The sequence below is a fragment of the Oncorhynchus nerka genome, linkage group LG4, assembly GCF_034236695.1.
Source record: "Oncorhynchus nerka isolate Pitt River linkage group LG4, Oner_Uvic_2.0, whole genome shotgun sequence".
NCBI classification, from domain to species: Eukaryota; Metazoa; Chordata; class Actinopteri; order Salmoniformes; family Salmonidae; genus Oncorhynchus; species Oncorhynchus nerka.
The window spans coordinates 26,551,794-26,673,689 of record NC_088399.1 but is presented as its reverse complement, the minus strand read 5'-3'; the positions used below and the strand labels follow the sequence as shown (position 1 = coordinate 26,673,689).

General features: G+C 44.9%; 1 protein-coding gene across 5 annotated transcripts; it reads right to left on the bottom strand.

The window, feature by feature from the left end:
* Nucleotides 1–467: 467 nt before the first annotated feature.
* Nucleotides 468–84,878, bottom strand: lhfpl2a (LHFPL tetraspan subfamily member 2a). 5 transcript variants are annotated; one of them, XM_065017399.1, is made up of 5 exons: nucleotides 84,623–84,878; nucleotides 42,492–42,571; nucleotides 15,044–15,195; nucleotides 14,265–14,826; nucleotides 468–1,819 (listed from the first exon to the last, which is right to left on the bottom strand). In XM_065017399.1, the coding sequence occupies exons 4-5, from the start codon at nucleotides 14,683–14,685 to the stop codon at nucleotides 1,563–1,565; spliced, it is 678 nt and encodes a 225-aa protein (XP_064873471.1). In that variant the 5' UTR covers nucleotides 14,686–14,826; nucleotides 15,044–15,195; nucleotides 42,492–42,571; nucleotides 84,623–84,878; the 3' UTR covers nucleotides 468–1,562. The 5 variants fall into 5 exon arrangements, with proteins under 5 accessions (XP_064873471.1, XP_064873468.1, XP_064873469.1 ...); XM_065017396.1 differs by having other exon boundaries at nucleotides 14,265–15,195; XM_065017397.1 differs by having other exon boundaries at nucleotides 14,265–15,195; nucleotides 84,696–84,878.
* Between the last annotated feature and the right edge of the window lie 37,018 nt (nucleotides 84,879–121,896).

The following is a 121,896-nucleotide window of genomic DNA, read 5'->3' as shown; positions in this document are numbered from 1 at the left end:
AGAATAACTGGTAAATATGATGGATAATTAAGTTTACTCAGGCCATTTACCACTGAAAAAAATGGTCAAGGTTCCTGGCTGTGTAAGTGGGAGTTTCCTCTCTCGCACGAGCACGCTTTTCCCGCGTGAGCACACTTTTCCCGCGTGAGCACACGTTTCCTCCATAATGTCTGGCATGCTCATGCGAGAGGGAACAGCTGGCTCTGGTCTACTTATTGTCCCCTCCCGCTCGCCCCGATCAGGGTTGCCAGCGGCAGGAGTTTTCACTGTGGTGGAAGGCAGACTCGCACGCACACACACTCTCTCTCTCTCTCACTGGCAACTTCACCCCACAACACCCTCCACCCCAAACTAAGGTCTCACACTTCTTTCCCTCCCTCCCTCCCTAACCCCCCTCCTCACCCACAATACATAGAGCACCAAAGAGATTCATGTTGCTGGAGGAAAACTCAGACCAGATATTCTTGTGTTTTTCTTTCTGTTTTTATTGGTTTGGCAGAGAGACAGACTGGGGAGCTGTGATAGTCAGATGATGACGCAACAACACAAGTCTCAACAGTTTCTCTCCAGCGCTGTGGCTGGTGGTGTAGGAATAACTAACCTGCCTTGGTGTTGCAGGAATAGGAGTCCTTCCTGAAACAAGACACTAAAAGGAAGACACTAAAAGGAATACTTGTGTGTATCGTTGACCATGTTGTCAAAGTCTTTCTCAGCTAGATCATGCAGTCCGTGTGTAACCGTGGCCTGTGTAGGTGTCCGTCCCATCAATACATTTCAAGGGTCCAAGAAGACATACATTGGTCATTTCAATTGACAGTACATTCTGTAAGCTTTACGGACATCATGATTCCATGCTAAACTAAGGCCATGTCTGTGAGTAGTTTACTTGACTGAGTAGTGGTTCCCTTGTAGAGTTACTCACACCTGGTTTAAGCTGGAGCTGGTAGAAGTTACCTCTAACTGCGGGTCTGGGATACGATACGATATTATTTTATCCTTCTCGTGGTTCAGGTTATGATTTGGGGTTGGGTAATATGATACTAGATCTGTAGTTAGGGGCAACTTCTACCTGGCATTTTATGGTACAACAGAAGATTAGCACCAGGAAGGCTGGTCTTTAGGTGTTGTCCTCATCACACCAGTATTCAAAGCAAGAGTGACACTAATTTAAAACACAGCCTGAACAGAGCTGAGGACCACCATTCTCAGATCATCATCATCATCACTATGTACAGTATATACACACTTATTTACAATACACACATACTGGTGTCAGGGTAGCTGGTACTGACACACATTAGAAATAACAACATACAGAACACAGACAGACAGCACCTCTGGTGGCGGAGAGAGGAAATACATTGAAACACAGGTTTGTGAAAAGCTTGGCACTGTAGATTTCTCCCACATGAACAATAACAACAATACAGGGTCAAAGGTCAGAGAGTGCGTCTTAGTGGTAAACAACATGGGGGCTTCCGTTTGATTGACAGCTGGAACCCAGAGTGGAGAAGAGGGGGGTGGGACTTGACATTCCTCTTCTTCTCCCCTCCTGGTCCATCTCAGAGCAGGCAGATTAGGCTCTTGCCTTCCTCAATCTCCTCCTGCACCTTGTCTGAGGACGTGGCGATCTCGGCCTGGGCTGAGAACACAGCGCAGATGAAGGTGAGCACGGTGCCTCCCATGGCTGTGTAGAAGGCCCAGCCCATGGTACACAGCCCTGCCTGGTAGGGAGCCGCGTCCTGACCACAGTACAGCTGCACCTTGTCTGAACCCCAGCCTGCAGGGTACAGCATCAGACCCAGGATCAGAAACAGACCTGGACCAGAGAGAGGGGAGAGAAAGGCACTGTTAGTTCATAATAGACCTACACGCAGCAAACATATCAACGGTTATAATGTGTCACTGATTGAATTGTGTGTTTGAAAGGTAGCTTAAAAAAATAGTGGAATAATGACAACAGCACATTGTCTAAAGTCAATCCACAGAACATTCTCTGGTATCAAAACATTTCCTGTTTCAAGAATACGTTAGCGTTCTAAATTTCCCGTTGGTCAAAAATACTATACTGGCAAAAAAAATATTATACTCTCTTTTCAAATGGGACTCTCCTTTGCTCCATTCCAATAATACACCTGGCAAGAGTCAAGTCTCTTGATGCAAAAAAATCTTTCCCCAAACGTCATGTCCCCACGTCACGACCCTCAGGTTACAGCACAATGCAACCCTGGGGTTATGGCACAATATGACCCTGGGTTTATGGCACAATACAACCCTGGGGTTACAGCACAATGCAACCCTGGGGTTATGGCACAATATGACCCTGGGTTTATGGCACAATATGACCCTGGGTTTATGGCACAATACAACCCTGGGGTTATGGCACAATACGACCCTGGGGTTATGGCACAATACGACCCTGTGTTTATGGCACAATACAACCCTGGGGTTACGGCCCAATACGACCCTGGGGTTATGGCACAATACGACCCTGGGTTTATGGCACAATACAACCCTGGGGTTACGGCACAATACGACCCTGGGGTTATGGCACAATGCAACCCTGGGGTTATGGCACAATGCGGCCCTGGGTTTATGGCAAAATACAACCCTACTGTCAGCTCTGAATCCCTGGGGGTATCGCACAATGTGTGACCTAGGAATACAGCAGGTCAACAACAGGAAAGGGTAGCCTGGGAGGTTTCCTCAGTCACTGAACTAACCAACTAATCCTGTGTCTCAGCTTCCTGTGTCTCAGCTTCCCGTGTCTCAGCTTCCCGTGTCTCAGCTTCCCGTGTCTCAGCTTCCTGTGTCTCAGCTTCCTGTGTCTCAGCTTCCTGTGTCTCTCTCTGCTGAAGGATGGAGCCACTTCCAACAGCCCTGCACTGTACAATATTCCACTTCTAACATCACACTGATTATGTTCCAACAGCCCTGCACTGTACAATATTCCACTTCTAACATCACACTGATTATGTTCCAACAGCCCTGCACTGTACAATATTCCACTTCTAACATCACACTGATTATGTTCCAACAGCCCTGCACTGTACAATATTCCACTTGTAACAGCAAATGGATTCTGTTCCAGCAGCCTTGTACAACACCAGAACCTATAGGACAGCCTAATAGAGGTCTGCTCAGGAGGAGCAAGAGAAACCTTCACCCAATCCCTAATATGACCTAGTAAAGTAGAGACAATGCATGTAGTCTGTATTCAATATCACCGTATCCTTGTACAGGCCCATGGTACTTATTTCACCATCACCATACTCAAGAATGACCTTACAGGAAAAGGCAGTGAGCCTGTTTCTAGTTCAGGCTTTGACACACACCAGGAGACGCTCTAGAACTACAATATTAGAAGTCTACTACTAGACGACTGGGAGCTCCGTTAGTGAAACTACAATAGTAATACTGGAAGTCCACTAGAGTCTAGACTGGGAGCTCTGGAACTACAATAGTAATACTGGAAGTCCACTAGAGTCTAGACTGGGAGCTCTGGAACTACAATAGTAATACTGGAAGTCCACCAGAGTCTAGACTGGGAGCTCTGGAACTACAATAGTAATACTGGAAGTCCACTAGAGTCTCGACTAGGAGCTCTGGAACTACAATAGTAATACTGGAAGTCCACTAGAGTCTAGACTGGGAGCTCTGGAACTACAATAGTAATACTGGAAGTCCACTAGAGTCTAGACTGGGAGCTCTGGAACTACAATAGTAATACTGGAAGTCCACTAGAGTCTAGACTGGGAGCTCTGGAACTACAATAGTAATACTGGAAGTCCACTAGAGTCTAGACTGGGAGCTCTGGAACTACAATAGTAATACTGGAAGTCCACTAGAGTCTAGACTGGGAGCTCTGGAACTACAATAGTAATACTGGAAGTCCACTAGAGTCTAGACTGGGAGCTCTGGAACTACAATAGTAATACTGGAAGTCCACTAGAGTCTAGACTGGGAGCTCTGGAACTACAATAGTAATACTGGAAGTCCACTAGAGTCTAGACTGGGAGCTCTGGAACTACAATAGTAATACTGGAAGTCCACTAGAGTCTAGACTGGGAGCTCTGTAACTACAATAGTAATACTGGAAGTCCACTAGAGTCTAGACTGGGAGCTCTGGAACTACAATAGTAATACTGGAAGTCCACTAGAGTCTAAACTGGGAGCTCTGGAACTACAATAGTAATACTGGAAGTCCACTAGAGTCTCGACTGTGAGCTCTGGAACTACAATATGCCTACATGCACATATTACGAGAGAGCGAGAGAGAGACAGACAGAGAGAGACAGACAGACAGACAGACAGACAGACAGACAGACAGACAGACAGACAGACAGACAGACAGACAGAGACAGACAGACAGACAGATAGACAGAATGACGAATTGAGATAGAGACAGACAGAGAGACAGACAGACAGAGAGACAGAGACAGACAGATAGAGACAGACAGAGAGATTGTTGTTTGTTGTTTATTATTGTTTATTTCACTTTTGTTTATTATCTACTTCACTTGCTTTGGCAATGTTAACATATGTTTCACATGCCAATAAGGCCTGAAATTGATTTTGAAATTGAATAGAAATTGAATTGAGAGAGAGAGAGAGAGAGGGAGATACAGAGAGAGAGAGAAAGAAACAGAGACAGAGCTCCTGCACCTCTACACTAGACCAGCACACTAACCCTCCTTCCCTCCATCTGCTCACTTGCTCCTTCAGGAGATGAAAAACAAAAGTGCAATGCCGACACCAGCTTTCTCCCTCAGAGCAGACCAATATTGTATTAAACACGGAAATGAAAAGTAGGTCATACATTCTTTCCACATGTTGCTGCCAGAGCAGCTCTGGTGATGGACTGGAGGTATGGTTTCAATTCTACAACCCCCTCCCCCAATACACACACACACACACACACACACACACACACACACACACACACACACACACACACACACACACACACACACACACACACACACACACCCCTCTAAAGACATCCCCCTACCCAATGGACCCCTAACCTAATACCTCAGTCCACTTCAACTGAGTATCCTGCATCCTCTTTGAATATTAACTACTTTCCTCCTTCTGCAACCTGGCCTGTATATTAACCATTCGCCTCCAACTGCCTCCGTAGTCTCCTCTCTTTCTGTACTCGCTTCCTCTACATCTCTAGGTGGGGTAGCCTTGCATTCTCTCTCTACCCCGCCCGTACCCCTCCTCTCCTGGTTCCCAGAACATCTGACTATCCACCTCCACTCAGCCCCAGGAAATGGTGAACATGTATCGCAACAGACTATGGGAGCCAGAGGTACAGAGAGAAAGAGATATGCAGGTTTTTTTCCTTCTCATATTTCTTTCCTCTCCACACATATGCGACCAGTTTCAGGAAGCCAGCCGTATGTCGCACGCCAGTTTTTTATCAAAAATGCGTTTTTGGCCAGCAATGCCTTCTGGAGCATGTGAACTTTTATGTGCCTTAATAACAAACTTGTACTCCATGTGTAAATAGAAATAAAATGGTTAAATTACGAGCTGGTTTAGTTACGGAAATATACAGGAACCTTCCTGCAGCCTTAGACCGCTGCGCCATTCAGGAGGCCCTGAAAAAGTGTACTTTAATCTGGAGTTTTTCCTTATTGTAGTCTACTACTTTTACCACTTTTAGTGTTGAAATCTTTGGTTGTTTACTACACTCCTCACTCTGTTTAGCACACGACCTCACATGGGAATCCTTAAAGAGATGGGCGGGGCTAAGGCTTAAGAGGGTGTGAACGATACTGAATGGGTGTAGACAAAGAAGAGCTCTCCAGTAGGTGTACCAAGACATTAAAAGGCCATTTTCTCAAAAGTGGGATTACAAATCTATCAACTTTCAAAGCAGAATTACTTTCTCATTGTTCCTCAACTGCAGCATTTCATTTTCTCTACTTTTATCCAATGTAAAAAACACAATTTCAAATTTTGCTAGATATGACTGAATCCAGGTGGTGGCTCACATGTCAGAGTGTGATGGAAAAAGAGAGGAGGGAGAGAGAGGAGGAGGAAACATCCAAACTGATATGATTGTCAGGTAGGACCGTAAGCCAAGAGATTCTCGGTCTGGGTCTCCTGGCTTCTAAAGACACTCTCATCAACAACTAAACTGACTTTACTCATCCGCTGCTCCTCTGAACCAATCAGGTGTGTTAGAGCAGGGCTGGAGAAAAAGTCTGCATACCCAGTATTTCTGCAGGAGGGTTGGCCACCTCTGCCCTATAGAGTTAAGAGAATGGTTTCAACAGTTAGAGAGTGGGTGAGACAGAGAGGACATGTTGTTTCTATGGGAATCCTGGGGGAGGTTTGTGCTTCTTTCTGTTTGGCTTCACTGTCCCACAGAGGACTGTAGTGTAATAGATGAACAGGGAATAATATTATCCTGATTCCTTCCACACAGTCATTCTGTTCTGGTACTGTTCTGTTGGTAGGAAGTCCTACAAGCCTGATTCAGGATTACAGTAATATGCACCTGGACTTTCCATTCATATCTATCAGCCTTACCTACACCGCGCTTCCTTTTACCAGACTCTCTCTCTCTTTCTCTTACTCACTGATTCTCTCTTTCTATGCCTTTAATTCTTATACACCCACACTACGGTTGTAAACACTCTCTCTCTCTCTCTCTTTCTCTTACTCACTGATTCTCTCTTTCTATGCCTTTAATTATTATATACCCACACTACGGTTGTAAACACTCTCTCTCTCTCTCTCTTTCTCTTACTCACTGATTCTCTCTTTCTATGCCTTTAATTATTATACACCCACACTACGGTTGTAAACACTCTCTCTCGCCATCTCTCGCTATATCTCTCACCCACATACCTCTATTGTCAACACTGGTTGTGATTGACCAACATCTCAGCCCTTTGCTTTGGTAGTCAGATGAATTTCCAGTCACACCCGTCCCGACCATATACTGTACTTCTGCTCTCTCTGTTTGCTCAACAATAGTAACATCCAGGCCTAGACTATTCACCATGACCAGACTGGTCCAATACAGTCATGATCATCTGTCAATCAGACCTGTAACAGTCATAGTCACGCTGTATCATTATTGCATCTGTTTACTGGATCACTGTCACATTCCCATCTGCCATCAACCCACAGCTAGAGCCCAGGTCAAAGGCCATCTGTGTGACAGTCCTATAACTCATCATGGCTGAATTTGGCTCATCGTCTGGTTGGCTGGCTGGCTGGTTGGTTGGAGCTGGGAGGGAGAGTTTATGGCCACAATAAAAGGATATTATGACACTCCCAGCTGTAGACCTGGAGACAGTTTAACTACCTGCTGTTTCTTACTCTTCTCGTCTCTGTGTTTCTGAAAAAAAGCCTGCCTCGGTCTGGCCTTGGCTAGTTATATTGCATATCCAATTGATTTCTATTAGAGATAAAGCCTTCCCAATATGACATCAGTGTGTATAAATGTGTTTAATACAATCAGGACCACTCTGATGACGTGACCACCGCTGGCTACAGAAACACAATCTCTCCCTCTGAGGTAAAGTATTTCCCAAAACATCTGCCACCTGATCCCAGTTACGGTCACATAACGGGAACATTACGGTCGGTCGGCACACTTAGTGGAAATGTTGATTGGAGGAACATCAATATGGCAGAAAGGAGAGAGGAAGAGAGGGAGAGAGAGAGGTGGAGAGAGGAAGAGAGGGAGAGAGAGGTGGAGAGAGATGATAAAGTCATATAGGGATTAGAGGTCGACCGACTATGATTTTTCAACGCCGATACCGATTATTGGAGGACCAAAAAAGCCGATACCAATTAATCGGACTATTTTTTATTTTTTTATTTGTAATAATGACAATTAAAACAATACTGAATGAACACTTATTTTAACTTAATATAATACATCAATAAAATCAATTTAGCCTCAAATAAATAATGAAACATGTTCAATTTGGTTTAAATAATGCAAAAACAAAGTGTTGGAGAAGAAAGTCATATGTGCCAATATGCAATACAGTGGGGCAAAAAAGTATTTAGTCAGCCACCAATTGTGCAAGTTCTCCCACTTAAAAAGATCAGAGAGGCCTGGAATTTTCATCATAGGTACACTTCTATGACAGACAAAATGAAAGAAAAAAATCCAGAAAATCACATTGTAGGATTTTTTATGAATTTATTTGCAAATTATGGTGGAAAATAAGTATTTGGTCAATAACAAAAGTTTATCTCAATACTTTGTTATATACCCTTTGTTGGCAATGACAGAGGTCAAACGTTTTCTGTAAGTCTTCACAAGGTTTTCACACACTGTTGCTGGTATTTTGGCCCATTCCTCCATGCAGATCTCCTCTAGAGCAGTGATGTTTTGGGGCTGTTGCTGGGCAACACGGACTTTCAACTCCCTCCAAAGATTTTCTATGCTGTTGAGATCTGGAGACTGGCTAGGCCACTCCTGGACCTTGAAATGCTTCTTACGAAGCCACTCCTTCTCTCCTTCTCTGTGTGTTTGGGATCATTGTCATGCTGAAAGACCCAGCCACATTTCATCTTCAATGCCCTTGCTGATGGAAGGAGGTTTAAGTTCCTTGCTCAGAACATATGAAAGTTGGTGGTTCCTTTTAACATGAGACTTCAATCTTCCAAGGTAAGAGGTTTTAGGTTGTAGTTAATATAGTATTTATAGGACTATTTCTCTCTATACCATTTGTGTGTCATATACCTTTGACTATTGGATGTTCTTATTGGCACTATAGTATTGCCAGTGTACCAGTATAGCTTCCGTCCCTCTCCTCGCCCCTACCTGTGCTTGAACCAGGAACACATCGACAACAGCCACATTCGAAGCACCGTTACCCATCGCTCCACAAAAGCTGCGGCCCTTGCTGCAAGGGGAATAACTACACCAAATCTAAAAGCGAGTGACATTTTAAACAGTATTAGCGCACACCCAGCTAACTAGCTAGCCATTTCACATTGGTTACACCAGCCATTAGGCTGATAGGCTTGAAGTCATAAACAGCGCTGTGCTTGAGAAGAGCTGCTGGCAAAACGCACGAAAGTGCTGTTTGAATGAATGATTACGGGCCTGCTGCTGCTCAGTCAGACTGCTCTATCAAATCAGACTTAATTATAACATAATAACACACAGAAATACGAGTCTTTGGTCATTAATATGGTCGAATCCAGAAACTATCATTTCGAAAACAAAACGTTTATTATTTCAGTGAAATACGGGAACCGTTCGGTATTTTATCTAACGAGTGGCATTCCTAAGTCTAAATACTCTTGTTACATTGCACAACCTTCAATGTTATGTCACAATGAACGCAAGAGAAATGACACAATTTCACCTGGTTAATATTGCCTGCTAAACTGGATTAGTAGTTATAACTATTGATTATGATTGATTGTTTTTTATAAGATAAGTTTAATGCTAGCTGGCAATTTATCTTGGCTTCTACTGCATTCGCGTAACAGGCAGGCTACTCGTGGAGTGCAATGGTTAGAGCGTTGGACTAGTTAACTGTACGATTGCTAGATTGGATCCCCTGAGCTGACAAGGTGAAAATCTGTCGTTCTGCCCCTGAACAAGGCAGTTAACCCACCGTTCTTAGGCCGTCATTGAAAATAAGAATGTGTTCTTAACTGACTTGCCTAGTTAAATAAAGGTACAATAATTATTTTTTATTTTTTTAATCGGCGCCCAAATATACAGATTTCCGATTGTTATGAAAACTTGAAATCGTCCCTAATTAATCGGCCATTCCGATTAATCGGTCGACCTCTAATAGGGATATCTGAGAACTCTGCCTGGCAGAGAAACTACAGACTTTTCCATCCCTCTCGTCTAGGACACATGTGGGGGTGGAGGAAAAACACCAACAGAAAAAAGTACCAGAGACACATCAACACTGACCACTGCTTGGTGTGGTGTCTCTGCAGTGTGTTTGGTTCTTTATCCCGTTCTGTAGCCAGGGAGAAGGTTCATGACAAGGGGCTGAGGGTTAAGGTAGAGTTGAATATTTTCCCGGTATTTTCCAAATCTTCCATCCTGAGAATATATCCCTTTTCTACCAGGTAACCAAAAACCAGAAGTGTCATTCAACAGCATTATAAAGCATATAAATAAGCATATGTCTGGATTTGATTACAGCTTTGATCGAAAATGCAATCATGATGCTACTTGACCCTGATGAGCCATACATTATATACATTTTATGAGCCTCACATTAAAGACATTTAATGAGGTCAAGCCCAAAAGATTGTGCTGTTATCCAAAACATACATGATATAGGCTACTGCACATTACGCCAGACAGAAAAACATAAAAGTCTATAGATGTAGCTACTGTAGCTATATGCTCTCTTGGGTAAATGAATGAAACTAGCTCCAGTAGGCTAATCTTTTTTAGTGTGAACTGCATTACTGTACTGTATTACTGTACTGTATTGAATTATAGGCTACTGGATTATATGGACTGAATTAAGCACATCATTCAAACCACGATAAAGCAGGGAGAGAACATGCGATTCTGGTGCAGCACATGCGGCCAACAAAGTTACAATTACAGGCCAGTGAATTTAATTTTAATTTTGAAATATAATAGGGCCTATTTGTATAATTCGTAGGCTGACACATACACTGCTCAAAAAGGGAACACTAAAATAACACATCCTAGATCTGAATGAATGAAATATTCTTATTAAATACTTTTTTCTTTACATAGTTGAATGTGCTGACCACAAAATCACACAAAAATTATCAATGGAAATCAAATTTATCAACCCATGAAGGTCTGGATTTGGAGTCACACTCAAAATTAAAGTGGAAAACCACACTACAGGCTGATTCAACTTTGATGTAATGTCCTTAAAACAAGTCAAAATGAGGCTCAGTAGTGTGTGTGGCCTCCACGTGCCTGTATGACCTCCCTACAACGCCTGGGCATGCTCCTGATGAGGTGGTGGATGGTCTCCTGAGGGATCTCCTCCCAGACCTGGACTAAAGCATCCGCCAACTCCTGAACAGTCTGTGGTGCAATGTGGCGTTGGTGGATGGAGCGAGACATGATGTCCCAAATGTGCTCAATTGGATTCAGGTCTGGGGAACGGGTGGGCCAGTCCATAGCATCAATGCCTTCCTCTTGCAGGAACTGCTGACACACTCCAGCCACATGAGGTCTAGCATTGTCTTGCATTAGGAGGAACCCAGGGCCAACCGCACCAGCATATGGTCTCACAAGGGGTCTGAGGATCTCATAGGCTACTGTAAGGCTGTAAGCACAACCCCCACCTGTGGACGTCGGGCCCTCATACCACCCTCATGGAGTCTGTTTCTGACCTTTTGAGCAGACACATGCACATTTGTGGCCTGCTGGAGGTCATTTTGCAGGGCTCTGGCAGTGTTCCTCCTGCTCCTCCTTGCACAAAGGCGGAGGTAGCGGTCCTGCTGCTGGGTTGTTGCTCTCCTTCGGCGTCCTCCACGTCTCCTGATGTACTGACCTGTCTCCTGGTAGCTCCTCCATGCTCTGGACACTACGCTGACAGACAGCAAACTTTCTTGCCACAGCTCGCATTGATGTTCCATCCTGGATGAGCTGCACTACCTGAGCCACTTGTGTGGGTTGTAGACTCCGTCTCATGCTACCACTAGAGTGAAAGCACCGCCAGCATTCAACAGTGACCAAAACATCAGCCAGGAAGCATAGGAACTGAGAAGTGGTCTGTGGTCACCACCTGCAGAACCACTCCTTTATTGGGGGTGTCTAATTGCCTATAATTTCCACCTGTTGTCTATTCCATTTGCACAACAGCATGTGAAATGTATTGTCAATCAGTGTTGCTTCCTAAGTGGACAGCTTGATTCCACAGAAGTGTGATTGACTTGGAGTTACATTGTGTTGTTTAAGTGTTCCCTTTATTTTTTTTTAGCAGTGTATTTACCCTACCTTTCATAATATTTCCCCTAATGTTATTAGCCTACATCCTCTTTCTCTCTCTATTGTTGCATCATTCCTTCCTCGCTTTCAACTGTTAAATGAAATAAGTTTTGTTGTCCTTAACTTCTTCATTCTAATGACACCTTGAATAGTACTAGAATTAGATGCAGAAGGCTTTCTCTTCTTTTCACAAAGATTGAATGGTTATGGGTCTGAATAAATCACTGCTATAGCCTACCACCGCCGCGCGAGCGTTCGCTCTTCTTTCAAACCACCCATGAGTTCTATTGGCTGCTGTATTTAACATTCATCAAACAAGAGCTTGCGTCCCTCTTTGAATAGTCTATTGGTATAAAAAATCATGTCCAGCAAGCTATTGTAGTCCAGCTTTTCCTGCATGGGACTCCAAGAGCTAAGAGAGTGTTTTTTAAGGAGAGAAGCCAGCTGAGCACATAGAAAGTATGCATAACCCATCACTAATTAGCTAACTATATGGCTAATACTGCAATAAATATATTACCTGAAAGAGGTAGGCTAGAAAATCTACATATCAATCTAGAGCAGGATTATCTATTTTGGATGCAACTTGAACGGATTTGATGGAGAGACAAAGACTGCAAGAGAGTGCTCGCGCGTGCTCTGATCGAAAGCAATAATATTCAAGTGATAGGCTGTTTTAAAACTCTGCTGCTGCAATTTAAAAAACAAACATCTTTACAATAAAAAAGTAAGGTGTCCTCTGAAAGCCAGATGGAGATTAGACGTGCATTCAGTCTTTATATTACTGTAGCATAGACTATGCTGCCTTACCTGTCATAAGACAAAAAGTTACCATGATAAGATGATAGGTCTACGTGCATTGTGAACTGCACTCCATACTGGGATGCGCTGTCTGTCCCCAGGCTGAGCATTGAATATTCATAATGTCGAGGCAGTAGAGAAGCCAGATTAGACATGACATATAATTGAACACTTCCATTTCACGCCATGCTGTTCATTGTTTATTTTATTTGACTGGTTTCTCGCAGTTATATATCCCGAGAAAAGGGAGTGGTTTTGGGTGGTAAATCTCAGTAACCTGGTTCCCGCCATTAAAGAAACATCCCCCTGCTATTTCTGGTTTCCTCTAGGCCCCTTTCCTCTTCCTTATTCTCATCCCCTTCCTCCCGGCGACCCACAGACCCTTAACGAGCAGTTCTGCTCTTCTAATCAGTCCAGTTGTGGACGTCCTCTGACTACGTTCAATAACAACACAATAGCAATGGACCGTATTTGACACGTTCACTAGGTCTGAATATGCTTTACATTGTGGTAACTGTCCACCAGTGTAGCAATCACTAGATTCTAACTTTAACGACTCATTTGAAAACCCGCGATCTCTTACAGTAGATCAGTGTCTGTAGGGAAACTCGTTTCTGACCTACTCCTGACAGAGTCTAGGGAACTAGTACAGAGAGGAGAGAAGAGAGGGATGAGAGCTCAGAGACATTCAGGCGGAATAACTTCCCTCTCTCCAATGAGCGCCTCCTGCCTCCCATAATTCACCACAGCACGTCAAAGCGGCGTGAGAGTCATATACAGATACACACGCATGCGGACACACCACACCGGTCACATAACATCATCCCCAGCTGACCCAAGAGGACAAATATTTGGGCCCTTGTTGCTGATGGCAACGACCTCAGAGGGAGGTACAAGGCTGCCGTGGTTCCCTGACCCTTGACCAATAGGGTTAATGCTCACCTCAAACACACAGAGAGGACGCTGGGAGTAAGAGTTAATGCACTCTTGGGGGCCTGTGTGTATGTATGTGTGTGGGAATGTATGTGTGTGTGTATGTATGTGTGTGTGTGTGTACACCTGCATGTGTTCGTGTGTGGTCAGTGGGGTCTGATTGCTCTTGTTAGTGAATGTTTAAACTCTGAAGAGGTGGACAGCAGCACTAAAGGTTAGCTGGATGGTGTTGAATGTTGGCTGTTCAGACAGAACACACCCCTCCACAAGCCCCTCTCTCTCTCCATTCCAGGGGTTTAACAGTCAGTCAACTGTATCTAACTACTGAACAGCCCAGACAAAACTACAACCAATCAACAGGCAATACAATACTGCAAGCAGCAACACTACAACAAGAGGGTCTGTGGATTTCCTGCATGAGTTAAAGTCAGCACTGTACCAACATGTCAATAACTCAATGTGAAAGTAAGTGTGCAACTCAGCTGTGTATACGTGTGTGTGTGTGTGTGTGTGTGTGTGTGTGTGTGTGTGTGTGTGTGTGTGAAATGTGTGTCTACATGTGTGTGTATCCCTCTCTTAGTCTCACCTGCGATGGCCTGCAGCAGTCCACACACGTTGAAGATGCTCTTCTTCATGATGCTCTGGAAGCACATGGTGAAGACAGAGATGAAGGCCACGGCACACAGCAGCAGGATACCCGCCGCCAGGAAGATGGCCGCCGCCTGCCAGAACCCGCTGGCGATCTCCCCAAAGTGCACGGCGTACGGCCCACATAGCACACCGCGCCGCAAGTGGGGCAGCTTGATGCAGCGGCCGTAGATGCCCAGGGTGGGCCGGTAGGCCTCGCCAGCCGCTGTGGCACCATGAGGGCCGAAGACGGCGTCCGGTGTCCGGGGGAAGCCCACCAGCCAATCGGTGCTCATGAAGGCGATGAGCTCTCCGAAGGCGACCACGATGCTGAGTAGAGTCCACAGCATGGAGCGACAGGTCACGATCACGTGGCACATGGTGATGATGATGTTTGAAGTGGTTCTGAAGAGTTCCTGGTGATGTCTTTTCCCGCCCAGTGGTTACTCAGGTGGGGTCAAAGGTGAAGGTTCAAGTCCTCAGGGTCTTCAGGAAGAGGGGAAAGGGTGAAGGATGGGGTCCTGTTGTGACGGAGGTGTGAGAGAGGGTAAAAAGTTCCAGTGCAGGGAAAGGAGGGAGGGAGGGAGGTTGGTTTGGAGGCAGGGTCTGAGGTCAATGATTGAAAGTGTCTCTCTCTCAATCTCTCTTTCTTATCTCCCCCTGGTGTTGTTCCTCTTCCTTCTTTCTGGGTTGTCTCCCTATCTTTCTTTCCGATTCCTCCTGCAATGTCTTACTCACCCGCTTTCAGTTTCTCTTCCAGCCGGAGTGTCTGTTGTTCACACACGCTCTCTCTCTTTATCTCGCTCTCTCGTTCTCTCTCTTCTGGACTCTACATCGTAGTGAAGGAGTGTCTCCAAGGCCAGCCAGCTGGCTTCTCACCAACTACACACCTTGAGACAGAGGGGAGGGGGGAGAAAGAGAGGAGGGAGGACGGAGAAGGGAACAGAAGGTGAGTGTGTGATCATTATTTATGGCAGTTGAAAGGGCAGACCATGGTAGAACGCTCGGTTACGTGATGTATTTATTTTTTATTTAACTCTTATTTTACCAGGTAAGTTGACTGAGAACACATTCTCATTTACAGCAATGACATAGGGAATAGTTACAGGGAAGAGGAATGAATGAGCCAATTGGAAGCTAAGGATGATGGTATGATGGCCAGATTGGGAATTTAGCCAGGACACCGGGGTTAACACCCTACTCTTACAATAAGTGCCATGGAATCTTTAGCGACAACAGAGAGTCAGAACACCCATTTAATGTCCCATCCGAAAGACGGATTAGCAGTGTTTTAATCAAACGTTTCAGAAGCAGTGTTTTCCCCCTCCCAACTCAGGCAACATTTAACTTTAATCAGCAAAGAAACTGGGTCATTGACCAACACAGCAGTTTAAAATAACCAACCATACACTAACAGTAAGTGGCATAGCACAGCCATGGTAAATGGGAGTAATAGTGGATGAAACGTATAGACAGGGAGAACCTTATGACAACAGGGCTGCAGACAGGAGAGGGTTTGTCTAAAACAAACCAACAACCTCTTGTTTACATAAAGCCAGGCCTGGAGAGGAAGAGAGGGATAGGAGAGGAGGGAGAGAGAGAGAGGGCAGTCCTGGTCAGCCAGCCTGGAGGAGCCTGACTCCTCTGCTCTGGTCTCTGTTTTGGTTTCCCCTGCAGAGCTCCCTGACTGACAGGGTCAGCTCCTCCCCTTTCCCCTTCCCAGGGAGTGTGTGTGTGTGTGTGTGTGTGTGTGTGTGTGTGTGTGTGTGTGTGTGTGTGTGTGTGTGTGTGTGTGTGTATGTGTGGGTGTGTGTGCATGCATCTGTGTGTGAGGAGTTACTCTGGGTCCAACACTGGTGTCTGTGTAGTGTCGGTCCCAGAGGAAGCTGGGTGAGATGTGGAGGGGAGAAGGAGAGATGAAGGGAAGAGAGGAAAGAGATGTGGAAAGAGGGAATGAGGGATCCTTTGGCAAACAGACACAGACAGAGGGGAAAAACAAACAATCTCAGATGAAATAGCCCACGCCAATGATGTAGGGCTGATAGCTCTGTGGTGGTTGGACAGCCAGGCTGCTAACACATAACTGACCTAGGGTCAGCCTGGCCGAGATAACCCTGCTGACACTGCCATTTCATAAACACCACCACTACAGAACTCACAGAACCCCAGTGTCACCATCACTTCACAGCTATTTCACGAACACTACTGTCCTATTTCACGAACATACCTCCTAAAGAAAGATAACCCCAGTGACAAGAACATGTCATTAACACCATCAGTACTGGGGGAGAGGTAACCACATCCATCTCAAAACAACACTGTCTGTCGCTTGCTGGAGAGTTGAATAGATAACCTTCTGACTGCCTCCATCTAACAACACACCATTCACTATCATCACTATCACTAGAAGGCTGTGGGATAACAACCCATGACATCATTTCACAACTCGGCTACCCCACACACTATCTCTAGACAACACAGAAATCTGACCCTTGGTTTCACAACATGGCCTTCTAAACTAATAAACAATAAATACTGTGAAACGCCAGGGCTCGGAGAGATAACCCATGGCAAGAACATCAATCTTAAAAGATTTTAGCTACAGGAGGAAATCATATACCCAATCCCAAGGGCTTTACTTACAAAAGGCCCTTCACAAACATTTGTCTTCTTTATCTAACCCTCAGTTTACCTGAAAACACATTTAATTTAATTGATAACTTGGCACAAAGACGCTCTACCACGGCATTAATGTAATAAAACATAGCAAGGCAACGGAGATCTTGCTACAGAACATTAATGCAACAGTAAATTACTGCAATGTAAAAGCTGCTAGGTTTTAAACTACAAGCTGTATTAAACAGCATAACCAGGCGACGGTTGATGAGATCATCGACTAGGCAGTCACTTGTTGATGACTTCATTCTCAGGTCAGGCTGAGGTCTCTCAGTGGGCCTCTAGATCTGAATGAAGTATCTGGGTCTACAGGAATGTTTCTACCATTCCCTCCCTCTCTCTATCCCTTTCTCCACCTCTCTCTTTCCATCTCCCTATCTCGTTCTTTCTATCTACACACACCTAGAGGGACGTAAAACCTTCTGTATTAAAATGATCTATCTACACACACCTAGAGGGACGTAAAACCTTATGTATTAAAATGATCTATCTGGATCCTGTATCTTGGAGTCGTAAACACAGTCCTCAGTGTGCTGAAACACAGTCCTCAGTGTGCTGAAACACAGTCCTCAGTGTGCTGAAACACAGTCCTCAGTGTGCTGAAACACAGTCCTCAGTGTGCTGAAACACAGTCCTCAGTGTGCTGAAACACAGTCCTCAGTGTGCTGAAACACAGTCCTGAGTGTGCTGAAACACAGTCCTCAGTGTGCTGAAACACAGTCCTGAGTTTGCTGAAACACAGTCCTCAGTGTGCTGAAACACAGTCCTGAGTGTGCTGAAACACAGTCCTCAGTGTGCTGAAACACAGTCCTGAGTGTGCTGAAACACAGTCCTCAGTGTGCTGAAACACAGTCCTGAGTGTGCTGAAACACAGTCCTCAGTGTGCTGAAACACAGGTTCCATTTTCTCAGCAGGCTCACTTGAACTAGTGTTGCGTTTTCCATCTAACATTTCCAGTCATGAGGTCAGACTCATGAGCACAGCGGTGAATAGTAAAACTGTGTCTGGTATTGTGGATCATTGTGACTGGAGAGATGGGCACACACACACACAATTTTTCCATTTATTCTCTGAACCACCACCCTCCCTTTTTCCTATTCTCCCTCCCTTCCCAGCTCATGGGAATCCCTAAGCCTGGACAGTGTGTGGAGTCTGGTTGGGAGGGAGGGGTGGTATGGGAAAGTCTAGGCTAGAGGGACATGGGGCCAGTCTTCCAGTCTGGGGAGCTAGGCGAGGAGCGAGGAGCGCCTGGAGCAGCCTGGAGTAGAGTAGGGGGCCAGTGGTGACCTGTGCCGCCAAAAATCTGAATCTCCTGGGGGTCGTTCTTGTCACTTGGCACCCGGTCACCACGGAGAGGGATAATAGTTAAAGTCGACTCTGCTATGAGGTCACACTCCCTTCTAGGAGGGATCAGTGTGTGTGTGTGTGTGTGTGTATGTGTGTGTTTAATTAAGTATGTGTGTGTGTGATAGGGAGATGATACAGTGACAGCATTACTGAAACCTTGACCTCAGTTATCCTGTTGAAATATCCACAAACCCTAGCTTTCCTCCCTTGTTTATTTCCCTCTCTTCCCCCTCTCATCTCTTTCCCCTCTCCTCTTGTTCCCTCTTCCCCCTATCATCTCTTTCCCCTCTCCTCTTGTTCCCTCTTCCCCCTCTATCATCTCTTTCCCCTCTCCTCTTGTTCCCTCTTCCCCTCTCATCTCTTTCCCCTCTCCTCTTCCCCCTTCATCTCTTTCCCTCTCCCCTTGTTCCCTCTTCCCCCTCTCATCTCTTTCCCCTCTCCTCTTGTTCCCTCTTCCCCCTCTCCTCTTTTTCCCTCTTCCCCCTCTCCTCTCTTTCCCCTCTCCTCTTTTTCCCTCTTCCCCCTATCCTCTCTTTCCCCTCTCCTCTTTTCCCTCTTCCCCCTCTCCTCTTTCCCCTCTCCTCTTTTTCCCTCTTCCCCCTCTCCTCTCTTCCCCTCTCCTCTTTTTCCCTCTTCCCCCTCTCCTCTCTTTCCCCTCTCCTCTTTTTCCCTCTTCCCCCTCTCCCCTTGTTCCCTCTTCCCCCTCTCCTCTCTTTCCCCTCTCCTCTTTTCTCTCTTCCCCCCCTCTCTTCCTCTCCTCTCCTCTCTTTTCCCCTCTTCCCCCTCTCCTCTCTTCCCCCTCTCCTCTCTTTCCCCTCTTCCCCCTCTCCTCTCTTCCCCCTCCTCTCCCCCCTCTCTCTTTTCCCCTCTCCTCTTTCCCTCTTCCCCCTCTCCTCTCTTCCCCCTCTCCTCTCTTTCCCCTCTTTCCCATCTCTTTCCCCGCTCTTTTCCCTCTCTATCCTTCCACCAGACAGAATGACATAGATCTGTGGGCGGCTAGCGATTGTGTGTGAATGCGTGTTTGTGTGGTGTGTGTCCAAGTCTAGCGAGGTCATAAAAACAGGCGCAGACAGCCGTCCCTGTGGTGTAGGATAGGATCAGAATAACTTTTATGAAACACAAATATCTGTATTAACTAAACACACAGATGTCAACTGGACCATTGAAGAACAGCCAAGCTTATGGCTGTCACTGTCTTGATGCAGAACAACTTTTCACGTAACTTCTTCAACTTTGGGACTCCCACCCACCCATGATGTTCTGTAGATCCTTGTAGATGTCTTCTGACACCAGTGATATTTCACAGACTCCAGTTCAAACACCACTAGAGGAAAAGTTCTGGCTCAGAGTCATTTTCTGGTCAGTTGCAGAGACTAATATATGTGAGAGTGAGAGAGAGATTGAAAACACTTAGAAAGCAGAAACAATTTAAAGCAGCTGGAGGAAGGAGCACAGAGCCGGGTCAACTGACCACTTTTATGTTTAGGCCACTTGGCCTTTGACCCCAACAGGCAGGGGTGCCTGATTGCAGAGTTTGCTCGTGTTTGCTGGAGAGAAAGAGAGAGTGAGAAAGTAAGAGAGAGAGAGAGAGAGAGAAGGAGACAGACTGGTCAAGGGGAGTATCTGTAACTAAGGTAAAACTTGCTTACAGTCAATACATTTGCTAGTGTATGATAAGATTGTGTATACTTTGTTCTGAGGTAATATTAGGACATGGCCTACTTCAATATTCCCCCTAGAGATAGAACACTAAACAGGCAGAGCTTTAAGTGGTTTGTTACCATGAGCAGAACTTTCCCAGCACTCTGTGAAGCACAGCAGACCAGACCATAAACGTGTTAGGCTATGACTGGATTTATGATGTCTATCACACACACACACACACACACACACACACACACACACACACACACACACACACACACACACTAATAAGAGTGAACCAGTGACCATAGACTTAAAAACCCCAGGGTGTGTGTGTGCGAGTGTGTGTACACATTACCACCCCCATTAGTTCAAACACTTTGCTCCACTTCATCTGCACTACAAGGTACACCAAGATGTCTGAGTCACACAGTGATATGCAGTCTCAACAGCAGGTCCCTCAGCACACTAACATTGACAGGAAACATGGAAATACAGCGGCTACGGTAAATGTTGGAGACGGGGTGGTTAGTGGCGGGTGGTACATGGTGGTCTCTCTATCTCTCTCTTCCTCTCTCTCCCACTCACTGGGGGCAACTGTAGGTCAAACACCCATATACACTGAGGCTATGGAGGAATGCCTATACTGTACAGTTAGATCTACACATCAGGTTTTCATTAAGAAGAACCAAATCAAGTCATTTGTCCATCCACTCAGGGCAGGGGAACAAGTGTATGGACGTTTCTAGACGTTCCCCTAACTAACTTTCAAAGTCTTCACTTTTGAAACCTGCCCTGAAAACCACTTTCAGTTGCTATCCTATTTATGGCAAAGCAACTTCAGAAACATATGCAGAGTTTAATTCCAAAATGCTATATCATCAGAAATGATTGCTTATTGGTACCTTCATGTGTGTGTGTAAAATATTACTGTTCTCTGATTTTATATTCATAGATTTTTAGATGTGAATGAAATGTTTTTTTTGTGTGTGAAATGCTATACATTCATTGTTTCGCTGGGAATGTTCATATCCTGTACATCTGACTGTGATATGTGGTTGTCCCACCTAGCTATCTCAAGATGAATGTAATAACTGTAAGTCGCTCTGGATAAGAGCGTCTGCTAAACGACTCAAAGGTAAAAAGTTCATGTTTTACATACAGATCTCAAATTACTATATTGAATTATCATATCGATGTCACAAATGTATCACTTGTATATTTCTTCATAAAAATTTTTAGTTATTTGTTACATTTGACTGTGTAAAACTTAGCAGTACGACTTATTTCTCTGAGAGTGAGGTGGATATACTGTAGCATTTAGCAAAAAGACATGATTATTTTTCTCCCTGAAATGAAACCATCAAGTGATAGATTTTAAACAAATACTGTACATATCTGTCATTGAACAACCCCATGTCATGATTACATAGTGAAAAAATACACCAATCTCTTTCATCATTTCTTAAAACAATAAAAGCACATTTCTGAAAATGGATATATAGCATTTTGGAATGAAACTCTTCACCTTGCCTCTTCAAACACATAAAGCATGAACATATAACACAACAACATTCCCATGGCCTACTTCCACAGACCAACTGGAAAACAACTTAGTGTATGACTGAGTCATCAGAGTCAGGATGATGAAGAGTAAACACAAGATCAGAGGACACACACACACAGTAAACACACACACAGCCTTGTCGTCCGGTATTAATTGTAAAGAGTATAATATGACTCTTAACAATTGTAGTTGTGTCAGTGCTGTGTGACAAATGATTGTAGTGCTCAACATTTCCACAGTGAGAGTGCCATCATTTCCCAGGGCTACTGTGTAACCTGCTCAACATTTCCACAGTGAGAGTGCCATCATTTCCCAGGGCTACTGTGTAACCTGCTCAACATTTCCACAGTGAGAGTGCCATCATTTCCCAGGGCTACTGTGTAACCTGCTCAACATTTCCACAGTGAGAGTGCCATCATTTCCCAGGGCTACTGTGTAACCTGCTCAACATTTCCACAGTGAGAGTGCCATCATTTCCCAGGGCTACTGTGTAACCTGCTCAACATTTCCACAGTGAGAGTGCCATCATTTCCCAGGGCTACTGTGTAACCTGCTCAACATTTCCACAGTGAGAGTGCCATCATTTCCCAGGGCTACTGTGTAACCTGCTCAACATTTCCACAGTGAGAGTGCCATCATTTCCCAGGGCTACTGTGTAACCTGCTCAACATTTCCACAGTGAGAGTGCCATCATTTCCCAGGGCTACTGTGTAACCTGCTCAACATTTCCACAGTGAGAGTGCCATCATTTCCCAGGGCTACTGTGTAACCTGCTCAACACTGGAGTTACATTATGATTAATATGAGGAACATAATATTTACATCCTCTAGCGTTAGTCACCCTCTTTGTTAGGCCTGGGAAACATTTCCAATCAGGGAAAGTAATACTTGAAACTGTCTTCTAAACACTATGAGGTAAATGTGAGCATTGAGCACTCTCACTTGCTAAATGAATAAATGTAAACCTTACAACAAGTTATGTTGTTATATTATGTCATGAAAGAGTAGCACAACTAACACAAAACCAAAGAGAAGAAGTGAAACAAAATGATCCAACCTGTTGGCCATATTCTCCTCCTTCAGTGCAGCTCTGCTGTATGTCTTGGTGGTTCTACCACTGGTCTCCACACACCCAACCGCTAACTAACTCTCACTGAGACCCCAGTCTGTAGCTCTTCCCCTAACCCCTCCCCCTGGACTCACAGCCTGCAGTGATTTGTCAGACAGATGACGAGGCCACACCCCTGAGAGGGTGCACATGGTGACCATAGCTCAGCCCAGAATCTGGGTTAAAACAACAAACGCTGCAGCCAGCTGCACAGGGCCACCCTCTGTGGTGTGTGTGTGTGTGTGTGTGTGTGTGTGTGCACTCTCTCATACACATGCACAGACTGCTAGCCAAGCTGCTGCCGCTAAAAAGCAATATACGGCCCTGGACAATCCCAGGTTACATCACCTTATGGCCTCCAGTAACATAACTCGGCCAGAGAAACAGACTGAATGACAGCCCGGACTGACTGACTCACAGGCAGACGGGCGGCCGGACTGAAGGGTGGATGGACTGACAAAGTTTTGTGTGTTGGTGATGGGAGCCCCCATTCAGCCAGCCTAATGTTCCAATGGGTGGACATTAAAGTGAAAGCTGCTCTGTTTTCTGTCACAGTGGAAGAAATTAGATCCATATGAGAACCCACACACACGACCAAAGCCTATCCTATTGGCCAGTTTAATAGGGGCGTCCTTCCTATGGTTGGGGTTAGGTCAGCGGTTCTTCTGATCCACCTGAAGCTTCTGGAGATTTTTTATCCAACACATGAAAAAAATGATGGATAAGAGCTTCTTTCAGAGTGGAGCAGAGAAGGGTGTTAGAGAAACCATGCATTGATCCACTTGAGATAGCAGAGCCACAGAACAGTTCACAATGTCTGCTACTATAATCCATCTGCTTTCATCTCCAGCCCAATATAGACCCCTCTTTTACCCTGCCTCTATAAATACTACAGACATATATCTACTGTGTGTGTGTTAGAAAGGTGAAAGGTCTGTTTTAAAGGCCCTGCAGCATGGTCTCAGTCTAAAGTAGCACACTGATGATGATCTGCTTTTATTGCTGCTCTCAGCAGAAAAGAGCTCATTCTAAAAGCCTCTTCAACTTCCCCCTCTGCTTGTTTTATTTTAGCTTGCTAACATTAAAATGTCCATCACACACACACACACACACACACACACACACACACACACACACACACACACACACACACACACACACACACACACACACACACACACACACACACAGAGGGCGGGTCGTTTGTCTTTCCTGACACAGACCAATCAATAGTATCATATAGATCTATGCAGACCAGGAGAGAAGGGATGAGCTCTTAGGAAAGATAAAGAAAAAAGAGAAAACAGGTTGCTAGACAACAGGTGGACCAGATCAATGCAGTTTGCTGACTTTGCTCCCTGGAATAACTATATAGCAATATAGTGAGACAAAGAAAGGAAGCAGTCAATGTAGACCAGGATTTCCCAACCCTCTCCTTGGACCCCCCGACACGCCAGATCTCCAGACGTGCTTCACATATGACTCCATGCAGTTTATACCCGTCCACATGTGTTTTAGATCAGTGCAGTGCCTGTGTGTGTGTGTATATGTGTGAGTATGTGTGTGTATGTGCGTGTGTGTATGTATGTGCATGCATGTATGTGTATGTCCAGCCAGCGTGATGAGGTTATCCAAAGCCCCCCCCCCATAAAAATCACAGTGGAAACTGATGGATAGACACACAGAAAGAATCTGGAAAGATGGGCAGATGGAAAGAAGATGGAAATACTCTAATATGGAGTCTATGGAGTTTCCAGTCAGGAAAATAAATACTAATGACAACCAACTCTACTCTGAGACTATTATAATACACTGGTGCTCCTGGGGGACCACAACACTGAGGTCTGGACTGAGTGTTGATATCTCCAATAGAAGCAGCCTATACAGGATAGTATACAGTACTGTCTGTTAGCAGTTGAGCACTATTGGGGCCCAAAGTAGCCAAATATACTGTACAATGATAAATGGATCCACTGGCATCCTCTACATGCAACCAGACCTCGACGATTACACACACACACACATACACACACGGATCATACTCTTGGGAGAGAGCAAATGGCCATCTGGCCATTCCAAGGCCACGCCTGCATGTCTGAGTCCACACACAGATGGAGGAGTAATATGGTAAAGATGTACTAACACACACACACACACACACACACACACACACACACACACACACACACGTTAAAGATGCTCTGGGGCAGGGTTTCCGTTATGAAAATGTGGCGCCGGACATTTGACCAGCAGCTTTTTAATCTACCGGACATTTGAGAAATTTGCGGACCCATATGCATTTAGTGTATAACCTTATAAGGGTGTCCATTCACGTTGCTCAGAATGACATAAATCACATTTAGATGATGGCAATTCATCTTAACAGAACATGCAAGTCGAGGATGCAATGACGTGTGTCCTTACTGCACACTAACTGTCCATATGTACTTTTCCTCAGCCAACAAGATGAGTAACAAAAAGCAATATCTCTAGCCCATGCATAGGTAGCGTGTCAGTTTCAAGTTTGGGGAAGCTCATTTTCACCAGAAAAATGCACCTTTATAATAAAGCATTCCATGCATCATCACATTTTTTTACTTATGTAAGATGGCCTACTATTCCTAATGTGATGAGTAGATTGGATAGTCATATGTAGGCTAATAATGTAACTCAATCCCTATTCGCCAAAAAGACTGTTCAATGCATGGATAGAGGCCTAGACTATGGGCTATATCAGATAGGTTTCTTCTTTCTTTAGTTGGAAAAACACATTTCATGCATTTGTACTACACTTTATATGACTGGAGACAGCAGAATCTTTTTTAATATGAAAAATGACAGGGTAGCGTACTCTGCTGATACTGACAAAAAGATCAATAAAAACGACTTTGTCCATATAATAGGCCTAAGAGAAGGGGAGACACCAATATAATGTGATGTCCATCTAAACTGGAGGAGGAAATTACTGTCCAAAAATAAACTTAAGTGGCACTGACCCAATAATAATAAAGAGTGAATATGTGCAGTGCGCAATCACCGGAGATATGGCCAATGCTCTCCGCTGGCGCCAATAAGATAGGCTATATGCCTACTATTGTTAAGCTGAGAATGTTGATAACTAAAAGACAGATTAGAGTCTTTTCATTGTCAAAGCCATTTGCTAGTGCAACACTGATAGAAAAAGGCCTAGAACAGTAAATATCTGGAACGGTCTTTCAGTCATGAAGAAGGGACAGCGAGAGGAGCTTATGTAGAAGTTAGATAACCGAATGTTATCCTACAGAGCACGTCTGCAATAAAGTTTAGGATTACCTGAATGATTCCTTCACTAGTAGACATTCCAGCATTACATAACGACAGCCTCGAAAAGCCATCGGAAGGACAAAACAAACTTCCCCTGAAAAATAAACCATCCATCTATCCATCTGTCCATCCATTCAGCACCTCTTAGGTTCCTTGTCCTCAGGACACCTAATAGGCCTCTCATTCCTGTTGGAATTTAAAACTGCTGGACTCACAATGCAAAACTAAACAGGCAAAAGCAATACTTCAACTTCAGCAGTCGGCAATTCCATTAGCACCTAAGATAGTTAGGTGTCCTGGGCTGAGTGTAGTGACTGTCTAGCACTGTTAGGAGCAGAAACAGTGTCATGGGTGTATCTGTTAATGTACTAAGGTCTGAGGAGTCGTAAACACAGTCTCTGTACTGCTTCAGACCGTGGGAAACAGAGGAAAGAGAGGAGGAAAGAGGGAGAGAAAATGATGGGGAGCTCAACTCGCCCAGGTGTTTTCTCAGCTGACGGGCAGCGATGGGATCCACCCGTCACAGAGGTCTCAACACCTTTCCTTTTCTCTTCCTCCCCACCTTTCCTCCCTCGTTTGTATATGCGTTTGAATTGTATGAGGGTAAGGGTGCCGGGCCTCAATTCTCAAGGCTAGTACAGGAAATAGACTTGGAGGGTGGTCCGGGTGTGTGTCTTCTTATATTGACAGTAACACTGCCAGCCTGTCGAGCCCAGCGCCTCGGAGAGTCTGTTGGAAAACAAAGACCATCTGACATATCGGAGTCTGGCATTGTCAAAGTGTGTGGCCAACCAGCAAGTTTCAAGTTTTAATGTCACCTGCATTAGTACAGTGAAATGCTTTTCCTGCAAGCTCTAACCCCAACAATGCAGTAATCAATAACAATGTAGTATTAAAAATAACAAGGTAGAACAAAAACACACAAGATCTAGAAATAAGAGCATGATAAAGTACACTATATACAGGGTAGTTCCAGTAGCATATTTACAATGTGCAGGGATACTGTCTCGATGGAGGGGGAGCCGTAAACACGGGCTTACTTACACTACGTCGCCACCTCCATAACCCAAATAAATATTTAGCTCTGCGTTCAATACCATCATCCTAGAACTGCTACATGATAAACTCTCCCAGCTGAACATGTCCAGCTCCATCTGTCAGTGGATCACTGACTTCCTGACCAACAGGACGCAACACGTGAAGCTGGGAAAACACCTTTCGGACTCTTTATCCCTCAGCACCAGAGCGCTGCAAGGATGCTGCTCTCACCTCTACTCACTCACTCTACACCAATGACAGCACCTCCAATATCGCATCTGTCAAACTACTCAAGTTTGCAGATGACACCACTCTGGTCTGTCTCATCACCAACGGCGATGAGTCAATGAACCGTGGAGAGATCGACCTGGTGGTGGCCTGGTGCAGTCGCAATAACCTGGAACTCAACACAGACAAAACCATGGAGATGGTGGTTGACTTCAGAAAACTCCTCCCACCATCTCTCCCCCTGGAGATTAATGGCTCAACTGTTAGCACGGCTGAATCCTTCAAATTCCTGTGGACCATCATCTCCCACAATTTCAAGTTGGAAGACAACATCACAGAGGTCACCAAGGAGGCACACCAGCGGATGGACTACTGATCTGGTTTTACGCATCAATCGTTGAGTCCATCCTCACCTCCTCTATCATAGTCTGGTTTGGGTCTGAGTCTGCCTGCTGCAAGGGTAAAGTGCAATGGTCTGCAGAAAGGTCATCAGCTGCCACCTTCCTTCCATCGAGGTCCTGCACAACTCCAGGGCAAGGAAGCGTGCAGGAAAGATCATCGCCAACCCCTCCCACCCGGTCCCCACCTCCAGAAATTCACTCATGACCAAAACCTCCCGCTACCTGAAAAGTTTCTTCCCCCGGGCTGTGGTCCTCACCAACCAGCCATCTGGCCCATAGAGACTAAAGGACTATGCTGTGGTCCTCACCAACCAGCCATCTGGCCCATAGAGACTAAAGGACTATGCTGTGGTCCTCACCAACCAGCCATCTGGCCCATAGAGACTAAAGGACTATGCTGTGGTCCTCACCAACCAGCCATCTGGCCCGTGGAGACTAAAGGACTATGCTGTGGTCCTCAGCAACCAGCCATCTGGCCCATAGAGACTAAAGGACTATGCTGTGGTCCTCACCAACCAGCCATCTGGCCCATAGAGACTAAAGGACTATGCTGTGGTCCTCACCAACCAGCCATCTGGCCCGTGGAGACTAAAGGACTATGCTGTGGTCCTCACCAACCAGCCATCTGGCCCATAGAGACTAAAGGACTATGCTGTGGTCCTCACCAACCAGCCATCTGGCCCATAGAGACTAAAGGACTATGCTGTGGTCCTCACCAATCAGCCATCTGGCCCATAGAGACTAAAGGACTATGCTGTGGTCCTCACCAACCAGCCATCTGGCCCGTGGAGACTAAAGGACTATGCTGTGGTCCTCACCAACCAGCCATCTGGCCCATAGAGACTAAAGGACTATGCTGTGGTCCTCACCAACCAGCCATCTGGCCCATAGAGACTAAAGGACTATGCTGTGGTCCTCACCAACCAGCCATCTGGCCCATAGAGACTAAAGGACTATGCTGTGGTCCTCACCAACCAGCCATCTGGCCCATAGAGACTAAAGGACTATGCTGTGGTCCTCACCAACCAGCCATCTGGCCCATAGAGACTAAAGGACTATGCTGCGGTCCTCACCAACCAGCCATCTGGCCCATAGAGACTAAATGACTATGCTGTGGTCCTCACCAACCAGCCATCTGGCCCATAGAGACTAAAGGACTATGTTGTGGTCCTCACCAACCAGCCATCTGGCCCATAGAGACTAAAGGACTATGCTGTGGTCCTCACCAACCAGCCATCTGGCCCATAGAGACTAAAGGACTATGCTGTGGTCCTCACCAACCAGCCATCTGGCCCGTGGAGACTAAAGGACTATGCTGTGGTCCTCACCAACCAGCCATCTGGCCCATAGAGACTAAAGGATTATGCACTCTATGCTGCACACCGCATCAATCCATCTCTGAACTGTACACAAAATAACTACACTAAACTGCATTGCACTCTGTTCATCTCTCTGCATTTAGATATTCATACTGATACTGTAAATGTGTACATCCACTGCATATCAACCGTATCAATCAACCGTATCATATCAACAGTATACCCACTGTATTTCAACCGTATACCCACTGGATATCAACCGTATACCCACTGTATATCAACAGTATACCCACTGTATTTCAACCGTATACCCACTGTATATCAACAGTATACCCACTGTATTTCAACCGTATACCCACTGTATATCAACCGTATACCCACTGGATATCAACCGTATACCCACTGTATATCAACCGTATACCCACTGTATTTCAACCGTATACCCACTGTATATCAACCATATACCCACTGTATATCAACCGTATACCCACTGGATATCAACCGTATACCCACTGTATATCAACCGTATACCCACTGTATTTCAACCGTATACCCACTGTATTTCAACCATATACCCACTGTATTTCAACCGTATACCCACTGTATATCAACCGTATACCCACTGGAAATCAACCGTATACCCACTGTATATCAACCGTATACCCACTGTATTTCAACCGTATACCCACTGTATTTCAACCGTATACCCACTGTATATCAACCATATACCCACTGGATATCAACCGTATACCCACTGTATATCAACCGTATACCCACTGTATTTCAACCATATACCCACTGGATATCAACCGTATACCCACTGTATATCAACCATATACCCACTGGATATCAACCGTATACCCACTGGATATCAACCATATACCCACTGTATATCAACCGTATACCCACTGGATATCAACCGTATACCCACTGTATATCAACCATATACCCACTGTATATCAACCGTATACCCACTGGATATCAACCGTATACCCACTGTATATCAACCGTATACCCACTGTATATAAACCATATACCCACTGTATATCAACCGTATACCCACTGGATATCAACCATATACCCACTGTATATCAACCATATACCCACTGTATATCAACCGTATACCCACTGTATATCAACCGTATACCCACTGTATATCAACCGTATACCCACTGTATATCAACCGTATACCCACTGTATATCAACCGTATACCCACTGTATATCAACCGTATACCCACTGGATATCAACCATATACCCACTGTATATCAACCATATACCCACTGTATATCAACCGTATACCCACTGGATATCAACCGTATACCCACTGGATATCAACCATATACCCACTGTATATCAACCGTATACCCACTGGATATCAACCGTATACCCACTGGATATCAACCATATACCCACTGTATATCACCACGCGCTCTCACCACTGGCGTCCCCCAGGGCTCTGTTCTAGGCCCTCTCCTATTCTCGCTATACACCAAGTCACTTGGCTCTGTCATAACCTCACATGGTCTCTCCTATCATTGCTATGCAGACGACACACAATTAATCTTCTCCTTTCCCCCTTCTGATGACCAGGTGGCGAATCGCATCTCTGCATGTCTGGCAGACATATCAGTGTGGATGACGGATCACCACCTCAAGCTGAACCTCGGCAAGACGGAGCTGCTCTTCCTCCCGGGGAAGGACTGCCCATTCCATGATCTCGCCATCACGGTTGACAACTCCATTGTGTCCTCCTCCCAGAGCGCTAAGAACCTTGGCGTGATCCTGGACAACACCCTGTCGTTCTCAACTAACATCAAGGCGGTGGCCCGTTCTTGTAGGTTCATGCTCTACAACATCCGCAGAGTACGACCCTGCCTCACACAGGAAGCAGCGCAGGTCCTAATCCAGGTACTTGTCATCTCCCGTCTGGATTACTGCAACTCGCTGTTGGCTGGGCTCCCTGCCTGTGCCATTAAACCCTACAACTCATCCAGAACGCCGCAGCCCGTCTGGTGTTCAACCTTCCCAAGTTCTCTCACGTCACCCCGCTCCTCCGCTCTCTCCACTGGCTTCCAGTTGAAGCTCGCATCCGCTACAAGACCATGGTGCTTGCCTACGGAGCTGTGAGGGGAACGGCACCTCAGTACCTCCAGGCTCTGATCAGGCCCTACACCCAAACAAGGGCACTGCGTTCATCCACCTCTGGCCTGCTCGCCTCCCTACCACTGAGGAAGTACAGTTCCCGCGCAGCCCAGTCAAAACTGTTCGCTGCTCTGGCCCCCCAATGGTGGAACAAACTCCCTCACGACGCCAGGACAGCGGAGTCAATCACCACCTTCCGGAGACACCTGAAACCCCACCTCTTTCAGGAATACCTAGGATAGGATAAAGTAATCCTTCTCACCCCCCTTAAAATATTTAGATGCACTATTGTAAAGTGGCTGTTCCACTGGATGTCTTAAGGTGAACGCACCAATTTGTAAGTCGCTCTGGATAAGAGCGTCTGCTAAATGACTTAAATGTAAATGTAAATGTATATCAACCGTATACCCACTGCATATCAACCGTATACCCACTGTATATCAACCATATACCCACTGGATATCAACCGTATACCCACTGTATATCAACCATATACCCACTGTATATCAACCGTATACCCACTGGATATCAACCATATACCCACTGTATTTCAACCATATACCCACTGTATATCAACCGTATACCCACTGTATATCAACCGTATACCCACTGTATTTCAACCATATACCCACTGTATATCAACCATATACCCACTGGATATCAAACATATACCCACTGTATTTCAACCGTATACCCACTGTATTTCAACCGTATACCCACTGTATTTCAACCATATACCCACTGTATTTCAACCATATACCCACTGGATATCAACCGTATACCCACTGTACTGTATATTGTATATCTGCTCATTCTCTTATAGCTCTATGCTCACTCTACCTAGTTGTATATAATGTATGTAAACTTTGTTTAAACTCCGTAGTCTGTATTCTGTCTCTACATGTTGCCTATAACTATCAGCAACATATCACCAAGTAAATAGAAGTATAGAGTTTATTTGTTATAATTAATTGGTATTAGATTTAAAAGGTGATCGAATTGCTCCTAATTTGTAACGTCGTTAATGTATTTATTTTGAAGAAATATTTATTTAATGTGCAAGTGAATAGGTTGGTTTACTTTTAAGTTTAAGTTTTGACCAATAAGGTAGCTTTGTTAAGCTGTGACCAATGGGAGAGTTGACCTGGTTAACAGGAGGCCTGGGAAAAGAGAATTTGAAAGAGAGATGGTGTTGGTGAAGAAAAATGATAAAAGAAAGATGATAAAAATAAAACAAAACCCATATCTACCGAGTTTTGAAGGGAAATACTGATTTGATTTGATAAGAGTTATTATTTTTGCTAAGAAAGACTTAGTAGAGACTGACATATCATTTTCATTTCTTTTGATTTGGTACATTGAAAATGTGATAATATACATCTTGAACCTTATGTCTGCTGCATTGGTGGAGTCATTTACTGTTTAATTTAATGCATGGGAAAGCATATCCTTACAAAATAAAAAATCCATAATCATTATATCTGAAGTGAATCCCCTAGTTGTCATCACCCTAGCGAGTTTACAATAGATTCTTATTGGAGATGTCCTTCTCACCTAATATCCCATGCTCTTCAGATATTCAAAGTAAGGTAATATCGTGAGAGTCAAATTCAAGCCTGGTGAGAGTGTTACATAAAATTCTGAGTATGTGTAAATATACTTGGTGAAGGTGATACTGATTCTCATTGGAGAGGATTATAGGACACACACACACACACACACACACACACTAAAGAGGTGGAGAAAAGCAACCAAACAAACCCAGATAACATCCTCCGCAGTATACAGCAGCTCTCACAAAGACCAGTAGAGATCAGGAAACTATTCAACACCCAGACACTGACAATCAAAACACTGCTTTTTGGTAAGGTCTTAAAACCCCATTTCCCACTGACCAACAGGCCTTAACACTGTTCCCATTATACTTAACCATTTCCAGCCCCACCTTAGCCCTTCACATGACCGCAGAATGGAATTGGGAAAGGAAAGTCCAAACCCTCTGTGAAGGCCTGTTTTCCCTACAGGGAGCCAGGGTAGATTAATATTGTTCTGGAGGGGTTGTGTCCTGACCAGGGGGTGACAGCAGTTTAATCCAAACAAACTGGCCTGAGGGTAACCAGCTCTCCCACTGAGCTCCCCAGTACAGAACACTATGGACTTCCTGCTAGCTGGAAATTTGGCTGGATGCTTTACACCAAAGGCCCTCAGGTCGGACCTGGGACTGTGCGTATGTGTACTCCCAGGAAAACCTTATACTCTGTTCCAATCAACAGTAAGCACTCCCTGGTCCGCAGAGGTATGGGGGAGTACACTGGCTAAGAATTTCAGCTTTCCTAGAGTAATTAGAGTATCAAGTGATATCACCTCTGATCCCAGCAACCCTTCCCGCTCACAGCTAAACACATTAAAGGGGGGAGGGGGGTAAAGATGTAGAAAGATGAGGAGGGAGGTAGAAAGAAAAGTGGAACTGAGGAGAGAAAGAGAAGCTGAGAAAGTAAAAGATGTAGACGTGTGTAGGTATTGTCTGGCTGGTTTCGGGGGTAACTTAGATGTGACAGGGTTTTCACCTGGAGACAAAGAACAGTGTTACAGTCACACCCTCGGGCAAATACTTCTACTGCTCTTATTCTAGTGTCTAACACATGCACACCCACCTGTTCCATCCATGTTACACTACACCAAAGCATCACTACTCTGGACGGTTCTGACTTAGAATATGTGGACAACTATAAATACCTAGGTGTCTGGCTAGACTGTAACTCTTCTTCCAGACTCACATTAAGCATCTCCAATTCAAAATTAGATCAAGAATCGGCTTCCTATTTCACATACAAAGCTGAGAGATATCGGATCCAAGATGGCGTAGCAGTCGGACGTGTGTTTTGTCTTGTCCCGTCCTGTCTGGTGTAAATATAGTTTTCCTCGTTTTTTTTCTGTATATATTTCGTACATATTTTAATCTCACTTTCCAACTACATGCTGAATATACTCTCCTGCAACCCGCATCACCCAATGTGGTACGGATCTGCTTTTTCTATACTTTAGAACCGGAACCCCCATCAGAAGCTAGCCAGCTAACTAGCTACTAGCTAGTACTCAGTTAGCCACTGCTAGCGGTCTTCAAAGTTAACTAGGACACCAGCGCGACATCAACCCAGAGCATATCAGACTGCTTTTTCTCTACCACATCTCCGGATTCCTACCGCAAGCTCTGAACCTTTACACCGGATCATCGCAACTAGCTAGCTGCAATCCGAGTGACTACTCCTGGCTAAAGTCTCTGTCCCAAAGCAAGCACCAGTTAGCCTTGAGCTAGCCTCGAGCTAAACCCATCTCCCGACTAGCCGAAGAGGTCCAACAGCAAATTGTTGGGCTACAATACCTCTTTTGCCAATTGGCCTGGACCCTTTACTGCCGACACGGAGCCCCGCCAATCCATCACGACTGGTCCGCCGACATAATTGTCCGAGGTGGTTTCAACAGGCTTTTCAGTTGCGACATCGCCAAAGATCCATCTGCTGGTCAAGGCCCGCGAGCTTTCTGAATCGCTGTGTCTCCAGCTCACCTAGCGTACTAGAGCATCTGTAGCATACTCCTGGGCTACAATTACCCGGGCCCACGACCGGTCTGTCGATGTCACCGCATGAAGAGGAATAAACAGACTCACCCCATCGCGACGTCCCCCAAAGGTTAACTCTCTAGCCCTCGCTATCTCCCTGCTTGCTAATTCGGCCTGCTAACGGCTAGCTTGTCTAGCTCCGGTCCGCTAACTGCTACCTTGTCTAGCCCGGGCCTACGAACTGTTATCTTGTTAGCACAGGCCTGCTAACCGTCTGAATCACCGCGTCCCAAACACTCTCTAGACCCATTTACTTTCTATCTCTTTTTGATTTTTAATTTGTTTATACCTTCCGGAAACCTGCCTCACCCAATGTGATACGGAATCGCTATTACTTTTAATTTTAATTTTATTTTTTATGACACACTCAAGAACCTCCAGACGGTAACCAGCTAACCAGCTACAAGCTATTTAGTCATTGTTAGTTTTTTTAAAAACCTGGATAACACTCGCCAGTCCAGCTTCCCTGCCCATCCACCGCTGCCCCCTGGACACTGATCTCTTGGCTACATAGCTGACGCACGCTGGACTGTCCATTAATCACGGTACTCCATTCTGCTTGTTTGTTTTATCTGTCGGCCCCGTTGCCCAGTCAACGCCATTTTACCTCCTGTTTGTTGTGCTAGCTGATTAGCCTCGCCTATTGTTTTTAGCTAGCTTTCCCAATTCAACACCTGTGATTACTGTATGCCTCGCTGTATGTCTCTCTCAAATGTCAATATGCCTTGTATACTGTTGTTCAGGTTAGTTATCATTGTTTTAGTTCACAATGGAGCCCCTAGATCCACTCTTCATACCCCTGTTACCTCCTTTGTCCCACCTCCCACACATGCGGTGACCTCACCCATTATAACCAGCATGTCCAGAGATACAACCTCTCTCATCATCACCCAGTGCCTGGGCTTACCTCCGCTGTACCCGCACCCCACCATACCCCTGTCTGCGCATTATGCCCTGAATATATTCTACCATGCCCAGAAACCTGCTCCTCTTATCCTCTGCCCCCAACGCTCTAGGCGACCAGTTTTGATAGCCTTTAGCCGCACCCTCATACTACTCCTTCTCTGTTCCGCGGGTGATGTGGAGGTAAACCCAGGCCCTGCATTTCCCCAGGTACCCTCATTTGTTGACTTCTGTGATCGAAAAAGCCTTGGTTTTATGCATGTCAACATCAGAAGCCTCCTCCCTAAGTTTGTTTTACTCACTGCTTTAGCACACTCTGCTAACCCTGATGTCCTTGCCGTGTCTGAATCCTGGCTCAGGAAGGCCACCAAAAATTCAGAGATTTCCATACCCAACTATAACATCTTCCGTCAAGATAAAACTGCCAAAGGGGGCGGAGTTGCAGTCTACTGCAGAGATAGCCTGCAAAGTAATGTCATACTTTCCAGGTCCATACCCAAACAGTTCGAACTACTCATTTTGAAAATTACTCTCTCCAGAAATAAGTCTCTCACTGTTGCCGCCTGCTACCGACCACCCTCAGCTCCCAGCTGTGCCCTGGACACCATTTGTGAATTGATCGCCCCCCATCTAGCTTCAGAGTTTGTTCTGTTAGGTGACCTAAACTGGGATATGCTTAACACCCCGGCAGTCCTACAATCTAAGCTAGATGCCCTCAATCTCACTCAAATCATCAAGGAACCCACCAGGTACAACCCTAACTCTGTAAACAAGGGCACCCTCATAGACGTCATCTTGACCAACTGGCCCTCCAAATACACCTCCGCTGTCTTCAACCAGGATCTCAGCGATCACTGCCTCATTGCCTGTATCCGCTACGGAGCCGCAGTCAAACGACCACCCCTCATCACTGTCAAACGCTCCCTAAAACACTTCTGTGAGCAGGCCTTTCTAATCGACCTGGCCCGGGTATCCTGGAAGGACATTGACCTCATCCCGTCAGTTGAGGATGCCTGGTCATTCTTTAAAAGTAACTTCCTCACCATTTTAGATAAGCATGCTCCGTTCAAAAAATGCAGAACCAAGAACAGATACAGCCCTTGGTTCACTCCAGACCTGACTGCCCTCGACCAGCACAAAAACATCCTGTGGCGGACTGCAATAGCATCGAATAGTCCCCGTGATATGCAACTGTTCAGGGAAGTCAGGAACCAATACACGCAGTCAGTCAGGAAAGCTAAGGCCAGCTTCTTCAGGCAGAAGTTTGCATCCTGTAGCTCCAACTCCAAAAAGTTCTGGGACACTGTGAAGTCCATGGAGAACAAGAGCACCTCCTCCCAGCTGCCCACTGCACTGAGGCTAGGTAACACGGTCTCCACCGATAAATCCATGATTATCGAAAACTTCAATAAGCATTTCTCAACGGCTGGCCATGCCTTCCGCCTGGCTACTCCAACCTCGACCAACAGCTCCGCCCCCCACAGCTACTCGCCCAAGCCTCTCCAGGTTCTCCTTTACCCAAATCCAGATAGCAGATGTTCTGAAAGAGCTGCAAAACCAGGACCCGTACAAATCAGCTGGGCTTGACAATCTGGACCCTCTATTTCTGAAACTATCTGCCGCCATTGTTGCAACCCCTATTACCAGCCTGTTCAACCTCTCTTTCATATCGTCTGAGATCCCCAAGGATTGGAAAGCTGCCGCAGTCATCCCCCTCTTCAAAGGGGGAGACTCCCTGGACCCAAACTGTTATAGACCTATATCCATCCTGCCCTGCCTATCTAAGGTTTTCGAAAGCCAAGTCAACAAACAGGTCACTGACCATCTCGAATCCCACCGTACCTTCTCCGCTGTGCAATCTGGTTTCCGAGCCGGTCACGGGTGCACCTCAGCCACACTCAAGGTACTAAACGATATCATAACCGCCATCGATAAAAGACAGTACTGTGCAGCCGTCTTCATCGACCTTGCCAAGGCTTTCGACTCTGTCAATCACCATATTCTTATCGGCAGACTCAATAGCCTCGGTTTTTCGGATGACTGCCTTGCCTGGTTCACCAATTACTTTGCAGACAGAGTTCAGTGTGTCAAATCGGAGGGCATGCTGTCCGGTCCTCTGGCAGTCTCTATGGGGGTGCCACAGGGTTCAATTCTCGGGCCGACTCTTTTCTCTGTATATATCAATGATGTTGCTCTTGCTGCGGGCGATTCCCTGATCCACCTCTACGCAGACGACACCATTCTATATACTTTCGGCCCGTCATTGGACACTGTGCTATCTAACCTCCAAACGAGCTTCAATGACATACAGCACTCCTTCCGTGGCCTCCAACTGCTCTTAAACGCGAGTAAAACCAAATGCATGCTTTTCAACCGATCGCTGCCTGCACCCGCATGCCCGACTAGCATCACCACCCTGGATGGTTCCGACCTTGAATATGTGGACATCTATAAGTACCTAGGTGTCTGGCTAGACTGCAAACTCTCCTTCCAGACTCACATCAAACATCTCCAATCGAAAATCAAATCAAGAGTCGGCTTTCTATTCCGCAACAAAGCCTCCTTCACTCACGCCGCCAAGCTTACCCTAGTAAAACTGACTGTCCTACCGATCCTCGACTTCGGCGATGTCATCTACAAAATGGCTTCCAACACTCTACTCAGCAAACTGGATGCAGTCTATCACAGTGCCATCCGTTTTGTCACTAAAGCACCTTATACCACCCACCACTGCGACTTGTATGCTCTAGTCGGCTGGCCCTCGCTACATATTCGTCGCCAGACCCACTGGCTCCAGGTCATCTACAAGTCCATGCTAGGTAAAGCTCCGCCTTATCTCAGTTCACTGGTCACGATGGCAACACCCATCCGTAGCACGCGCTCCAGCAGGTGTATCTCACTGATCATCCCTAAAGCCAACACCTCATTTGGGCGCCTTTCATTACAGTTCTCTGCTGCCAATGACCTGGAACGAACTGCAAAAATCACTGAAGCTGGAGACTCATATCTCCCTCACTAGCTTTAAGCACCAGCTGTCAGAGCAGCTCACAGATCACTGCACCTGTACATAGCCCATCTGTAAATAGCCCATCCAACTACCTCATCCCCATACTGTATTTATTTATTTATCTTGCTCCTTTGCATCCCAGTATCTCTACTTGCACATTCATCTTCTGCACATCTATCACTCCAGTGTTTAATTGGTATATTGTAATTACTTCGCCGCCATGGCCTATTTATTGCCTTACCTCCCTTATCCTACCTCATTTGCACACACTGTAAATAGACTTTTTCTACTGTATTATTGACTGTATGTTTGTTTATTTCATGTGTAACTCTGTGTTGTTGTATGTGTTAACTGCTTTGCTTTATCTTGGCCAGGTCGCAGTTGTAAATGAGAACTTGTTCTCAACTAGCCTACCTGGTAAAATAAAGGTGAAATATATATATACATTTTTAAATGTCCTCTCCATTGTGACCTCTAATACTGCACATGAGGATCAACTTCTACCTACTCCTCTAATACTACACATGAGGATCAACTTCTACCTACTCCTCTGTTTTTTTGTCTTTTACACCACTTTTTCTCCCCAATTTCATCATATCCAATTAAGATCTTGTCTCATTGATGCAACTCCTCAACGGGCACAGGAGAGACGAAGGTTGAGTCATGCGTCCTCCAAAACACGACTTGCCAAACTGAGCTTCTTAACACCCGGAAGCCAGAAACACCAATGACGGAGGAAACACTGTTCAACTGACGATCAAAGTCAGCCTGCAGATGCCCAGCCCTCCACAAGGAGTCGCTAGAGTGCGATAAGCCAAGTAAAGTCCCCCCGGCCAAATCCTCCCCGAACCCGGACAGCGCTGGGCCAATTGTGCATCGCACTATGGGACTCCCGGTAACGTCTGGTTGTGACACAGCCTGGGATCAAACCCGGGTCTGTAGTGACGCCTCAAGCACTGTGACCGCTGCACCACTCGGGAGGCCTCTACCTACTCCTCTCCTACTGTACACATGAATGATCCAACAGTGAGAGGTACTCATATAAACACCTGCCTCTTTGGAAGATGCCAAGGTACATAAAAACATGCATGCGCACACACACACACACACACACACACACACACACACACACCAAAATACATAAAAACCGTTTCTGTGGTGCTCCTGGGGTGAACCACTGAAGAACCCACATCGATGTCATCGCAAAAAAATCCCCCAGATAATAACTAAGACTAAAAAGATAACATTCCTCCCCTATAGAAACCTACAGGCTGTATCTCCGATCCTGTACGCAGAGAGATAGGAAGTCAGCACCAAAACAGGCTCCAGATAACAGGAAGTGAACCCCTGACACCCTCTGAAACCTCCCTATCCTCTTCTCTCCTCTGTCCTCTCTGCCCAGGCCAGTGACAGTCAACGGTGATTATTGTGCTTATTGTTTCAGAGGTTTTCCCCTTTTTAGACAACCTACCCAGGTGGTCCAGCCATGCAGGCTAGAGCAGTATCACTTACACCATGGTTTTTCCTCCATATTGGAAAAACATTGCCCCCCCCAATCCTGCCAGTTCCACTTAATAAATAGACTGGACTGATCCTTCGTGTCAGGGGGAGGGGGGGGGGACAATGAAAACAGCCCATGAACTTATATACTCCCCAACGGCTGGAGTACATTAGGCTACAATATGTTTTGGCCAGTGATGTAGTGGTAAAAAAAATAGGTGGGTAAACCCTGATCGCCATTCACAGTGAATAAAGTAAAGTCTCCTATACTTTCAATGAATTTTTCGGCATAGGTGTGTAAATGCTTGAGCAAAATAAAAAAGGGGTGTAAACTGTTTACCATGCACTACACTAGTTTTGGCCTGGGTACTGGGGTTATGAGCCCCTAGCATATGTAACTACTAACCTGGTGAGTAACCTTACCTGAGACCTGAAGACCCCCAAACTAATGCCTCCTCAGGTTTAGCTCAGAGGCTAACACAGTCTTGTGGCACTCAGACAACTTGGTTTCAAAATCCAGTGTGTCATATCAGCTGACACCTGCTTACAGTAGGACAATAGGACCTTGGGGACAAGACTGTCATTGCACCAGGTCAAGACAGGTGCCAGGAACCCAATACAATACCAACATAGACAGGAAACTATGAATCTCTTTGTTTGAGAGGACAAGGTTAGCTACAGTGTCAGGTATTATTATGCAACAGGTATTAATCTGATTTGTTCTAAATAACATGGAAAAGCAGCATGTGGCAGGTTATGCAAGTTACCTTGTAGAATGAATGTCACACATTTTCCTAAGAGGAATCTCTCCTACTATTTCCTGAGTACTTTATAATTTTGCACTTTGGGTTTCGTCCCGCTTTTATATATATAGTGCTAGAATAAACTCAATAGTTCTAAACCTGTGACTGCCTCTTTCCTACTCCTCTCTACACACAATGACCGACCCTAGAGAACAGGAAGCAGCAGGAAATCCCAACCTTTCTGCTATAGGAGTGAAGCTCCACCATGACTCGTGCCTGGAGCACCTCGGGTTAACCAAGGATGAGGTGCTCGGGACCGTACGCCAGCTGCAGGCTACACCATCACCTTCCCAGCTCCCCGCGGTCGTTCCAGCCACCCCACTACCATCTACATCACCTGGTCAGATCAGAAACATTCACCTGCCCCTTCCGGAGCGGTTAGACGGGACCCCAGCTCACTGTAGGGTGTTTCTCCTGCAGTGTGACCTCCACTGAGGGACAAGGTGGCTTTGGTGATCTCGGTGCTGGCAGGCTGGGCTCTGGAGTGGGCGCACGCCGTCTGGGAGAGGGAAGGTCCAGAAGTGCAGTCCTATGAGTGCTTCACCCAACTCTTCTGTGCCGTTTTCGACTACCCTACAGAGGGCCGAGAGGGAGGATAGCATCTCCTCCGTCTACACCAGGGGTCCAGGACAGCGTCTGAGTACGCTCTGGATTTTCAGACGGTGGCTGTGTCCACAGACTGGAACAACCAGGCCCTGTTGATGGTTTTCCGGAGTGGACTACAGGCGGACGTCCAGAACTCACACTGGACCAGCTCATCGCCATGGCTATCTGCCTGGATAATTTCCTGCGTGCCTGTCGTCGCCCATCCCGGGGGTTCGGGTCTCTCCCAGAAACCTCCAGTGAGACTGAGCCCATGGAGGTGGGCACGGTGCACCTTCCTCAAGAGGAAGGTCAACACCGCAGGTCAACAGGGTCTCTGCTCCTATTGCGGGGACACCTGTCCCAGTAGGAGAATCAGGCGAGGAAGCGACAGGCCGATCTTAATCTACTTGGCTGGAAAATGTTTGTATGTTTTTGTAAGGGTGGCGCTGTCCTCAGATAATTGCATGGTATGCTTTCGCCGTAAAGCCTTTTTGAAATCTGACAGAGCAGCTGGATTAACAAGAAGTTCATCTTTAAGCCGATGTATAACACTTGTATATTTTATGAGTGTTTATTATGAGTATTTCTGTATTTTGAATTTGGCGCTCTGCAATTTCACCAGATGTCAGCCAGGTGGGACGCTAGCGTCCCATATGGATTTTATTTAGATTTTTCTTCTGTTCACTCACTTTGCATTCAGTTAATTGATAAATATAATCTATTAACATGTCTATTTTTGAAAGCATTCTTACTTTACAGCATTTTTCACACCTGCCTAAAACTTTTGCACATTACTATATATATATAGTGCTTTAAGAAACTCAGTAGTTCTAAACCTGCAACTACCTCCTGCATACTCCTCTCTACACTTGTAACAATTAAGTTCTCCATGAGGTCAATAAATCTATTTTGGAATCGGAATCAGATTCAGAATTCTTTCACATCTACTGTTCTGCATATTTTCGACCATGCTGTGTATACTGAATGTACTAACCTTTTGTGTGGATTCTTGAAGAAGAGTCCGAGACAAACGGTCCCCTTCAGGCCTGGTTACACAAGTCTTCTCTTCAGGATCTGTAGAAGGAACAGAGATGATGCATTATAGAGAATAACACACAAACACATACATGCACACACACACACCAAGTGAACAACCTGCTTAAATCATAAAACCACAGCATCTCCAGAGAGACCACTGGTTAACCAGTCAGGAGCTCTGTCAGTTTTGGCTCCCAGACAAAATGTTATGGTATTTTCCACCCAACCTGAGGAGTCTGAGCAGAAGGTTTAAGAGGGAGCCATGTCACCTGGAGAGATAGGGAAACTGTTCAACAGCGCATACTGTCTAATAAAATCTACATCTGCACTCCGCATCATGTATCCAAGATGGCGTAGCAGTCAGACATCTGTGTTTGTTTTGTCCTGTCCAGTCCCCTGTATATACATCGTTTTCTTCGTATATATTTTTAATCTCAATTTCCATCTACGGACTGAACATACTCTCCTGCAACCCGCCTCACCCAATGTGGTACGGATCTGCTATTTTTTATACTTTAGAACTGGAACCCTCACTAGAAGCTAGCCAGCTAACTAGCCACTGCTAGCGGTCATCACGGTTAACTCGGACATCAGCCAGCCTCAGCCCGGTCAATTCCTGCCAGTCTGCGCAGCACAATATAATCCCAGAGCATATCGGTCTGCTTTTTCTCAACCACATCTCCGGATTCCTACCGCAAGCTCTGAACCTTTACACCGGGTCATCGGAGCTAGCTAGATGCTCTCTGAGTGGCTACTCCTGGCTAACGTCTCGGTCCCGAAGCAAGCACCATTTAGCCTGGAGCTAGCCTCGGAGCTAGGCCCATCTCCCAGCTAGCCAATTCAGCCAATTCTTGGGCTACAATACCTTGTTTGCCAATTGGCTTGGACCCTTTACTACCGACACGAAGACCCGCCGATCCATCACGACTGGTCTGCCGAAATAACCGTATGAGGTGGTTTCAACAGGCTTTTCTGTTGCGACGTCCCCGGAGGCCCATCTGCTATCCCCGGCCCGCTAGCTGTCTGAATCGCCATGTCTCCAGCTCGCCTAGCGCAGTAGCACTACTGAATTGGCTCCCTGACTCATCTATTGCTACTCACTGGACCCTATGATCACTTGGCTACACATGCTTCTCCCTAATGTCAATATGCCTTGTCTATTGCTGTTTTGGTTAGTGACTGTAGAGCCTCCAGCCCTGCCTAATATGCCTTAAATAGCCCTTTTGTTCGACCCCCCACACATGCAGTGACCTCACCTGGCTTAACTGGTGCCTCTAGGGACAAAATCTCTCTCATTGTCACTCAATGCCTAGGTTTACCTCCACTGTACTCACATCCTTCCATACGCTTGTCTGTATATTATGCCTTGAATCTATTCTTCCGCGCCCAGAAATCTGCTCTTCTGTTCCGAACGCACTAGACGACCAGTTCTTATAGCCTTTAGCCGTACCCTTATCCTACTCATACGCTGTTACTCTGGTGATGTAGAGGTTAACCCAAGCCCTGCAGCCCCTTGCACCACTCCCATTCCCCAGGCGCTCAAATTTGTTGACTTCTGTAACCGTAACCGTAGGACAACCGCCAACCCGGATGTCCTAGCCATGCCTGAATCCTGGTTTAGGAAGGCCACCAAAAATCCTGAAATTTCCATCCCTAACTATAACATTTTCTGACAAGATAGAACTGCCAATGGAGGCAGAGTTGCAATCTACTGCAGAGACAGCCTGCAGAGTTCTGTAATACTATCCAGGTCTGTTCCCAAACAATTCGAGCTTCTACTTTTAAAAATCCACCTTCCCAGAAACAAGTCTCTCACCATTGCCGCTTGTTATAGACCCCATTCAGCCCCCAGCTGTGCATTGGACACCATATGTGAATTGATTGCCCCCCATCTATCTCCAGAGTTTGTACTGTTAGGTTACCTAAACTGGGACATGCTTAACACCCCGGCCATCCTACAATCTAAGCTTGATGCCCTCAATCTCACACAAATTATCAAGGAACTGACCAGGTACAACCCCAAATCCGTAACCATGGGCACCCTCTTAGATATCATCCTGACCAACCTGCCCTTCAAATACAACTCTGTTGTCTTCAACCAGGATCTCAGCGATCACTGCCTCATTGCCTGCATTCGTAATGGGTCCACGGTCTAAAGACCACCCCTCATCACTGTCAAACGCCCTATAAAACACTTCAGTGAGCAGGCCTTTCTAATCGACCTGGCCCGGGTATCCTGTAAGGATATTGACCTCATCCCGTCAGTAGAGGATGCCTGGTTGCTCTATTAAAGTGCTTCCTTCACCATCTTAAATAAGCATGCCCCATTCAAAAAATGTAGAACTGAGAACAGATATAGTCCTTGGTTCACCCCAGACTTGACTGCCCTAGACCAGCACAAAAACATCCTGTGGCGTTCTGCATTAGCATCGAACGAATATCCCCCACGATATGCAACTTTTCAGGGAAGTCAGGAACCAATATACTCAGTCAGTTAGGAAAGCTAAGGTTAGCTTTTTCAAACAGATATTTGCATCCTGTAGCACTAATTCCAAAAAGTTTTGGGACACTAAAGTCCATGGAGAATAAGAGCACCTCCTCCCAGCTGCCCACTGCATTGAGACTAGGAAACACTGTCACCACCGATAAATCTACAATAATCTCTCATTTCAATAAGCATTTTTCTACGGCTGGCCATGATTTCCACCTGGCTACCCCTACCCCGGTCAACAGCTCAGAACCCCCTGCAGCAACTTGCCCAAGCCTTGCCCAAGCCAAGAGTTTGGAGGGTACTATGGTGTTAAATGCTGAGCTGTAGTCGATGAACAGCATTCTCACATAGGTATTCCTCTTGTCCAGATGGGTTAGGGCAGTGTGCAGTGTGGTTGCAATTGCGTAGTCTGTGGACCTATTGGGGCGGTAAGCAAATTGGAGTGGATCTAGGGTGTCAGGTAGGGTGGAGGTGATATGGTCCTTGACTAGTCTCTCAAAGCACTTCATGATGACGGAAGTGAGTGCTACGGGGCGGTAGTCGTTTAGCTCAGTTACCTTAGCTTTCTTGGGAACAGGAACAATGGTGGCCCTCTTGAAGCATGTGGGAACAGCAGACTGGGATAAGGATTGATTGAATATGTCCGTAAACACACCAGCCAGCTGGTCTGCGCATGCTCCGAGGACTCGGCTGCGGATGCCGTCTGGGCCTGCAGCCTTGCGAGGGTTAACACGTTTAAATGTTTTACTCACGTCGGTTGCAGTGAAGGAGAGTCCGCAGGTTTTGGTAGCGGGCCGTGTCAGTGGCACTGTATTGTCCTCAAAGCGAGCAAAGAAGTTGTTTAGTCTGTCTGGGAGCAAGACATCCTGGTCCGCAATGGGGCTGGTTTTATTTTTGTAATCTGTGATTGACTGTAGACCCTGCCACATACCTCTTGTGTCTGAGCCGTTGAATTGCGACTCTACTTTGTCTCTATACTGACGCTTAGCTTGTTTGATTGCCTTGCGGAGGGAATAGCTACACTGTTTGTATTCGGTGATGTTTCCGGTCACCTTGCCCTGATTAAAAGCAGTGGTTCGCGCTTTCAGTTTCGTGCAAATGCTGCCATCAATCCATGGTTTCTGGTTTGGGAATGTTTTAATAGTTGCTGTGTGTACGACATCGCCGATACACTTGCTAATAAACTCACTCACAGAATCAGCGCATTTGTTAATGTTGTTGTTTGACGCAATGCGGAACATATCCCACTCCACATGATCGAAGCAATCTTGAAGTGTGGAATCAGACTGGTCAGACCAGCGTTGAACAGACCTGAGCGCGGGAGCTTCCTGTTTTATTTTCTGTCTATAGGTTGGAAGCAACAAAATGGAGTCGTGATCAGCTTTTCCGAAAGGAGGGCAGGGGAGGGCCTTTTATGCATCACGGAAATTAGAATAACAATGATCCAGGGTTTTACCAGCCCTGGTTGCACAATCGATATGCTGATAGAATTTAGGGAGTCTTGTTTTCAGATTAGCCTTGTTAAAATCCCCAGCTACAATGAATGCAGCCTCAGGATATGTGGTTTCCAGTTTACATAGAGTCAAATGAAGTTCCTTAAGGGCCATCGATGTGTCTGCTTTGGGGGGAATATATGCGGCTGTGATTATAATCGAAGAGAATTCTCTTGGTAGATAATGCGGTCGACATTTGATTGTGAGGAATTCTAAGTCAGGTGAACAGGAGGACTTGAGTTCCTGTATGTTGTTATGATCACACCAAGTCTCGTTAATCATAAGGCATACCCCCCCGCCCTTCTCTTACCAGAAAGATGCTTGTTTCTGTCGGCGCAATGCGTGAAGAAACCAGCTTGCTGTACCGACTCCGATAGCGTGTCTCGAGTGAGCCATGTTTCCGTGAAGCAAAGAACGTTACAGTCTCTTATGTCTCTCTGGAATGCTACCCTTGCTCGGATTTCATCTACCTTGTTGTCAAGAGACTGGACATTGGCGAGTAGTATGCTCGGGAGCGGTGCGCGATGTGCCCGTCTCCGGAGCCTGACCAGAAGACCGCTCTGTCTGCCCCTTTTACGGCGTCGTTGTTTTGGTTCGCCGGCTGGGATCCGATCCATTGTCCTGGGTGGTGGGCAAAACAGAGGATCCGCTTTGGGAAAGTCGTATTCCTGATCGTAATGATGGTGAGTTGACGTTGCTCTTATATCCAATAGTTCCTCCCGACTGTATGTAATAAAACCTAAGAATACCTGGGGTACCAATGTAAGAAATAACACATTTAAAAAAACAAAATACTGCATAGTTTCCTAGGAACGCAAAGCGAGGCGGCCATCTCTGTCAGCGCCGGAAGTGCTGTACGTCTGTTTTTGTGTAACTCTGTGTTGTTGTTTTTGTCTCACTGCTTTGCTTTATTTTGGCAATGTCACAGTTGTAAATGAGAACCTCTTCTCAACTGGCCTACCTGGTTAAATAAAGGTGAATTAAAAATAATCAGCAGCAAGTTTGTGTAATATAGGTTATGCTAGAAATATTAGCGTAAGGTTATGCACGGGAAGTTTGTGGACTGTGTGTTCTCAGCATTAGCTCTACTGTTCGGGGGAGAAGGACTAGATTAGAAGGAGGAATACTTGGGGTTGCTTCAAGGGTTGCTCTGCACTTTTAGGTTGTTCACACACCTTAGTTCTAGATGCACAGAGTAAAAAATCATAAAGAAATCCAGGCAGATGTATATCTTCACTAACACAGTGTTTCTGTTTTCTTTTTCAGGTTGGTGGTGAAACAGGGGGATGAATAGCTAGCTGCATTAATAGCTTCCTCCACTCTCTAAGGGCAGGTTCAATAACCTCCGCCTAACATCTGACTTAAGAGATCACTTCTGTATTCGTTCATCATCTATAGATTGGAAGATCACTCTACTTAATAGGCAGTTCAATAATCAATACCCTGCAATAAATGTCTCACGGGCTATAGTATATCATGATCTCAGCTTCCTGAGGAAAAGGAACAACTCACAAATAAATGTTTTTCTATAGTTATTTTTTGTGATCCAGCTGCTCTGGTGATAACATCTGACCAACAGCTCTCAGCCAATCAGATCTCCTTTCCCTCTGGGTTATCCAAGTTACAGAGAGCACCCTCTCACCATTTTCAGTTTGAAAATAAAGTGCAATGTACCCCTTAAACTCAGATTTACTGAAGCAAAGTAAGGTCCGTCAGTTTCCTAGCCAATCCTCATCAGTCCTTCAACAACCCTACTGACACCACCTCCACCCATAGTCAGATGTGTGGAATAAATTACTGGAGATCAAGACAAAGAAGGTATGGAGCAAGTGCTACGTGCATATTACAGTGCATTCGGAAAGTATTCAGACCCCTTTACTTAGTACTTTGTTGAAGCACCTTAGGCAGCGATTACAGCCTCCAGTCTTCTTGGGTATGACGCTACAAGCTTGGCAAACCTGTATTTGGGGAGTTTCTTCCATTGTCCTCTGCAGATCCTCTCAAGCTCTGTCAGGTTGGATGGGGAGCATTGCCGCACAGCTATATTCAGGTCTCTCCAGAGATGATCAATTGGGTTCAAGTCCGGGCTTTGGCTGGGCCACTCAAGGACATTCAGTGACTTGTCCCGAAGTCACTCCTGAGCTGTCTTGGATGTGTGATTAGGGTCGTTGGAAGGTGAACCTTCGCCCCAGTCTGAGGTCCTAAGTATGCCAGCAGCATACGACCCTGCATACCACTGCTGGCTTGCTTCTGAAGCTAAGCAGGGTTGGTCCTGCTCAGTTCCTGGATGGGAGACCAGATGCTGCTAGAAGTGGTTGGGGACAATGCCCTGTGTAGGGTGCCGTCTTTGGGATGGGACGTTAAACGGGTGTCCTGACTCTGAGGTCATTAAAGATCCCATGGCACTTATCGTAAGAGTAAGGGTGTTAACCCCGGTGTCCTGGCTAAATTCCCAATCTGGCCCTCAAACCATCACGGTCACCTAATAATCCCCAGTTAACAATTGGCTCATTAATCCCCCTCCTCTCCCCTGTAACTATTCCCCAGGTCATTGCTGCAAATGAGAACATGTTCTCAGTCAACTTACCTGGTAAAATAACGGATAAATAAATATACTCTGGAGTAGGTTTTCATCAAGGATCTCTGTATTTTGCTCTGTTCATCTTCCCTCGATTCTGACTAGTCTTCCAGTCCCTGCCGTTGAAAAACATTTCCACAGCATGATGCTGCCACCACCATGCTTCACCATAGAGATGGTGCTAGGTTTCCTCCAGACATGACGCTTGGCATTCAGGCAAAAGAGTTGAATCTTGGTTTCATCAAACCAGAGAATCTTGTTTCTCATGGTCTGCGTCCTTTAGGTACCTTTTGGTGAACTCCTAGTGGGCTGTCATGTGCCTTTTACTGAGGAGTGGCTTCCGTTTGGCCACTCTACCATAAAGGCCTGATTGGTGGAGTGCTGCAGAGATGGTTGTCCTTCTCGAAGGTTCTCCCATCTCCACAGAGGACAATAGGGTTATTGGTCACCTCCCTGACCAAGGCCCTTCTCCCCCGATCGCTCAGTTTGGCTGGGCGGCCAGCTCTAGGAAGTCTTGGTGGTTCCAAACTTCTTCATTTAAGAATAATAGAGGCCACTGGGGACCTTGAATGCGTCAGACGTTTCTTGGTACCCTTCCCCAGATCTGTGCCTCGACACAATTCTGTCTCGGAGCGCTACGGACAATTCCTTCGATCTCATGGCTTGGTTTTTGCTCTGACATGGACTGTCAACTGTGGGACCTTATATAGACAGGTGTGTGCCTTTCCAAATCATGTCTAATCAATTGAATCTACCACAGGTGGACACCAATCAAGTTGTAGAAACATCTAAAGGATGATCAACGGAAACAGGATGCACCTGAACTCAATTTCGAGTCTTTTGCAAAGGGTCTGAATACTTATGTAAATAATGTATTTCAGTTTTTTAGTTTTATTACATTTCCATCTAAAAACCTGTATCGCTTTGTCATTATAGGGTATTGTGTGTAGATTGATAAGGATTTTTTTGTATTTAATCCATTTTAGAATAATTCTGTAACGTAACAAAAAGTCAAGGGGTCTGAATATTTTCCCGAATGCACTGTGTGAGTGCCAAACAGGTGCTGTTAGATTACAATATAATTGTTCTGACCATTTTGAACAATGTAAACAACACTAAATAAATGATAAGGGTACTTTTTTTGGTAAAGCCTTTATTACAGCAAAGATTAAGTCACATTCATAAGTGAATGCAATTTCACTTATGAAATTGTTTGCTTTAATGTTCGCTTTATTTTATTTTAAAACTAAAATGCTTGATTGCATTTCACATCATGAATGACTCCTATGCTGAGTGATGACATGAACAAATAAATTATTGATTGTTACAGTAGCCTATATAAGTATTGAAATATAGGCCTAAGTAAGTTTACGGCATCAGTGGTCTATATTCATGAAAGCCAGGCTTCCCCCAACTTTTTTTTTTTTTTTTAAACATGTCATGTTTTTGTCTCTCTGTGTTTCATAATTTTCCTTCAATTCCCAAGAGGCTGAATGTATCTCACCTGAGAAAGCGTCCGAGTGAGCGAAACAGCGCCCCTCTGTCTCTCTACGTGTAGACCATCTATCTGATGCTGTCTGGTACAAAGAAGAATGACATTGTTGGCGCCGTAGCATTGAATGCAAGGGAAGCCAGCGAGCATTTTGGCCATCACAAAAAAGTATAAAACATTTGCCAATTAGCGTTGAGCTAAACTGAGCGAGCTCAACTGTGAATGGTCCTAGTGCACCAAAATAAAGTGTCAAGGGAAGCCAGATTGGATTTAGCTTCCCTTGACAAATTGCATTGAGAGCATACGTCATTGACAGAAATGACTTGAATTGTTGTATCTCATTGTGTTGTTATCCTCCAGTGGCTAGCTAGCTAGCTAAAATTGGTCCTTTCCTAAATTAGCCATCGATGGAGATAGGGATTTGGACTTGTGGTTTAACTTAATTCTCTGTGCTGGCCAATGATTACAACATTGATGCTGATCGAACCATTAATTAATATGTTGTGCCCCTGGCCTGAAAGGATGGAAGTTCAGTATGTAGCTAGATGTAGAAGGATAATGTTAACTAGCTATCATTGCCCATGAAGTTAGGCTTGCAAGCAAGCATTTTAGCCAGGTAGCCTAGGACAACAAAAAATTAAAGCGTGTACTGTATGACAGAGGGATAGACCGTTTCGTCAACGTGGAAGAGAGGAGGATGGCATTGGTGTTTCTCTACAAGTAGGGTGAGTCAACATGCTTTTCTACTTGCACGAACACGCGCACACACGCACGCACACACACACATAAATCAGAATCATGGACAGCCACATCATATTTACATTATGTTGGTTGGACTAAATTGTTTGTGGTATATTTTTGTTGTCGCTGTAATAGACTAAAGCAGAGATGATTTGACGATGTTGAAGTTGACATGGTGCTGAAACACAACGACATACGACAATTAATGCAGAAGCGGGGAATAGAGCTGGGGAACAGACAGATATAGGGAAGGAAATAACACAGGTGGATTGAGTCCAGGTGAGTGCAATGAACCGCTGATGTGCGTGACGAGGGAAGCAGGTGTGCGTAATGATGGTGGCAGGAGTGCGTAATGCCGGGCAGCCTGGCGCCCACAAGCACCAGGGAGGGAGAGCGGGATCAGGCGTGACAGTACCCCCCCTCTAGGGGCGCCACCCGGCTTCTCACCTGGACTAGCCTGATGGGCCGGCCGAGGCATGTGCGCTGGACCAACTGGCTGGGGTGTAGAAGCCCGACGAACCAGCAGAGGCATAGGAACCTGGTGAACCGGCTGAGGCGTGGGAGCCTGGCGATCCGGTTGAGGCGTGACAGCCTGATGATCCCGCTGGGACGTGGGAGCCTGATGAGCCGGCTGAGGCGTAGACGCCTGGCGAGCCCGGCTGAGGCGTAGACGCCTGGCGAGCCCGGCTGAGGCGTAGACGCCTGGCAGGCCGGCTGAGGCGTAGACGCCTGGCGAGCCGGCTGAGGCGTAGACGCCTGGCGAGCCGGCTGAGCGGTAAAACCCTGACGATACAGCAAAGGCCTGATGTGGGATGGGCGCCTGCCGAGCCAACCGGGGCAAGGAATTTCTCGAGCCAGCTAGGGTGTGGAAGCCAACTAAGGCACCCCCAGGTTCCATCGGCGGCGGCTCCCGGACCTGACGTCACCACCAACCGAAAAGCCATCATTCTGTGAGAACCAATGCTGGAGTAGAGAAGCAGGTACGGGGAGTCAACATTTAATAAGGAACAGACATGGAACAAGACAGGAACAGCGTCGGGTAACAGCACACGGGTAACACAACGACATACGACAATTAATGCAGAAGTGCGGAACAGAGCTGGGGAACAGACAGATATAGGGAGGTAAATAATAAAGGTGATTGAGTCCAGGTGAGTACAATGAATCGCTGATGGGTGTGACAAGGGAAGCAGGTGTGCGTAATGCAGGGCTGCCTGGCGCCCTGGAGCGCTAGGGAGGGTGAGCGGGAGCAGGAGTGACAAAAACAAAGGTGTGGTTGAATTGGTATTTCTTATTCTTATTGTCTTGGCCCTTAGGCCTATATATCATGGTCGCAAGGCATATGAATTAACAAATTATAGAGCAAACAACGCAATTATCACAACACATAGGTTGTTGTATGCCTTTTTTGGGTGGGGGGGCTTTGCTCCCCAATGATTTTACCCACACACCGCTACTGTGCGTTATTAAGACTAAACAGGAAGTGCTCTTAGGCCTACAGCTCGATGGTGGTTATACAAGGATACTATACTAAGCTTACTAACGATAATGAAATGACCTATTATTATATTCATGATGATAATAATAATAATAATAATAACAATAAGAAGGAGATGAAGGAAAAAGGAGGGTTATTATTATTATTAGAATTTTTCTGAACATTTGGAACAGTGTAAACACTAAATCAATTATAAATAATACCAGAGAGGCTGGTCAAACGAGAAAAAAAAGCGTAATGCCTTTATTACAACATAGAAAAGATTGAAAACAGACGAATTTGTGAAATTGTTGCATGAGGGTTGATGCTCACAGAATCAGTAGGCTATTAACTTCTTCGAGATAGGGGGCGCTCTTTTAATTTTTGGATAAAAAACGTTCCCGTTTTAAACAAGATATTTTCTCACGAAAAGATGCTCGACTATGCATGTAATTGACAGCTTTGGAAAGAAAAAACTCTGACGTTTCCAAAACTGCAAAGATATTATCTGAGTGCCCCAGAACTAATGCTACAGGCGAAACCAAGATGAAATTTCATACAGGAAATGCCCCAGATTCTGAAGGGGCTATGTTCCAATGTCTCCTTATATGGCTGTGAATGCGCCAGGAATGAGCCTGCCCTTTCTATCGTTTCCCCAAGGTGTCTGCAGCATTGTGACGTATTTGTAGGCATATCATTGGAAGATTGACCATAAGAGACTACATTTACCAGGTGTCCGCCCGGTGTCCTGCGTCGAAATTGGTGCGTAATCTCCAGCTGCAACCATTCTTCCATGTGATTTGAGAGGAGAGAGGAGACTTCCACGAACGATATATCATCGAATAGATATGTGAAAAACACCTTGAGGATTGATTCTAAACAACGTTTACCATGTTTCAGTCGATATTATGGAGTAAATTCGGAAAAAAGTTCGGCGTTTTGATGACTGAATTTATTTATTTTTTTGGTAACCAAACGTGACGCACAAAATGGAGCGATTTCTCCTTAAAACAAATCATCTTTCAGGAAAAACTGAACATTTGCTATCTAACTGAGAGTCTCCTCATTGAAAACATCCGAAGTTCTTCAAAGGTAAATTATTTTATTTGAATGCTTTTCTTTTTTTTGTGAAAATGTTGCCTGCTGAATGCTAATGCTAAATGCTATGCTAACTATCAATGCTGTTACACAAATGCTTGTTTTGCTATGGTTGAGAAGCATATTTTTGAAAATCTGAGATGACAGTGTTGTTAACTTGTTGCTCCTACCCTCTACTTTTTTGAACATTTTGTTAAAAATCGCGCAACATTTCAGCGCCCTGCTACTCATGCCAGGAATATAGTACGTTCATATGGTTAGAATGTGTGGATAGGAAACACTCTGACGTTTTTAAAACTGGTTAAATCACGACTGTGGCTATAACATAACGTGCGTTACATCGGAAAGCGCAGGAAAACCTGATCACAGAAAATGGAAATAAATATCCTTGCGCCACTTCCAGCAATTGTTCACAGTGAGCCGAATTAGATAAGACCGAGCATTCAACTCCCACAGCATCCCCATGTTGTCTAGAGTCTTGTGAATTGATTCATCTTTGATTCTTGGTTGAACCGAAACAGGGGAACCACTTACCTCCAGTCTCCGCCCAGATCATTTGGAAGAGCTCTCTCGTGAAATTTTTTCCAAGACGACAGCTAATGATTTTTACATCGCCTCATGATGATTTTTATCGCGTATTAACGTTTACTAATACCTAAAGTAGCATTACAAACGTATTTCGAAGTGTTTTGTGAAAGTTTATCGTCTACTTTTTGAATTTTAAAAAATGACGTTACGTTGTGAAATCGCTGTTTTTTTCGTTTATCACACAGTCTACATATAACGATATCTTGGCTTTATATGGCCCGATTTAATCGAAATAAAGACCCAATAGTGTTTATGGGACATCTAGGAGTGCCAACAAAGAAGATGGTGAAAGGTAATGACTGTTTTCTATTTTATTGTGCGGTTTGTGTAACGCCGAAATGCTAATTATTTTGTTTACGTCCCCTGCTGTGCTTTTGTGTTGTAGTGTATTGGTGCATGCTATCAGATAATAGCTTCTCATGCTGTCGCCGAAAAGCATTTTAAAAATCTGACTTGTTGCCTGGATTCACAACGAGTGTAGCTTTAATTCGATACCCTGCATGTGTATTTTAATGAACTTTTGAGTTTTAACTAATACTATTAGCATTTAGCGTAGCACATTTGCATTTCCAGAGCTCTAGTTGGGACGCAAGCGTCCCGAGTAGAGGGAAGAGGTTAACAAAAGGCTAAGCTTGAGAGCTAGCATATTGATTTCATTTCATTTGCGATTTTCATGAATAGTTAACGTTGTGTTATGCTAATGAGCTTGCGGATAGATTTACACAATCCTGGATACAGGTTTTTTCGTAGCTAAACGTGACGCAGAAAACGGAGCGATTTGTCCTAAACAAATAATCTTTCAGGAAAAACTGAACATTTGCTATCTAACTGAGAGTCTCCTCATTGAAAACATCCAAAGTTCTTCAAAGGTAAATGATTTTATTTGAATGCTTTTCTGGTTTTTGTGAAAATGTTGCCTGCTGAATGCTAACGCTAAATGCTACGCTAGCTATCAATAGCTATCAATACTGTTACACAAATGCTTGTTTTGCTATGGTTGAGAAGCATATTTTTGAAAATCTGAGATGACAGTGTTGTTAACAAAAGGCTAAGCTTGAGAGCTAGCATTTTGATTTCATTTCATTTGCGATTTTCATGAACAGTTAACGTTGCGTTATGGTAATGAGCTTGAGGCTGTAGTCACGATCCCGGATGGCTCGACGCAAGAAGTTAAACAAACACTAAAACAGAGAACAGAATCAGTAGGCTATTAAACAAACACTAAAACAGAGAACAGAATCAGTAGGCTATTAAACAAACACTAAAACAGAGAACAGAATCAGTAGGCTATTAAACAAACACTAAAACAGAGAACAGAATCAGTAGGCTATTAAACAAACACTAAAACAGAGAACAGAATCAGGATCTGTCTTATTTATGTAGATATACACAACCATTGAAAAGTTTGGGGTCACTTAGAAATGTCCTTGTTTTTGAAAGAAAAGCACATTTTTTGTCCATTAAAATAACATCAAATTGATCAGAAATATAGTGTAGACATTGTTAATGTTGTAAATTTCTTTTGTAGCTGGAAACGGCTGATTTTTAATGGAATATCTATTTCAGTAGCACTGATTGTTTGGTCGATAGGCTGTTGGACGACTGAGATTTCTTTAGTAGAGCAGTAGCAAAACATTTGTATTTTCTACACAAATCATGGTGTACAAGACAACAGTTTCTCCACTATTACAACCCCAGTTACCCAGTCACACAGTCACTACAAGCTGACTCATATCTTACACTGTTTCTCTCCTGATAGTGGTCCATAGAAGTGTGTGACTGTTTCTCAAATGACACCCTATTCCCTGTATAGTGAACTGTTCAAATGTAGTGCACTATAATATAGAACTGGAAATAAGGTGTCATTTGGGATTTCCTATATATGTCTACTGTGGGGTCTTTCTTTACAGTGGTTAGGGGGCTCGGGGGAAGGGGTGGGGGTTTGGGAAGTGAAGTGAAGGGAGAGGGGTTGTGGAGGGGGCGACTGGGGAACTCTCTGGCCCTAAACGTTTCTCAAGCTGTGACTGAATGGCTGGATGATGGAAGCCAAGGTCAGCACTAATTCACACACGCCACACCACAGACTACCCTCACTGGGCTGTGTGTGTGTTTGATAGACCAAGGGGTGAGAGAGCAAGAGAAAGGCCTGAAAGGAGGAGGTAGGGAGACAAAGTAAGGGATCAAGATGTAGATTGGAGAAGGGGAAAGATAGAGAGCCAAATACCAGAATGACAAAGCTTCCTCAGAAGATGTATTCTCTCTCTCTCTCTCTCTCTCTCTCTCTCTCTCGTTTTGATGTCTTCTCTATTATTCTACAATGTAAAAATAAAGAAAAATGCTGGAATGAGTAGAAATGTCCAAACTTTTGACAGGTACTTTACATAAACTGTAAAGAATGAATCTACTTATCGTAATGACTGGAAGTCTATGGGTATCTGCTAGCAGTCATTGCGTTAACGCTAGTTAGCATTGGCTCGCAAAACTACCTCTAACTTCTTTCATATTGGAAAAGTAGAGACTCAGAGGTAGAAAAAGGTATATCATACACTACAGTTGAGGAACAATGGGAATGTAATTCTACACCTACTGGAGAGCTCTTCTTTGTCAGCATCGTTCACACCCTTTTAATCCTTAGCCCCACCCATCTCTTTAAGGATTCACACGTGAGGCAATGTACTAAACCACCAAAAATGTCAAGACTAAAGGCTGGTTTATACTACGTCTATCGACAGTTGTCGCAGTGACATCATGACCATTCTATTGTTGCCCGAAATCAAACACTTTTTGAAAAATGTTAAGTTATCTGGCTAGCCAGTTCAAATAATGACCATATCATATAGCCGACAAGGTCTTAACTGTAACACATTTTTATTCATTATTACAGGAAAATAAACTCACAACAATATCCTTATTTACAAGTTAATGGCGAGCCACTTACAGAAAATAGATTACGGTTCTGAGTGTGATGAAATAAAAGCAGGGCTTACATATTGGAGTCTTTTATTTAGACATGTAGCTAGCTAAACAATGAACCATAATCCCAACTCATAACGTTACTACCCTGCATGAATCTGCAGGTAGCAAACCAGCCAGGTTCAATGTTAGCTAGCTAGCTAACATTAGGCTATAACTAGCAATGCAAACGGCTCTGAGATATGAATAATATTACAACACAGATCATACACGTAATGTTATCTAGTGAGCCAGCCAGCTAACATTAGCTAGCTAGCTAACAGTACGCTTTAACTTGCAATGAAAATGACTTTGACAAAATTTGAAATGTATAGTATCTGAAAATGTAGCTAGCTAGACTCTCTTACCTGTATACATGGATGAACGATTCTCACTCTCTGTCACGGATTCCATGGTTGCCTTCGGTTCTCCAGAAAGTGGAGAGCAACACTTTTGCAGTTCTACTATGTGATATATTAAAAAAAAGATTAGAAAGGATTATCTACATATACTGACCAGCTCATGTTACAGACAGAAGTGTGCTACTTGGCAGCCCAATCCAAACTCATCTCTCGGCATATCCAGCCCATCCATTATCTCAGCCCATCCATTATCATGGCTAGTGGGAAGGTTCTTGTCTTTTTCCGTGGTTAAACCAACAAGGCTCGTAATTTTATTCATATTTACAGATGGCATACAAGATTGTTATTTAGGCACATGAAAGTTCACATGTTCCAGTCACAAATGGTATCCACGAGTTCATCTAACTCTGGGGAAGTAGACAAATGGCCTCATTGCCAAAATTCCGAAGTATCCCTTTAACACATGAAACCTTGTGGCGAAATCTGCACGGAGCCTTCACCGTGCGCTGCCACTTTAACCTGTTAGTCCTATAGGGGCAGTATTTCATTTTGGATAAAAAGACGTGCCCGTTTTAAGCGCAATATTTTGTCACGAAAAGATGCTCGAATATGCTTGGAATTGATAGCTTTGGAAAGAAGACAGTCTTACGTTTCCAGAAATGCAAAGATTTTCACTGTGAGTCCCTTAGAACAAATGCATCGGGCAAAACCAAGATGTATGACCGACCAGGAAATGCACAGGATTTCTGAGGCTACGTTTTCCATGATCGCCTTATATGGCTGTGAATGCGACAGGAATGAACGGACTCTTTCTCTTGTTTCCCCAAGGTCTTTGCAGCATTGTGACGTATTTGTAGGCATATCATTGGAAGATTGACCATAAGAGACTACAATTGCCAAGTGTCCCCCTTGGTGTCTGTGTGGCAATTGGTGCGCAAAAGTCAGGTCCCGGTATTTTTCCATTCAAATCTCAGAACAAACCAGGCTACAAGGACGGTGCTTTCAATGGAGAGAAATATGACAAACCACCTTCAGGATTGATTCAAACAACGTTTTCCATGTTTCAGTCGATATTATGGAGTTAATTCGGAAAAAGTTCGACATGTAGGTGACTGAATTTTCGGTTAGTTTCGGTAGCCAAATGCATAGTAACAAAACGGAACGATGTGTCCTACACAAGAATCTTTCAGGAAAAACTGGACATCTGCTATGTAACTGAGAGTCTCCTCATTGAAACATCTGAAGTTCTTCAAAGGTAAATTATTTTATTTGATTCCTTGGCTGGTTTTTGTGAATATGTTGCGTGCTAAATGCTAACGCTAATGCTAAGCTAACTATCACCACTCTTACACAAATTAGTGATTTTCTCTGGTTCTAAAGCATATTTTGAAAATCTGAGACGACAGGATTGTTAAGAAAAGGATAAGCTTGAGAACAGGCATATTTATTTCATTTCATTTGCGATTTTTAGAAATCGCTAACGTTGTGTTATGGTAATGAGCTTGAGGCTGTATTTACGCTACCGCATGCGGGGGGGGGGGGGGGGGGGGCGGACTATGAGGTTAAGAGTGCATGAGCAGTAAGGAAGGAGGAGATAAAGAGAGCTCGTTCAGCTCTCTGGGGAGGAGCTATTGGGTGGCGCGACAGTTTGATTGTGTGTGCTGTGCTGCAGAAGTTGTTTGTTTTCAGCGTTTGTAGTTTATGAAGTATTTAACTCTATCATCGGTGTGATCGCTTTAGATCGTGGTTGTTTTTGTTTGGGACCGCGCCCGTTATGGATCGCATGGATTAGTAGCAACATTGTTGCGAAGCTTTAACAAACAAACCAACAAACCATCGGACAGTCAGACACCGGCAGGCCTGAAGACCACAGCTAAGATTGATCTTTTTCTCTCTCTTTCTCTTCCCTCTCATTCCAGTGCTTTACCCTGCAACAGACTCTCTATTTTTCAAATGCACTTCCCATTGAAGTTCATTAGAGCTGGACTATTATTTCCCTGCCAGAAGTATTTGGATGGACATTTTAGTAGGTTACTTGCAAGTTGTATATTATGTGAACTGTATTGAGGTGGGGTGTACTAATGACATGTGGCCGAGAAGACTGGACATTTTTAAGGCCTTTGTTGTGTCGATGAACACCCCCCACATTCATACCCTCTGCACTCATCCACTAGAAAATAATACAGATTATTGCAAATCCTATGTTGATGACTGGGTTCGTTCTTGTATGAAGTTGCTGTTGAATTGCTCTGCCATTATTAGTATTATTGTATGAGGTATTCTTGTTTGGGTTACCCCTGTGCTGTGATGTGGGTTTTATATGGTGTGTATTCTCTTTTCTCTCCACTGGCTATCTGGTAAACAGGCTACACTCTAGGCAGTCTCTTCTGCTGATGTGTGTGGGTCTGGTAGTGGTACTCTCTCTATTCTACTCTTTTCCTTTCGGCATGGTCAGTACCTGCCTGGCGCCCGAACAAAATCTTTCTTTACCCCTCTCTAATAAATACCGCTACAGAATTGACGCCCGAACAGGGACTTGAAGAGAAACACCCATGACACCTTCCACACAAGGTTGAATCATGTCTTTTGTTGGAACCCCATACTGTGTCAATGTGGACACACCTGATGGTAATCATGTTCGGGATTCTTTCATTGTGGAAGGACTCGATGAACTAATGGAGTTGGATAGCACTGAACCTAATCCCCAGGCTTCTGGCTCACCTATAACATCTCCACCATTACCCTCCCCTCAAACCCTTCCGGTTACCCTGTCCAGAGAGACTGGGAGAGGTGTCGTCTCTGTGATCACTGGACAACTGGAACATCAATGGACACACACCAATCATAGTTTGACAATGCAGGAGAATGCCATTCGCAAACTCAGTGAATGTGTGGAGGCTCATCAGACAGATGTGCAGAGGAGGTTGGATTACCTTCCCTGTCAAATGGAGGAAAACCAACAACAAATTGTTCAGAGACAGAAATATTTACAAGATTCTCTGAAGCAGGATATTCAAGGAAAACTGCACCGGTTCAAAACACAAATGGAAACTAACCATCATCAAGTCATAATCTTTCTTGAGGAGGAACAAAAACAGAGAGCAGAGGAGTCAGCCTCTGTTGTGAAGGGAGTGTGTTCTTATCTGAAGGAAGTTATGGAGGACATGAAGAACTCTCTCACAGGGGAACTACGATTTTTGATTGAACAGACTCAAAAGGACACCGTTAATGAGATGAAAAAAGCACAGAAGGCCACAGACCTTCAACTGGAAGGGCTGCACCAGGAGGTAATGCAGTGCTTTTCCCTTCTGGACAAATCTTCTGCACCTCCCTCAGGTTTTACCTCTGCCACTGGCTTGGCCAGTAAGGGAATAGGAACAGGTAGTACTACAAAAAACCCTCTGAAGATACTGTTAAACAACAGAACTCCCTCTGCCACTGTCATGCCTCCTATAGAGCGCTCCCTCCCTATCAAAATACTTTTCCCCACTTTTGGCAGTCCAGAAGATGATGTTGATCCACTGTTTTTCTTATCTAAGTGTAATGATTTTCTTTCTATCCGGCCCCTTACTGACTTGGAGGTTCTTGCCACCCTCCGCAGTGTTCTCCATGGTACAGCAAGAGACTGGTGGGAGATAGCCCGTGAACATGTGTCAACCTGGGAGGAGTTTCAAAAAAATATTCCTCTTAGCCTTCCTCTCAGAGGACTATGGGGATGAACTGGCGGAACGTGTTCGTAACAGAGTCCAGGGGGAAGCAGAGCCAATACGGGACTTTGCCTTCTCCTATCGAGTTCTATGTAGGAGATGGAAGGCTGACATTACTGAGCAGGAGATGGTCAAACTCCTTCTTAAGAACATGGTTCCCCGCCTTGCTAGTCAACTTCGAGAACGTGTGCAAAATGTGGATGATCTGGTGCGTCTTGGGACTCAGTTTGAGAAGGACTGGAAGCACCACCTCCAAACTAAAAACACTGTTCCCTCATCCCAGTATACCCATAACTCTCCTGGGGCTAAACAGTCACAGATATTTGTACCCAAGATTCAGGACAAAAGTCCAGTTATGTGTTGGAGGTGTAAAGTCCAACATCCTCCAGATTCTTGCCTGCTCTATGTCCAGCATCAGGATTCAGGAAAAGGTCAGAAAGGACCGAAGACTGAAAGTCTACACAGGTGTGGTGGCTTGCATACAATTGGGTCAGCCTTAATGCCCACCATGAAGCCTTTAGACAGCACAGCTAGCGGTCTTATTCCTATTCCGCAACAACTATTGGTTCCTCTGACTGTTAGGAACTGGAGAGGGAAGGCCATAATCGACACAGGGGCATCTTACACCCTGATGCAAGAGGCCCTGTGGCAGAACATGGCATTACCTCATGAGGAGCTACGAACATGGGAGGAGGGACCATTGTACTTGGCCAATGGAGAACCTACCACCCCCTTGGGCTGGATTAGTATAATAATAAAACTGCATGGTGAGACTATTAACCTTCCTGTGGCAATACTTGCAGATTCAAGCCTTGCATTTGCTGTAGTCCTTGGCCTAGACTTCCTGTTCTTCAGTGGACTGACCATCTCTATGTCCGAACCCTCCTATCGGCTACACTCTGACTATTCCCAGCCTCATCCATTTCAACCTGGTAATGCACTGATTTCAGGTTGGAGCCTGCTACATTATGCAGGGTCCGGACAAGGTCAAGTCAGAGACAGAGAAAATATAAAGAGACAAAGACAAAAACATGTTCCACTAGTGAAGTCTGAGAACCCAACTATCACCCTGATTACCGCCGTACCCCCCCTTCTATCCGAGAGCAAAAGCAAACCGGATGCTGATTTCTACATCAAGCAAGCGGTGGAACAGGCATGTCTATCGGATGATGAAAGGTGGCAGCTCTCCCAGATGTTGGACATGAACAGTGACGTCTGTACTCTTACACTCGGCCGTACAACCGTCTTCAAACACAAAATCTATACCCGGAATGAGGTCCCCATTAAGCAGCGTCCCTACAGGCTGTCCCCCGCCAAACTGGCAATTCTCAATGAACAGCTCAAAAGCATGTTGGAGAATGGAATTGTGGAACCTTCTTTTTCCGGATGGGCTTCTCCGGTTGTCCTGATTCCTAAGAAAGATGGTGGATATCGATTCTGTGTGGACTACAGGAAGCCGAATGCCATAACAGAAAGCGGTGCCTACCCTCTACCAAACATAAATGACATACTGGAATCTTGGCAGGAGCATCCATCTTTAGTAATCTGGATCTGAACAGTGGCTATTGGCAGGTGTCAATGGATCCCGCTAGTCAGGACAAGACTGCCTTTGCCACCCCTGCTGGTTTGTACTCCTTCAAAGTCATGCCTTTTGGTTTGAAGAATGCTCCAGCAACCTTCCAACGGTTGATGGAGACTGTCCTGGGAGATCTGAGGGGTAGAAATTGTCTTGTGTATCTGGATGACATCATAATCTACTCCTCCTCTGTTGCGGATCATCTGCAAGACATTCAGTTCGTCTTCGACAGACTAAAGGCTGCAGGTTTGACCTTGAACTTGAAGAAGTGTCGTTTCTGTCTGCCAGAACTCAAGTTCCTTGGTCATGTGGTTAATGCTGAAGGTATCCATGCAGATCCAGCCAAAGTTGCAGCCGTGCAGGAATTCCCAATTCCCACATCCCTCAAGGCTGTTCAGCGGTTTCTGGGTATGGCTGGATGGTACCACAGGTTTGTGCCTGATTTTTCAAAGGTAGCTGAACCCCTCAACCACCTTAAGAAGAAAGGTGTGAAATTCCATTGGACCCCTGCATGCCAAGGTGCATTTGAAGCACTCAAAAACAGTCTCATTACTCCTCCAGTGCTTGGACATCCTAACCTGAATGCTCATTTCATTGTGTACACGGATGCAAGTCAAACAGGACTTGGAGCAGTCTTGGCTCAACAAACAGGACTTGGAACAGAAGAAGTTCTTGCCTATGCAAGTCGCACCCTTAATTCAGCCGAGAGGAATTATTCAACAACTGAAAGGGAGTGCCTCGCTGTGGTCTGGGCTTTGGAGAAATGGAGCTACTACTTGGAGGCAAAGATCTTCACCGTTATCACAGACCATGCTGCTCTGCAGTGGGTTCTGGCATCAGGCAAGACCAACAGCCGTCTTATTCGCTGGTCTATCAGACTGCAGAAGTTTGACTTCATCATTGAGTATCGCAAAGGAAAACTGAACGTTGTACCAGATGCCCTTTCTCGGATTACAGAGACTGCCAATGTTTGTCCTCCCTTGTGCAGTACTTATACTACCGCTAAATGTCTAGATGATTCCTTTCCTCTGGATGATGAGTGTATGGAGAGCACAGCAGAAGGATGCTGCCATCATGGCGATCCACAAGAGTCTGTCTGAAGAAGACTCCAAGAGTCGCTTCAATGATAAGTATAGCATAATTCAGGATAAAGTGTATCGAAAAACTCCAAGAGGAGATGGAATACACAGCACCCATTATCGCATCTTCATTCCCTCTACATTGTGTGACCAGATAATCCAAGCATATCATGCCAATCCCATGAGTGGCCATCTTGGAGTTTTTAAAACTTATCGAAGACTACAAGAGGTGGTTTACTGGCCAGGCATGTGGGTTGATACCCGGAAGTTTGTACAGCAGTGTGAAGTCTGCCAGAAATACAAACCAGACATTGGCAGACCTGCCGGGAAAATGCAGCAGACCGTGGTGAACCATCCAAATGAAATGTTGGGAATTGACCTCATGGGACCTTTTCCTCCCAGCCGGGGGACACGGAATGAATTTTTATTGGTGGTAGTGGACTACTACACACACTGGGTGGAGTTGTTTCCCCTCCGCAAAGCTACTGCATCAGCCATTGCTCTAATTCTGCGAAGGGAGGTTTTTACCAGATTTGGAATTCCAGACCAAATCCTCTCTGACCGAGGTCCGCAGTTCATATCAGGAATCTACAAAGAGCTCTGTACCTACTGGGGTGTAATTGCCAAGTTGACCACAGCCTATCATCCTCAGACCAACCTGACCGAGAGGGTAAACCGAACCCTGAAGGGGATGATTGCTTCATTCGTGGGGGATCAGCACACAAGGTGGGATCAGCATCTCCCTGAATTTCGCTTTGCACTGAACTCTGCTGTACAGGAGACTTCTGGGGTCACTCCCGCCGAACTCCACCTGGGAAGACCACTAAAAGGTCCGATGGACAGGGTCTTGCAAAGTTCAAATGTTTCACCTGACTGCCCAGCGTTTGATGCCGTACAACACCACCACACCTTGCTAGCCAGAGTGGAGGCCAGCAAAACCAAAGCCAAACAACGACAGCTGAGAAACTATGACAAACATAGACGAGACGTGTGTTTTCCACCCAGTCTCGTGTCTGGATACGTTCCCATCATCTGTCAAAGGCATCTAAGAAGTTCACTGCCAAGCTAGCTTCGAGATGGAAAGGTCCATACCGTGTAGTGCAGCAGTTGGGACCAGTGAACTACTTGGTCTATTTGGAGGACACTGGGGAAGATGTCAGGACAGTGCATGTTGTTGACCTAAAGCCCTGCTACCCTACGGCAGAAGAGCTGGATCGCAGGCAAAAGCAACACCTGCAGGACCTCTTCGTGGAGGACTCTGATGAGGAGGACTTTCCTGGTTTTGTGTAGCAGGAACATGAACTTGTCAAAGCCTGCATCCTCTTTGTTTCCTCAGGCATTGTTTTTTCATGGGGGGAGGAGTGTGGCGAAATCTGCACGGAGCCTTCACCGTGCGCTGCCACTTTAAGAGTGCATGAGCAGTAAGGAAGGAGGAGATAAAGAGAGCTCGTTCAGCTCTCTGGGGAGGAGCTATTGGGTGGCGCGACAGTTTGATTGTGTGTGCTGTGCTGCAGAAGTTGTTTGTTTTCAGCGTTTGTAGTTTATGAAGTATTTAACTCAATCATCGGTGTGATCGCTTTAGATCGTGGTTGTTTTTGTTTGGGACCGCGCCCGTTATGGATCGCATGGATTAGTAGCAACATTGTTGCGAAGCTTTAACAAACAAACCAACAAACCATCGGACAGTCAGACACCGGCAGGCCTGAAGACCACAGCTAAGATTGATCTTTTTCTCTCTCTTTCTCTTCCCTCTCATTCCAGTGCTTTACCCTGCAACAGACTCTCTATTTTTCAAATGCACTTCCCATTGAAGTTCATTAGAGCTGGACTATTATTTCCCTGCCAGAAGTATTTGGATGGACATTTTAGTAGGTTACTTGCAAGTTGTATATTATGTGAACTGTATTGAGGTGGGGTGTACTAATGACATGTGGCCGAGAAGACTGGACATTTTTAAGGCCTTTGTTGTGTCGATGAACACCCCCCACATTCATACCCTCTGCACTCATCCACTAGAAAATAATACAGATTATTGCAAATCCTATGTTGATGACTGGGTTCGTTCTTGTATGAAGTTGCTGTTGAATTGCTCTGCCATTATTAGTATTATTGTATGAGGTATTCTTGTTTGGGTTACCCCTGTGCTGTGATGTGGGTTTTATATGGTGTGTATTCTCTTTTCTCTCCACTGGCTATCTGGTAAACAGGCTACACTTGTCTCTTCTGCTGATGTGTGGGGTCTGGTAGTGGTACTCTCTCTATTCTACTCTTTTCCTTTCGGCATGGTCAGTACCTGCCTGGCGCCCGAACAAAATCTTTCTTTACCCCTCTCTAATAAATACCGCTACAACCTTTAGGGGTTGTGAAAAATGTGTTGCTATTTGCGATATTTGTGAAATGCTCTTTAAATAAAGTTTGATTTGATTATTCTGACTCCACTCTATGAGAAGCACCTACAGACATTGATGGGACAGTCACAGTAAGTTAGCATAAGCCACACTTCCACACACAAGCACAGACAGGTATACACTGTATATAAGAAAAATGCAGAGACGACAAACACAACCAGTTATATTTCTACAGAATAATAACCAAGCTATCCCTGGTCAGTTCTGTTATGTTTTGTTTCCACTCTGCAGGTCAGCTTTTTTACATTTAACATACATTTTGTTTGGAGATAGCATGAAGACCAGAGACTTTTAAAGCCTTTCCAGGAGCTCTTCAAAGAGACAATCAGAGGAAAAGGAAAAACCTTTGGGTTTGTGGTGCGGCTGCAGTTTCCGTTTTCGTATCAGAGCTATCCAGCTGCCTCAGCGAGAGAGAGAGACTGAGGCTATATCACTCTTTGCTCCTACCTCAGGATGTGTGCTTTATATTAGGACTGCTCTACAGGAAAACATATACTTAATATTACTGGTCAATTGCACACAGGGTCCAACGGAAATTTGATTTCCGCTTTTAACCAAACCCCTCCGAAAGACACACATACATTAATTAAGGGAGAGGTGCATTGGGCACCCGGGGAGCTGTTGTGGGGGGTAAAGTGCCTTGCTCAAGGACACAACAGCAGGCAATGACATCTAGGATTTGATACCAGGACCTTTGCCAACAGAATTTTCCAGTCGGACCCAGGATTCGAACTGGCAACACTCCAGTTGCTGGCTCACCTCTCTAACTACTAGTCTACCTGCCGCCTATACTGTCACTAAGTCACAGTCTCAACCGAGCAGCAAAAACAGAGGAACAAACCGGTTGTGAGAGGGAGATAGAACTCTGTCCCTTTATAATGTCATCATCACATCCAAGAGCACTTAGTTGCCTCTGCAAAATAAACCTAGTTCTCCTGATGACACTCACGCCTTCACTTCACTGCTTTGTAACTTTGGCCATTTAGACAGGACACCAGCTGTAACGTTAAAATACAAGGTGTGCAAAACCACCCTTAGGCAATGCGCACAACTCAATGATTACACACACACTCTCTCTCATTTCCTCTCTGTCTTTATTGAGGTGTGTGTACGTTGTATGTGTGTAAGTTGTATATATGCGTGCATTCGTGCACAGTACTTGTGTGTGTAGCTGGCTGGCATGTGCAGTACGTGTGCGTGTGTATATTGTGTGTCTGTCCGTGTGTGTGTGTGTGTATTGCCCGCAGACCACCAACGAACTCACACAGAGAAAGATGACGTCAACTTGCCGTGATTACTTTAATAGCTGAGTAGAGTAGAGGCTGTGGAGCAGCACAGATGGCTGGAAAGCATCAACCTAACAATGAGGACCTGTCACTCTGTCTGTCTGCTCGGCCAGCTACAAATGTAGGATGTTCATTTTTAACCAGCTTGCTACAGCAGGAAAATAATCCTGCAACAACAGGAAATGTGAATTATTATGTGGATTATCATTAATGGACATTTTTTGTAGGGGTTTGTTGGAAACTGACTAATTGACTCGAGCATGTTTTAGTATGTTTAAAAAAATAACTGTCCTATAACACTGCCTTATATCTTAAGATGTTTTATATCATTATATTGTATAAAGATGTTTTATATCACTTTATTCTCTTAAGATGTTTTATGTCATTATATTTTCTTAATATGTTTTATATAATTATATTTTCTTAAGATGTTGGATATCATAATTTCTTAGAATAGAAAGAAGTGTTCTCTGGGTATGAGAAGAGCAATTATGTAGTGGTATGACTCCCTAACATCAAGGCCTCTCCTGACTGATAAGGATACCGGTTGAGACAGATTTAGTTACGGCAAATCAAGTCTGACATTTTATAGCAGAATTTACAAACTTTAAAAGGCACCTTGAATACACTACAAGTTCGAATTTCCTGTTTTGTGGGAAATTCTCAGCAACAAAAGAGTGATCAAATTAAGATCCTACATCTGTACTGCCTGATGTAAAATACCTGAACAGAAACACATCTGTAACAAAGACACAGCATCTTCCAGAAGTACACTACTCTACTGGCCAGTGCAAGAGAAGATAATTAGGACCTCAATGACTGGGGGCTTCTGGTCAGTGTGCTGCTGTGTTGACTTAATTGTTCCAACTGAGAGAATGAGCTGAGTTGAGTTTCCTGACTGCATGCAGCCAAGACAGGAGAACAGAGCAAAATAGAACAGCAGAGGTACGCAAAGAGACACACACACACACACACACGCAGGTGAAGACATTTGGCCTGCTGATTTAAAGAGTGCTGTGAATATGGGAATGGGGTGATTCATAATAACTTCATGATGTCTGTTTTCAGACAGACTTAAGATAGATCTATGATGCCTGGGAGTCAGAGAGAGACTACTGTGTTCTCTGACAGACTTAGCATGGAGACTGAGGAGATATGTAGGTCAGACACAGACACACATACACATGGCTAATAACAGTCTGGTAACAAGGGATGGGAGGTTAATACTCCTGGACTGGAACTCGGCCAGGAGAAGACATCCACTTTTGGACCAGAAACATGTCCTCCTTCCTCTCTTCCTTCCTGGTTCAGACCAATCCTATTTATGTTCTTCCTGAGTATTGACTGTGATCAGTTTCTATTGTACTGACTTATTCAATACTTCTCAGCAGTATAGAAGCCACTCCTAGCCTCCCCCTTCAGTAACACAGGCCATTTTCCTCCAGGAATCTGATGACTTTACAATAACAAGGCTATAATGGAGCCTGTAATGTCTGTCTACAGAGCAGAGGATCACACCGTGTTTACAGAGAGGGACGACAGCTAACTGCCTGCCACTAAAACCCTTTCTTTACAAACCCCTAGGGACTAGAGGGATGATGGCAGAAAGCAGAGAGAGATGGAGAGGGCTGGAAGAGAGGAAGAGGGAGAGATAAAAGGAGGGCTGAGGGAGATAGAGAGACAGAGCCAGACGAGAAGGAGACAGAAAGGGAGAGTGAGCGAGCGAGAGGGAGAGAGAAAAAGGTGAGGGCGGGTGTAGGGTGAGGGAGGACGGGGGATAGAGAAAAGGCAAGGGTGGGTGCAGAGAAGAGACAGAGAAAATGCGAGGGTGGGGGAGGGGAGGAGGCTGAGAGAGAAAAGGGGAGGGCAGGTGGAGGGTGGAGGCTGAGAGAGAAAAGACGAGAGAGAGTGGAGGGAGGAGGGTGAGAGAGAAAAAGGCGAGGGCAGGTGGAGGGTGGAGGGTGGAGGCTGAGAGAGAAAAGGCGATGGCAGGTGGAGGGTGGAGGCTGAGAGAGAAAAGACGAGAGAGAGTGGAGGGAGGAGGGTGAGAGAGAAAAGGCGAGGGCAGTTGGAGGGTGGAGGCTGAGAGAGAAAAGGCGAGGGCAGTTGGAGGGTGGAGGCTGAGAGAGAAAAGGCGAGGGCAGGTGGAGGGTGGAGGCTGAGAGAGAAAAGGTGAGGGCAGGTGGAGGGTGGAGGCTGAGAGAGAAAAGGCGAGGGCAGGTGGAGGGTGGAGGCTGAGAGAGAAAAGACGAGAGAGAGTGGAGGGAGGAGGGTGAGCGCGCCAGAGTGTAGGGTTCCAGACTGGGAACTCTGGGAGATGGATCACAGATGTCTGACCTTCACTGCCGCCCCTGGGCTGTGCAGGATCATTGTGAAACAAAGCATCTCCCTCCCTCCCTCTCCCACCCCTCTTTCACTACCTCTCTGCATTTTTAAGCCCCTCTACCTTCTTCCTTTCCCTCTCTACTTTCACTCGCTGCTTTCTCTCTCTCTTTATTCTTCCTCTCTCCTTCTCATGCTTCTCTCTATTCTTTCTCTATCCTCCCTCAATCTTCTTTCACTTTCTCTAATGACAGCAAACACACATCCCTTATCTTCTGCAATCAGCCTGGATAACTGCAGCATACAAGCACATGAGTCTTCTGTCTCTAAAGGTAACGCTACACAAACAAACACCCCGTCTCAAGACCAGCCTCCTTGAGGAAGAGGCAACCATATGCAAGCAGCAAGCATTGTGAAGAAGCCTGTGTAAAAGCCCTTAGTAAGAGAAGAGGCGATGAGAACCAGACAGAGAGATAACAAGACAGAGATAGTCCTCCTTACTCAGACAGGGCACAGCAGCTCTCATTTACCTGAGGCAATATGTAAGTAAGCACGTCTGATGGCTGCAGATAGCAGCATGCACACACACAGTCTGAGGTTGCAGATACACTACATCACCAAAAGTATGTGGACACCCCTTCAAATTAGTTGATTTGGTTATTTCAGCCACACCCGTTGCTGAGAGGTGTATAAAATCTGGCACACAGCCATGTAATCTCCATAGACAAACATTGGAAGTGGAATGGCCCGTACTGAAGAGCTCAGTGACATTCAACGTGGTACCGTCATAGGATGTCACCTTTCCAACAAGGCAGTTTGCCAAATTTCTTCCCTGCTAGAGCTGCCCTGGTAAACTGTAAGTTCTATTATTGTGAAGTGGAAATGTCTAGGAGCAACAATGGCTCAGCCGCAAAGTGGTAGGCCACACAAGCTCACAGAACGGGACCGCCGAGTGCTGAAGCGCATAGCTCGTAAAAATAGTCTGTCCTCGGTTGCAACAAGAACTGTTCATTAGGAGCTTCATGAAATGGGTTTCCATTTGCCGAGCAGCCGCATGCAAGTCTAAGATCACCATGCGCATTGCCAAGCGTAGGCTGGAGTGGTGTACAGCTCACGGCCATTGAACTCTGCAGCAGTGGAAACGCGTTCTCTGGAGTGATGAATCACGCTTCACCATGTGGCAGTTCGATGGACAAATCTGGGTTTGGCGGATGCCGGAGAACGCTACCTGCCCGAATACATAGTGCCAACTGTAAAGTTTGGTGGAGGAGGAATAATGGTCTGGGGCTGTTTTTCATGGTTTGGGCCAGGCCCCTTAGTTCCAGTGAAGGGAAATCTTAACGCTACTGCATACAATGACATTCTAGACGATTCTGTGCTTCCAACTTTGTGGCAACAGTTTGCGGAAGACCCCTTCCTGTTTCAGCATGACAATGCCCCCTGTGCACAAAGCGAAGTCGATACAGAAATTGTTTGTCGAGATCGGTGTGAAAGAAATTGACTGGCCTGCACAGAGCCCAGACCCCAACGGACACCTTTGAGATGAACTGGAACGCCGACTGCGAGCCAGGACTAATATCAGTGCCCAACCTCACTAATGCTGTTGTGGCTGAATGGAAGCAAGTCCCCACACCAATGTTCCAACATCTAGTGGAAAGCCTTCGAGGTTGTTATAGCAGCAAAAGGGGTACTAACTCCATATTAATGCACATGATTGATTGTGGAATGAAATGTTTGACAAACAGGTGTCCACATACTTTTGGTCATTTAGTGTATCTTTGAGCCAGCCAACAGGCAGGCCCACTGAACTAATGTAGCCTCCCAAGAAGCCTCCCTGACATAAGTAGACCAGGTTTAAAGACAATGAAAGAGGGAGGTGAGCTGGAGGTGAAGCTGAAACTGTGTCAGTTCTTTCAGTGTTTGTTTACTTCCTGAAAGTGTGTCAGTGTCCGGCTGCCCGTACAACACCTGAGATTTCATCAAACAGGATACATCTGCCGATTAGGAGAGGAGAGGCAGTGTGGTGGTGAGATAACTGCTTTGGCAAATTCCAGCTAAGTTAAATTAGTCCTGTATTCATATGAGACTGAGAGGGATATGAGTTCTAGGGGCCTTGGGACACAGTGGTGTTTTATGTGGGTTTAACTAGGCTTATGGCCATTGCTAACAATCAGACTGCATCTGTCTCTGTCTGTGCAGCATCGTCTGTCTCTTAAAATATCCCAGTTTGTCCTTGGGCAGTCTGACATGAAGAATTAGAGACAATAAAAACAAGCTTCAAATTTTTGTGAATCATATTAGGCATTGTCATGTGTGAGTGCATGTAAGTGTACGTGTGTATGTGTGTGTCTCTAGTCCTCTGGTATTACAACGCTATATCTCGCCCCTGTCCGGTCCAGTGTGAGTGCTCTCCAGTCACCTGCAGCAGCAGGAGCAGCAGCCAACCCTGGAGACTCTCTCAACTACAAATCCATTCACCGCTGCACACACCATTAAGATAACCCCATACATTACACAGAGAGAGCCTGGTACACACCATTAAGATAACCCCATACATTACACAGAGAGAGCCTGGTACACACCATTAAGATAACCCCATACATTACACAGAGAGCGCCTGGTACACACCATTAAGATAACCCCATACATTACACAGAGAGAGCCTGGTACACACCATTAAGATAACCCCATACATTACACAGAGAGCGCCTGGTACACACCATTAAGATAACCCCATACATTACACAGAGAGCGCCTGGTACACACCATTAAGATAACCCCATACATTACACAGAGAGAGCCTGGTACACACCATTAAGATAACCCCATACATTACACAGAGAGAGCCTGGTACACACCATTAAGATAACCCCATACATTACACAGAGAGAGCCTGGTACACACCATTAAGATAACCCCATACATTACACAGAGAGAGCCTGGTACACACCATTAAGATAACCCCATACATTACACAGAGAGAGCCTGGTACACACCATTAAGATAACCCCATACATTACACAGAGAGAGCCTGGTACACACCATTAAGATAACCCCATTACATTACACAGAGAGAGCCTGGTACACACCATTAAGATAACCCCATACATTACACAGAGAGAGCCTGGTACACACCATTAAGATAACCCCATACATTACACAGACACAGAGAGCCTGGTACACACCATTAAGATAACCCCATACATTACACAGAGAGGGTCTGGTACACACCATTAAGATAACCCCATACATTACACAGAGAGGGTCTGGTACACACCATTAAGATAACCCCATACATTACACAGAGAGGGCCTGGTACACACCATTAAGATAACCCCATACATTACACAGAGAGGGTCTGGTACACACCATTAAGATAACCCCATACATTACATACATTACACAGAGAGGGTCTGGTACACACCATTAAGATAACCCCATACATTACACAGAGAGGGCCTGGTACACACCATTAAGATAACCCCATACATTACACAGAGAGAGCCTGGTACACACCATTAAGATAACCCCATTCATTACATACATTACACAGAGAGGCCTGGTACACACCATTAAGATAACCCCATACATTACATACATTACACAGAGAGCCTGGTACACACCATTAAGATAACCCCATACATTACACAGAGAGAGCCTGGTACACACCATTAAGATAACCCCATACATTACACAGAGAGAGCCTGGTACACACCATTAAGATAACCCCATACATTACATACATTACACAGAGAGAGCCTGGTACACACCATTAAGATAACCCCATACATTACATACATTACACAGAGAGAGCCTGGTACACACCATTAAGATAACCCCATACATTACATACATTACACAGAGAGCCTGGTACACACCATTAAGATAACCCCATACATTACATACATTACACAGAGAGAGCCTGGTACACACCATTAAGATAACCCCATTCATTACATACATTACACAGAGAGGGTCTGGTACACACCATTAAGATAACCCCATACATTACATACATTACACAGAGAGGGTCTGGTACACACCATTAAGATAACCCCATACATTACATACATTACACAGAGAGGGTCTGGTACACACCATTAAGATAACCCCATACATTACATACATTACACAGAGAGGGTCTGGTACACACCATTAAGATAACCCCATACATTACATACATTACACAGAGAGGGCCTGGTACACACCATTAAGATAACCCCATACATTACATACATTACACAGAGAGGGCCTGGTACACACCATTAAGATAACCCCATACATTACACAGAGAGAGCCTGGTACACACCATTAAGATAACCCCATACATTACACAGAGAGAGCCTGGTACACACCATTAAGATAACCCCATACATTACACAGAGAGAGCCTGGTACACACCATTAAGATAACCCCATACATTACACAGAGAGAGCCTGGTACACACCATTAAGATAACCCCATACATTACACAGAGAGAGCCTGGTACACACCATTAAGATAACCCCATTCATTACATACATTACACAGAGAGGGTCTGGTACACACCATTAAGATAACCCCATACATTACATACATTACACAGAGAGGGCCTGGTACACACCATTAAGATAACCCCATACATTACATACATTACACAGAGAGGGCCTGGTACACACCATTAAGATAACCCCATACATTACATACATTACACAGAGAGAGCCTGGTACACACCATTAAGATAACCCCATACATTACATACATTACACAGAGAGGGTCTGGTACACACCATTAAGATAACCCCATACATTACATACATTACACAGAGAGAGCCTGGTACACACCATTAAGATAACCCCATACATTACATACATTACACAGAGAGGGTCTGGTACACACCATTAAGATAACCCCATACATTACATACATTAGAGAGCCTGGTACACACCATTAAGATAACCCCATACATTACATACATTACACAGAGAGAGCCTGGTACACACCATTAAGATAACCCCATACATTACATACATTACACAGAGAGGGTCTGGTACACACCATTAAGATAACCCCATACATTACACAGAGAGAGCCTGGTACACACCATTAAGATAACCCCATACATTACATACATTACACAGAGAGAGCCTGGTACACACCATTAAGATAACCCCATACATTACATACATTACACAGAGAGGGTCTGGTACACACCATTAAGATAACCCCATACATTACACAGAGAGGGTCTGGTACACACCATTAAGATAACCCCATACATTACATACATTACACAGAGGGGGTCTGGTACACACCATTAAGATAACCCCATACATTACACAGAGAGAGCCTGGTACACACCATTAAGATAACCCCATACATTACATACATTACACAGAGAGAGCCTGGTACACACCATTACTATGGCCTATACACAGAGAGCCTGATACACCCCATTAAACTGGCCTATATACAGAGAGGCCTGGTACACACCATTACTATGGCCTATACACAGAGAGAGCCTGATACACCCCATTAAACTGGCCTATATACAGAGAGGCCTGGTACACACCATTACCCTGGCCTACACACAGAGAGACCTGATGCACACTTTTACCCTGGCCTTATACACAGAGAGAGCATGCTACACACCATTACCCTGGGCTATACACAGAGAGAGCCTGGTACACACCTTTACCTTGGCCTATACACAGAGAGACCTGGTACACACCATTACCCTGGCCTATACACAGAGAGACCTGGTACACACCATTACCCTGGCCTATACACAGAGAGACCTGCTACACACTATTACCCTGGCCTGTACACAGAGAGAGATGATACACACCATTACCCTGGCCTATACACAGAGAGAGCCTGGTACATACCCTTACCCTGGCCTATACACAGAGAGAGATGATACACACCATTACCCTGGCCTATACACAGAGAGAGATGATACACATCATTACCCTGGCCTATATACAGAGAGACCTGCTACACACCATTACCCTGGCCTATACACAGAGAGAGACCTGGTACACACCATTACTCTGGCCTATATACAGAAAGAGATGATACACACCATTACCCTGGCCTATACACAGAGACCTGCTACACACCATTACCCTGGCCTATACACAGAGAGAGACATGGTACACACCATTACTCTGGCCTATACACAGAGACCATAAATCAGGGCTTTAGGTTTCCAGTCAATATGAGTGGAAACAGTGGGCCTTATTCAAAAACACTTTCTAAACAACACTAGCTCTCAGGGATTCTTTTATTGCACTATGAGAATTTCCATTTGGATTGATTAGACATAATCAATGGAAATCAATAGAAACATATTTACTATGTGAAACTACACAAAACCTCCTGCTGGGCCCAGGCCACTCACTCACAATGACTGAACTGTCCCCCTCTGTTTAGGACCTGGCCTTCTCCGTCTCCATGACTACCCTACCATAGTTTATCACCTGCAGCTATGACCTTGTGCTATTACAATTCTATTACAAGTGCTGGGTTGAACGTGATAATTCAGTTTACACTAAACTGCCCTGCTAGGAGGTGGGCAGCTGTTGGACGAGACGTGAGACATTTGCAAGTTACAGTCAAAGGCAGCATGTGAGTTTCAAATGAGGGAAAGCAACAACAAAAGAATCACAAAGATAATCACCTTCATGATTAAGTATTGCATGCATCTATCATCACATTTTCAGACTTATGTAAGATAGTCTACTATTCCTAATGTGATGAGTAGATTGGATAGTCATAAGTTATGCTAATAATATTACTGACTCACTGTTCATAAAAAAAAGACCATTCTGCTTTTCTTCTCTTTTCTTTGCACATATCCAGAGCTCAGCCCCTGCTAGAAAAGGCTGAGAAAAATGTGCCCTTTTATAAAGACATTTCATGCAATTCAACCCACTTTACTCTCCACGACTGAAGCCAAAAGCAGAATCTTCAATACCACAAAAATGACAGAGTAAGCTAATCTGCTGACACTGACAAACAGAGATGAATTAAAAACAACCGTATCTCGACTGGAACCATCAAATCAAGGCCTATGAAAAGAGGAGACATATCTAGCTGGAGGAGGAAATGATTGTCCTAAAAAAAAACTTTCCAGGAGCATGGACTCACCCAATGATAGACAGTGAATATGTAAACTCAACAGGGATATAGCCGATGCTCTCTGCTATAGAGCCAATAAGATAGGGAACTGTTCGCTCAATAGCCTATTGGTAGTTGCACATTTTCATAGCCTAACTAAAGACAGGTTAGACACTTTATACTGACAGTCACAAATCAACAATCTGTGCGTTTCCCGACTGTGTGCTTCCCGGGTTGTAGGTTATGTGCTGGCCTACAATCGCTGGCCTACGATAAACGATTGATTAAAATAAGCTAATGATCCTCTGTGGATAAATCATGCTCTCTGGTGTAGTGATTTTATGGATTGTATAAACATTTTTATAGACAGGAGTAATTGTAATTTTAGCAAGTTCAATTTAATTTACTTTAGGGGAGGCTTAGCTATTGGATGCGCCGCCTATGATGACAGTGATGTGTCTGGAGAATCTCCTTAACTCTCGTCAATGTGACGGGAGCATAGCTAGTAGACCCTGTTTTACAGTTGGACATCACTCATACAGCTCTCACACTGAAATACTATTCAGTTTGAATGAGTCATCTAACACTAGACTGGAAGAAGACAGCCTGTCTTGAGAGAGAGAGAGAGACAGAGAGACAGAGAGAGAGAGAGACAGAGAGAGAGACAGAGAGAGAGAGAGACCGAGGGAGAAAGAGACCGAGGGAGAGAGACCGAGAGAGAGAGACCGAGAGAGAGAGAGAGACCGAGAGAGAGAGAGAGAGAGAGACTGAGAGAGACCGAGAGAGAGACCGAGAGAGAGAGAAAGACACAGAGAGAGAGAGAGACCGTTATGGCAGTTGGTTTGTGATTGTAGCGCTATGACATCGACACTAGGCCCTAGCTGCAAGTGAAGGCCAGGTCCTAAAAAGAGGGGGACAGTTCAGTCATTCTGAGTGATGTGGCCTGGGCCCTGCAGGAGGTTTTTCACCGAGGCCCTGCACGAGTTGTCAGAGCTTGATTAGACTTCTTGACTTCGACAGCAGGGTGGAGTTTATTTCTGTATCAACAGTGAAGCAGTTCTATCTTTCAGATATAAACCAGTAACGAACGACAACACAAAGCATTCATATCCCAAAGTCTGACTAACAACTACAATCATATAGCCTGTCATCTTCAACACCAGTATAAAACCCGACACAAAGCATATCTTTCATAATCAGACACACACTATATGATCATCTCTTTACCGCCAGGCACAGAGGGCCAGGTGTCGCTGATTGGCTGTAATCTCTCTCCTCATTAGCATACAGCTGTGAGGCTGTATGAGTTCCAGACTTGAGTTCCAGCCAATCAATACCCATAAACCCCAGACAGAAAATCTGCTACCATGGCAACCTAAGGATCATTCTACAAGGAACTCAGAATCCAAAAAGGAAATAATTTGCATTGTTATTAAGTGTCACAGTCATATTGGCAATAAGGAAAACAGTTTAAGTGGACCACAGGACTCCCAGTTGTATACACTGAGCATGTTACATGCAGAAATAACATAGCCGCACAGTTTTTGCCAACTAATCTGAAACTAAATTCTATGATAGGTCAGCTGAGAAAGGCTACTGTCTGTCTATTGTGTGAGCACCACCCTGCTGGTTTCCCAGTAAAGGCACCAGGCTGGGGGCCAGCAGGGGCCAGGAAGGAGTCGGGAGTGTTGTACCCCCAGCAGAGCCTCATCTCTGGGAGCCACGGAACCCAAAAGACAGCGGGAGAGGAGGAAAACTTTGTCAGACAAAAGAGTGAAAAGTAAAGTACACTCAGGGAGAGAGAGTGAGAGAGGAGAAGCGAGTGATTAACGCAGATGCTGCCTAATCTTATCAGTGTGCATGACTGCCCTAGAGAAGAGAGAGAGAGAGAGAGAGAGAAGGGAAATACCTGTGTGCCATCCCAGCAGCAAGATTTGTGACCTGCTGCCCCAAGAAAAGGGCAACCTGTGAAAAAGCCATATTTATTTCCCCATTTGTACTTTAACTATTTGCACATCTTTACAACACTGTATATAGACATAATGACATTTGAAATGTCTCTATTATTTGGAACTTCTGTGAGTGTAATGTCTACTGTTAATTTTTATTGTTTATTTCGTTTTTGTTTATTGTCTATTTCACTTGTTTTGGCAATGTAAACACATGTTTCCCATGTCAATACATCCCTTTGAATGGAATTGAATTGAGAGAGAGGCTGAGACAGAGAAAGAATGTGGCATTCACTCATCTACACAGTTATTTGCATTACTATGATCAAGTGAACATGGCTCTGAGCAGGATGGTTGTGAAATCTATAGAGAAACTCATCTTCTCTAGGCCATCATAGAACATTTCATCACTTGAGCTGCTTCCACTCCTTTGACCTTTCACATAAGCACTGGCCTGCCATAAGACCACTGTAGCACTTTCACACTGTACACACGCATACACACACACAAACACACAGACGCATGCACATACACACACACAAACACACAGACGCATGCACATACACACACACAAACACACAGACGCATGCACATACACACACAAATAAGGAGAGAGGACAATAGTCTTCCCATTCTACTGCTCTCCTTTTCCACTCTGCTCTGCTGCTGAATAACAGTGAGAGAGACTTTTCCAGAGACACTTGTATGAGGTAGGCCACCTCATCTCCCAACCCTCCCAACTCTCTGTGGGTCTATGAAGCCATCGGATAGACAGACGCTTTTAATTCAATCACAACTGCTCCTTTTGGGAGGCTGGGACGGAAAACGTCCTAACGTAATGTGACCCAGTTAGAGTCAGTCAGTAGGTCTGCCTGCCTGTGTTCCAAAGCAGCCCTCCTCAGAGGCAGTATGGAGGTTGTATTGCCAATTAGCGGATCTTGGGGAAACAAGACACGCTGAAAACGATTAACTTCACGTGTTGGATTGATTAGAGCACTTCCTGGGGTTTGTTGTTGAAAGACTTCTAGCCGACCAACTCGCACACAAAAATCTAAGAATATAGAGGGGGTGGGGGGGACAATGACGATGTCAAAAACAGATGTAGCAGTGAGTCAGTGAAAGTGAAAATGATCATGTTTGTTACTGTCCCCCTCCTGCATCTGGAACACTTTAGTTTGAAGCAGTATAATGCAAACAGTGGTTGAAGGGGCTGACCAGTACTGAAAACCAGAACTTCTCTACAGCTTGAGTAACGGCATCTCTTATAGAACACCAGCTTTAAACTTGAAGCCCTGGTGTGGTAAAATAGGAGTAAAAAAATGGAGTATGGAGTATTAATGGTTCCTTTTTAATTCCCCTTCAGGCAATCTGATACAAACCAAACAGCCTTGTTATCAAGACTATCTCCTCTAGTAGTGGGTAGTGGGGTCCTGTGGTGCCAAACAGTACACCAGATGTTGGACCTTGCCTCCACACTACTGCCTGACCCCTGACCCCACAGACTCCATTTAATAACCCAATTTTACAGGCCTGTCACACCAAGCCTGTGGTCCGGCCTCGGGTTTCACGCACACACTGATAGAGACGGGATCAGATTTCGGCTAAGAGCCCGCTCCAAATATTGATGTTAACATATTCATCATAGCAAATGTTTATATTTGGAAAAGGCCCGACCACTGTGGGCTTTGAGAAGGTGTGTATGTGTACCACTGCACCAAACCCTCCAATTGAAAGTTGCTTTAAGCGTCGCCATGCCAAAGGGGAACATATTGACGAAAACTATAAAGTGAGGTCAGGGGCCTGGTCTAATGACACACACACAGACGATATCATCAAAGAGCAGAAAAGCTGAAGTTTGGAGAGCAGACTATGTGGTCTGTATGGAGCAGACTATGTGGTCTGTATGAACTGGTTGCCAGTCAAAGACGAAGAGGTTTTATGTGACGTTAAAAGAATCGCCAACTGCACCCACACAGCACCAAGCAGGCCGGGGAAAAAAGAGCAGAGGCTGGTAAGATTTTTTCCACTCTTTGATAATTTACCATTCTGTTTAGGCAAAGGAAGAAGAACAACAAAAAACATTAAATAACTTTTCTGCACTCATAGTCTGCACTCCTAGTCTGCACTCCTAGTCTGCACTCATAGTCTGCACTCATAGTCTGCACTCCTAGTCTGCACTCATAGTCTGCACTCCTAGTCTGCACTCATAGTCTGCACTCCTAGCCTGCACTCCTAGTCTATACTCCTAGTCTGCACTCATAGTCTGCACTCATAGTCTGCACTCCTAGCCTGCACTCCTAGCCTGCACTCCTAGTCTGCACTCCTAGCCTGCACTCCTAGTCTGCACTCCTAGTCTGCACTCCTAGCCTGCACTCCTAGTCTGCACTCATAGTCTGCACTCCTAGCCTGCACTCCTAGTCTGCACTCATAGTCTGCACTCATAGTCTGCACTCCTAGTCTGCACTCATAGTCTGCACTCCTAGTCTGCACTCCTAGTCTGCACTCATAGTCTGCACTCCTAGTCTGCACTCCTAGTCTGCACTCATAGTCTGCACTCCTAGCCTGCACTCCTAGTCTGCACTCCTAGTCTGCACTCATAGTCTGCACTCATAGTCTGCACTCATAGTCTGCACTCCTAGCCTGCACTCCTAGTCTATACTCCTAGTCTGCACTCATAGTCTGCACTCATAGTCTGCACTCCTAGCCTGCACTCCTAGCCTGCACTCCTAGCCTGCACTCCTAGTCTGCACTCCTAGTCTGCACTCCTAGCCTGCACTCCTAGTCTGCACTCCTAGTCTGTACTCCTAGCCTGCACTCCTAGTCTGCACTCATAGCCTGCACTCCTAGTCTGCACTCATAGTCTGCACTCCTAGCCTGCACTCCTAGTCTGCACTCCTAGCCTGCACTCCTAGACTGCACTCCTAGCCTGCACTCCTAGCCTGCACTCCTAGTCTGCACTCATAGTCTGCACTCATAGTCTGCACTCCTAGTCTGCACTCATAGTCTGCACTCATAGTCTGCACTCATAGTCTGCACTCATAGTCTGCACTCCTAGTCTGCACTCATAGTCTGCACTCATAGTCTGCACTCCTAGTCTGCACTCCTAGTCTGCACTCCTAGTCTGCACTCCTAGTCTGCACTCATAGTCTGCACTCATAGTCTGCACTCATAGTCTGCACTCCTAGCCTGCACTCCTAGTCTGCACTCATAGCCTGCACTCCTAGTCTGCACTCATAGTCTGCACTCCTAGCCTGCACTCATAGTCTGCACTCCTAGCCTGCACTCCTAGCCTGCACTCCTAGTCTGCCTGCACTCCTAGTCTGCACTCCTAGTCTGCACTCATAGTCTGCACTCATAGTCTGCACTCATAGTCTGCACTCCTAGCCTGTACTCCTAGACTGCACTCCTAGCCTGCACTCCTAGCCTGCACTCCTAGCCTGCACCATAGTCTGCACTCCTAGACTGTACTCCTAGACTGTACTCCTAGCCTGCACTCCTAGTCTGCACTCCTAGACTGCACTCCTAGCCTGCACTCCTAGCCTAGGATGCTTGTATTTTCCCCTTTTCTTGAGGTCAGAGCTGAACAGAGCAGACCAGAGGAACATTCTCCAGCCTTCTCCAGCAGGCCTGTAATGATTGAAGCCTGTTTTATTCTGTTTTTTTTATTGGTCCAAACACGGAACCCTGAGGGACACCACGTGCCTCTGCCCTCCAGCTCTAGCCACTGCCAGTGGTCCAACAACCAGCGGGCCTGCCAACGGCTGTCATTTCTATTCTTAGATACTGTAAAGTCACCCATTCAATGATGCCATTAAACTTCTAAACCACAACTGGGTGCCCGTTAAAGATGGTGATAAAGAAATTGCGTCAAACAAACATACCAGGATGAAAAGTGTCAACTTTAGATCGAGACCACACAGTGACTGTGCTGCAGCCAGAGACTGCCACGCATCCGCGGTTGGCTATAATGTGACAATGAATGGTAGCATATTTAGCAATTCACATTAAAGGTCCTGTCTTTCTAAATGTGTTTTGTGTATTCATGCAAGTACAGTGACGGGAAAGAGAGAGAAGAAAAATAAAGTGCAACAGAGTGAATTCAAACTTAACACCGGGACTAGAACTGTTCTCTTAGGTGAATGGCTATTGATTACCTACTGACCGTTGCTATACAGTACACACTCCATCAAAGGCTTGAGCCTTGGGACAAGAACAAGCATTCTCATTCAACACATTGCCACATCCATTATTCATACAAATCAGTATTTCACTGCAGCATTTCAGTTTGGATTCTTTAGACAATTGTATTGGCTGCCAACTCCCCCTGCAGAGTTATGGGCTGGCTAACAAAGGAAAGGGGAGGGGGTCAGGCTGGCCTATAAATAAGATCTCATATATGGGATGTTTTTTTTTTATGTGACACAATCTCTATATCCTGACTATTATAAGGTTGACAATACAGGGGTCCAAAAGCTTCACCTTAGTTGGTAATCTAATATTTCTACCCCCCAGGGCTCTCGCACACTAAGGTTTACACAAGTGTGTACGAGCACACACACAGGTGGAATCGGTTTTCAGGTTGCTGGTTTGAAGGGGGAGTAAGGTCAGAAACTTCCATCTCATGAGCCCCTCTAGGAAAGATCTTTAGACTTCCTCAGTTTGTCATGAGCTAGTCATTCAGTTTGACCAGTCAACAGTCTAAATGCAGGTTTAGATATTCAAAATCACAGTTCAGGGAGTTGCCTCTGGACCATTTTGAGATCCGCCAAACTGTCCATTCACTAGGTCAGAGAGAAAAACAGCTACATCTGCCTCAGTCACAAGCACGTCTGCTTTGTTTACATTATGAGTTCACTGTTAGTTTTATATAAATAGGCTAATGTGTTTTGTTCATGAAATGTCATTCATTGTGAAGGCAATTGACTTTCCTTTGTGTCATATTACTGATGTGTCAATAATTAATTTGACAGTTCATTTGACAGGAGAGAAGCTCTGCTAAAATAACTATTATACATAGACCTATTACTAACATTAATAACGTGATAACGACAACAGCTGATTGTATTCGTGTCAGAAAAAAATAATGGAAAAGTATGCTAGAATGTGCAACGTTGCCTGGCAAACTATTCGTCATTCTGTTCGGCTTTCCTGCCACGAGTTTCCCCTTCAGCGACTGGGGAAAACGCCGAACCAGCAGCTCTCAGACAAATGAAAGTAATTAGGCCTGCATTTACAATGAAATTAACATAGCTCAAAAGTATGCTGAGCGTTGTTGGAAATTTGAAAAGTGGGAAACGAAGTGAATAGGAAACATGTGTAGAGATATAAGGGGAGGAATAAACGAGAAGCGTATTGAAATGCAGAAGAAATCCTTCCCCTTTACTTACGAATAGGTTTTCCAAGTTGTGCAAAACGTCCGGTGTTCAATATGCTCGCTTTCCAATAAAAAATCCAACTAACCTAAAGATTTTTTTGAAAACCGCTGTCTTTGGGTTAGAAGTTTTCCTTTTGGATAACGCCGGTGTGTTTCTTCTACCCACACGACTCCTTGGTCCAAGTGTCTTCCTCCCCCACGCTCTCTGTGACCACGGATAACAGAGCTGCGAGCCTTTTTCTCCAGACCAGCATGCCTACATTTGGGAGCTAGTGACGTTATCCTCCTGTTAGCATTTAATGTCTCTGTCTCGCTCTCTCTCTCTCTCTCTCTCTCTCTCTCTCTCGCTCCCTCCCTCTCTCTCTCAATTAAATTAAATTAAAATGGTTTTATTGGCATGGGAAACACGTTTACATTGCCAAAGCAAATTGCTCTATCTCAGCCCTGTATTATCTGCCCTACATCCCCTATATTTGCCATAGAGCCCCTATATCTGCCCTACATGCCCTATATCTGTTCTATATGCCCTATATCTGTACTACAAAATTAAATCTAGAATCGGCTTCCTATTTCACAAACAAAGCATCCTTCACTCATGCTGCCAAACATACCCGCGTAAAACTGACCATCCTACCGATCCTTACAAAATAGCCTCCAACACTCTACTCAGCAAATTGGATGCAGTCTATCACAGTGCCATCCGTTTTGCACCAAAGCCCCATATACTACCCACCACTGCGACCTGTATGCCCTCGTTGGCTGGCCCTCGCTTCATATTCATCGCCAAACCCACTGGCTCCAGGTCATCTAGAAGTCTTTGCTAGGTAAAGCCCCGCCTTATCTCAGCTCACTGGTCACCATAGCAGCACCCACCCATAGCACCGCCACAGCAGGTATATTTCACTGGTCACCCCCAAAGCCAATTCCTAGTTTGGCCACCTTTCCTTACAGTTCTCTGCTGCCAATGACTGGAACGAATTGCAAAAATCACTGAAGCTGGACTCATATCGCCTCGGTTTCTCGGATGACTGCCTTGCCTGGTTCACCAATTACTTTGCAGACAGAGGTCAGTGTGTCAAATCGGAGGGCATGCTGTCCGGTCCTCTGGCAGTCTCTATGGGGGTGCCACAGGGTTCAATTCTCGGGCCGACTCTTTTCTCTGTATATATCAATGATGTTGCTCTTGCTGCGGGCGATTCCCTGATCCACCTCTACGCAGACGACACCATTCTATATACTTTCGGCCCGTCATTGGACACTGTGCTATCTAACCTCCAAACGAGCTTCAATGCCATACAGCACTCCTTCCGTGGCCTCCAACTGCTCTCAAACGCGAGTAAAACCAAATGCATGCTTTTCAACCGATCGCTGCCTGCACCCGCATGCCCGACTAGCATCACCACCCTGGATGGTTCCGACCTTGAATATGTGGACATCTATAAGTACCTAGGTGTCTGGCTAGACTGCAAACTCTCCTTCCAGACTCACATCAAACATCTCCAATCGAAAATCAAATCAAGAGTCGGCTTTCTATTCCGCAACAAAGCCTCCTTCACTCACGCCGCCAAGCTTACAGTGCCCTACAAAATGTAGTAAAACTGACTATCCTACCGATCCTCGATTTCGGCCAGATGTCATCTCTACAAATGCTAGGTGGCTTCTCAACACTCTACTCAGCAAACTGGATGCAGTCTATCACAGTGCCATCCGTTTTGTCACCAAAGCACCCATTTTCATACCACCCACCACTTTTCTGCGACACCAATATCTCTACCTGTATGCTCTGAGTCGGCTGGCCCTCGCTACATATTAGACTGCCCATTTTTTCGCCAGACCCACTGGCTACAGGTCATCTACAAGTCCATGCTAGGTAAAGCTCCGCCTTATCTCAGTTCACTGGTCACGATGGCAACACCCATCCACCACTACGTAGCACACGCTCCAGCAGGTGTATCTCACTGATCATCCTAAAGCCAACACCTCATTTGGCCGCCTTTCGTTCCAGTACTCTGCTGCCTGTGACTGGAACGAACTGCAAAATCGCTGAAGTTGGAGACTTTTATCTCCCTCACCAACTTCAAACATCAGCTATCCGAGCAGCTAACCGATCGCTGCAGCTGTACATAGTCTATTGGTAAATAGCCCACCCATTTTCACCTACCTCATTCCCATACTGTTTTTATACTTTTTTTTATTTATTTATTTACTTTTCTGCTCTTTTGCACACCAATATCTCTACCTGTACATGACCATCTGATCATTTATCACCCTAGTGTTAATCTGCAAAATTGTATTATTCGCCTACCTCCTCATGCCTTTTGCACACATTGTATATAGACTGCCCATTTTTTTTCTACTGTGTTATTGACTTGTTAATTGTTTACTCCATGTGTAACTCTGTGTTGTCTGTTCACACTGCTATGCTTTATCTTGGCCAGGTCGCAGTTGCAAATGAGAACTTGTTCTCAACTAGCCTACCTGGTTAAATAAAGGTGAAATAAAAAAAATTAAAAAAAACTAAGCATCAGCTATCAGAGCAGCTTACAGATCAGCCCATTTGTAAATAGCCCACCAACTACCTCATCCCCATATTGTTATTTATTTTATTAATATTTTTTTTGTTACTCCTTTGCACCCCAGTATATCTACTTGCACATTCATCTTCTGCACATCTATCACTCCAGTGTTTATTTGCTAAATTGTAATTATTTCACCACTACGGCCTATTTATTGCCTTACCTCCCTCATCTTTTGCACACACTGTATATAGACTTTCATTTTGTGTTATTGACTGTACGTTTGTTTATTCCATGTGTAACTCTGTGTTGTTGTTTGTGTTGCACTGCTTTGCTTTATCTTGGCCAGGTTGCAGTTGTAAATGAGAACTTGTTCTCAACTGGCTTACCTGGTGAAATAAAGGTGAAATAAATTAAACAAAAAACATCCCCTATATCTGCCCTACTTGCCCTAGATCTGTCCAACGTGCCCTATATCTGCTCTACATGCCCTATATCTGCCCTGCATGCCCTATATCTGTCATACATGCCTTATATCTGCCCTACATGCCCTTTATCTGTTCTACATCCCCTATATCTGTCCTACATACCCTATATCTTCCCTACATGCCCTATATCTGCCATACATGCCCTATATCTGCCCTACATGCCCTACATATGTTCTATATACCCTATATATGTCCTACAGGCCATATATCTGTCCTACATGTCCTGTATCTGTCCTACATGCCTTTTATCTGCCCTACATGCCCTAAATCTGCCCTACATCCCCTATATCTGTCCTATATCTGCTATATCTGACCTACATGACCTATATCTGCCCTACATGCTCTTTATCTGTCCTACATGGCCTATATATATCCTACATGCCCTATATCTAACCTACATGCCCTTTTTCTATTCTACATCCCCTATATCTGCCCTACATGCCCTTTATCTGTCCTACATAACCTATATCTGTCCGACATACCCTATATCTGCCCTACATGCCCTATATCTTCCCTACATCCCCTATATCTGCCCTACATCTGCTATATCTGACCTACATTACCTATATCTGCCCTACATGCCCTATATCTGACCCACATGGCCTATATATGTTCTATATACCCTATATCTGTCCCACATGCTCTATATCTGCCCTACATGCCCTATATCTTCCCTACATCCCCTATATCTGCCCTACATCTGCTATATCTGACCTACATTACCTATATCTGCCCTACATGCCCTATATCTGACCCACATGGCCTATATATGTTCTATATACCCTATATCTGTCCCACATGCTCTATATCTGCCCACCAAATGCCATATATCTGTCCTACATGCCCTATATCTGCCCATCAAATGCCCTATATCTGCACTACATGCCCTTTATCTGTCCTACATCCCCTATATCTGTCCTACATTCCCCATAGCTGTCCTACATGCCCTATATCTGTTCTACATGCCCTATTTCTGCCCTATATCTGTCCTATATGCCCAATATCTGCCCTACATGCCCTTTATTTGTCCTATTTACCCTATATATGTCCTACATGCCCCATATCTGCCCTACATCCCATATATCTGCCCTACATGCTCTATATCTGTCCTACATGCCCTATGTCTGCCCTACTTCCCTTATATATTGTATCTGCCATGCACACTTATATCTACCCCAGCCTACAATTATCAACAGCTAAACAAGGTTGAATAATGGACACAAGTTCCAATGTCATTTAGGCTGAACAATTTACATTGTTTAGACAAGACAGAGGATTTAGATTAGAGGTAGCAAAATACCCAAGACCCGGTCAAGGACCGGAGCAGATCCGGATCCCAAATTCAAAATAATGTCAGGAGTCTGGGTCGGGACTAATATGATTGTCACGGGTTTCAGTTATGTGTAATTCCAGGGGCGCAACTTTCACTGAGGATGGGGGGACATGTCCCCCCACATTCTGAAATTGTATTTTTGTCCCCCACAGTTTTATCATTGGAATCTGATTCAAAACGAGGCAACGGTGTGCTTAAGGACCATGCGGACGCCTCCGATAGGCCGAGTAGGCTGTTTGGAGTGTTTATCCGATTGGATAAAAACTGAAAAAATTATAATAATTATGTCCCACCCACTCCTAAAACCCAAAGTTGCATCCCTGTGTAATTCTAACTGACTTGTCCGGAATGGCCCGTACAGATCCGAACGCCACTGCGCAGTAGAAAGAGAGACATTTTATTATTACTGCGTTTGTTCTTGCTTTTCACAAGAGTGAAGCGTGGCGGGTGTAGCTAGTTGTTGGCCAATTATAAGTCATCAAAGAGGCGATAGGCTACAGTCATAGAGCTTCGCTCTATGTGTGGCAAAAGTTAGGCAATATGTCATCAATGGAAGATGAAATGAACATTACAGAATGAAAAGTTAAAGGAAAATGACCAAGAGCCAACAGGTAGGCTGCTACTTAATATTCTGAATGGAGTTGTTGTTATTTGTAACTGTAGGAGGAGAAAGCGCATGCACTGTAGCCTCAGTTAGCTAGCTTAACTAGCTTCTCCCAGTTTGATGCAGTCAAGACAGGAACTACGTCATCATATTTGATGATAAATAACCTAGCTATGGCAACTATTAGTCTACTATAGCGGAAGTCAACTTGATTGCTGTCTCTTCTCTTTCCCTCCCCCCTCCCTACTCGTAATCACCATGTCACTAGCTCACAGTACGTCCCCTGCCTGCCTGCTAGAGCAGAACCTCTCTCCCTCCTCTCGCACTTTATCAGCTTCTGGGTCCAATCGAATGGGGCTCTATATTAAAATAAAATACTTATGCATATCGGGTCTGGTAGGGAAAGTCCCAGGTCAATTTTGGAACGGGTCCAACATTTTGAGTGAAGACCTACAATTTAGAGGTCATACTGAAATCTTAGTTAAACATAATTTACTTATATGAATGTTTGTATTGTCCCATTCTAGTACTTATTGTCTGGTGTGTTTCAGTTTGAATGGAGAGAGCTGGCGCCCATTCATAGCAGATATCTCAGTACAGAGTTGTGCATGTGTCCCATTGGAAAACAGGAATAGGGAGAAACAACAGCTTTTGTGTATGCGTTGACATTGTGTTTAGGTTACAGGGCAGGGGATCAGGCTGAATGGACTGCTGTGACTGGAGAAGGGGACAACTGGTGCCAGGAACTCTCTGACTTATAATTGTGCTTCTTGGTAAATTGAATGAGATTTGAATGAAAATGAGAAACAGTTATTGGTACTTCCTAAGTGCATTCAACCAAGGAGGTTTGAAGAAAACTATCATTACCAGAGTGCAATGTTTGACAGGTTTTTATCGTTTTTTTTGTAGCTTGGAGTAGTTTCCTTCGAAAAAACATATTTTGATTTTAAAAAAGTAGTGCTTTTGATGTGACTTTTGATGCAGAACACACATACATCAAGGGCATTCTTGACACAGTTCCCGTGACAGCAGAGAGATAAGGGAAGTGGGCTGTCTCTAGCTCTGTTTGTTTACCGTAGAGCAGAGCTTTGTGTCTTTATTATGACTACACACACACACACACACACACACGTGCACACACACACACAAGTGCGCACACACACACACACACACCAGGAGGGCATGGGCGACCTAACACTAAGCACGTACCTCCTCCTAAAGGGGGTGTGTGTGTGTGTGTGTGTGTGTGTGTGTGTGTGTGTGTGTGTGTGTGTGTGTGTGTGTGTGTGTGTGTGTGTGTGTGTGTGTGTGTGTGTGTGTGTGTGTGTGTGTGTGTGTGTGTGTGTGTGTGTGTGTGTGTGTGTGTGTGTGTGTGTGTGTGTGTGTGTGTGTGTGTGTGTGTGTGTGTGTGTGTGTGTGTGTGTGTGCGCGCGCGCGTGTGTGAGCGTATAAACTAGTTGATGGATCTGTAGGATAATGTTTTCTGAGGGTTGGGTGTGATGAGCACTTCTATTTCCACTGGCCTGTGAGCGAGCGAGGCTCAAGGTCCAACACATTCCTGACTGCATTGGTCAGTAAAGGATCTCTGATATGTTTTCATAGGCAGGCAGGCTGCACAGACACACACACACATAAAGACACAATCTTTTTTGGAGTTCCTCTACCAGACAGACTTCACTATGTGAGAGAGACTGAGAACTTCCCCAGGCCAGTGGATTCCATCCGTGTGGACATTCCAGAATGGAATCAAGGGGTTGCGGGGGGGTCTGACACTGGCGAGGACGACAAGGGGCATCAGGGCTGAAGAGGGCCACTGTCATATCCATCCATCTGTCTGTCTGTCTGTCTGTCTGTCTGTCTGTCTGTCTGTCTGTCTGTCTGTCTGTCTGTCTGTCTGTCTGTCTGTCTGTCTGTCTGTCTGTCTGTCTGTCTGTCTGTCTGTCTGTCTGTCTATCTATCAGGGCTGAGGAGGGCCACTGTCATATTCATCTATTTGGGTCATCGAGGCTGAGGAGGGCAACTGTCATATCTATCTATCAGGACATCAGGGCTGAGGAAGGCCACTGTCATATTTATCTATTTGGGGCATCAGGGCTGAGGGCCACTGTCATATCTGTCTATCAGGACATCAGGGCTAAGGAGGGCCACTGTCATATCTATCAGGGGCATCAGGGCTGAGGAGGGCCACTGCCATATCTATCAGGGGCATCAGGGCTGAGGAGGGCCACTGTCATATTTATGTGTTAGGGGCATCGGGGCTGAGAAGGGCCACTGTCATATTTATGTATTAGGGGCATGGTGGCTGAGGAGGGCCACTGTCATATTTATCTATCAGGGGCATCGGGCTGAGGAGGGCCACTGTCATATCTATCAGGGGAATCAGGGCTGAGGAGGGCCACTGTCATATCTATCTATTTGATAAGTTATATGAATGAAAATAACAATGTTTCAAAATGTGACATTTTGGGGAGATTTTTGGACACTAAGGGACGCCTAGGCCTTGTTATGGATAAACGTCTATAAAGACAGATTGGTATAAGATATCTGCTCCATTTTTTGTGGCACATGTTGACAAGATGTTGGGGAATCACTAGAATATTTATTTTATTTTATTTATTTTTTATTTCACCTTTATTTAACCAGGTAATCTAGTTGAGAACAAGTTCTCATTTGCAACTGCGACCTGGCCAAGATAAAGCATAGCAGTGTGAACAGACAACACAGAGTTACACATGGAGTAAACAATTAACAAGTCAATAACACAGTAGGGAAAAAATGATCTATATACATTGTGTGCAAAAGGCATGAGGAGGTAGGCAATAAATAGGCCATAGGAGCGAATAATTACAATTTAGCAGATTAACACTGGAGTGATAAATGATCAGATTTATCAGGTAGAGATACTGGTGTGCAAAAGAGCAGAAAAGTAAATAAAATAAAAACAGTATGGGGATGAGGTAGGTAAATTGGGTGGGCTACATACCAAATAGCCACCTCAGTGTACAGCTCAATAAACACACTAGCCGTTATATTTAATTTGTTATATTTAATTATTCTGTGATGTATTTAAGTGTCATATTGGGATGCAAACTCAAAATTGAATAAATATACACTGTATATCTGATATGGTGTAGGTATCTTATTTTTTTAGGCCCCTAACTACGTGTGTGAAGTGTATAATTTTGTTTCAAAGTAGATTTGTTTAAGACTAACAAGAAACACTGTGTGACCCTGATTTAGCCCACTGTAGTAAAAGGTTAGGGGATATCTAGTTCCTGTATTAAAGTCTGCTACAAGATGGACTATTCTGTTCACATCAGAAAATAGAGCAAACATTGAGTCAAATGTATAGATAATGCTGCAGACGATTTAGGAAGACTAGGGTTATTAGCTTCAGTAAGGTTATTAGCTCCAGTAAAGTTATTAGTGATTTCCCAGGAACAAACCTAGCATACAGTAACAAACTACACTGTATCTCACAAGGTGAAATCAGACCAAACTAAGGAACTCTTTGTAACTATATTCACTTAGTGAGTCTGGTGCGATCAGGGTCTACTTTAAAATGTTATGTCACACGTCAACTCTGCAGTCCCGAGCTAGCTACAGTATGTCAACTCTGCAGTCCCTAGCTATTAGCTACAGCATGTCAACTCTGCAGTCCCTAGCTATTAGCTACAGTATGTCAACTCTGCAGTCCCTAGCTATTAGCTACAGTATGTCAACTCTGCAGTCCCTAGCTATTAGCTACAGTATGTCAACTCTGCAGTCCCTAGCTATTAGCTACAGTATGTCAACTCTGCAGTCCCTAGCTATTAGCTACAGTATGTCAACTCTGCACTACCTAGCTATTAGCTACAGTACGGTGGTTTGTATTTAGAGGAACCGTGAATATGACCTGTGACCTCAGCAGACCGCTCCGCATGCAGTACATTTTTCACCCTCATTCTGCCAGTCGTTCTCAGTAATTAGTGTCGGTCGTGAAAAGCAGGCACACACTTTGACACTCTACCCCTTCATACACACACACACACCACCAAACCATAATTCCCCACAGGAAATGGCAGGAGAGAGCTACAGTTAAAAGGCTCTTAATAAATGAAGTGAGAAAGAGATGAATGGGAGAGAGGGGGAATGAAGGAGGGGAGGGAATAAGCCATGAGTAAACAGCACAGTTGTGAGTGAGAGAGAGATGTATATAACTGACTGTGTGAGAGAAGGGGGTTGTTAGTGTTGTGGTTAGTGAGATCACAGGCCTGCTGCTGATGTGTCAAAGGTGACACGAGAGAGAGAGAGAGAGAGAGAGAGAGAGAGAGAGAGAGAGAGAGAGAGAGAGAGAGAGAGAGAGAGAGAGAGAGAGAGAGAGAGAGAGAGAGAGAGAGAGAGAGAGAGAGAGAGAGAGAGAGAGAGAGAGAGAGAGAGAGACCATATTGGAGGAATGGGAATGTGGAGGAGGGAAGCGGGAGGACTACATTCTAAACTAAGGGCTATATTCAATCAGTTCCCCTTTAACCGACATCCACATAACGTCTGTTTCAGCGTTGTAGGTGGTGGAACTGCATTAGAGCTGTCAGATCCACAAGTGGATCCTGGCATTATACCTAAAGCAAACATTGCCAGTGGCTGCACAGAGTATCACTCAGAGAAACCCATGCAGCCTTATTTACAAGTTCGAACACTGGAATGTGAGATGCAATCTACATTTTCTCGTTCTGAACTTCTAACGTGAGTGTGACAGGTGTGGCTTCATGACAATGATCAACAGCAGCTGCTCACCGATTTGTCAGCTCTAACACAATTACAGTACTGTCATGCCCTGACCTTAGTTATCTTTGTTTTCTTTAATACTTTGGTTAGGTCAGGGTGTGACGAGGGTGGTTGATTTAGTTTTTGTATTGTCTAGGTGTTTTTGTCCTGTCTATGGTTTTTGTATATCTATGGGGTTTCTTGTATGTCTAGGTATATGTAGGTCTATGGTGGCCTGAATTGGTTCCCAATCAGAGGCAGCTGTTTATCGTTGTCTCTGATTGGGGATCCTATTTATGTTGCCATTTTGGTTTTGTGGGTTATTGTCTATGTGTAGTTGCATGTCAGCACTCCTGTTTATAGCGTCACGTTAGTTTGTTTAAGTGTTCTTCGTGTAAATAAAGAAGAATGTATTCTTATCATGCTGCGCCTTGGTCTCATAGTTATGAGGAACGTGACAAGTACACTCAATCAATGAATCAAATGTATTTATATAGCTCTTCTTACATCAGCTGATGTCACAAAGTGCTGTACAGAAACCCAGCCTAAAACCCCAAACAGCAAGCAATGCAGGTGTAGAAGCACGGTAGCTAGGAGAAACTCCCTAGAAAGGCCAGAACCTAGGAAGAAACCTAGAGAGGAACCAAGCTATGAGGGGTGGCCAGTCCTCTTCTGGCTGTGCTGGGTAGAGATTATAACAGAACATGGCCAAGATATTCAAATGTTCATAAATGACCAGCAGGGTCAAATGATAATAATCACAGTGGTTGTCGAGGGTGCAACAGGTCAGCACCTCAGGAGTAAATGTCAGTTGGCTTTTCAAAGCCGATCATTCAGAGTATCTCTACCGCTCCTGCTGTCTCTAGAGAGTTTATAACAGCAGGTCTGGAACAGGTAGCGCGTCCAGTGAACAGGTCAGGGTTCCATAGCCGCAGGCAGAACAGTTGAAATTGGAGCAGCAGCACAGCCAAGTGGACTGGGGACAGCAAGGAGTCATCAGGCCAGGTAGTCCTGAGGCATGGTCCTAGGAAAGAGAGAAAGAGAGAAAGAGAGAAAGAGAGAAAAAGACAGAAAGAGAGAGAGAGCATACTTCAATTCACACAGGACACCGGATAAGAGGAGAAATACTCCAGATATAACAGACTGACCCTAGACCCCCGATACATAAACTACTGCAGCATAAATACTGGAGGCTGAGACAGGAGGGTCGGGAAACACTGTGGCCCCATCCGACGATACCCCCGGACAGGGCCAAACAGGCAGGATATAACCCCACCCACTTTGCTATAGCACAGCCCCCACACCACTAGAGGGATATCTTCAACCACCAACTTACCATCCTGAGACAAGGCCAAGTATAGCCCACAAAGATCTCCACCACGGCAGAACCCAAGGGGGGGTGCCTTCCCAGACAGGAAGATCACTTCAGTGACTCAACCCACTCAAGTGACGCACCCCTCCTAGGGACGGCATGGAAGAGCACCAGTAAGCCAGTGACTCAGCCCCTGTAATAGGGTTAGAGGCAGAGAATCCCAGTGGAGAGAGGGGAACCGGCCAGGCAGAGACAGCAAGGGTGGTTTGTTGCTCCAGTGCCTTTCCGTTCACCTTCACACACCTGGGCCAGACTACACTCAATCATAGGACCTACTGAAGAGATGAGTCTTCAATAAATACTTAAAGGTTGAGATCGAGTCTGTCTCTCTCACATGGGTAGGCAGACCATTCCATAAAAATGGAGCTCTATAGGAGAAAGCCCTGCATCCAGCTGTTTACTCAGAAATTCTAGGGACAGTAAGGAGGCCTGTGTCTTGTGACTGTAGCGTACGTGTAGGTATGTACGGCAGAACCAAATCGGAAAGATAGGTAGGAGCAAGCCCATGTAAAGCTTTGTAGGTTAGCAGTAAAACCTTGAAATCAGCCCTTGCCTTAACAGGAAGCCAGTGTAGAGAGGCTAGCACTGGAGTAATATAATCAAATTATTTTCTAGTCAAGATTCTAGCAGCTGTGTTTAGCACTAACTGAAGTTCATTTAGTGCTTTATCCGGGTAGCCGGAAAGTAGAGCATTGCAGTAGTCTAACCTAGAAGTGACAAAAGCATAGATGAATTTTTCTGCATAATTTTTGGACAGAAAGTTTTAGATTTTTGCAATGTTATGTAGATGGAAAAAAAGCTGTCCTTGAAACAGTCTTGAGTAACGGGTCCAGAGTCCAGAGTAACGCCGAGGTCCTTCACAGTTTTATTTGAGACGACTGTACAACCATCATGATTAATTGTCACATTCAACAGAAGATCTTTGTTTCTTGGGACCTAGAACAAGCATCTCTGTTTTGTCCGAGTTTAGAAGTATAACATTTGCAGCCATCCACTTCCTTATGTCTGAAACACAGGCTTCCAGGGAGGGCAATTTTGGGGCTTCACAATGTTTCATCAAAATATACAGTTGTGTGTCCTCCACATAGCAGTGAAAGTTAACATTACGTTTCCGAACGACATCACAAAGAGGTAAAATATAGTGAAAACAATAGTGGTCCTAAAATGGAACCTTGAGGAACACCGAAATTTACAGTTGATTTGTCAGAGGACAAACCATACACAGAGACAAACTGATATCTTTCCGACAGATAAGACCTAAACCAGGACAGAACTTGTCCATGTAGACCAATTTGGGTTTCTAATCTCTCCAAAAGAATGTGGTGATCGATGGTATCAAAAGCAGCAATAAGGTCTAGGAGCACTTAGACAGATGCAGAGCCTCGGTCTGACGCCATTAAAAGGTAATCTACCACCTTCACAAGTGCAGTCTCAGTGCTATGATGAGGTCTAAAACCAGACTGAAGCGTTTCGTATACATTGTTTGTCTTCAGGAAGACAGTGAGTTCCAGCGCAACAAACATTTTTGAGAGGAATGGGAGATTTGATATAGGCTGATAGTTTTTTATATTTTCTGGGTCAAGGTTTGGCTTTTTCAAGAGAGGCTTTATTACTGCCACTTTTAGTGAGTTTGGTACACATTCGGTGGATAGAGAGCCGTTCACACCACCAACCTATGCGGTTGTCAGCTATCGTTGGTTAACGCTTGATCTGATCTAGGCTTAAATCATTTTTGGGCCACACAAAAGTACCTCTCTGTCACGCCCTGGTCTAAGTATTTTGTGTTTTCTTCATGTATTGGGTCAGGCCAGGGTGTGGCATAGAGTTTTTGTATTGTGGTGTGTTTTGTCTTGGGATTTTGGAATGTGTGTATAGTGGGATTGTAGCTTAGTGGGGTGTTCTAGGAGAGTCTATGGCTGTCTGAAGTGGTTCTCAATCAGAGGCAGGTGTTTACCGTTGTCTCTGATTGGGAACCATATTTAGGCAGCCATATTCTTTGGTTGGATTGTGGGTGATTGTCCTGTGTGTCTTGATGTCCTGGTTAGAGGTTAGTAGACACTTGTATAGGCTGTTTTCGTTTTGTAGTGTTAGTGTTTTGTTGTGTGTTACGTTTTTTTATTAAAGATGAATCGCAATAGACACGCTGCAGTTTGGTCCGACTCTCCTTCACCATTAGAAAGCCGTCACACTCTCTCCCCTCTGACACACATAATATATAGTTGAGAATATCTTTCTTCTAATAACTCTTTGACAAAGGATGTATTGACATGATTAAAATCTTTACCGTGTAACAAGTATTTTGTTTTTACTAAAACTAACGTGGATTGTTTGTTTTTCTCCTGCTGTCAGCCATCTCAAATGACTGGCCAAGGGTTAAAGTTCATGTGACCCACATTAGTGACCAGGTCATCGGCCCTCTGCAGGGGGCATTTCCTGTAATTACCCAGCATGCTGCTTGCCGGAGGGGGGGTCAGAAAGCAGAAGTCATTTTAAGCATTATAAAGAGGAAATGTGTTTCTTAGAGATGGAAATGGTCACTGGGGGAATGTTTTTACTTCTGTTTGTTATTCTGCACTAACAAGTGTACTACATTAGTATGATATTATGTTTAGGGATTCAAATGTTCACATATCACTGGCTCGCCGAACCAAAAGGTCATGAGACCAATCTCTTCAGACACCTAAAAGCACACAGAGTTAGAACTTTAAGTGAATCCAAAAATCACATGCACACATGCATGCAGACACATACTATATACGGCCTCTCTCTGATAATGAGATAGACAGTGTGTGCGATTGGGGTGTGGGTGTTATGTCTCTGGCCATGATAACAGGGAGAGCAGCAGGGCCTGGGACATTCCTCATGTTTCTAACCTCTGACCACTAAAATACTCCTAACCCATTCAGCACCTATTCAGAAACTCTTAAAACAACCGCAGCAGGAGTAAGTGACCTTAATCACATAGGTGTTATAACATGGTAAGTAAAGTTATGAAACTAACTCTACTATACAGTATATTTACTGTATTCAAACCTACTTACAGGTAACACATATTCAAGAAGTAGCCGAAGTCAAACATTTAGAGATAAGTGGAAACCAAACCCACAACCCTGCTGTTTCTGCTACAATCCATGTGAGTCATGAAGCTGATCCTATGGGCTGCTCTTTCTGTTAACATCCCTGTTTGACACTCAAGAGGGGACTAGAGCTTCAGAATGTAGAATAAATGAAGTTTAACCAGATGCAGAAGGAGGAAATCAGCAACAGGTATAGCCAGCTCTGTTTACACAACGGCTCTAACTCAACTTACCTAACACAGTGGTTGAGGGATAATAAACAATGATGATGTCACAGTCATTAAGTAAACTAATGATGTGTTACAAACCATTTATTCACCCTTTTCATGTGTTTTATTGCATGCATAATGGCATAGTAGAAGCTTTCTTTCAACTGGCATAGAACAATATCACATAGAATCTACAATATTACATAATTATCTGTTTGGGCTGCCCATGAAGTACCTGGAAAAAAAGGCTGCAGGTAGTGGCCCAGTCTGCTGAGGAGGTTGTCCACTACGTGTTGGTCAGACACCTCACCCCTCTCCTCTGGGTCTGCCCCCACATCAAACAGCATCACTAGCTTCAGAGGACTATCAGAACCAGCCTTAAAACGGTTGGTTCCAGAACTGTTCTCCAAGCCAGGATGGGGGAACCATCGATCACAGCCTGGAGGGCAGAGAAATATGAAATGTAGCAGGGACATGTGTGTTTTTGTGTGCACAATTTGTAAATATACTACCCTCATGCTATAGCGCTTCATTCTGCAGATCCAAAGTAATAAAAACCCAGTCAGGAGTCACACTTCACTTTCTCTACAGACTTAACAGACACAGCAGTTAGGATGTGTAACAACTGACAGAGACAGAGAAACTTAAGTTACCTGGGTAGCGAGCCAGCAGCTTTCACTGCATGGTGCAGAAGGCAGCGTAGAGAGACATTGTCAAGCTTGAGTTAGACCAGGAACAGGGGCTGGAGCATCAGACACAAACCACCCCTGGAAACACCTGCCTTGAACTGGGAGGAGGGAGGAGAGAGGAGGAAGGGGAGAGGAGGGAGGAGGGAGAAAGAAACAACATTAGAAGCGAAATAGGAGAAAAATGATAATGGAGACCAATCAAAATTTACCAAATAAAATAGAGAAAGTGGAAATTACTAGAAAATGTAGTATTGGTCGACTGCTGAACACAAAACGTTCTCTGTAGAGAGACTAAAGTGAAGTAAAGAGTGCCAGACACTGAGCCCTGCAGCATACCTGAGAATCACAGACGAGGGCTAGGCAGCCAATACAGAGAGAGGTGTGAAAATAAACAGAGCAATGAGAAAGAGCTCTTTCTTCCCGCAGGCCAAATGATGAAGCAGCAGGAATGGAGAAGGGTTTTGTATTTGAACGTTGGTTAAAATGTGGAATTCAAGGTGTCGGATTTCTCTGGACTCCGGACTCGGAAGAATTCACCCTTCGATGCCAAGGTCAGCTACTGGTTAGAGCAGAGTGGAGCGACACAAATTCTGACTGACAGCTTTGCTCACTTAAACCAAAAGGACAACTTGTTTTAATTCAAATGACAAAAGACGTGTTGTAATGTTTGCCTGTTAAGAGGATTCAGACCAGAGAATATTTTTATGATACAGATAACAGATTTACTGCTACTCAAGTTAATGTCTAAAGGTTTTTACAGCCCTCTGACTTATCAGATTCACAACATCAGCGGTAGGTCTACTTCACCCACTGAGGCAAATCCACATTAGGCCAGTAGCTAGCTCTGTTGCTGCTTTAACCAGAGGCAGACGTTTCACTTCAGGGAGGGTCAAAGTAGCTCAGGCCAGTACTTCTTCACCTCTATAGGAAGATGTCTGCCTAAGGAAAAAATACCCATTAGGCTGGTAGTCAGATCTTTAGCTGCTTCAGGGATGGTGTAGTAACCTTGAGGGCATCCCAGGGTTCAGGCAGAGGTTGACCCCAGCAATGTGCTACTAATTAGACTTAGATTGAAAGTAATTACAGGTCGGTTTTAAGCTGCCGAAAACAACCCTTCCCACATTCATTGTGTAACTAACACAGGCCCTTGTTCTCCTCTCTTTGACATACATGGAGCACATAGACTAATGTCTTGTTTCGTGACTCTCTCTCTGCTGTAGCATGACAGAGACATTAAAACACTTCCCATTCCAGACCACATGACTAGCGTTGCAACATTAGACTCTATTGATCCGCTTATGAATGATGTGTGGGTTTTCCTCATAAGCTAATTGTTATCGCATGCATTTGGTTATACAACTGCTGAATCCCCCACCCACATTCTTAAGTGTGTTATATTGCAGATTTGATTGGATCCAGCCATGAGGAAGTTAAGTGAATGTGAAAGGGTTTGGGGTGAGTTTTATACTTTTGTACCAGACTGCCAGTGCTTCACAGGCAGACAGAGGCCCGTAATGCCTCAAATCAACCCCTATTCTATACCCTAAAGGATCGGATTTGTTTAAGCAATATCGTGGAAACTGCACCTAGCCTATCCTAGTCTATCACCATGTTAGAAGTGAAGGTTGGTGAGAAAGGGTCATAGGTAATGGGCTTGGGGTTGTATAAAAGAAGAGATGAATATGCATGATTGGCCTGAATCATGTATAAGAGAATATCTAAAACACTGAGAACAGAGAAGCTTGTTCTCGACTTTTCTGTTCCCTCCTCCTCCTCTCCTCAAAGCTAGGTGCCTCAGCCGTCTTCCCCTCACTCTGTGTTCTCCTCTCACACTCTGTTCTCCTCTCACACTCTGTTCTCCCCTCACACTCTGTTCTCCCCTCACACTCTGTTCTCCCCTCACACTCTGTTCTCCCCTCACACTCTGTTCTCCCCTCACACTCTGTTCTCCTCTCACACTCTGTTCTCCTCTCACACTCTGTTCTCCTCTCACACTCTGTTCTCCCCTCACACTCTGTTCTCCCCTCACACTCTGTTCTCCTCTCACACTCTGTTCTCCCATCACACTCTGTTCTCCCCTCACACTCTGTTCTCCTCTCACACTCTGTTCTCCCTCTCACACTCTGTTCTCCTCTCACACTCTGTTCTCCCCTCACACTCTGTTCTCCTCTCACACTCTGTTCTCCTCTCACACTCTGTTTCTCCCCACACTCACACTCTCTGTTCTCCCCTCCCTCTGTTCTCCCCTCACACTCTGTGTTCTCCCCTCACACTCTGTTCTCCCCTCACACTCTGTGTTCTCCCCTCACACTCTGTTCTCCTCTCACACTCTGTTCTACCCTCACACTCTGTTCTCCCCTCACACTCTGTTCTCCTCTCACACTCTGTTCTCCCATCACACTCTGTTCTCCCCTCACACTCTGTTCTCCTCCCACACTCTGTTCTCCCCTCACACTCTGTTCTCCTCTCACACTCTGTTCTCCTCTCACACTCTGTTCTCCCCTCACACTCTGTTCTCCTCTCACACTCTGTTCTCCCCTCACACTCTGTTCTCCCCTCACACTCTGTGTTCTCCCCTCACACTCTGTGTTCTCCCCTCACACTCTGTTCTCCCCTCACACTCTGTGTTCTCCCCTCACACTCTGTGTTCTCCCCTCACACTCTGTTCTCCCCTCACACTCTGTGTTCTCCCCTCACACTCTGTGTTCTCCTCTCACACTCTGTTCTCCTCTCACACTCTGTTCTCCTCTCACACTCTGTTCTCCTCTCACACTCTGTTCTCCCCTCACACTCTGTGTTCTCCTCTCACACTCTGTTCTTCCCTCACACTCTGTTCTCCTCTCACACTCTGTTCTCCCCTCACACTCTGTTCTCCCCTCACACTCTGTTCTCCCCTCACACTCTGTTCTCCTCTCACACTCTGTTCTCCCCTCACACTCTGTTCTCCCCTCACACTCTGTTCTCCTCTCACACTCTGTTCTCCCCTCACACTCTGTTCTCCCCTCACACTCTGTTCTCCTCTCACACTCTGTTCTCCCCTCACACTCTGTTCTCCCCTCACACTCTGTTCTCCCCTCTCTGTTCTCCCCTCACACTCTGTTCTCCCCTCACACTCTGTTCTCCTCTCACACTCTGTTCTCCCCTCACACTCTGTTCTCCCCTCACACTCTGTTCTCCTCTCACACTCTGTTCTCCCCTCACACTCTGTTCTCCCCTCACACTCTGTTCTCCCCTCACTCTGTTCTCCCTCACACTCTGTTCTCCCCTCACACTCTGTTCTCCTCTCACCTCTGTTCTCCCCTCACACTCTGTTCTCCTCTCACACTCTATTCTCCCCTCACACTCTGTTCTCCTCTCACACTCTGTTCTCCCCTCACACTCTGTTCTCCTCTCACACTCTGTTCTCCCCTCACACAATGCTTCATTCTTATTTTCCCTTTCTCTGCAGGAACGACAGACGACAACTGCAGCTGACGGCCAGGGCCTCTACATCTGGATCCAACTGCACAGCGGGACCAGTACCAACTGGGACAGGGGGAAAGAGGGAGGAAAGGGGGAGTGGAGAGGAGGAAGAGGTAAAGAGAGAAGGAGAGCAGGGGGAGAGGGAGAAGAGAGAGAAGGAGGGAAGAGAGTGGGAGGAGGAGAGGGGGTGAGGGAGAGAGATGGTGAGAGTAAGAGGGTAAGAGAGAAGTGAGGTAGGGGTGAGATAGAAGGAGGTAGGGGAGAGAGAGAAGGAGGTAGGGGGAGAGAGGAGGGGGTGAAATGAGAGATGAGGGGGAAAGAGGAGAGCAGTGGGAGAAAGAGGGCGTAAGGCAAGTGGGGGAGAGTGGTCGAGAAGGAGGCGGGGGAATCGAGGGGATTGAACTGCAGAGTCTCTCTCTCTCTGCCTAGATGTTTAGAGAACCCCCTCACTCTCTCTGCCCAACTTAAAGATGGAATATCTCTGTCAGATAGAGAGACAAAGGGGAGAGAGGGATTGAAAGAAGTAAGGGAGAGAGAAGGATTGAAAGAAAGACACAGGACTGAATCTTGCCAGATAAAGAAAGACTGGGAAAAGAAGTTTGGACAGACGAAAAAGTGGGAGAAAGAGGAAGAAACTCTTCTATTTGGTCAGATAGAGAAAGAGAGAGGAAAGGTGGAGTAGAAGAAGTGAGGAGAGAGAGAAAGGGGGTGGGAGATTGACAGAGGTATGAGAGACTGAAAAAGGAAGACAAAATCCCTTGTCAGATAGAGAAAGAGAAGGGGAGAGGGGGATTGAAAGAGAAGTGGAATGAAAGATAATAAATAAATCCCTAGAATGTGATGAAGAAAGCAGAGTGGGGTCTCCTGCTAGAGACAACCCCGGAAGAATGGTGCTGGTCACTATGGTTACAGTTACAAGGGTTCCAACTTGATGAATGAATACATAAAGACATGAATGTATGGGACACAGGAGTTCTTATGGTATGAGAAGTTCACTCCTTCAACAAGTTTTCCAGTGTTGAGGCCCACATGATGCTGGCTCGCTCCGCTCACTCGAAAGCTTCTAGAGAATGAGAAGGAAAGATTCAACAACATGGAGAGAAATGAAGAGGACCAAGGCCCTCTTGGTATAATTAAAATGCCTTTATTTTTAAATGGCATGTTCAATGGAACAAATATTTAAAAATTGACAAGTTTCTCCAGCATGACCTTTGTCAGGGAGTAACAACGTGGATAGGTTTGAATCTCTGATGAAGGACCAACCAGATCTCATGTTTATTTTGCCACATAAGTTTTGATCAACTGTATCATGATGGCTACTAACTCTCACTAGTTACTTCACATCTACTACCTGTCTGCTGACATGACTTCTCTGAACGAGTCACAGTCTGAAGTGTTGCAGCATAAAGGCTTTCTTCTCTATCATAAACTCCATCATTTATTTTAGGGTCAGTCAGTGAGGAAGCCCAAACTCCACAAAGTCAACTAGCTTATGTTATGTCAGTATGGCTGCTCCCTCCCAGGAACATCAGTGCTGTAATTTTTAGACTCAAGATTGGTATAAACCAATCATGTACCAATTACATGAGGCCTTGCCTGGCTGGCTGGCTAGGACTCCCTGGGCCAAGGTAAGCAGTGCTGGCTTTGAACCGGTTGCCTTTCAACAGACCTCTGTTCTGAAAACAATAAAAGCCTATTAATAACAATCAGGGGTTTGAAAGTTGGCTGGTTTCCTGTAGAACCACAAAGAACCAATGATCTGAGCCAATACATCTCCATGGAAACACCAGAAAAGGGTTCAACTCCAATGATGTCATACATACACATACGTCACAGTCATATTAGGATGTTTCTGGGTAACTCACACTCTCTTGCGAAGGCAAATTTCCTTAGTTGACCATTTGATAAAGTTGGCCCATCAGATCAAAAAGATGATGTACATGTGGCATTAAGCCAAGGCCTCCCCCTTGTTGAGTAATTTAGTGGAGAAGAAGAGAGTATGATCTCTCACTCCACCGAACAGCCCTTTGTTCAACACACGGTCAGACACGCTGACCTCTGACCAGGGGCCCCCACACCCCTCTGAATGGGAAGTGGTTTGCTCCACCAAATATTAAGTGGTTTAGACGAGAATGAGAGGGCTCCACTGTGTCTCACAGCAGGGGGGTCGGGGGGGGCCTCTGGTAGTCACAAGACCCATTTCCTGGAATCGCCCCCCGAATTTCCTTCTCTTTGAGGTCTTATCGTCCTGGTAACAAAGAGCTTATTGAAAGACAGGAGACAGATCGCTCAGGGGGGAGGGAGGAAGGAGGAAAGGAGGAGAGGAAGGAGAGGATGAGGAAGGGGAGAGGAGGAGGTGGAAAGGAGAAAGGAGGGGGAGGCTGTCAAACACAAGGAAATATTTTCCCTCATCTGAGACGTGAGAAACTCCTGGGGTGTCTGTCCAGAGCAGAGTAGGACAGACACATAAACAACTCAGGAATGATGACATACATATCTGATAGCGTTCCACACGTTACAAGCCATCCAGCGGCTTTGTACGATTGGTCGACCCCTTCTGCCAGGCCCAACCATGTCAGAGATGTGTATGACCTGGCAGGTTGTTTTAACAGCAGGATGGTCACAAAGCTGATGCCCCTAACCCCGCCCTCCCTCAGTGACCACTTCCTGCCTCTCAGAGTCCAGTTAGAACCCCCCGACAGAGTCTAACCATCATTATCTAGAGAGAAAGAGCGCACGAGAGAAAGGTACTGTAAAGTGTATTGAGGTGTTAACCTAAATGCATTTAAAATGAAGTTGGATTTGATTCTGATTCCATATCACTGATCAGAGGGTAAGAAATAATCCCTCTCCCCTGATGAGAGGCAGGAAGCCATTTTGACACTGAAGACAGGTGAGGGGAACAGATTATGGATATGTCATTTCTAAAGAACTGGAGAGCCCAACCAAAGATACCTTCCAACTCCTCTACAAAAAAGCACTGTCTGTTCTTTCCCTTTCCACTGACTGGCACACAAATGATAAATACATTCAAATGATACATCAATTCAAATTATACAGAATTTCTAATAATATATCAAATTCACCATGAGAGTACAGCATGATTGGCAAGCACTACTAACCAACATGACTGGATCTATGAGGTCTGAGGTGATTCATTCATTGAGGTGTAACAGTGACTCCAAGTGAATTGATCCCATTAACAATACAATGGTTAGACCTCTGAAGCACAGAACTCATAGAAGAACTCTCTCAGAAGAAGGGAAACAGTAGAGAGGTGGAGATGAAACAACATGCCTACGGTCTCTCAAAAAGAGGAAGGCTGGCCGTAAGCTTTTAGTTATGGTGGGTTGTTTGACCAATGGCTCTTGGGGTTAATGGAGTTGGTCCATTCACAAAAGGTTGGTTAAAACTCACCTGAAGTGGGTGGGTGGAAGAAGCAGAGTGAGGCGGGTGGAAAGGACGGGACAGGCAGAGCAGTGACCATATGGTAGAAAGATAGTCCATGTCTCTAATCATCTATGCTTATAGCGATATTGTGTTTCCATAAGTGGATGAATTGGTCTAATTTGGCATGTATGGTAAAGCCTCAACCCTTAGTTACCACATCCGATTCAAATGAGCTTGAAAAAAGTGAGTAACAACAACCTTTATATTGCTTTGTGTGACTACAGCACCAGTGATAAAATGCAAAAATAGAGAAACGTTCTAATTGACCGAGGCGTCAAAGCAGACAACCTGCCCTCCCGGCTGGGTCATTATAATTCAAAACAATGCATTCTGAAATAAATCACACACATCTCGCACGCTCGCCTTTGATGAGTTTAGGCCATAATTTCTAGCTTTGCAGAAACAGGACAAAGTGTACACTTTTGTCGCCTTCTTTGTCTTTTCATTTGTCTATGCTTCTCAAACAGACAGAGTCAGACAGTGACAGACAGAGACTCTACCCAGAGACTAGTCCAGTATAAACAGACCAGTCGTCCTGGGCTCCTTCTCAGCTAGGGAGACATGGAGAAGGAGAGGGGGAGGAAAGGAGGAGAAGAAGAAGAAGAAAAGTGCCATGGGAGTTCAGGAAGTAGTCTATGCAGCTTCCAGGCTGTTCCTGAAAAGGCGCTCCTGTAAACTCCTCTGCTCACTAATTCATTTTCAATCTGCTTTTGCTCCTTCTCTATGCCAGCTCTCTCTCTCTTTCATTCTCTCTCCCCAGCTCTCACTCACACACTCTCTCCTATCCTTTCTCTCTCTCTCCCCCATTTGGTCTCTCTCGCTTACAGTAAGGCCCCAGTGCGCCAATTAGCTAACAGAGGGTTTCATCGCTAAGGAATCTCAGAGTGCTCCCCCAAATCTTCTAAACTGTGTGTGTTTGAACAGGGCTGGACTAAGACATACTGTGTGAAGCTGAAACTTACAATGAGAGAAAAAGGAAGATCCTTAAGGAAGATCCTTAAGATTTTGTTAAAAAACAAAATCCTTAAGATTCATTCATGGTGGGTGTGTATTCCAGACTAGAGAGAAAAAACATAAATGTAAGGCTTTATCACGTTGACTTTGTCATTGTATTTGAAAGCTTTGAGGGAACAGACAAAGACATAGTCACTCACAATCTGTTTAATGGTAAGGGTTAAGTTTAATGGTAATGAGTTTAATGGTAAGGGTTAAGATGAGAACCAGTGAAGCAGGCCACCTACCTCAGCCCACCACAAGCATAAACCTCTCCACTTTACTCTCACAGAATTGTTCCTGACTTGTAATTAGCCTGTAAAACCCTGCTAGTCCTAAAAATAACTTTATCCTCCTCAACCTTCAAAGCTGCTTTTACCTAGAAGCTTCGGATGCAAACCATTAACAGGCCCAGATGTCAAGGTTTAGAGGGAACCAACCACCATCTCTGGTGTACTGCACATTCAAATGGCAACATGTAATCAATGGGTGACATAAGCATCCATTGATTGTTATATATCAACCAAAACCTAGGGCTGGGAACAGTGGTATGTATTGACAACTGTTCCTCCTGCACCATTGAGAGCATCTTGACTGGCTGCATCACCGCCTGGTATGGCAACTGTTGGCATCCGTCTGCAAGGCGCTACAGAAGGTAGTGTGTATGGCCCAGTACATCACTGGGGCTGAGCTCCCTGCCATCCAGGACCTCTAAAACAGACGGTGTCAGAGGAAGACCCTAAGAATTGTCAAGAATCCAGCCACCCAAATCATAGACTGTTATCTCTGCTATGAGTCAAGACCGAGACTGGGAGGGGGACAAGGGGCCCGAGACCAAGTCAAGACCGAGACCAGAAAAATGTGAGTCCAATTCAAGACCATGATTGTAATTTTGTCAAATCACCACCATAAGAGTTCAAATTGTCCAGTATTTCTGTTGTGAAGGACCGTTTTATGTTTGTGATTTTCTAATAACCAATTTGTTTGAGTTCATTCAAGTGACTGATTTATCGTGCCAAGCAGGAATAAGCAATTTGGCAGTACGCCCAGAATATTGCTTTGAGAACCGAAAAGGGGTATCTCAGTTTCAAGGTCTCAGCTTGGGAAGGGAAAGCCTTGTTAGGTATTGGTCAGTCACATGCATGAACCAAACGTTAATGATGAATTCATGATGAATTAATGATGAATAATGAATAATGTAAATCATGCAAATATAACTTGTCTGTGTAAGCAGTATATAAGAGAACTAACGGGATTGCCCCGGTGACACATTTTATGAAGCGTGAGGGAAATTCCTTTCTGACCAAAAGATGACGAGACCAGACCCTTACTGCCCTGGATACACATCATCCGCAAACTATTGAGGGACACAGCAACTGGATTTCAGCAAGTGTATTTGCATTAATTTGTATAAAAATAAAATGTTTTAATAAAACCAATGAAATGAAACATAAAAAGGTACCACTAGTCTTAAGTTATGTTATTCTATGTGTATGTGGCAAGACTATAGAGTCTATAGAGACTATAGCTTCTATGACTACTACTGAGACTATTGACATTGAGGGAATATAGAAATGTGAGACTATAGATACTGTAGATACTATAGAAGAATGGCAGAAAATACCTTAAATCAAATCCAATTTTATTTATCACATGTGCCAAATACAACAAGTGTAGACCTTACCATGAAATGCTTACTTACAAGCCCTTAACCAACAATGCAGTTCAAGAAATATAGTTAATAAAATATTTACTAAATAAACTAAAGTTTTAAAAAATCTGTCAAATAGTGTAGAAAAATCCCATTGAATTGGTGGAATAATCGTTTAATTCATTGCCATTTACTCAGCTGGGCCAGGGGCGCTTTAATTAGGTCAGGTGGAAATGTCAGACAGATCTCAACTCCACAAAAGGAGGAAATTGCCATCGCCTGATCTCTGTGTTTTCTCTTCCTTAACTCCATCTGATCCAGAAGTTCTGTGCGTCCATGAATCCACCGACTCTTACCTTTCATCTGAATTATCTGTGGCGATCGGGAGAGTGGGCCATTCAATTACTGTTAATAGTTATTACCGCGGAGCACGGCTTGGAGCGCACGCTTCAAACATATTGTGTAATGTGAATTGTCAATGATCACGGCCCTACGGATCCTCATAGGCCCATTATGCAATAGATATGGTTCATGTGTATTGAAATTAATTATATGTACACATGGAGACAATTGAAAGAGTGAAATGAGAAATGTCATTGTTTGCTAACTGATTGACGTTGATAATGGGGATTATAGATTGTATAACCATTCACTGTTTGTATTCTTTCATGATTCATGATAAATAGTTCTGAGCCTAAATGACTCGTGGATGATTACTATTGACTTCTTAATGAACTGGACTGTTGAATTCCCTAAATTATGTTAATAATGAATGATATGATTTGATGTTTGATTATGAATTTGATTGGATACATGTTCTTTGTTTCCTTTGTGATGCAGCACAGACTACTCAGTAAATATACCACTTTATGGTTAAAGGAATTCCTGCCTCAGTCTCATCCATTCCTCTGTCACCTGACACGTGACCACCTGTTCACCTTCACTGTCAGTCATCCTACCTGTCCAGCTACCCACACATATTCCAGTAATCTTTCAATGGTCCTTTGAGCCGGATGATGACTGAACCAAAGACAGGTGAAAAGGAAATGGAGGCGGAGAGGGAAGAATTGTCTCCACTGGAAGGAAGAAGAGAGGAGGAGAGAGCAGCTGAGGGAAAGGTCTTGGAACAAAGGAAATATCCAGGAGCTAAGCCTAATGCAACAAAGGCTTCATCCTCAACCACCAGCAGCACCAGAAGAACCAGGCCAACACCTGGTTATCTTAAGGATTATGTGTCGAGTTTCCGACATTAAAGGGCAAGCCCACCAGAGCTCAAAGTGTTGATGGATCAACTATACGTTTCAGCCATGTTTCTTTATTTCTATGTTTTGGCCGGGTATGGTTCTCAATCAGGGACAGCTGTCTATCGTTTTCTCTGATTGGGAATCATACTTAGGTAGCCCTTTTTCCCTCCTTTCAGTGTGGGTAGTTATCTTTGTTAGTGGCACTATAGCCCTGTTAAGCTTCAAGGTTGTTTTGTTGGTGACATTTTATATAAATAAAAGAAAATGCACGCTCACCACGCTGCACCTTGGTCTCCTTCCAACGACGGCCGTGACAGAACTACCCACCACCAAATGACCAAACGGCATTGCCAGGAGGAGCAGGGATCCTGGGCCCAGGAGAAGAGAGAATGGAGACATCTTGGACATGGGAGGAGATTATGGCAGGGGACAAAACCCTGCCATGGAAACAGGCTGGAGTAGCGAGGGGGAAACGACTTCCCTACCAGGAGACACGGCAACGGAGCTGGCACGAGAGGCAGCCCCAAAACATTTTTTTGGGGGGGGCACACGGGGAGTTTGGCTGAGTCAGGTTGGAGACCTGAGCCAACTCCCTGTGCTTACCGTGGCGAGCGTCGTACTGGTCAGGCACCGTGTTATGCGATGGAGCGCACGTTGTCTCCAGTGCGCGTTCACAGCCCGGTGCGCTACCTTCCAGCTCCTGAATCGGCCGGGCTAGAGTGGGCATCCAGCCAGGTTGGAGGGTGCCGGATCAGCGCATCTGGCCGCCAGTACGTCTCTACGGCCCAGGATATTCTGTGCCGGCTATGCACACTGTGTCTCCGGTGCGTCTGCACAGCCCAGTGTGTCCTGTGCTTGCGCCCCGCACGTGCCGGGCCAAAGTAACCATCCAGCCAGGACGGGTTGTGCAGGCTCTACGCTCGAGACCTCCAGTGCGCCTCCACGGCCCAGTTTCTCCTGTGCCCGCTCCCAGAGCCAGGCCTCCTGTGTGTCTCTCCAGTCCAGTGATATCCATGGCAAGAAACCTCCAATGATGATCAATGGCACGAAGCCTCCAGTGATGATCAATGGCACGAAGCCTCCAGTGATGATCCATGGCACGAAGCCTCCAGTGATGATCCATGGCACGAAGCCTCCAGTGAGGAGTCATGGCACGAAGCCTCCAATGAAGGCCTCCAGTCCGGAGCCTCCAGCGACAGTCTCCAGTCCGGAGCCTCCAGCGACGGCCTCCAGTCCGGAGCCTCCAGCGACGGGGCGGGGTTGAGACTCAGGGCCTCCAGCTTGATGATGAGCATGGAGGTACTATGGTGTTGAATGCTGAACTGTAGTCATTGAACAGGTATTCCTTTTGTCCAGATGGGATAGGGCAGTGTGCAGTGTGATGGTGATTGCGTCGTCTGTGGACCTGTTGGGGCGGTATGCAAACTGAAGTGGGTCTAGTGTGGCTGGTAAGGTGGAGGTGATATGATCCTTGACTAGTCCCTCAAAGCACTTCATGATGACAGAAGTGAGTCCTAGTGAGTCATTTAGTTCAGTTCAGTTATCTTTGCCTTCTTGGGTACGGGAACAGTGGTAGCCATCTTGAAGCATGCAGGGACAACAGACTGGGATAGGGAGCGATTGAATATGTCCAGAAACACACCAGCCAGCTGGTCTGCGCATGCTTTGAAAACGAGGCTTGTGATGTCATCTGGGCCGGCAGCCTTGCGAGGGTTAACTCGTTTAAATGTTTTACTCACATCAGCCATGGAGAAGGGGGGGGGGCAGTCCTTATTAGCAGGCCGCGACGGTGGCACTGTATTATCCTCAAAGCGAGCAAAGAAGGTGTTTAGTTTGTCTAGAAGCATGACGTCGGTGTCCGTGACATGGCTGGATTTCTCTTTGTAGTCCGTGATTTCCTGTAGACCCTGCCACATACGTCTCGTGTCTGAGCCGTTGAATTATGACTCCACCTTGTCCCTGTACTGGCATTTCTCTTGTTTGATTGCCTTGCAGAGGGAATAGCTACACTGTTTATACTCAGACATATTCCCAGACCTCTTTCCATGGTTAAATGGGGTGGATTGCGCTTTCAGTTTTGCGCGAATGCCGCCCTCCATCCACAGTTTCTGGTTACTGTAGGTTTTAATTGTCACAGTGGGTACAACATCTCCAATGCACTTCTTTATAAACGCACTCACCAAGTCAACATATAGGTTGATGTTGTTCTCTGAGGTTGACCGGAACATATTCTAGACCACGTGATCAAAACAATCTTGAAGCATGGCTTCTGATTGGTCGGACCAGCGTTGAATGGTTCTCATCACAGGTACATCCTGTTTGAGTTTCTGCCTATAAGACGGATGTAGCAAGATGGCGTCGTGGTCAGATTTGCCGAAGGGATGGCGGGGGAGGGCTTTGTATGTATCGCAGAAGTTAGAGTAGCAGTGGTCAAGGGTATTGCTCATGCGCGTAGAGCAATCAATATGTTGGTAGAATTTAGGTAGACTTAGTTTGCTTTGTTAAAATCCCCAGCTATAATAAATGCAGCCTCAGGATTTATGGTTTCCAGTTTGCATATAGTCCAGTGAAGTTCCTTGATGGCAGTCTTGGTGTCTGCTTGAGGGGGAATGTACACAGCTGTGACAATAACTGATGAGAATTCTGTTGGTAGGTAAAATGGCCGGCACTTGATTGTAAGGATTTCTAGATCGGGTGAGCAGAAGGACTTGAGTTCCTGTATGTTGTTATGATTACACCATGAGTCGTTAATCATAAAGCATATACCCCCACCCTTTCTTTTCCCAGAGAGGTGTTTATCTCTGTTGGGGCGATGCATGGAGAAGCCCAGTGGCTGAACCGATTCCGACAACACATCTCGAGAGAGCCAACCCTTGCTCAAATCTACCTTGTTGTCAAGAGACTGGAGCGGTGTGCAATGTGCATGTCTACGGAGCCTGATGCATGATGACAATTGTGCAGCACAAATAGCCTACTAACCAACACTTTTTCAATACCTGGTTTGCATACCCATTGTTTGCCTTAGTTAGCTGGTAAATATCATACGTTTAAATGTCTTTCCTACCCTACCCGCTACAGATGTCATTATTTTGTGAGCTGCTCCATGCCAAAACCAGTCAAGAGCTGCACACTCTAGCTGCTTGCAGATGATATTCCACAGAAACTATGCTGTGTGCAGCGCGCATGTGAATATATTTCACGTGCTTTGCGATTGCTTAGGCTACATTGTGCCTGATTTCTCTATTGTACTACATAATTGATAAGTCGTATACCTCCAATACCCTATTTTGATAGGTAGGGATTAAGAAGTGAGGTTGGTCAATTTTCAACCCAGCCCCTATTGAATACACAGTGGGATATTGGTTATGTTGCACTTCCTAAGGCTTCCACTAGATGTCAACCGTCTTCAGAAACTTGTTTGAGGATTCTACTGTGAAGTGGGGGCTCATAAAGGCTGTTTGAGCCAGGTGTCTGGCAGATTGACACAGGCTCTGAGGCGCGGTCAAGAGAGAGTTAGCACTCATTCCATTGCTTTTCTGCAGACATAGGAATTCACCGGTTGGAACATTATTGACGTTTTATGTTAAAAACATCTTAAAGATTGACTCCATACATCGTTTGACATGTTTCTACGGACAGTAACGGAACCTTTTAACATTTCGTCTGCAACTAGGGAACGCGCTTCGTGACTTTGGATTTGTTAATTAACCAAATGTGCTAACAAAAGTAGCTATTTGGACATAAATGATGGACATTATCGAACTAAATCAAACATTTAAATTGGAACTGGGATTCCTGGGAGTGCATTCTGACGAAGATCATCAAAGGTAAGTGAATATTTATAATACTATTTCTGACTTCTGTTGGCTACCCAATATGGTGGATATCTTATTGGCTGCTTTGTTGTCTGAAAGCTCTACTCAGATTGCATGGTTTGTTTTTTTCCGTAATGTTTTTTTGAAATCGAACACAGCGGTTGCATTAAGGAGAAGTGTATCTATATTTCCATGTCTAACAATTGTATTTTCATCGACATTTATAATGAGTGTTTCTGTAAAATGATGTGCCTCTCTGCAATATCACCGGATGTTTTTGGAACTAGTGAACATAACGCACCAATGTATACTGAGATTTTTTTATATAAATATGCATTTTATCAAACAAAACGTATATGTATTGAGTAACATGAAGTCCTATGCGTGTCATCTGATGAAGATCATCAAAGGTTACTGATAAATTTTTATCTCTATTTGTGCTTTTTGTGACTCCTCTCTTTGGATGGAAAAATGGCTGTATTTTTCTGTGACTTGGCGGTGACCTAACAATCGTTTGTGGTGCTTTCGCTGTAAAGCCTATTTGAAATCGGACACTTTGGTGGGATTAACAACAAGATTACATTTAAAATGGTATAAGATACATGTATGTTTGAGGAATTTTAAATATGAGATTTATGTTTGAATTTGGCGCTCTGCACTTTCACTGGCTGTTGTCATATCAATCCCGTTAACGGGATTGCAGCCCTAAGAAGTTTTAAGATACTGTATTAATGTTTCAAGAATATTTGGCCTGGCGAAGCGGCTTTATGCACTGACTGAATGGAAGCTCATAATTATGAGTTTTTACTCCGCTGGTCTTGGGAAGAAATTATGACAAGACAGAGTTGAAACCGAATGTATCCAACACAGAGACAAGACCGAGACACTCAATATGTGGTCTCGAGCACCACAACACTGCTGGCTAGCTAGCAAATGTAGCTACACATAATAATGCCAACCACAAAATCACTATGTAGTGTAGATAGTTAGCTATAAAATCACCTAAACAAACTGCACTATCATTTTAGGAGTCTACAATCTCACCATGTTCAACCTGCATATAGATGTGCCTCAGAGTGGAATCCAACATTCGCAACAGCAGATATACTTTAGAGAAGATGGGAAACACTGCCCATGCTATGTCAATCAGCTACGCGGTGCATTCTTGGTGATTCTTGGACCAGGACCGCTCTCCTTCAAGGAGTATGGGAGTCTATTGGAGCTAGCTCAAAAACCCAACATTAGCACAAATTACATCAAGAAGAAGTGCAACATTACAAATATTTTCCAAGATGTGAGATAATTAACTTGTTATCTGTAGTATCGTATAGTTTTGGAATCGTGCCATTACTTACTTTAGAGGAAAATAGATACGTGTCTCGACATATACACTGACTTTGAGAAGGGATTGCTTGATGATCAGCTTAGCAACAGCGTAATGCAGCATGACAACGTGAACGCGATTGGTCGACAGTCTGCTGGGTGGGGCATTACACGTTCCTTATTTCACTGGATTCCAATCTCCTTTCTATAATATCTCTGGCAACTGCACCATGCAATGCACCCTGGACTAAAGTGGCAGACAAATAGGAAAAATGTGCTAGACCATCCGTTAAGTTAGACATTTCTCGAGGTAGGAATATCGCAAAATTATGATCAATGGCTCATTCGAGTTATGACATCAGCCAGTGTTGAAATCTGACATGTATGACAGATGTTTTCGCAATTTAAATGTATTCCCATTAACTTCCAGTGTAGTGAGAGCGACTTTATCACGGTGCTACGTCATATTGGCCAGATTTCTGCCTGCGTGAACGGCAATAACTCCGATATAACTGAAATTTCGATAGAACATCACTCAGAGATGCACAAGAACAATATAACTTTAAAAATGGGTGAACCTTTCCTTTAACCAAATAGCTACAAGACACGGACTAGCTGCACTGAACCTTTCTTGACTCATAAACCGTAGCACCAGCGTAAGGATGTTATCTGTCACTTTATTCTTAGTTATATTTACATATCTACCTCAATTACCTTGTACCCCTGCACACCGACTGTATATAGCTAAGTTATCATTACTCGTTGTGTATTTATTGTTTATTTTACTATTACATGATTTACTTTTCTATTATTTCTCAATTTTTCCTTTCTGCATTGTTGGGAAGGGCCTGTAAGTAAGCATAATGTTAGTCTACACCTGTTGTTTACGAAGCATGTGACCAGTACAATTTGATTTAATTAGATTATTATGTTAAAGGAGACCTCCACACTGGTAAATTAGAACAATTTTGAATTTATAATGATCTGCCTTTAACAGTAGGCCTACACACGTCACATCTTACATACTTTTTCTTTAAATACATGTTCAGGAACTTTGGCGGCTACGAATTTGCCTCGCTTTGGGCTGGATGTGTCAATGTGTAGTTCATACATGCCAAATCTATGAGCAGAATTACTATTTTACCTCAATTAGCCACGAAATCCCTAGTTTGAAAGCGACTGTTTACTGGAAGCTGTGCAGCACCATTTCCCCTACATTTTCCCCCAAGTGGTCCAGTCCCTTAGCAATTTGAGTACCAGCCAATGAGCTTCAGCCCCTTGCAATTTGAGTGACAGCTAGCAAGATGCACACACAGCAGAGCGAGAGAGAGCAATGAGGTGGTGCACATACAGTATGTGACATAGTATGTCATGTTCGGGGACCACTTTTGGCTTGTGAGCACTACATTCAGAACTACTGGCTTAAAGTATAGTCTTACGGACTATTCCTTTTATCGGTAAGCCTACTAGAGCACATCTTAGACTGTTCCTTTAACGGTAAGCCTACCACAGCACATCTTACAGAGCTTTCCTTTAACAGTAAGCCTACCACAGCACATCTTACAGACCGTTCCTTTAACAGTAAGCCTACCACAGCACATCTTACAGACCGTTCCTTTAACAGTAAGCCTACCACAGCACATCTTACAGACCGTTCCTTTAACGGTAAGCCTACCACAGCACATCTTACAGACCGTTCCTTTAACAGTAAGCCTTAACAGTAAGCCTACCACAGCACATCTTACAGACTGTTACCTTTAACGGTTCCTTTAACGTAAGCCTACCACAGCACATCTTAAAGACTGTTCCTTTAACAGTAAGCCTACCACAGCACATCTTACAGACCGTTCCTTTAACAGTAAGCCTACCACAGCACATCTTACAGACTGTTCCTTTAACAGTAAGCCTACCACAGCACATCTTACAGACTGTTCCTTTAACGGTAAGCCTACCACAGCACATCTTAAAGACTGTTCCTTTAACAGTAAGCCTACCACAGCACATCTTACAGACCGTTCCTTTAACAGTAAGCCTACCACAGCACATCTTACAGAGCGTTCCTTTAACAGTAAGCGTACACAACTACAGTCAGCCTCCACAGCACGTCTTGACTTCCCATGCTCACAATTGTCTGTGGCTGCTGAGAACCTTTCAACTCAGGGCTTTTTCCGTTTCCTAATAGCTGCCATCTGTGTGATAATGATCTCTATACCACAGGTGTCAAACTCATTCCACAGAGGGCCAAGTGTTTGCACTTGGCTAAGGTAACTGAGCTAACTGAGCTAAACGACTACCGCCCCGTAGCACTCACTTCCGTCATCATGAAGTGCTTTGAGAGACTAGTCAAGGACCATATCACCTCCACCCTACCTGACACCCTAGACCCACTCCAATTTGCTTACCGCCCAAATAGGTCCACAGACGATGCAATCGCAACCACACTGCACACTGCCCTAACCCATCTGGACAAGAGGAATACCTATGTGAGAATGCTGTTCATCGACTATAGCTCGGCATTTAACACCATAGTGCCCTCCAAGGTCTCGACCCCACCCTGTGCAACTGGGTACTGGACTTCCTGACGGGCCGCCCCCAGGTGGTGAGGGTAGGCAACAACATCTCCACCCCGCTGATCCTCAACACTGGGGCCCCACAAGGGTGCGTTCTGAGCCCTCTCCTGTACTCCCTGTTCACCCACGACTGCGTGGCCACGCACGCCTCCAACTCAATCATCAAGTTAGCGGACGACACAACAGTGGTAGGCTTGATTACCAACAACGACGAGACGGCCTACAGGGAGGAGGTGAGGGCCCTTGGAGTGTGGTGTCAGGAAAATAACCTCACACTCAACGTCAACAAAACTAAGGAGATGATTGTGGACTTCAGGAAACAGCAGAGGGAACACCCCCCTATCCACATCGATGGAACAGTAGTGGAGAGGGTAGTAAGTTTTAAGTTCCTCGGCGTACACATCATAGACTAACTGAATTGGTCCACCCACACAGACAGCATCGTGAAGAAGGCGCAGCAGCGCCTCTTCAACCTCAGGAGGCTGAAGAAATTCGGCTTGTCACCAAAAGCACTCACAAACTTCTACAGATGCACAATCGAGAGCATCCTGTCGGGCTGTATCACCGCCTGGTACGGCAACTGCTCCGCCCACAACCGTAAGGCTCTCCAGAGGGTAGTGAGGTCTGCACAACACATCACCGGGGGCAAACTACCTGCCCTCCAGGACACCTACACCACCCGATGTTACAGGAAGGCCATAAAGATCATCAAGGACAACAACCACCCGAGCCACTGCCTGTTCACCCCGCTATCATCCAGAAGGCGAGGTCAGTACAGGTGCATCAAAGCAGGGACCGAGAGACTGAAAAACAGCTTCTATCTCAAGGCCATCAAACTGTTAAACAGCCACCACTAAAATTGAGTGGCTGCTGCCAACACACTGACTCAACTCCAGCCACTTTAATAATGGGAATTTCTGGGAAATTATGTAAAATATATCACTAGCCACATTAAACAATGCTACCTAATATAATGTTTACATACCCTACATTATTCATCCCATATGTATACGTATATACTGTACTCTATCATCTACTGCATCCTTATGTAATACATGTATCACTAGCCACTTTAACTATGCCACTTTGTTTACATACTCATCTCATATGTATATACTGCACTCAATACCATCTACTGTATCTTGCCTATGCCGCTCCGTACCACCACTCATTCATATATCTTTATGTACATATTCTTTATCCTCTTACACTTGTGTCTATAAGGTAGTAGTTTTGGAATTGTTAGCTAGATTACTTGTTGGTTATTACTGCATTGTCGGAACTAGAACCACAAGCATTTTGCTACACTCGCATTAACATCTGCTAACCATGTGTATGTGACAAATAACATTTGATTTGATTTGCAGGTTTTGGCTCCTCCATTGTCCTTGATTGATGAATTAAGGTTACTAACTAGTAAGGAACTCCCCACACCTGGTTGTCACTGGCTTAATTGAAAGGAAAAAACTAAAACCTGCAGACATTAGGCCCTCTATGAAATTAATTTGACACCACTACTCTTTACAGAGAGGAGAGGTGTGGGGCTGACAGAGGACTAACTAGGCTCAGATACAAGGACCTGCTGACCTCTAGTGGATACTCTGTGTTACTGAAACTGTTTACAACTATTCCTTCAACTTGGTATGTATATCAACTTGGTTTGTATATCCTAATGAAACTGTGTTTCTGATGAGAATCTGATGTTACTCAGACTTGTAGCCAGGCATAGGCACATCCTGATGAATACATAACAGATTAGATGGTAGTGATGTAAACATGTCTGCAAGAATAATTTTCATCACTGATGATCTAGTGGTGTTTCTTATTCCCAGCCACAAAGTCATAATTATGGCAAAACCTAGCCCCAAAGGCCAGCAGATGGCGATATTGAGTCGTTTCATCTTACCGTCCAAACGTATTGTATTCAGCCAGCAATACATTTGTATCCCCCGTGGACCGGTTCGTACTTAAAACGTTCTCCATTCAGGCTGCAAAGGCGACGATTTTCTCCTTAAATTGATTTAATGGTGAGAAGGCAGAGAAAATAGGGAAAATATGCATACTTTCTTTATGGAAGACCATTTTCCACCACCATGCTAGAGTTGCTAATACTGCTTCCTGATGTTGCGCCCTTCGTTCACCCGGGGGTAGACTCTAAACATCCAACTGTTGAACGTGAGACACAATGTCCAAGACTAGTTTCCTCGGCGTTAACCACTCTAGCGTGTTTCCTCGGCGTTAACCACTCTAGCGTGTTTCCTCGGCGTTAACCACTCTAGCGTGTGGGTGGAAAATGGTGTTTCATAAAGAAAGTATTAATATTTTCCCTGTTTGATATATCGATATATCATATATATTTAATAATAACGCCTTGTGTTCCTTTAACGGTAAGCCTACCACAACCCCCACATTACCAGGCAAATCGTTTTTTTTCTATATTTACAATTTAGGTCAGCTATGCTAGCCTATGGAGGCCCTTTGGAAACCCAAGTACCAAACCATCCAATGATGGATGGAGACATGTTGACTGGGTGGGGTAGGGGGTATGGGATGAAAGGTTCGGGGTGGAGGCCCACTTCTTTTTTGTTTCCTTTTCCTTTTATACTGAATTTATTATCACTTAAACTTGATGTTTTTCTTACAGTTTTTCTTTTCAGTGGCAGCCTACATGGGTACACGTTTTATAAAATTATCATTTGAAATGGATATGCCTAAATCAGATCAAGAACGGATATTTATTGGTTTAACACACGTCAGTGTATTGTCTATAGTACGGCTAATCAAACCTGGACCTCAATGTCTACTAAATACAACACTGCTTCAAGGCAAGCAACACTGAACCATGCATGAGAGCATATGTTGTTCTGGACGACTGTGTGATCTCGCTCTCCGTGGCTGATGTGAGTAAGACCTTTTAAACAGGTTAACATTCACAAGGCCGCGGGGCCAGACGGATTACCAGGACACATACTCAGAGAAAGCACTGACCGGCGAGCAAATGTCTTTACTGACGTTTTCAACCTCATCCTGACCCAGTCTGTAATACGTACATGTTTCAAGCAGACCAGCATAGTCCCTGTGCCCAAGAACGCTGAGGTAACCTGTCTAAATGACTATTGCCCTGTAGCACTCACATCTGTATCCATGAAATGCTTAAAAGGCTGGTCATGCCTCACATCAACACCATCATCCCAGACACGCTGGACCCACTCCAATCCACAGATGACACAATCTCTATTGCACTCCACACTGCCCTCTCCCACCTGGAGAAGAGGAACACCTACAGTGTATTCGGAAACTATTCAGACCCCTTCACTTTTTCCACATTTTGTTACGTTACAGCCGTATTCTAAAACAAATTAAACATTTTCCTCATCAATCTACACACAATTCCCCATAATGACAAAGCGAAACCAGCTTTTTTGAAAGTATTAAAAATAAAAAACAGAAATACATTATTTACATAAGTATTTAGACTCTTTACTATGAGACTTGAAATTGAGCTCAGGTGCATCCTGTTTCTATTGATCATCCTTGATGTTTTTACAACTTTATTAGAGTCCACCTGATTGGACATAATTTTGGAAAGGCACACACCTGTCTATATAAGGTCCCACAGTTGACAGTGCATGTCAGAACAAAAATGAAGCCATGAGATCGAAGGAATTGTCCGTAGAGCTTTGCGTCGAGGCACTGATCTGGGGAAGGGTACCAAAAATTGTCTGGAGCATTGAAGGTCCCGAAGAAC

Coding starts and splice junctions, on each gene's coding strand:
- lhfpl2a (XM_065017396.1), bottom strand. CDS start 14,685: ATGTGCCACGTGATCGTGACCTGTCGCTCCATGCTGTGGACTCTACTC. Junction 1,820..14,264: donor ACTGCTGCAGGCCATCGCAG/GTGAGACTAAGA, acceptor TCTCTGGTCCAG/GTCTGTTTCTGATCCTGGGT.